This window comes from Pteronotus mesoamericanus, unplaced genomic scaffold (genome assembly GCF_021234165.1).
Source record: "Pteronotus mesoamericanus isolate MK-2021 breed Mesoamerican mustached bat unplaced genomic scaffold, CSHL_Meso_final contig_2, whole genome shotgun sequence".
Classification (NCBI taxonomy): Eukaryota; Metazoa; Chordata; class Mammalia; order Chiroptera; family Mormoopidae; genus Pteronotus; species Pteronotus mesoamericanus.
In genome coordinates, this window is record NW_026555084.1 from 25,803,316 (window position 1) to 25,924,181 (window position 120,866).

A 120,866-nucleotide genomic window follows, 5' to 3' on the forward strand; every position below is an offset into this window, starting at 1 on the left:
CAATACGGAGGAGCTGTCACAAGACAGGGAGTCTTTGCCCAATGGGCAATGACAACACTCCGTTGGATTTCCAACCTGTTAGCTCTCCGAACACTTTCACATCCTTTATCTCACTCAGTTAAAACAACAACCCAGGGAGGTGGGCAGGGCAGGATAAACTCTCTCCTTTGTATAGAAAGAGCTCACATATTGCAGGGGTCCCACTGAGCGGGACCTCCGTAAACCGGAAGTTCAACCCCTGAGGCCCCGAGCCCCATGAACTGCACTAGGTGCAGAGTGGGTGCCAGTGAACGCCGCTGAATGGGAGAAATGTCCCTGGGCTGGACAACAAGGGTAGAAGCGCTGCCCGGGGTCGGGGGGGCGGACTGGGGCAGGAGGGGTGGGCCTTGCGGGGCGCTTCTCAGTGTGGCCCTCAGACCTCCTGCCTCAGCGTCCCCAAGACACTTGTTAATAATGTAGCTCTACAGACCGGGAGCCTAGGAATCTGTATTTTATGATGCTCCCCAGGAACTCGGATGGTCAACCATAGTTGAACACTGTTGCCGCAGGAGTCAACGTGCTGGATGGCATGGTTTTCAAGTCTCCTGCCCAGAGGGTGGTGGAGATGGGACTGGGGATTCATGGTCCAGTGCTCCTGCTTGCTCGCTTCACCAGGGAAGGGGGCTAATTCCATTTTGGAAGAATGTGTAAGATGTGGACACGTAGAAAAGATGAGGGATAAGGCATTGGAGGCACCAAGAAAAAAGTGGGGGCAAATGGCTCAATCCCACTCTGTCCTGTGCTGTATACGCATGACTACACAGCATCATCATGAAGTGCAAACTCAGCGAATGGGCAGGAAACACAAGCGTTTGGGTAATAACATTCTCCAGGCCTAGTTTGGATTTTGCCTCCTGATTCTGGGAGGTGAGGAAACGTCACTCTTGCACTGGAGCGCGGGCAGGGTCCCCACCCTGGGGTCTCAGGGCTCACCTGGAGTCAGAAAGCAGACCCCGAGGCAGACAACCAGTCCCAAAGAGGACAGCGAGCTTCCTGGGCGTCCTGGCGTTGGATCACAGAGGGGAGGGGACCCCTCACACCCCTTGAGGACAGGCTCTGCCCTGAGATGGCAGTTGGGGAAGCTCAAAGATGGCGCAAAGGGGGAAGAAAGGCGCAGGACTGGCTTCTCACGTCTGAGATCCACCCGTTCGGTTTTTTAATCACTCTTTCCTACTCCTCGTGACAGAATCAGAGCCACTTCCGATCTGTATCAGAGGAAATGCACTATGTAAGTGTGCTCATAATTAGGCCCAGGTAATTCGCTCTTTAATAATCAGGATGTTCCTCCCTCCAGCTCACTAAGCCTCCCCCTCCTCCCTCCCGTTCTATTTTCATCTGGTCCCCTAGTGGGGATTCCTTAAAGGGGCCCAGTGGATTCGTCTTCCTTCCCCTTTCTTTCCAAATGGCCCCATCAGCCGAAAGCGGGCCTTTTCCCCCTCACGATTCCGAGTGCGGCTCGGAGCAAGCGCCCCGAGGGCCAGAGCAGCAGTTTCCGAGAAGGGGTGCGATTTCAGCAGCTTGGGCAGTGGAAAGGCCGGGCTCTGGCTCCGCAGATCCCTGCTCAGGGCCTCCTGCCTGGGGCGGGGGAGAGGCCATCTCCACAAAGCCAGAAATGACGAGACTGTCCCTTCTGCCCTGGCTGTCCTCTCAGGTGGGTGCAGAGAGGACTGAAGTGTCCTGGTGATGCTGTAGTCACGTCATTGTGAATTGGGGCCTATGGCTTCAGGGCCAGCCTGGCCGGTAGGGCAGGTCAGGGCTCCAGGGTGAGAAGGAAGCGAGGCGCTTAAGGACCGAGGACCCCAGAGAGGGGAGAGAAATAAAAAAGCAAATTACTTCTGTTTTTTTTTTTAAGTTATTATTCTCATTACAAAAGTAAACCACGGTTACTGGAGAAATTTTCAGAAACCTCAGCCCTCAGAAAGAAAATGAAAGTCTCCCTTAATCCCATCACACAGAGATCATTATTTACTTGCGGTTTTTTGTACATATTTGTATCAGTCTTAATCTACAAATCCAAGGGGGTATGAAATGTAACATTATTTTTCCCCTAGTCAGTCTCTGTGAGGAGCTCCCCAGACCCCCACCCAGCCCTTGCCCCCGCCCTCAAATATTCCCCTGAAATGGTTCAAGTCTCAGCTCCAGGTCCCCGCCCCTCCTCTCCCGGGTCCCCTCCCCTCCTCTCTGGCCGCTGTGCTCACACCTGTGGGAGGGAGGCGGGCGTCCACCAAGCACCTGCTGTTCTCTTTGCTTCCTAAAGGTCAGTCCTGCAGGTCACTGCTCTGTGGACTCTCATTCCCTTCCCTTCTTTTTTAAATTGTATCCATTGATTGATTTTAGAGAGAGGGAAAAACATCTGATTGTTGCATCACTTATTGATTATTTATTGGTTTATTTCTTGCTGGTGCCCTGACTGGAGGCCAAACCCACAACCCTGGCACATCGGGACGACGCTCCAACCGACCAAGATACCCGGCCAGGGCTCATGCCCTTCTTGAAACACGTGGGAGCCTTGGGAGCCAGCTGCGTGCTCTGGGCACTTCCAGGCACAGTTCGGTGATGCTGTGGGAATTGCCCTGCCACCTCACAGCCACTCGAGCTGCGGAAGCCATGCTTCCGCCTCCCTGGGGCTCTGCCCAGGAAAGTTGTTTATCATCTCCCTCTGCACCCTCCTCCCCAAAACCAGCCAGTTTTTGTCATCCTTCCCAAGGCAGAGAGTGCCCCTCTCAGAGACCCAGCAACAACCACGGTCTCCTTGTCTCCCCAACACTCCCGCCCCGTCGTGCCCCAGGACCAGGGGACTCTCCTCCGGTTGCAGAGGTGGGGACACCTTGGGCAGCGCAGGCCACCCTCACGCATATCCACGCGCGCTCCCAGCTCCCAGTCCTCGGTTTGAATCCTTAAGCTGGGGGCCAGGGCCTGAATTTAAAGCACTCCCCGCGTGAACCTGAAGAAGCTGGGGAGAGGAGGCGCCCTGAGGGGGAACCGAGGCCGTTCCCGCCCCAGGGGCCAGCAACCTTCGCGGAGCAGGGCCAACGCTGCCTGCCTTGCCTGGGTGGGTGGGCGAATCCAGGCCCAGGCCGTGCTAGACGGTGGACAGCCAGATCTCAGGATGCCCTTCACACCCCAGCTTCTCCTGTTGCCTATTCCGTTCCAGTTGAGATGCGGAGAAAATCCACTCAGTGCCATTTCCGGGAGAGTGTCATCTCAAAGGCTTTCTCAGGAAAGGGTCTGATGACTCTGAGTCACCCAGCCCGCTTCGCCCACCCGCGGAGAGCCCACAGGCAGCCTCCTGGGGGGGAGGGGGCGGAGCCCCTCCCCAGCAGTCCTGGGGTGCAGGGACCACCTGTGCCTCCTGGGGGAACCTTCCAGGGCAGGCGCCTGAGCCCCGGGCCTGGGAGCAAGCCCCACGGAGGAGCAGATGGAATTCCTGCTGCCTTGGCATAAAATGGCAATGCTGATGGAGTTTCCAATTTAGGTTTTAAAATGCCACTGAAAGGACAGCTTCGGTTCTCTCGCTGTCTTTATTTTAAAATAATCCCATTTCCTCAAGAATCAGGCCCTGGACCTCCCTCCCTATCAAGAAGTGACAGAGCGAAAAGGACATTCTCAGAATTTTCCAGTCTATGAGCTGCTTCTCTGGTGAAGGGGCCCTTCTCGCCCCTCCTGCGCATCTACAGTCCCCTCCGCCCCAGGGCGCCACCCCCACCCCAGAGACCCACCGCCTCCCGGCAGAGGCGCAGGGAGGGCCAGGAAAGGCGTGAGCACTGCCCCCAGACCCCGGCCGGGAAGGCCTGGAGCAGGGGTGCCTGGCTATGCGGGGGGGCTTACCCTAAACTAAGATCACTGGGATCCCCAGTTTTATGGGAAAGAAACCAAGTTGTTTTGTTGCTGTTGCTGTTGGTTTTGTTGTGTTTAAACTTTGGGAGAAAAAGAAAAAAATAGTTTTCTTTAATGGGTTAGGAATAATGTTTTAGGAATAATTTCCTAATTATTCCTAACAAGATACGCTCCCAATTTTCATAAACTTAAATTTTCCTCCTCTTTCTAGTCAAAGATGGAACCTCTATATATTTTTTATTATTTTTAAGTTACATTTTGTTGATTACGCTGTTACGGTCATCCTAATTCTTCCCCTTGGCCAGCCCCCCGACCCAGCACCCACCGCGCCCTCAGGCAGCCCCCACACCCCGTCCACGTCCGTGGGGCATGCATGTCAGTTCTTTGGCAACCCCAAGGAAATCCACCTCCATGTATTAAGTGAAGGAGGAACAGCGTTGTGAAGCGTGAATGTTGTCCAGAGGGTGCCTCTCCTGTCTGACCTCCTGTTAATGTGGAAAGTGACTTCAGCGTCTGCAGGAGGCCCAGGCCAGCTACCAGGGGCCCCATCAAGAAGGCAGAGGTCTCTCTAAGGGACCGGGTTTGCAGGCTGGACCTGGGCTTTGGGGGGCAGGGGTTAGGTAAGGAGGAGGTGCCAGTCCACGCAGGCCCAGGACTAATCTGCTGGAATTCTGGAAGCCAGGCCTCCACCTGCCCATCCCGGAGCCCAGCTCAAGGCGGAGTCTGGAGGCGAGCTCAAGCCTGCGCCTGTAGCAGCTCCCCATCCCGGGCCCCTCCCCGCGGGCTGCCCAGGGAGCTCACCCTGGAGTGGTCGAGAGAAGGGTGTATTGAGGACAGGAGCCGGTGACACCCCATCCTGCAGGTTCCCAATCCCAGAGCTTCCTGCTGACTCGGAGCAGGTCTTTCCCGCTGGCGCTGCCCTTGGCCATGGGTGGGGTGACCGGTGGCCTGGACCATCATCTGCACCCCTCGTCCGAGACTCCCAGCCCCAGCCCCAGGCAGCCCTGTGAACCACATCACCCACTCTCTTCCCTGCCCCCTGATCCTGTGAGACACCACAGGCCAGGGGATCAGGGGACAGAGGGCGTGGCACCGTTTCTAGGAGGGGAGCCCTGTTGTGAGCACTCCCCTTACAGAACCGCCTCCCCCTCACACCCACCCTTCCTCAGAGATCCTGCTCCCAGACCGGACTGCAACCCCCTCGAGCTCTGGCTGCCCATCCTCCGAGCCCACGGACGCCTATGGCCGCTTGCAAAACCTCTTCATTTCAGAGCCTGGGCTTGGCCTGCTGGCTGTTGAGTTCTAGAATGGTAATTCTAAAAGGCAACCTTAAGTCTCCAGACACTACAGTTGCCAAAGCCATCTGTAAAAACAAAATCAGAAACAAAAATAAGACAGAGCATTGCTGGGGTGATGGTTAGAAGGAGGGGCCTGCGCAAGCCGGGCACCGTGGCGTCCTCAGGGGGAGCGGACGCCGGTCCCCAGTGGACCAGAGCACACCCTCCCCCCGCACAGGGGAACCTGGGCAGCTGCAACAAACCCCAGCCTTCAGGCGGCAGCGTTTCACCCTCGGTCTTCACCCCAGCCTCCGGATGACGCTGCGCGCTTTAACCATAATTCCCCTGGTGCGCAGGAGAAACAGAAATAGCTTCACCAAGCGCCTCGGCCGGCGCAGCAGTTTATGAAATCATGAGGCTCTGATGCTCCCGGTCTCCCAAGTTTCCATTAGACAGATGCCAAATGGCCCTGTGGTGGCAGGAAAGGCACCTCTGCCTCCTCTCTCTCCGTCTCTCTGTAGGCGGGCAGGAGGGGGAGGCACGTGTGTCACTCGGTGCCCCTGTAATGGGGAAGAGGTCGCCCTGGGGTCCCAGCCGGGTGACCTCTGCCTGTCAAAGCCAACCTCTGAGCCCCTTTATAATCTTTTCTGAGACTTAAATGTGTGGGTACACAAAGCTCCCTTAATGGAAGGTCACTCTGGCTTGTGTGAAAAGCTGTGTAAACTTCATCTCTGCATTTACGCAAGTCCGGCCTTGTTTAGTTTCCTGCCCAGGGACATTCAGGGAACATAACTACCCTCTCGGGACTCTGAACATCTTTGGGGAAAAAAAACAGCGCCCTCCCCACTTTGGAACCAAAAGATCCCCCCCAAAAGGGCAAGATACCTCCTCCAACTTGACCAAAATGCAAGGCAGTTTAATCCTGTGCTCTTTGCCAAGTTTCCCATTAGAAGAAGCAACTTAAGACACGTGGACAAGCACAGGCCACAGAATCTGAGGCTCCCTTGCACCGTGACCTAGCTATGAGGCCTTGGTGAGAGACTCCCTCTCTCAAGGTTCCAGCTTCCTCTTTGGGACTATGCGGGAGATCACAGTGCCCACCTCACAGGTGGCTGCGAGGGGAGAGGTCACACTGAGGCCCAAGCAGTGCCTGGCCCGTGGGAAGAGGTCTGTGAACGGCACTGGAGGCAGCCGTGGGAGCAGCTCAGTGCATGGGCTCTGGAGCCTGGCTGCGCAGGTTCAAGTCCCAGCTCTACCATTCACAGGCTGCAAGACCTTGCATGTGTTACTTTGGCAAAATTCAATATGATGATGAAGCAGCAGCTAAGGCACACACACAAAAAAAAGCCGTGCCTGTGACAAAAGGTTCAGAGCTACACCCCCCAAACCCCAAGATGAGAGGGGGAGCTGCAGGGAACCCCTCCCCGCCACCATCCACACCAAACCCTTCGCAGACTCCCCCTGCTCCAAACCCACTTCCTGAATGCTCACAGCATATTTCCAGAGCAGGGCCGGGAATCACTTACCATAGACCCCATGTTATAGCCCCAGATGCCACATAGGACATCCCTGCTGAGCTGCCCTGGCTTCCTACCTCTGCCTGGTGCCTCGCCTGATCTCATGGGTGGAGAACAGAGAAAGTGGGGACAGCAGGGCCTTGGTGCTCCCCACGCAGACACAGGGAGGAGATTCCAGGCCAGACACCCCCGAGCCCTGCAGCTTAGCCTTACCAGGACCCAGGGGCTACTGACAGCAGGGGCTTCACGTGGACAAAACCCCCTCCATCCACGCCCCCATGCTGGCCCTCCCATGGCTGACAGCGTCAGTCAGGAGGCCTGTCCTGGTTTTACAGCAATCTCCTGGGAGCCTGCTGGCTGAGTAACATGCTGTCCAAAACAGGTCAGGCCTTCAGAGAAAAGGGACGCGGGCCCCTCATCCAGGCGGGCCCCTTCCAGGGCTGCGGCATCACGGCTCTGGTGGCTGTCCTGGGCTAACAGGGATAAGCCTTCCCTTCTGGGAAAGGAGAGGCTGGCCTACGCAGCAGCCAGGCGTCGGGCCTCGGGGTCCGACACCCCTGGAGCACACTGCGCAGGTCCCCAGGACCGCAGTGGGCAGAGGGGCAGTGCCAAGCCCCGCTGTCTGCCCTCCAGCCCTGCCATCTGCACACACAACACAGCCCCCTCCCAATCCTGGGGGGCCCCGGAAGCCTGTCCACAGGACCAAGAGGAAACCGCCAGAGGCGGCCTCACCCAGCCAGCAGTCAAGGGCAGGGGCGGACGCGGAACCACAGAGCCAACATCAGACAGAGCTCACAGAGGTGTTTGTCCTGGGCTGAGCCAGGATTTGTGGGCATGAGCTGTGGCCACAACTGGCTCTGCACAGCTTGGCTGCTCACCGTCACTGGGGTGGCCAAGTGTAAGCCGCAGGGAGGGAGAGGGGAATGACTGACTCATCGTCCCACCACTTCCTTCAGCCAGGGTGCCCCAAGCTGTCTCTGCACAGCACCCTTGGTGGGGGACAGAAGGTAGCTGTCTGTAAGGCTCTCAGGCAAGTGACAGGCAGCAGAGCTGGGGCTAGGGCGGCGGTGAGGTGCCGAGGGGGCCACATGGGAGGGTGCCACACGGAAGGGCACACACTTACTCCCCACTGCACTTGCAGGGCCCGCTGTGGGCTTCTCACTGGCCTCTCCTAAGTCCGGCCCTGCCAGACAGGGACAGTCCAGGGTGGCCAGGGTTTCTTGGGAAGAGCAGGGGCTGGGGTGGCCAGGGCAGTGGCTCCCATTCTACCACTCCAGTCCGGGAGAACTGGACGGTTTCTCAGGGGAAGTGAGTTGGAACTCCTGGAAGAAGAGGCCGCCCTCCCTTCTCCCTCCCTCAGTCCTGCTAACCCGCACCTCGGTGCTGCCCACCAAGCCCTGGCCAGGGCTGCTAAGGCAGGTGGGCCACCGCCGGCTTCACCCCTCCTCTTGCCCCTCTGCCGGAACCGGCCGGGCCAGGGAGCTGAGTGCGCGCTCATGCTGGGAGGGGCCCATGGACTCTCAAGACGCAGCGAGAGAGTTGCGGGGCCACCAGCCAGCGCCGGCTTGCCCGGGAGTGCCCCGGGCTTCCCCACGAGGCCACGTGCCCTGCCCGACAGCAGAGGCAGCGGGGCTCGGCGCCAATCGGGCTTGGCTGGGACAGAGAATGTCAGGAAGAATGAGAGCAGGTGCCCACACCCGGTGAACCTCGTCTCCGAGTCGGTTCGCTCTCCACAGCTGTCTCTGTTTGGCGTGTCTCTGCCAAGTCTGTTCTCATTTCTTTGTCCGTCAGCCTGTGGCCCTGTGTTTTTTCTCCCGCCTTCTCTCTATGGGTCCCTCTGCCTGCGAGTGATATGAAGTTGGGCCGGGCAGTCACGGCCCTGTCCTCTCTGGCTCTCATTGGTTCCCAGCCGCCCCCTCGGGGACAGCCTCTGCCAGTCCCGCCCCCCGCCCGGAACCCGCGCGCGATCGGAGCCGCCTCAGCGCTCAGCCTCCTGCTCGCGCCGGGAGCTCAGCAGCCGGCGAGAGTGGGGCAGGCTCGCCGCACACCGGGCGGGCGTCTGCACCGGGACTCCAGGCTGCGGGGTTGCTCCGAGGCGCAGCGGCCCCGGAAGACGCGGACTCCCCGCCTTCGCCCTCGTTGCGCTCGGCGTCCCCAGGGTGCCGAGCGGGGACCCGGGCTGCGACCCCGCTCACCAGGCACCTCTCGCCGCCGCTGCAGCCCCCAGGCGCCGCGGAGCTCTTCGGAGCTGGAGGTGTGAGTCGAGAGGGCGGCTGTAAAACCTCGAGACGCGGGATTCGGTGCCGCGGGTGGCGACGGCGAGACACACGGAAAGCCCGAGGGGCGCGGAGCCGTCCAGCTGCGACGAGCCCGGGGGTCCTCCACCCCGCCCGGAGGAGAACTAAGCGCGAGGCGAGGGAGCGCCGCGGCCCCGGCTCTGCGGCCCCGAAGGCACCGACTGCGGGTCAGGCCCGCGCAGCAGGGCGGGAAGGCGCGCCATGAAGGCGCCGGGCAGCGCCGGCCCGCGCGAGGCGCAGTGAGCGGGTCGGCCGGGGACCCGCGAGCCATGTACGGCGACGTGTTCAACGCCACCGGTGGCCCCGAAGCGGCTGGAGGCGGCGCGCTGGCCTTAGCAGCTACAGTCAAGGCGGAGGGTGCTCTGCCGCTGGAGCTGGCCACCGCGCGCGGCATGCGAGACGGCGCGGCCGCAAAGCCCGACCTGCCCACCTACCTGCTGCTCTTCTTCCTGCTGCTGCTCTCGGTGGCGCTGGTCGTCCTCTTTATCGGCTGCCAGCTGCGCCACTCGGCCTTCGCCGCGCCGCCCCATGACCGCTCGCTGCGCGACGCCCGCGCGCCCTGGAAGACGCGGCCGGTGTAACGGCCCAGGGAGCCGGGGCCGGCGGGCGCCGCGTCCGAGTTTCGCCGCGAACTGTAGGTGTGAGCCGGGCAGAAAGGGCCTGACCCCAAAGGGTCCCCGGCCTCTGGGCACACCTGTGCGCCCTGACCCACAGACCCTCCCCGACCTGGAGTGGCATCTGGGCGTGAAGGGAGTCGGAGGTGTCAGGGCTGCCTTGGGTCCCACTCCTAGTAGCCGCGGGGTAACAAGGTTCTGATCCCCTGTCGAAGTCTTTCTTCCCCGGGACGCATGTCCAGTTGGGACCTTCCTGAAAGACAGAGCGCCGCGGAGACCTAGGCGCCTTCCTCGCTGCCTGCTGATTTGCCCACGGAAGGGCCCGGCGCGGCGAGCGCGCAACTAGCCGGGACCTGCCTGCCGGACTCGCTGGCTCTGTGGCTGCTTCCCGCGGCTACTCCGCCTCTCCCACACTTTGGCACCGAGGACCCCCCTAGGACCCGTGCGAGAACTCAGCCGGACTTTGTGGAATGACGGTCCTCGGGGACAGCGGGCCCCAGGGGAAGTGAGGGGACGCGGAGTTTCACTAGGTCCCGCCCTGGTCCGAGGACCCAGTTTTCTCTGCGGGCACAGGCGGAGGGGAAGCCGGTGTAGAGGCTTCCCACCGGCAGCACCCTATGGTGGGGATCTGCGTCCCAAGTCTCCAGCGGCTGCATTTCTGCAATAAAAACTCAGCGAATTAGACGCAGTGCTGAGACCGCCCTGGTCATTGGTTGCGCCACTTTGGAAAGGGGGACAAGGGCAGGGGGGTCCCGGGCAGCCGGAGAGCCCGGCACAGCCCACCTCCTGCCTTGCCGTGGCCCAGGTCAGTTTTAATAATACTCCCTCTTCTCCAGCTCTTCCCGCCGGTCAGCCAGGCAGGTACTTGCTCTGGGAGGGGGTTTTAGAGCCGATCTCAGAAGGAATTGCTGCTTCCTCTGCTGAAAAACTCCCTGAAACGGGGCTCCCTGGCAACCTTCCCTCCTCTTCCTTTTCCTTCCCTGTCCTCTCCTTTGCTCCCAGAGCCTCCCTGGGCCTGAACCCTTCCAAGAGCCGTTGCTGGGCCAGAACGAGCTGGTGAAGGGAGGGCGGGCGGGTCAGAGGATGGGGGCAGCTGCTCCCCCTTTCTTCCCACACTGGGCAGGGGGGCAGCTCTGGGGAACGCAGCCTAAAGCAATGGATGAGTAAACCCCACCTGGAGGAGACAGTCTTCAAGAACCTGAGAGGGAAAAGAAATGCCTGTGATTACCCTGACTTTTCAGAGTGAACCTCATTCTAGGGAGACTCCTTCACGGGCATTTAAAATAGTCTCAGGAGGCACGTGGCTCAATGGGGCTGTAGAGCTGAAAGAATGTGACTCTAAGAACGATCTGGTGGCTTATGTAATCCAGTGTTCTACACCATTTGGGGATCACTCAGGTGCAGGGAATCTGAAGAAGGCTCAGGGCACTTGCCTCTGGCAGCATGTGGACGGGCACACAATTCTGGAGGCCTGTGGTCAGGGTTGCCAGGCGTGGAAGCCAGGCAGAGGACCCAGGCTGCGGCTAGGGGAAAGGCGGGCTGCGGTCTCAGGCCAGGGCCCCTCGCCCCCACTTCCCAGCCGGTGCCCAAGAGCCTCCTGGCCCTGACCCACAAGGCAGCAGAGAGGAGCAGGAGCATTTCACCTTGGGCCCAATTATCCTTGTCCTGGAGAGCTGACAGCAGCTAAACCTTAATGGTGCTCATTCCATGATAACCTCACAGAACATTTTAGTTTTGTCTTTGGAAATGTAGTCAGACCTCTCCAGCCTATCTATCCAGCTAATCTGTGTGACCCTTGGTTGCAGAGACACTAAATGGAATAAATGTAAGGAGATACGAGGACAGTGGCTGGCATAATGAAGTCACACAGTGCTGATACGGGGCCAGCCTTGACCCGGGGGCTGTGAGGGGTAGGGGACTAATGTAGGGGCGGAGTATTCCTCTTCCACACGTCCCCATGGCGAGGCCGGACGGCAGTGTGCAGAGTAGTCAGGAGCACAGGCTCTGGAGTCTCACTGTCTGATTTTATTTAAATCCCAGCTTCGCTGCTCACCGGCTGTGTGACCCTGCGCAAATGATTCGATCTGTCTTCGCCTGTTTCCTCACCTGCGAAGTGAGTGTTCTGTCACCTAGCTCTACGACATTAATATTAAACGACATAACCAATGTAACGTGCTAGCACCCAACACACTAGAGAGAGAAGTTGGTCCCCAAACAGGATGTGGTCTCCCTGTTTACTGTGCCCACAAACAAATGCAAGGGCTGGGCCTTGCTGGGGAGAGTATGAATGGATGGCCAGCTTAGAGGTCCCCTGGTGTTCCTGGGCCAGAATCAGCTGGCGTCAGAGCAAGCCAGCAGGCTGTGGGGACCCCTTAATAAATACTGGCCCACGGCACAGAGGGTACAGCTCAAAAGTGCTAAAACGGAGACAGCCTGGAAAGCAGCCCTCTGATGTCTCGAAAGGGTTGCAGTGGCCTCAGCCGCTGAAAGCAAAGGCTTGACCACTTCAAGTGAACAGATGTTTCTGGAAGAAACTCCTAGGTACCTGAGCCTGCAGAACTGAAATCTAGAAACAAAGGGGTGGCCGGTGGGGGAGGGAGATCAGTGAGAGGAACTAGTCTAAGGTTCTGCTTTTTGTCAGCACCATGACCCGGAATAATTTCACTCCCTTTTCTAAGCTAGTGTTAAGACCAGTTGGGCAGCAACGGGGCCCTCTCTCTTGCTGGACCCGCCACAGATTCTCCCCCGGAGAGCAGGAGTGTGGCTGCACTCACGTCTGCCCTCTACTGGTGAGTGGAAGACAATATGGTCATTGCACATTAGATGGGTATCAGGGAGGTAGGTGTATACACACCTCCTCCTGCTCTCCCACAATCCCAGGATGCCTTGGAACCACCTTTGGTGAGCTAAAGGCTAAAAGTGCAGGCTAAAAATAGGGGACCCATGACACTGGTGTCTGGGCTGTGATGCCCCCGGGAGCAGGCCAGAAGGTAGAGGACATATTTCTGATGGGAGGTGAGGGGTCGGGGTGGAAATGAGGAATGTGGTCACCGATGTCAGGAACCAGGGGGAAGGAGCGTACTGTAACGACGAAGAGCCTCAGCCCTGCAGTGAGCCGACCTGACCTTGGCCCTCCTCTCTGTGCCTCAATCACGTTCCTGCAGGTCTGAGAGCCTCAGTTTCCTCATCTGTAAAATGGACATAATAGTACCTGCTGCATGGGATTTTCAAATTGCATTGCAGGTAGTGTTTAGCGCATGTTTGACAAGTCGTTAGTGCTCTGGATGTGAGCTGTCATTCTTACTACACAGGGTGACTCTTCCAGAAATATCTATAGTAACACGTGACTTGCAGTCCTTTTACAAAAGGCATGCGCTATCACAGAACAATCCAGAGGGCTGCCCTTCGCAGCGGGTATGCCCTGGGTTAGAGTCAAAAGCTGCCGTCCTAGGTCTTTTCTCATGTGCCTTCCCCTAAACTAGCTCATGCACTCATACGGCTTCAGGAGCTTTTCAGACGACGCTCTCCAGACTTGATCCGAACCCATCCAACACCTCCATCTGGGTATCTCACAGGGAACCCAAACTCAACGCGTCTAAAACTTGCCTTTCCACATAAACTAGGTCTTCCTCCAGTCGGCTCCATCTCAGCAAATTGCCTCTGGTTGCCCAAAGGGAACAACACATGGTGGTCATTCTTGACCCCAAGCTCTCCTGCATCCTTCCCACATGCACCCCGTCGCCCCGGGCAGCATGCTTCCCCATCCACTCCCCTCCGTCTCCACCGGCCGCGCCCAAATTCAGAGCCCAACAGCCGCTTGCCTGTCCCCATATCTTCCTCCAGCCCCGTTTACATTCCAATAGCTTCTCCTTGCTCTCAGAAATTAAAACGAAACTGTAACCTTGGCCTACAAGCCCCAGCAAGCACCGCCTGGCCCCCAACACCCTCCCCGGCCGCACGCCTCACGCTCCTGTCGTCACAGCGGCCTTCCACCCTCAGGTCTCTTTGCCTCGGCTGCGTCTTTCGTCCTTCGTCTGGCTAATGCCTTCTTACCCTTCCGGTCTCAGCATAAATACCTGTTCCTCAAAAAGGACTTGCCTGTGCTCTCTGATCAGCACAGTCACTCAGAGCCCCCCGCCGGCTGCCTGATCATGGCTGTCAAGTAACTGTGACTCATAGCCTCTTGTTCCCCGCCACCCCACCCCCAGCGTGTCAGCTGTGCCAGGTCACAGACAACATCCACCTTGTTCACCGCCGCTTTCCCAAGGTCTAGCATCGTGTCAAACACAACATAACCAACAATGGAGTGTTTGTTGAATGAAATCTAGTGGAAAGACAGAGCTAGAGTGTAAATTTGCCCGTGGGGTCTGCCTCTGAACACTTCACCTGTATTTTCTGCCTTAAACTAAACTTGTATCAGATGAAACAGAGTTGGGCTCTCCTGATGGATTGATCCTCCAAGTGGCCAGTTTCCTGGAGGTGGCAATCCGCAAAATTGTTAGCAACGACATCTCCTGTCTCCCTCTTTGTAACACCTCAGTTATTAGTGTATCTCCCACAGAGACTAAAGAACATACAGCTTAAAAGTTTGTCCCTTTAGCTATTTCTGCTTGAATCACCCCTATTCCTGCAGGGACGCTGAGATCTTACTAGTGTCACTCATATGCCTTCTAAACTGCCTTGCCGAAGAATCAGCTCCTTCACTGCTTTGCATGAGGACGTCCTCACCGCTCCCTGGACTTTGATCAAAGGCTTCCTTCTCAGCGAGCCCTTCCCTGGCTTTTGATCTAAAACTTCCACTGCCTTCCTCCCCCGACCCGAGACATTTAAATCTCCCTTTCCTGTTTTTTCTCCTTAGAACATACTGCTACCCTATACCATATTTCACTTAGCTTGTTTTATGTCTCTATAACCAGAATGAAGCTCCTTGAGGGAAAGAATTTTTGTTTTATTCAGTTTATCCTCAGCCTGACATCTAATAGGCCCTCATATATGAGTTGATTGAATGAGCAAACAACCTAATACTGCTCAGGACCAGCAAAAATACATCCAGGAAAACAGAGGCAGAGTCTGTATTTAGTTTCCTTCATTCTCCGTGCCTGCTTTTTCTCCACGCTCCAAAACTGATTGGATGCTCCTACCTAGAGAGGGACTGGAAACACTGAACTATGTCATGGCTTCACTTTCCACGAGGACAGGAGGTGACTCCCTGCTGCAGCTCTGCTGCCCAGCAGTGAGCTTGACATGTAGGAACAGTCAGCTCTGTCACCCTCCCCCGGCTCCTGCGTCTCCCTCAAGGTGGCGGCTACTCAAGGTGCCTACTGTAGTTCTTGCCGTCACATCTGCATTCCAGCCCCCGTGAAAAGGAGCAAGGGCATGCCTGTGCGTTTCTTCGGTGCATTAGGCCAAAACAGCCCGCATTCAAATCCTAGCGGTCAGACCTTGGTGACACGGCCATGCTGAGCTGAGAGAGGCTGGGGATATGGTAGGCAGCCAGCCAGAGGGGCTCTGTGATTGAGAAAGGGGACAATGGGTATCGGTGAATCTCCAGCAGCTCATTAAACGGACGATAAAGGGAAAGCACCGAACTTTCCAGATGGTCCCCTGTGCAGCCTCGCTACAGAGAGCCACCCTGTACCTGCAGTCCTCGTCACCGTCACTGCTGCCACAACCGAGTACACAAATCCAACCCACGGAAGTTTACGCAAAGAAAGGCAACTGAGGGGTGTTTATTACCGATCGATCTTAACTAATGGTGGGATAGCCCAACCCCTCTGTGCTCTTCAGCAAAATTGTTTAGGCTGAAGCACAAATATACCTGGGTCACCATGCTATGTCTCAAGGGCACTACGTGTGGTGTCCCCACCCCGGAATGCCTGTCCTTCACTCACAGCATTTAGGGAGAGTGGTAATGGGATCTAAGTTGGGGTATGAAAATCAAACTACCAAGCTCTTAACACTGCCATCCCTGTAAGCTGGATAATACAAATTACATTTTTGAGGGTTATTTTCTCTTGTCAAATACATCAAAGACATTATGTCCTTTCTCTGGGTAAATATTAGTAACGTATTTTGTTAGGGTCTCTAAGCAGTAAGTCCAGGAAACTGATAACTTTAGGACAAAGGTCCAAAAGTTCAGAGGTGAGAGGAGTCTACGGCCATAAAGTCCTGAACGCACCTGATCTCGCCTGGTCGTGGAGCTACGCAGGGTCGGGCCTGGTTAGCATTTGGATGGGAGAATGTGGCAGGTGTTCTAATTTCCTGAGTTTCCCCTTCCTTCTCTTATGAGGCATGTAATCAAGATCTAATAGTTATAGTGTTGAGCTAGAATCCATTCAATAAAGAATTCTCATTACACGATTTCGAAGTCTAGTATTCTCATTCCTTCAGCAAATACTGGAGTGCTTACAAAGCATCAAGCACTGTTCTAGCAGCAGGAGAACAGGTCTGGTCTCCTAGAGCTCAAATTCCCATGAGATTAGGCAGTCCATCAACAGCGTAAAAAAACATAACATGTATGATGCTAGATGGCAGTGAATGTTGTGAAGAATGAAAAACTTTTTTTTCCTTCTTCTTTCTCCTTAATGTCCAGTGTTTTTCCAAAGGCTTCTTTTTGAAAGCCTTCCTAGATTGATTCCAATTGGCTCTTTTTGGTCACTTCAGTTACTTCATTAAAAGATTTGGATAGATAGGCTTTATAGTATACGTTTTGGAAAGGTCTGCCATTCAACCTATATGTTAGAGGGATACACACATACAGGTGTTGTGGTTAGCTAGTTTGTAGTTTTCTGTACTATTAAAATCTCCATGTGCATCTCAGGTAAAAAATATTTAAAATGAAATAATGGGTGAGGTTTGTATCGGGTGGAGAAAGAGGTAGAACGTAAGACAAAGAGCATAAGGAAGCTTTCAAGTCCACCCCCACACTTCAGGAAACTGCCTCAGCAAGCGCCTCGCAGGAATGACGCGCACGTCCGCGGCACAGAACACGGGTAGCGGAAGAGCGTCGGCCAGCAACCCGGACCCCTCTCCCCGCTCCTGCCCGCACGCTTTAAGATGGAGACAGGTGAGGAAGCTGCCAACCACTCTCCTGTCTTCCCTATAGTCTCATTCCCCTTTCTTTAAAATACAACCACAAAAAGTGATCTAGATCAGAGGAACAGAGGGTGCCCCCCCCAAAAGTCAATTTACTAGAGATAGCCTTATAAACTCAGGAACCAAAACAAAAAAATACCCACAGCAAAATGTTAAATAGGGGGGAGTTTTAAAACTCCTTCCTTCTTTGGACCACATATACTACAGAGCTCTGAAAAAGTACTTTTTGCAAGTTTGCCCGAGCCTGCTGACACTGACAAACGTTCATACAAAATGACCGGCACCATAGCTGCTGTCGTGTGAAACAGCTTCTTCGGCCATCGAGTCTCATGTAGAACTAGAGCGCAGGCCACACTTGATGCCCTCATGACCAGACTACTGGGCTACAGCAGTTTGAAAACTAATTATCTTAAATCTGAGAGAAGCCCAACACCTCTCACTGTTCACTAAAATCTTTTGCCAGAAGAAATGTTCTTAAAAATACACTTCTGAAACAGCGAGTGAAGTCATTACTAAATACCTTACTAAATGCTTTATTCTTGAAATAAAAGGGCCTGAGGAGGAACTGATCTGAAGAAATGGATTCCTTTGATGAAGTGTTTCTCTACAGAGAATAAGAGCTTTTCTATTTATTTAGGTTAAAATATTTAGTTTGGGCTTTTCTACTTTTCTGGGAGGAGCACGTGGACTTTCACCGCTCCTTCCTAAGTAGAACAAGTTTGCACCTCTAGTATATATACCATAGACATGGGAACAGTGGGCACTTGGTGGCGATGATCACACTAATCTGAGATTTAAAAAATTTTAAAGGAAAAAATGAAAAACAAAGCTAATTCACAAAGTGGATAATCAAGGTCGAGAAGCATCAGAAATAATTCCTCTGAATCAAAGAAGTAAAAGAAATGCAACAGATGATAATAAGAATATGAGCTCTTACATGCCAGGCACTGTTCTTAGTACTTTATTTGTATTATTTGATATAATCTTCCCCAAATCCTATGAGGTAGGTAACCTTTTACTCTGTAGATCAGGAAACTGAGGCACAGAGAGGTGACAGACAAAGCCAAGGGCACAGAGCTAAAGCCAGCCACGAAGCCCAGAAACACACGCAGGGCGCAGCCCCGGGCTGCCCAGCGAAGGGCCGCTCGAGCTCCCAGTCAGTGCCAAGGCCTCACATGTGCAGACGGAGCTAGAGGAGGGAAATTAGTAGCTAAACTAAAAAAAACCCCAGACTCTAGGTCCAAAGTATTCTTCAAAACAAAACAAAACTAGCAAAGAAAAACACATCAACTCTCTTCCAAACCGATGGGAAAAATATTGATCATTCTGACCGAACCTCATGCTGGGTGGAAAGACGCGGTATTTCCATTTTCTATCACTACTGCCCGTGCACGATGCTGCCGCCGGTCACAGTGCTGGTGCTTCTTCCCTTTTACAACCCACTCAATGAAGCAAGTTAAGTCAAAACAAAGCAAAAAAAAAAAAAAAAAGAAAGAAAGAAAGAAAAAAAAAAAGAAACCCACACACACATTAGGCAGGTTTTGAGGTTTATTAAAATAAAGTATTAGCAAACAATATGCAAAAACAAAGTTCTTAAGAGTTATGGCTTTGAAAAGCACAATATAGTAAAACCTAATACATTTTTATAAGTATCAAAAAGATAACAGAATGGAAGCATGTGCTAGAATTTTACTTTCTACAACATAAACAGAAGCAGAACAAGTACAAATAAGAAGCAGGCCTACAGTGCAGCCATTGGTTTGGTCTTTATCATCTGCATATGAGACATCTTTTTAAGAGAACAGGGGCAGGTACATACACACCAGTTTTCATTACAATCGTATCCAATTTTAAAGTAAGTGATTTTCAAAATGCAAATTAACCAACAGGGTCACAAAGAAAACCACTTGCCCAACTATTATCTTCCAGAGTCCCTACAGTTAAAATACTTTATGAATGAATCAAAGCAACATCATCTGTAATGGAAAATATGACTCTAAAAGATTTCTTCTTTTACAAAGACCTAGCTTGTCTGGCCTCACCGGAGTTTGGTGGTAGCTAATACCGGCTAGTATTAAGGCACTACACCTAATAATGGGGAAAAATCCACCTGTACAGAAAATTCTGAACTTCTTAAAAACAGCATCTTCCAATAAAACCTTACAGGGCAATAGTATAATGATTTTAAGACCTTTAAGAACAGAACTATTGAGACAAGAGCCACGCGAACCTTTCTCGCTCTGCCCAGGATGACTCCTGGCATCTGGAGAAGACTCCTGCTGTGACCGCATCTTTTCAGCAAGATGGCTCATCGCTGCTTTTACAGTAATTGCAATGAGCTTTTACCTTTAAAAATTTTAATATGTGAAATCCCTCTCGTGGGTTTTTGTGAACCATCCAATTTGCAGGTAATACTTCAATTATTACATAGTTGCATTTTAGATGACAAGTTTCTATTATGAAAAATCCAATGTAACAAAGACGTGATAAATCCTGTTACCTCTTGTAGTCAGGACATGCTGAACCTGAACTGCAACCCAGTGAATTCCAAAGAGCTGCCCAACTTTCTGTGCAGTGGGAAAAATTGTTTATGTGGAAGCAATGCCTGGAACACTTCACTTTCCACGCACAGATCTTCTGAGAAGCGAACCTCCCCCAAATCCTACCTGCCATCAATGAGGAAAATGCCACTGTTCTGGGAACAAACAGGCATCAAATCTGAGATCACCCCCCAAAGGCTACCCTAGCTAATATCTGAGGAGACCACCCACAAACCAAGGCTTAGGAAAACTCCCATGAAAATCAGCAAGCACTTCTACGCCAGCAGGCTGCCCGCGGCTGCAGAAGGCCCGTGCAGACGCACATCTACATTCTCACCCCCAGGCTGAGGAGGCTCCGACTGAGAAGGCGAAGAGGGCTCTGACCATCTCAACGGCTAACAGGTCCGAAATCAGTCATCATTGAAAGTTGAATTCAGTTAATTATTCAAAGATCCTTCCTTCTTCAGGGAGCATAAAGGTGATAATATTTTTTTAAGTGGAAAAGCGATAATGATCCAAAGCAATATTAAGCACACAACTAGAAAAAGTATGAAGAAATGGATCTAAACTGGTATGTTAGATGCCCTCTGTAACAGACGCCCAACACCTAAAAAGATGCCATCCAACTTTAGAGTCTCTCTGCTATTGACAGGATGTGATTTTTTGGTGTAAACTTTCTCCTTCAGCAGAATACTACTGCAGGGGAACCGCTTCCCATAGGTACCCTCAAATAAAGAAGGTTTTATAAGGGGAGCCCCAGTTCTTGTCTTGACAATAAGTGCATTTCAGATCTGAATAGTTACTGACCACTTTATATCCTAAAAGGCGGCCTCACACTCCAATGCATAAAGAGTACGTCGCCACACCCTCTTTCTGACTGTTGGGTGCAGCTCACGGAACTGCCCCGCAGTCTTACAGAGGATTTCACCTCGGACTCCCAGCCCATTCTGTGATCAGAGTTTTCTTATATAACAATGACAAAATGTGAAACATTATTCAGATTCTGATGTATATATTTGACATTTTGGTTGATGTCTTCCTTAAATTTTCTCTGAAGAGAAAGCGGCCTCAACAGACCAATAACATGCCTACTGGTTTTCATTTCACAGGTTAAGTCAGGCAATACCAGCCAGACCATAATAAATATGTAGCAATGAGAGACAAATGCACCTCTTACCTTGTTTTTTTCCCCCAATTAACATCTTTTTGTTACTTTAGTTCATTACTGAGATTAATTTTGACCCTATTCTTCTTTTGCATTTACCAAATTGGTTGTAATTTTAACACTTCCAGACTGTCTTTTCAGCTGGCATATGTTACTATATGGTACATGCTATAAAATGTGATTTTAATGGTGTAAATGTTTCATAAACCATTGTAGAGATTAAATAAAACTTCAAACTAATTTTCTGAAGTGGTTTCTTTCAGAGGCAGTTCCTTTTCATTGGTCAGAATTTTACTTAGTTTTTAAAAATCTTACTGGCAATTTGTATTTCCTATCCATTGATACTGGACATCCTCGGGAATCATAGAAGCAGCTAGATTAAGTTTCCACTTAAAATCCAGGGGTGTGGAATTGAGAGCTTTTAGGAAATACAACAGGTTTATACTTCTCCAGGAAACTCTGAACAGTTAATGGCTTAAGTACTGTCGTTCATGAGACACAGTTCCTTAGGAGAAACTTAGAAAAGGCCAATCACATAAAATCCTCCAACCTCTAAAAGCTATAACATGAATAAAAACAGTTTTAATTAACTCACTGACAGTATCAATAAAACAATAGTTTTCCTCAGTTCTGGCCCACTGAAGTTGATTACATGTATCTGTCATTCAGCCTGGGTGGCTTTTCCTACAAGTTGCTCCAAAGTTGTGCCATTAGCCCAGTAAGTTAAAAAAAAAAAAAAAAAAAAAAAAAAAAGGAATAGAAATTGTTCTATCTCTGTCTCTGAGCAGACATCCTCTTTCACATGGCTGACAAAAAGACTGAGAATGTGTGTCATTTAAAACTATGTTTAAGGCTCAGGTGACTGTTGTAAAGTATCCCTTCACCCAGCAAAGGGCTGAGAGTGGAAGCCCATGTGGCAGGCACTTCATCTTAAAGAACTAGAACCATCCATTGGCTGCACTTTGTAAAAGCAATAAATAATGTCACAGAGAACAAAAAGAATCACATTCTCCTTTCCTCAAAAAATGCATTTACTTCCTCATAAACACAGAAAGGGCAAGGCAGTAAGTCAAACCAAACTAACATTTTAAACACAAGACTGACATGGCTCCATATACTTACAAAAGGCACCAGAAAACAAGCTTCTTCTGATAGGTGAGTTAGGTCACTTTTCTCAAAATGATGTCTTTGTTCTCATGCCATAACTAAGGTCTGACTGACTGCTCCCTAGAAGAAGGGGTTACGAGTCTTTCACCCAAGGCCTTTAAGCATGATTGATTAAATGGACATTTTAAGAGTTTTCACGTCTTTTCTTTCTGAGGATTGTGTTCTGGGTGACTAACATCCAGATAGGAGCTAAAAAAGAAAAAGAAAAGAAAAAAAAGCATGCACGGTAACTGACAGAACAGTCTGTATTCTTTGATACATGAACACTTTAAAATCAGCTCTCTCAACGACCACTGTGAACTCACTGAGGTGTCAGCCCAGGAACCCTGTCCTTGGGGCCAGATGGGGAAGGCTCCTGTGGCTACAGGTCCTTGCGTGGGGAGACTGATGCGGTAAGAGCAATGGATTCAGTACATGAGTTTCCAACATTAATAACGTCCATAAAACTGGAATTAAGAAGGCACCTTAAGCTGGAGCTACAAGGAAACAGTATTATAATCTAGGCTGGAAAATACAACAAAAGCTAGAAAAAAGCGTAACTTCCTACAACTGTCATCTATAAATTGCAGTGTTTGTCAATATAAAAAGGGTACAAAGGAAGTAAGGATGAGCATCTAAATCCATGTCCCTTGAGTGTGTTTCACGAAAGGTTACACTAAAAACTGTCACCCATCAAAGTGCAAAGTAAAAGGTTAATGCATGTCAGAACTAGAGTTCCTGCAACACTGGCCGAAAGCAGCAAACACAGCTGAACAAGGCCGCGCATGCGCTGTCACGAGCTATAAAGTAGTGCTTGGGACAGGTTCTGAGTAAGTGACACATACTGGAGATCCGTTGTTGGCAATAATTTTTTTTTTTTAAAAAGGAAATGTTATACAAAAGCTATATCGAGTGAAGTCACAAAACACTGACAAACATTTAGCTGTATTAAATGTAAATTTTATGTCACTTAGAAAACTATCACTTTGCTTTTACCAAACACTACTTGTTAGAGCAGTGCATAGTGTTCCTTCAAAGAGAAGATTTTTTATAGTTTCCTTTAAGTCCCTACCATATACTTTTACAGAACAATGAATTCGACTTTTTAAAAGTTGGTGGGACAAAGAAACTGGAAAAAGTACAGCTTTTTGAGTATCAAGAGTCGAAGGGAAGACTTTTCACTGTATTCCCTCTTATTCTATTATAATTTTTCATCATGTGTTGTTTTACATTTTCAAAAGTAAGTTGAACAAATTTTAAAAAATTGTTGGGACAATAAGGCAAATGTATGTTCCAGTTTAAGATTAATGCCAAACTTTGGAACTGGGGCACAGTAATTTCTCTGCATCTTTCACAACACTTTTGAGAGTTAATCACATGAACATTAATACAAACAAATGTAGATTCATCACAAAATACAAATGTATTGGTCACAATTATGTAGAAAAAAATAAGATGTTTTCCATGTAAGCTCACAGTATCTGTATTGAAAGTTTCCCTAAAATTAAAACAAGTCCACTAATAATATAGTTGAAAAGAATACTTCTGCACTATGAGACAGAAGATATGGGGTTCAGAGGGGAGCCCATCTGAGTGAGGACTTTATCCAGCCACTGAAGAGGCCCATGAAGATGAATCTCAATCCAACATGGGGTGCTGGTGACATCCTGCCGGTGGTACTCTGCTCCCCAGCCCTACGGGAAAAATGAACAGCCATCAGAGTAAACCCCTCTTTAAACTGTGAACCAGCTGAAACCAACTTTAACATACTAACAAAAAGACACTTTAACAGTAGGCGTATGCAGAATGTACTTAAACAAAGATCACAAAACCAATCTCAGCATTCGTCACAGAGTTAAAAGTAACAAAATAGCTGCATTATTGAAAGATATATTAATTTTTAACAATATAGAATTCCTTTATAGAAACCCTTAGAGCAAGCTGTTTCAGATTTGATTTTTTTAAATTTCTTAAAGTAAGTACTTTCTGAAGTGTAATATCTCATAATTTAAAAATTAATATTTCTGTACTGAGATACATTCTTATTTAACGGGATAAATAAAACCTATCAACAGCCTCATATAAGTTCACATCAGATTTTGTTACCAAATTTTTTTTTGTTTCCAGGTTTTTGGTATTTTTTTTAAATATAAGGTACTACAGATATTATCAATGCATGCAAGTGTAATTTAAGTGGCAATCACATACCAATTATCCTTTAAAATAGGAAATTACTGGGATGAATTGAGCTAGAACACTTTATCCTAAAACTCCAGACAAAAGTTAAAGTTTTTTCCATTTTTATTTGCCTGGAGTTATCAACTCTCTGCTTTACTGCTCATAGTTGTCCTGGGCCAGAAAAATTAGGCTGGGGAGGTGGGAGGGTGTAGGGACTGGGTGGGGGCCGGGGGGCCGGGGGGGGGGGCAGGGGATAGGGCAGCGATGGGGGAGAAAAGGTTAAATACGCAAAAGTCGTGTTTCTGTAGGAGGGAGGGAACTACCGCCTTCAGGGCCCCTGATAAACGGATGCTAGTGGCAAACCAGTACCGACGCAGCACAGGAGCACCGGGCCCTGGGACTGACGCCAAGAAGAGTGCCCGCACGGAGCGCTTGGCGGCTGCTCTTCTTGGGCTAAATCCCTAAGGACTGAGTGGCTGTAGTACAGGTTGCTTAAATATATCACTGAAATTCTTCCCAAATTTTGCTCATGAACCATCATCTTTGGAATGCCAATAAAATGTGGCCAAGAGTAAATGATAATTTTGAAAAGTTCTTTAAACTTTGCAAAGCCTCAATAACAGACCTTATATACGTGGAAAATAATTTTAGTATACTAAAGAATCCTTGAAGTCACTCTAATAATGGGATCTAAAGATAATTGAAACTGCTAAAGCTAAGGAACTAAAATAAATTTTAGCATTAAATGCTCTCTAGCAATGTAGTATTTACCTTAAATTCTTTATCAACTCAGCCTCTATTCACCATTAAAACCAGTATCATGCATTTTATAATGTCTGGTTTATAAAATAAAATCTTAGACCTATCATGTGGTAAAAGTTATAGAGTCAAGAATTTCATTTAAAAACCTATTAAATCAGGTTAAAAGTAATTACCACCTTTCATTTAATAATGGTTCTTTAAAATTATATCCTACAGACATGTAATACACATATTTACAGTGACTCAAGTCAAGCTACAGGTCACAGCCTACTTACCTTGACAAAACTCATTCGAATTGTACACATTTTGGTGAGCTCATATACTGCCTCAAACCCATGGTTGACAGACTGAGCCAGAAGCTGCGCAAACTCCTGATTGTTGAAAATTTTGAGACTGCAGCTGCTGGGAATCTTACAGACGGTGGTAGGATGAAAGCCATGATGAAAGTTGCAGTTCCTGCTCTGCACAAATATGCTGCTGTCACTGAGACACTCGGCGTACACCTCTCCGCCAACGTAGTACAGATGGACACCTTAGGAGGACAGGCATTACCAGAGTCAACAAAGCAGCATAATGAAACCAAAGAGGCTGTATGAGGTGCAACCAAGGACAGCCACTCATCGCAGCCAACTCCCCACAGTCTAGATAGAAGGTACCACTAGGTGGCCTTACGCTGCCAAAGATAAAAAGAAATTAATGCCTATCTAAATCCAAAATTGTCCTCATGTAACTAAGACTTAAGACTCAGGTTCGCAACATATTAGGTTCTAAGTTCAGAGGGTTTTTCCCTTCTTTCAACAATCATGTATCATCTCTATGACAGAAAGCAATGGCAAAAAAAAAAAAAGTGCCTTATGATGAGTCCTTTCAAAAGAATGCTTGGCTTATCAAGTATCATAGTCACTTGGCAAAGAATTCTGTACTCCTTTTGCCAATGGAGGGAAGAACATTAAAGAAACCCTAAGGCACACATGTAAATTCAGGTCACAAAAGGAGCCTTTAAACTGCAGATTTATTTTACTTTCCTTTAAAAAATGTTTTTGGTATTTAAAATATATATACATAACTATGAATGCAGTTCCAATATTAAAATTCAAATTATACATCTAAAGCTGAAGTTGTTCTCAACCTTCTACTACTGCCAACAGTGCAAGAAGACCGTCCCTGGACACACAGACCTCTGCACACATGTGAGTCACAGACTTGTATGAGGCTATGGCATTACAATCTTTTTTTCTGAGCAAATAAAAATGACTCATAGAAGGGTCCTAAAACTATACATACTGATTCTAGAAGTCAAGAATTCACCAAGTAGATTTCTCTTGAAATATTCTGCTGTAGTAAGAACATCAATGTATAGGAGTGAGACACTTTGCTCAAACTGGATTTCCTACCTATAACCCTTCTCCTCCAACATAATGGAAATTCCTACATGTCACTTTAACCTAAAATACTCCATAAATATCATAATTATAAAATTCTCACCCTTCAACAGCATTCAAATGTTCCACAAATATTTGTTGTGTATTTACTATGAATCAGGCAGTTCTAGCTGCTGAAGATATTCTAAACAAGGCAATTTTCTGTAAAGTTCATATTCCAGTCAGAAAAATATTTAAAAAATAAACATAGGTAATATGCTTTCAGATCCTAAGTACTATGAAAAAATGTAAGCAGAGTAAGGAAAAGAGGACTGATGATGCCTTTACATCAGCACCTGCAAGGGGAGGGCAGAGGCTGCGCCCTAAGCTCTGTGCGCTCCAGCACCTCACCCAGCGGATGGCACACGGCAAACACAGCGAAGGCTGCATTCAAGCAAATGTGCGGAAATGACAAAATTACCTTTTCCAATATGTCGCCTCGTGTTTTCAATTGTCGAGTTACGATTAACGTTTGACAACAACCCCAAGCAGAATCTACTTTTGTTATTGGAAGGGTCTGTGAATCCATCTACTAACACACTAGTAGAAGATGCATGAAAAGCTTCCCCAACACGATTATTTAATTCATAGTAAACAATTGAACACCAATGTTTGGGCTCTTCATAGGCAACAGGCTGAACATCTGTGAACAAACCAAACAGAGAATACGTTTAATGAATCATTATCAGAAACTCCAGATTCTTTATGGTTTCCCTTTAACCCACCCCAGTACTACATGAAAAAAACATACTCGGATATTTCACTTAGTCTCACTGTCCTGCCTAGCTTTGAGTCTGTATCCAAAACACAAACTCCAAAATGCTGTGAATCTGATGATTTTAAAAATTATACAAGTATAGGCAACATCACATTCTAAATTGTTTTTCTAGAAAAATCTAATCCAGGTTTAATGTTTGAGATGACAAACCTGTTTCAGTATCCTAAAACACTAAACTATACTGAGTACCTATAAAATTATACTGAACAAAAATCTAAACTAAAAAACTAAGTGAGACTCTCAGCAATAGACCCTGTAGAATAGAGGGGAAGTTTTTCGACTTGATAAAGAACATTTACAAAAAACCCAACATACTTAATAGAAAACCTAGGAGACCCCCTGCTACGGCCAGCAGTGACAAGGCAAGGGCGTCCTCACCCTCCGCTTCAACACTCCACTGGAAGTCCTGGCTAATGCACCAAGACAAGGAACGGACACAAAATGTATATGGGTTGGGAGAGAAGAAATAAAATTGTCTTTTTCCACAAATGACATGAGTGTCTACATAGAAAACCTGAAATGATTGACAGAAACAAATGAACAAACCCTCCTGGAATTAATAAGCAATTACAGCAAGGTCGCAGGATGCAAGGTTAATATACAACAGTCAAATCACTTTCCTATACACCAGCAACAAACATGTGAATTTGACATTAAAAACTTATTACCATTCACATTAGCATTCAAAAATGAAATACTTAGGTAAAAATCAAACAAAAATAGGTACAAGATCTTTGAAAAAACCTATAATACTCTAATGAAAGAAATCGAAGAACTAAGTAAGTGGCTATTCCATATTGATAAACATGAAGCTTCAATATTATCAAGATGCCAGTTCTTCCCAACATGATCTACTGATTCAATGCAATCCCAACAAAAATCTCAGGAAATCATTTTGTGGATATCAACAAATTGATTCTAAAGTTTATATGGAAAGGCAAAATACCCAGAATAGCAAACAAAATACTGAATAACAAAATCAGAAAACTGACACTACTCAACTTAAAGACTTACTATAAAGCTATAGCAATCAAGACTGTGTAGTACTGACAAAAGAATAAACAAACAGATCAAAAGAACAGAAGAGAAAACCCAGAAATAGACCTAATAAATTAACTCATTTTTAATGAAAGGGCAAGGGCAATAATGGAGAATAGTCTTTTCAGCAAATGATACAAGAACAACTGACATTCACATGCAAAAAAATTCATCTAAACCCAGACCATACACCCTTCACCAAAATTACCTCAAAATGGATCAAAGACCTAAATGTAAAAAGCAAACTATAAGGCTTCTAGAAGATAACATAGGAGAAAATCTAGATGACCATGAACAAGGTGATGAATTTTTAGATATAACACCAAGGAATGATCCATGAAAACAACACTCAAGCTGGACTCAATTAAAAACTAAAAACTTCTGCTATGCAAAAGAGAATGTCGAGGGAGTAAGACAAGCCAAGACTGGGAGAAAATATTTGCAAAACACATATTTGATAAAGAACTGTTATCCAAAATATGCAAAGAAGTCTTAAAACTCAACAATGAACAACCCCATTAAAAAATGGGTCAAAAACATAAACAGACACCTCCCTGAAGAAGATACACACAGGGCAAATAAGCATAAAAAGATGCCCCAAGATTTCCAGCTAAGATGGTGGCACAGCTCACCTCTTAGCACAACTACATCAAAATTACAACTAAAACATAGAACCACCATCACTCAGAACCATCAGAAACTGAGTTGAATGGAAGTCTCATAACTATGGAATTAAAGAAACCACATCCATCCAGACTGGCAGGAGGGGCACAGACGCAGAGCGGGCCAGGCCCACATTCACTGAGGGAGGGTGTCTCAGGAGCGAGGAGTCCCAGCCCCACATCATGCCCCCTTGCCCAGGGTTCCAGTGCCAGGAAGATAACTCCCCACAACTCTGGCTGTCAAAACCAGCAGGGATTGGATTGAGTCAGTGGAAGAAATTTCTAGAGTCCCAAGCAATTCCCATTAAAGAACCCACACGCAGGCTCAGGCTCACTCCCTCTGAGCTCCAGCACCAGGGTAGTGGCTTAAAAGGCACTGGTGGCCTATGGGGAGAAAGTGAAGTGTCTGGCATCAAGGCAAGAGCTGGGGGACAGTGTTCTCCCAGACAGAAAAGTGGGCCATTGTCCCTTTTCAGAACCCTCCCCCGACAGGGCCAGGAGGCTGGTGCCACATCTGAGACTCTATCACCCGGCTAAAACTGTTTGCCCCACCCTGGAGATCCCCAGAGACTCCATCCCACCCAACTTCTGGGCCCACGCAAACTTCTTTTCCATATGAATGGCTGATCTTGGCTCATGTTTTGTAACTTCCTAAATCCTCTCAAACAAGCAACAGCCAGCCTCAGTGAATCCCCAACCTCTCATACCTCTTGCTAAGGGACCCCCAGGCCTGGGACTAGCAGCAGCCAGCCTCAATTCACAGTTTGGCTTCACCTGGGAATCTCCAATCCTAAAACAAGTAGCAGCCATCTCAGATTGCTTTATAGCTCATGCAGGGTGGCCCCTGGCAAAACAGGTCGGGGCTGACCTTGGCCTGCACCGCCAGGGAATCCCGAGAGCCAGCGTGCCCAGTGGACAGCTACAGACCACGTCAGAGCACCACCACACTGCCCTGCACAGCTGATTCTCCATGGAGGATGGAGATTGGAGGTTAGTGATCACAGCCAGTCCTTGCAGCTGACTGGCCTGAGTAAACCCCTCCCACTTACCTGTTAACAATAATCAAGCCATAACTCCAAGAGGAGGTGCACTCAGCCCACATGAAGGGCACACCTCAAATACCCGGCTTGGGTGTTAGGGGAGGCTGTGCCACTGGACCCTACGGGGCACCTAGTACATTTGCGGCGCTAGAAAGACAGGGAGTCATAGCAGCTCTACCTAATACACAGAGACAAACACAGAGAGGCTGCCAAAAGAGGAGACAAGAAACATGGCCCAAATGAAGGAACAGATCAAAACTCCAGGAAAAGAGCTAAACAAAATGGAGAGAAGCAATCCATCAGATGGAGAGTTCAAAACACTGGTTTTAAGGATGCTCAAGGAACTTAGTGAGAACTAATAAAAAACAGCAAAGTCAGAAACGAAGGGTCCACTAACTGACATAAAGAACAATTTAAAGGGGAACAACAGTAGAGTGGATGAAGCCAAGAATCAAATCAGTGATTTGGAACGTGAGGAACCAAAAAACAACCAATCAAGAACAAGAAGGAGAAAAAAGAATCCAAAAACACGAGGATAGTGTAAGCAGACTCTGGGACAACTTGGCAAGCGATCCAATCACAGGGATGCCAGGAGAAAAGAGCAAGATACTGGAAATCTATTTGAAAAAATAAGGAAAGAACACTTCCCTAATTTGGTGAAGGAAATAGACATCCAAGTCCAGGAAGCACAGGGAGCCCCAGTACAAACTGGGTGCAAAGAAGTTCACTCCAGGATATATCATAATTAACATGCCAAAGGTTAAAGATAAAAAGAGAATCTTAAAAACAGCAAGAGAAAAAGCAGATAATTACCTACAAAGGAGTTCCCAGAAGACTATCAGCTGATTTCTCAAAAGAAACTTGGCAGGCTAGAAAGGATTGGCAAGAATATTCAAAGTCATGAAAAGCAGTGTATAATGCTCACCCTTTTGCCCAAATTTCTGAAGGAAAAATAAAGATGCGCATTATACATGAGTAGTACTAATTCCGTCTCTATATAAATGTATTTAATTCCTTTTTTTATGCTTACGCATTAAAAGTGTAACTCTAGAAAGCAATAACAATATCCACGTGCAAAATGATCCCCTGGAATATGATAATTGGTTTTTTCCCTAAATATAAATAAATAAAAATAGAATTAAAAAATTAAAACAAAATATCTTTTTCCTGAAAGTTTGAGCCAAAAACATGGGTGCACACTATACATGCAAACACACTGTACACAGCAAAATACGTATATACAAGATTGCTCTACCTGGCAAAGACATCGTTTAGAACTGAAGGGCAGATAAAGAGCTTCTCGGGTAAGAAAAAACTATACAAGCTCATCATCACCAAACCATTATTATATAAAATGTTAAAGGGACTTATTTAAGAAAAAAAGAAGATTAAAACGAAGAACAATAAAACGGCAACAAATATATATATCTATCAACAATTGTCTAAAAAACAAACTAAGCAAACAAGGAGAACATCATGGATACAGAGAACATCTGACGGTTGCCAGATGGGAGGGGGGAAGGGGGGGAGGGGGGAAACGGGTGAAGAGGTGAGGGGATGAAGGGGCACAAACAGGGAGTTACAGAATAGCCGTGGGCATGTAAAGTGCAGTCTAGGAAACGGAGGAGCAAAGAACCTACACAAGCCCCATGGACATGGACAATGGTGTGGGGGCTGCCTGAGGGAGTGGAGAGTGCTGGGTGGAGGGGGGCAAAAGGGGAAAATTGGGACTGTAAAAGCATAATCAATAAAATATAATTTAAAAACAGAGATGATGAACATTATATGTTATCAAAAGAATGCAAATTAAAATACCACTGCCACTCATTATAATGGCCAAAATCCAAAACACTGACAACACCAAATGCTGGTGAGGATGTGGAGCAAGATGAACTCTTATTCACTGCTGCTGGGAATGTACAACTGTAAGACAGTTTGAAGGCTTCTTACGAAACTAAACATGTTTTTAGCACACAATGCAGCAAATATGTTTCTTGGTATTTTGTGTGAAAATTACGTTCATTCAAAAACCTGCACAATGTTTGCAGCAGTTTTTTTTACTATCACCAAAACTTGGAAACAACCAACATGTCCTTCAGTAGGTCAATGAATAAATAAACTATGGTACACCCAGAAAATGGAATATTATTTAGGACTAAAAAGAAAGGAACTATCCAGCCATGAAAAGACATGGGGGAAATTTAAATGCAAATTACTAACTCGAAGAAGCCAATCTGAAAAGGCTACATATTGTATGATTCCAATGATATGACATTCTGGAAAAGGCAGAACTATGGAGAAAATAAAAAGATCAATGGTTGTGAGGGCTTAGGAGGGAGGGAAGGACAAGCAGGCAGAGCACAGGAGTGTCTAGGGCAGAGAAACTATTCTGTACGGCCTATTGTACAATGGTAGACACACGTCATTATCCATTTGTTAAAACCCACAGAGTGCACAACAGCAAGAATGAACCCTAAGGTAAATTATGGATTTCGGGTGATAAGGATGTGTCAGTCACTGCAGGTTCACTCATTGTTAATAAATGTTCCACTCTGGTGCAGGATGCTGGTAGTGAGGGAGGCTGTGTATTTGTGGAGGCAGGAGGTATGTACTTCAGAACTCCGTATGTTCTGCTCAAATTTGCTGTGAACCTAAAAAATAAACTCTGTTTTTTAAAAAACCCAAACCTAAGTGAACATTATCCTTGCGTAAAAGGTGGTATACATTTAAAATGTTAAATGCCAGACTATGGAAAAAGATTTTTTATATAGTAAAAAATACAGATCGTCCCCAACTTACAATGGTTCAACTTAAGATTTTTCAACTTTACAAGGGTGTGAAAGCCATATCCATTCAGTAGAAACTGTTCTTTGAATTTTGATCTCTTTGGGGTCTAGCAACACGCGGTAGGATATGCCCTCGTGGTCCTGGGCAGTGGCAGCAAGCCACCGAGCCCAGCCAGCCGCACGATCAAGGGGGTAAACAACTGATAGCCCCCAGTGCATTCGTGGTGTGTGGCAATTCTGACCCACTGCAGGCTAATGGAAGTGTTCTGAGCACGTTTAAGGATGGCTAGGCTAGGCTATGATGTTTAGCAGGTTAGGTATATTAAATCCTTTTTTGACATAAGCTATTTTCAATTTCCAATGGGTTTAACGGGACGTAGCCCCATTGTAAGACAAGGAGCATCTGTACTGACCATATTCTTATTAGTTTAAAAGTCAACAATTCATAATGGACGCATGGGTGGGAGGGACATGGAAGCCCTTCACCTTGTCCTCACAGGATGTCTGTCTTGGAACTGTACTCAGGCAGAACTCATGGAGCCACAATTTTCTTTTTAAAAAGCAGGGATAAACATGTAAGAAAAACCTAAGAGTAGTCACACGGCCTGTGTAGGCAGTGCAAAAGAATTGGTTAACTTTTAAAATTTACTTCTGATTGTTCAATTGCCAATAATTCAGAAGAGGAGAAATAGAGAACAATAAATCAATGGGGACCCAGAGAGAAATTATAACAGCTCAGATTTTAAAGATGTTTATACAAAAATGGAACAAGGAGGGGCCCACACCAAAGACATACAAATGAATAGCAGGAAGTTTTAAGAATAGTGTCAGGAACACTAGAGCCAAGAATGAGACAAAGCTTGAAAGAGAAAAATTGCTAAGCAAAACTAAAAAGACAACTTTGGTTAGGATGAAAAGAAAAGAAAAGCTTTGCTTCTGCTCAAGGCCGAGGATATATTGCTAACTGGTGATTCAAGGCATTGTAGTTTAACGTTGACTTTCTTTTTGTACCTCTCTGTCAAAGAAAGAAGAAGAAAAAAACACAAAATAATGACTGAAATGAGAAGAAATTTGGATGAAAAGACATCCATGAGGGTGAGAAGACTTGAGTGCCAGGTGGCCCTAGGGATACTGCTGTTGCGCTGAGACAAACTGTATTCCCAGGAACACCTGACACACCACGCCGTTAAACTGCGCCATCTGATCTCCGGGAAACTGGGAGAAGAAAAATGATCGCTGGGGTAAATACAGTCCTTATATTCAGAAGGAAGATAATAATACTATTTATTGGGTATTACCTGATGACATAAACGAAGATCACTATATATATATTGTCTAGTTCAATCAATATACTAATTATCCCTGTGTAAATATCCTATTTATTTTAACAAATGGAGAAACTTAGGCTTAGAGATTTAAAAAAGCTACCCTAAGTTGCAGAGCAAATAAGTAGAGATCCAGAAATTCATGTTCTGAGATATTTTGTTCTAAATGAAGGTAGTCTATGAATTACAAGCAAATTAGTATAACAAAATTCCTAGGTAAATTCTAAATCTTGAAAAACCAAAGACATTAACAGGACTATTGGGGAGCCAGAAACTTAACTGTTTTCAGAAACATGGGGCTCCTGGAAAACCCTACTGTGACATGACAGTCTTTTGGTATTATCACAAGTAAGTATAACACAAACAAAAAACACCCCTCTTCTAAGAAATGTATAAAATGCCAGTATCTTACTTTTAAACTTGCAACAAACTAAAGAGTTTAGGGTCTCAAAATAAAGTGGCTTTTAAACCACAATCAAGTACCACTTCATACCCATTAGGATGGCTATTATTTTTTACAAAGTATTTACGAGAATGTGAAAAAACTGGTGCCCTAATGTAGGCCGGTGGAAAGGTCAATGGTGCAGCCAGCACGGAAAACAGTTGGGCAGCTCCTCAGTAAGTTAACACAGAATTACTGCAACATTCAGCAATTCTACTCCCACGTACATTAACACCGAATCGGTTAAAAAGCAGACTCATATAGATACCTGTAACACCAACGTTCATAGCAGCATTATTTAGGAGAGCAAAAAGGTAGAAACAATCCAAATGCCCATCAACTGATACATGGATAAACAAAGTGTGTGTATCCATACAATGGAATATTATTCAGCCTTAAACAGGAGTGAAATTCTGATACAGGCTACAACATGAATAAGCCTTGAAAACATCATGGTACGTAACGTAAGCCAGATACAAAGGGACAAATACATAGTACGTGATTACACTTAGGGAACTAGAATAGGCAAATTCACAAAGACAGAAAGTAAAATGGTAGTCACCAAGGGGCATGGGGAGGGAGAATGGGGAGTTGTTTAATTGGTACAGAGTTCTGTTTGATATCATAAGGAAGTTTAGAAATGGATAATAGTGATGGTTGCACAATATGGTGGTTATACTTCCTGTTACTGAACTGTACACTTTAACAAGAGTCGCCAAAGTACATGAAGCAAAAACCAACCGAATTCGAGTAGAAATAAACAATTCAATAGTAATAGTTGGGAACTTCAATCTCTCACTTTCAAAAATTGATAGAACAATTAGACATAAATTAAAACAAAAGACTTGAGTAATACTATTAACCAACTTGGTCTAACTGAAATCCACAGATCCTATGATACTCCATGACAATGAAATATACAAGTTTTTCAAAGGCACATGGAATATTCTCTAAGGTAGACCATATGCTCTGCCAGATGCTGGCAAATGTTTTCTGCTTACCAAATCCAGCAACATATAATAAGGATTATATGTAGCAAGTGAAACGCAAGCATTTTAGGTTTTGCAGGCCACACACTATCTCTGTCATATAGTTTTCTTTAATAATCCTTTAATAATCTAAAAACCAATCTTAGGTCACAGGCTGTACAAAAATATGCATACAAGTTGTAATAACTTTTAAAAAATGGAAATCATACAAAGCACATTAAATACCCCACAATGGTATTAAACTAGGAATTAACAACTGAAAGAAATTTGGGGAATTCTGAAATATTTGAAAATTGATTAGCATACTACTAAATAACCCAAGAGTCAAACAAGAATTCACAAGGGAAACTTTTAAATATTTTGAACTGAATAAAAATGAAAATAAAACATATCCAAATTTATGGGATACAACTAAAGGGGCGGTTAGAGGGAAATTAATAGTTTTGAACAGCTATGCTAAAAAAGAGGAAGCAACTCAAATCAATAACCTAAGATCTCACCTTAAGAAATTATAAAAGTAAGCAGAAAAAAGGAAATAATAGAAATTAGAGTGGAAGTCAATGAAAAAGAGGAAAGCTATTTTTTTCAAAAGATCAAAGAAATGGCAATCCTTTAACTAGCCAACCAAGAAAAAAACAAAAGATACAGATTTCCAATGAAATCCTTGTTCAGGAATGAAAACGTTAACTACCAATTCTTACAGAAATTAGAAATTAGAAGCTTTATGCCAACAAATTAGACAATTTAGATGAAATGAATAAACTTCTAGAAAGACAGAAGTTACCAAAAACTGACTCAAGAAAAAAAATGACCCTGAATAGACCCATATATAACAATCAAAAAAATTGAATCAGTTTTAAAAAATCTTCCCACAAGGAAAAGTCCAAGCACAAATGGCTTCACTAATAAATTTTATCAAATATTTAAAGAAGAAATAATACCAATATTTTACAAACTCTTCTAAAAATAGGAGGAAATACTTCCCATTTCCTCCCATGAGACATTATCATCCTGATCCCAATGTCAAACCAAGACACCACTAGAAACTGCAGACCAGTATCACGTATGAATGTAGAGGCAGAAATACTCAACAAAATGTCAGTAAACCTAACACAGCAATACATGAGAAAGGGCTATACACACTGACCACGTGGGATTTATTCCTGGATTTTAAAGCTGGTTTAACATCAGAAATCAGTTCATGTAATATACCTTCTTACTAGAAAAAATAACAGAAAACTCTATGAAGAGTCAGAAAAGGCTTCTAACAAAATTCAACATCCATTCATGACAAAACTTGCCAAGAAACTAGGAATGAAAGGGAACTATTAATTTACTGGTTAGGCCCTCCAGAACAATGCCGAATAGAAGAAAGAGGAGATAGACATCCTTGTGTAGTTTCAATTCTAGGGGAAAGCAATTTAGTCTTTTATCATTAAGTATGAGGATAGCTGTAGGTTTTTCATATGTGCCCTTTAATAATAATGAGAGAGAGAAGTTAAAGCCATCTAGGTTGGACAGGAAAAAGTAGTGTTTTTTATCAGATGACTCTAAGGAATCGACATATGCACACATAAAAACCTACCTCTAGAAATAATCATTGAATTCAACAAGGTTGCAAATTAAAAGATTAATATATAAAAATCAATTGTAATCCTATACATGAAAAAGAATAATCCAAACATGAAATTAAACAAATTTCAATCACATAGAAATAAATTTAAAAAGAGAAGCAGATATAAAAGGCTTTTATACTGAAAATGGAAATCTAAATGAATGTAAAGACTCCACATTCATGCACTGGAAGGTGATAGTAGATCACCCTAAATTTAGAGATTCAATATGAACTCTATCAAAATCCAAAGAGGGTTTTTTTTTAAGGAATGAATTTGAGAAACTGCTACTAAAATGATACAGAAATGCAAAGAAAACAGAATAGCCAAAAATGTTAAAAAATAACAAGGTTGGCCCTGGACAGGTGGTTCAATTGGTTGGAGCATTGTCCTGTACACCAAAAGGTTGTGGGTTTAATTCCAGGGTCAGGGCATATGCCTAGGTTGTGTGTTTGATCCCCAGTTGGGGCTCATATGGGAGGCAACCAATTAATGTTTCTCTCTCTCTCTCTCTCTCTCTCCCCCCTTCTCTTGCTTCCTCTCTCTAAAAAACAATAAACATATCCTTGGGTGACAATTTAAAAAAAATAAAGTTGGAGAACTCATGCTTCCTGTTTTCAAAACTCACATATAGTTTTAATAATCAAGACTATGAAGTATAGATACACAGATCAATGAATATAACTGAGGGTCCTGAAATAAGTGCTAACTCTTACGGTCAACTGATTTCTGATGCCAAAACAATTCAATGGAGAATGCTCTTTTCCACAAACAGTGACTGCTAGAACCAACCACAGAGCTATATGCACAAAGATGAATGTAGACCTTTACCATACAAAAAACTTAATAGGAATCGTACACCTAAATGTAAGAACTAAAGCTATAGAACTTTTAGAAGAAAACACATTAGGAAAATTTTCATGACCTTGGGATAGACAAAAATTTCTTAGATGGAACAACAGAAAAAGAAATACATTGTTAAACTGGACTTTATCAAAATTAAAAACTTCTATACTTCAAAAGATATCATTAAGAAGATAAAAAGACAATCCACAGACTGAGAAAATACTTGCAAATCATATATCTGATACAGGAGTTCTATCCAGGATATATAAAGAACAATTACAACTCAATAATAAGACAGGCAATGCAATTTGAAAGTGGACAAAAGATCTGAATAAACATTTCACCAAAGAAGATACATGAATGGTCAATGAGTACATAAATATGTTCAACATCATTATTCATTAGAAAAATGCAAATTAAAACCGCAATAATATAGGATTTTACACCACAGTAAAATGGCTATACTAATAATAGTAACAATAAAGAAAATAACAAGTGTTAGGAGTAAGAATGGAAAAATGGTACTGCCATTTGGAGAAACTTGGCAGTTAGTCTTAAACAGTTAACTTATCATATGACTCAGAAATTCTACTCTTAGGTAGGTTATCTATCCAAGAAAACCAGTGTCCACACAAAGACTTACAGGCGAATGTTCACAACAACATTGTTTATACTAACCCAAAACTGGAAACAATTAAAATGCCCATCAACTGGTGAATGGATAAACAAAATGTGGTACATCATATAATGGAATATTTGTTCAACAATAAAAAGGAACTATTGATACATGCAACAACATGGATGAACCTTGAAAATATGATGCTACGTAAAAGACGTAAAAGATGCTACGCAAAATGTGATTCTATTTACATGAAATGTTCAAAAAAGGCAAGTCTATAGATATAGAAAATAGAATTGAAGGTCTTTGAAAATGGGTTTGGGAGTGAAGCTAGGCTACAAAATACTCACAAGGGATATTTTTAAAGGGTTATGGAAATGTTCTAAAACTACGTTATGGTGATGATGTAAAACTTTATACATTTACAAAAATCAATGAATCGTACACCTAAAATGGATAAATGTCATGGTATAGAAATTATACCTCAATAAAGCTATTTTTAAAAAGCGGTCAAGAAGTTAAAAAGAAGCAAAGAAACAACAAAGTAAAAACAGCATAATTAACATGGAGAGTATTTCTCTTACCTCTGCTGGATATACTGGGCATAATCTGAGGAATCATATTATTGCTTGTATCCATGGGCTGGGAATTATCTTGACCCAACTGATCATCTGGTGGCATATAGGCGGGAGGAGGAGTATCAGCTAAGAGGAAGAAAATGAGACAAATTAAAAGACCCAGAAGACTAGTTACAGTCTTCATCCTGCTCAAAGTCACTGTAAAAGCATTTTTAAATTCATGGTTTTCAGCAGGGTCCACAACTGAGTATCACAGACGCATCAAGAAGCAGGGTGCTATCTTAGGGCAAGAGAAAAGGAAAACTCACAGCCTTTCGCTACTGAAAACCACTGTTAAGTCCACATGTATTTTGGACAATCCAGGACAGTAAGGGCAGTGCTAAAATTCACTAGGATAGAATTCAAAGTCAAGTATTTTGCCTTTATTTGCTTGAAATCATATGCTCAGAAAAACTGCAACTCCTAGAAGTCAATCTGAAGGACACGATTATCATAGTCCACATACATATCTACAGACACACTTTTAAATGATCAAACTCATCACATACTATACATTGTCATTTAAAACTGGAAAATAAAGCTATGCTCCTTCAAAATTTGCTGTCAACACTAAGAGCAGTTTATCTAATTTTTTGCAACATCCCAAAATGGCTGTTTTGTCCCATTAAATAGCTAGATAATTCTCTCAGGAAACTGAGTATTAACCAGAAAATCTTCTGAGTTCCAACACTCATGGTTGAAATTCCTCACAAAAGCTCCAGCTATACTTCTTTGTCTCAGTAACTATAAATACTGAACATAATTTGTCCTCCACCCCAAGGTTTGTACAAGATACATTTTCAGACAGAGCTACAATCAGAACTAAATCTAAGACGAAGTATAAAAATTAGCTTTTGAGCAAATACCTACCAGCAAGTTAAACAGTTGGTGCTTAATTCCTCTTCAAAAAAATCAAAAAACAAGGAAAACCCCCTCAGCATCAAATGATATTTTGCCACCAAGAAGCCACAGAGAATCTAATATGACTCTGCCTGCAACAGGCATTCAGATATCTGACAGTGACAAAGCATGTGTCCACACATGACATGACATCAACAAAAATTAGAAACTTGGTAAGTCATTCTTATCCTTCTCCAGGCAAATCAGCTCATCAGTTATCTATTGAAAGATAACTGGAATTCAGTTTAACCTTCCAAAATCTAAAATGATTTGACAAACAAAGTAGTAAAGTTAAAACAGCACCGACTTTGAGGTCAAAGAAAGTTGGGTCTAAACCCCCATTTATTAGCTGTGTGACTTTAAGCAAGGTGCTTAAACTTTTGGAGTAGGAATCAATTTATTTTTCCACCTCTAAAACAGGAATATCTACCTTACATGCTGTTCTGAAGATTAAATTTAATGCAGTATCTTTCACCACAGTATCAGTTATAGAAGTCACTCAATAATGGTATTTAGTATTCTAAACTATATTAAAATATTTAAACATATGGTATCTAGCAAAACAAAATCCAATACTCTTCTGTAAATCAAATAATTACCAAAGAATATAGAGTCTAAGTAGCCAGTTCTTGGCATGTAACAGTTCGCCCAAAGGGCCAGCAGTATGAGAACAATTGCTGATTCTCAGGGACTCATACTTTGTATCAATAAAATCAAGTCTTACCTGGCAGCTGAAATGGACTTCCTGGTCCAGAACTTGCTGGGGAGTTGGGATAGGTGCTGCTAGCAGGGGAAGGGGGATAGGGGCTATTTGGAGATAAGGGAAAAGGAGTGTTGTTGGGCTGGTGGAAAGAATCTGGAAAAGTTGCATTTTGTGGCATGTGCGGTTCATTGTGGCTCAGGTTTCTAAACTGAACCAGAAGGCTGTGTTGTGGATTGAATTCATTATGACGAGGCACTAATACTGGAGGTAAGACTGAAAGACAAAAATTAAAAGTCATCTGTCAGCAATGACTAAAAGTGAATATTCCATGCATATTAAGGGATACACAGAAAGGATTCAGGTAAGACTATACACCTATTAATTCACTTTTAGGGAGGTCTGCTTTGTAGAACCTTGAATCTATGTACACAATAACTAACCCCAAAACTCTAAGCATTTAGCGTCTAGCATGTATAAAGTACTCTGGAAGACAGAAAACCCAGAAAACATACCACTCCTGTTCTATAAGAGATAAGACATATTTTAAAACAACAATAATACAGAAAAGTTTAATGCAATGAGAGTGCAACAAAGGTGAGTACTCCCAGCTGGCAAAGAATCAAACAAAATGTTGTGGAAAAGACAATATCTGAGTGGGCCTTAAAGAACTAGGAAGATTTCACATGGGAGTGCCAAGGGCGGGGAGAATCCAGGAGGAGACGGGGAGATTCCAGGCTGGAGATAAGAGAGGCTAAACAGCTGGTCTAGCCACTGAACTAGGAAGCCGGGAGCAGAGGCTAAAGTTGAGGCCAGCTCTACAGATGTCCTGGAAGCCTCCATGTTTCCAATTTTAAACATTTCATGTTTTTCAGTTTGAGAGGTCTCACATTTTATGTTCTTTGGTAAAGTTTTCCCCGCTCAAAAGTTTTCCCATGTAAGAGTCTTGATTCAAAATCAATTTTCTAAACATGACCATAATGAAAATATACACAACAAAGCCCAAACATCTTAAGAGATACTTTTTTTTAAGATAAGCTTTATTCAAATGTTACTTTCTCTAAAGACCCAAGTGATCAATCACATAGAGGCAATCTGATTGCCTTGTCCCATACGAAACAGAAACAGACCAATTTCTTTAAACTCTTACTGAACCAACTCATTTCCTTTACAACTTTCCTATATTTGTCGATGTAATTTCATTTCTGAAAATCTCTTTGACTCTGACGTCATTCAGCATCAATAAAACCAATCTGTTCTTAGGTTAACTATACGTCCCCTCCCAGAAGCAGTAGGGACCTGGGGAATCAAAAGGCTCTTATTTGTATTGGGGTTTTTTTGGTCTGTTTTTATTTTACTGAACTCGTGTTGTAATTATGTGGTTCATGTCTGTTTACCATTCTTTTATTCTACTGTGTATTACAACTGCTGCCCCCTCCTACCATGACGGGACAGCTGCCACTGGAGAACAGGGACACATCAGACAGCAAGGGTTTCTCTGTCTAGCCAGCTAGCAAATCTGAGAGGCTTGGTAAAATAACTACTTAGGAATGTAATCCACTGAGAACTTCTTTACTTTTTTTTTTTTTAAACAGACCTAAAATCACTGATTTCTTTTTTTACTTGTGTATCTATACACATTTTTTATTAATTATTTTATTTTTACCCCCCAAAAATACACGGATAGCTTAAAAAGACAGATAATATAACAGATTATAACAAAAACAGCAACTTCTAAGCCTCCTTCCATACTGCTTCCAGAGACAAAAAAAATATAAACTCTTAACCATTTTTTTCTAATACTTCATATACTGTTAAATAATATGTTTATATTACTATAATTGATTTTAAGACATTATTTGTAGACTTGCTATTATGGCTAATGAAGTGGCTTTCTTGTATCATTCTATCCCATTCCCCTTCTCCACAATAAAGTTACATTCAAAATTTTTGGTTAAATTAATATCCAATGTTAATATTATAAAGATTATTCATTGTTGAGCTAAGTATGTACTATGATTATATTTTCCCCTGAACAGTGCTTTTACTACAGTTAATTATTGCCTTGTTCCTTTCCCAGAAGTCCAACAGACCTGTCAAATACTTACTGATACTATATTCTAGATACCACAAATAAACAAAAAACTCTACTGATTCCATGTTTTCCCCTGGGTCATCCAACCTTTTGCTAAAATCTACCCTGGCTGCTGCTAAAGCCTCCTACACATCAGAAGTCCTTGGACTTCCCTGCCCTTCTCTCCTGTTGGGTCTCATTTCCTGAACTCCCCCCTCGCTCATTATCCTCCTGAAGAATGGCGTATAAGGAAGATAAATTTTGAGCCCTTGCACATACAGTAAGTTTTGCCTTTTGTTGGGCTGCACACAGGTTCCAGAATACATAACTTTTTGTCTCTGAATCTGGGAGCCAATGCTTTGTTTTCTTCTAGACTTCAAAATTGTATTGGAAATACAATATTCTCATTTGCAATCCTGTGTACGTGTTCTGTATTTTCTCTCTAGGAGCTTTCAGAATATTTTTTTATCCATGATATACTACAAATTCATGTATGGGCCTTTTTTTATCCCTCATCTGGTTATTCAGTTGGTGGGCCCTTTCAATTTTTAGTTCTGGAAACTGGAATTTTTTCTAGCAGTATTCCTTTAATAATTTTCTCTCTGCCATTTTCCCCATGCTCTATTTCCAGGATTATTATTTTATTACAATATTTAACTTGAAGCTCATTCTGAACCAGTTTATGTTTTAATCTAAGCACTTTTCAAGCATTAACTCATCTAATCCTCACAACAAAACCATAGGGCAGATATTATTACTCCTGTTTTACAGATGAGGAAACTGTAAGTCACAGAATGGTTACGTAACTTGCCTGCAGTCACATTAATATACTGATAAAATTAAAATTCAAACCCAGAAAGTCTGGTTCCAGAGCCATCTTAACCACTACGAAACACTGCCTATTAGAACAAACAGAGGGCCACCTGGGTTGGAAAAGACACCTGTTTGCCTTCCCAGCTATCTTCCATCATTTTAATTTTTTTTTGTGGTACTTTCTCACTCCACTATATATTAGCAATGTGATCTTGTATCACCTATTTCCCTTGGTTTCCTTATCTGTAAACTTACTAAGTTTTAAAATGTTAGTACCATTTTCTAACCTTGTGAAGAAATAACCTCATAGTAATAGAAAAATGCCTGGTCCATAGTGCACAATAAATGTTCATTACTATTACAGTTACTACTACTACCATATTAATACTCGAACCATAAAGTGATCCATGCTATATAATAGATCCTTCACTTGCTTTAAGCATACCAGAGCTGTGCCCTAGTTTTCTCTACAGAATGAATCATGGCTGAGAAAATGGATTATTAAAAAAATTAGACATTTCTATTGGGAGATTATAAATCACAATCTGGCAATGGAAATACACTAAATTCCTAGACAAGCAACTCGTGGCTATATCAAGCTAGGGAACTTTTCAGACTACATTTCCCTGTTAACTCCTCACACCTTCCTTTCTTTGTCAATTCCTTAAGGCTACAGATCTCCTTGGATTCAGTATGAAACTAGGAATCACCTCAGATACCGATCGGCCGCTCTAAAGCCTTTAAACTGGACTTTCCCTGACAGCACCACCACTGCTATTGTTCCTGCTGGTCTCCACTTCCACCGTCATTTCCGCAGCCTTTTTACCATGCTGGGTGGACACCACCTCCATGGGAAACCCAGTGTGGCACACAGACTCCAAGGTGACCACCATGGTTCCCACCGCTGTGTACCATTCTTGTGAAATCCTCTCTCTTTGAGTGTATTACCTGCAATTTGCTTCTAACCAACAGAATATGGCAAAAGTGATAGAATGTATGTGGTAACATTCCATAAGAATATAATACCTTTCTAGCAAGAAGACCCTATTTTTCTTACTGGTTTTGAAGAAGTAAATTGCCATGTATGTGAACTACCTATGAAGAGGTCAAGTGGCAAACAAACGAAGGCAGCCTCCCGTTGACAACGAGCAAGAATCCAGCAGCCTGTGAGGGACTGAATCCTTTCAACAATCATTTGAACTGGCAAGCAGATCCTTCCCCAACTGAAACTCAGGTGAGACCCAAGTCCTGACCAACACTTTGCTTACAGCATTACAAAGGACCCAGTTAAGGGGGGCCTGGGCTCCTGACCCACCAAAACTGTGAGATAGTAAATGTGTGTTAAGCCAGTTTTTGTTACGCAGCAACAGATAACTAATGTAGCCAACTAGCACCTCCACATATACAGTTCATTCATTACAAAAAATTATTTACTGAGCATCACTATAAAGCATCAGGTAATACTACTGCTCTAGGCACTGGGGAGGCAGCACAGAATGAGACAGGGGAGGGCCTACTCACTTCAGTCAATAAACAAAGTAAATATCTAACATAGCATCAAGTAATGAAGGGGGTATCTGAGCAAGAATGGAACAGAGTGAGAAAATGTGCCATAAAAAGGTCCTGGGAGAACAGTACTCAAGTAGAGGAAACAGCAAGAAAAAAGTCTATGATGCAGGAGTGTGGCAAGTTCAAAGACCAGAGGAAGCCTGGCAGGTCATGTAGGTCTTGTAGAAATCTGTTCAAAGTGTGATAGAGAGCCTTTAAAGTATTTTAAGCAGGGGCTGACATGATTTGATTCATATTTTTAAATATCACTCTGGCTGTAGAAAACAGAATGGGTTGGAGAGGGATAAAAAGAGGAAGAGAGGCCAACGGAAAGACCGCTGAAGGTGAAAGATGCTGCTGCTCTGCACCGAAGCAGCGGCGTTAGCGATGGCGGGAGATGGGATGACCAAGACACATTCCGAAGGCCCCGCGAACAGCATTTGCGCATTCATAGCTCAAAAACAGGAGTTAAGGGAGAGAAAGAAGAGAGGACTTCCAGCTAGCAATTATATAAATATTGGTGCCATTTATTTCAATAAGGAAAATGAGGGGAAAAATGACTTGGTGGGGAAAAAAATCAAAAGTCCTATTTAGACATTAAATATGATACGTTTATTGGACATACTCAAGTGGAGGTATCAAGTAGGCAGCTGGACACAAAAGTCTAAATCTCAAAAGGAAAGTTCACTCTGAGGTTCTAAATGTTAGCTCGAGCTTATAGAAGGTTCTAAGGCATGTGACAGCATGAGAGCACAGAGAAGAAAGATATAGATGGAGAAATTGTCCAGGGAAGGAGTCCTGTGAAAACAGGAAAATAAACCCACAAACAGCCTAGGCAAAAACAGCCAGTAAGGTATGAGAACCAGGAAACTGCAGTGTTTCAGAAGCCAACCGAGAAAAAGTCTTGAGGCGGGGGAAGGAGAGCAACTGCACCAAATGACGCCGGGAGGGCAAACCGGAGGATGACAGAGAACGCCCCTGCACCTGCACCTGCAAGAAGGCAGTCGCTCGTGATCCCGCCACGTCAGGCGCTGGGAAGGAAGACTGACTGCAGGGGTGTCCACGAAGGCTGGGAGGGAAGTAATGGGAAGATAATAAAACTGGAGACTGCTCTAAAAGAACTAGAGGAAACAGTGCAGAAAATTGGGTGCGAGGAGGTATAAATGAGGTCAAGAAGGGAACTCTTTAACTTTCATTTTAGGATAAGCAGTATTATGACATGCTTATACCCTGTCACAAATGTTCTGGTAGAAATGAAAAATACTTCATCTACACATAAAAAGCTGAATTCAAAATCCAGCATTCCTTCCGAGATTAAAATCTTTAAGAAGGAAAACAATAATATAACCTTTTAATTACTAGATCCAGCTAAATGCAAATCAGGAAGAAAGATGTTTTCTAAATTCTTCTCAAGGGAGTAAAACCTACCTGGACTCTCCACTCTCTTATAGTGGTATGGGTTGATACAAACTTCTTTTTGCTTGGATCCAAAAGGAAATTCACAAATATCCAATGGTTTTAGCTCATGATGACTCTGCAGATCAGGCCAGCGCCAAACACGACAATATATCACATGGGGTAAGCCTTTTCTGTGAGAAACCTGCAGGCGTCCATCTAAAGACCTGGGGATTGTGACACATTTGCTCGGCTGTCCCGGACTGCTCAAGGCTTTCTCCAGCTCCTCCATGGCACCCTTTTTCTTTTTTAACTTTTTCACCAAAGCATCGACTGCCTTTTCTGCCCATTTCTCCTCTTCATCACCTTGCTTCCAGCCCAACAATCGCTTTACTGCTGGACTAGTAAAAGAAAACAAGCTGGCCATTGACGTCATTTGATATGAATCTTCAGAGACCTTCCTGCAACTCAAAGTCAGTGGCTACTGAAAGAACAGATCACAAATGAAAAGTCATATACAGGTCCTAAGCAGAAGTTCCAATTTAAAAGGCAAGAGTGACATTTATCTTCTTAAGTGCCATAAGCTTCTTTCATTGGTTCAAGTCCTAAAAGAGAAAGGGGGAAAAGGATAAGAACTCTAATTTAAATGAATGCAATTAACACACTATAATTGAAAAGTATGTTATTTTTAAATAAGAGAGAGAAGCGTTATAAAGTGAAACAAACAAACAAACAAAAACCCTAAGTCTAGAAAAAAAATTTCCTCTAAAGTCCTGTGACCACTCAATACCTTCTTCTTAATATGAACAAATAAGTCACAGGCAACACTAAATAATAACCAAAAGTAAAATCAGGTTACTCTACTTTCTATGTATTATTTAAAAACAAACAAACAAACAAACAGCCTCTAGATTTTTTTAATTCCTTTGGTCAGGCCAGTAAGCTCCCAAATGGCCTTCTAAGGTTTGATTCTGAAGTACTTTTCTTCATTGAAACCCATGTTCCATGCTGTGTCACTTTTGAGCATTATATGTCCTGATAAGAACAAAAGTCTTAAGGAAAATCTAGCTCTTCCCTCAGGTCATTGTTCTCTTTAAAATGTTTCATGAACTTACAAGGTTTGGGCAAAAGCCATAGTCTTATTCAAGTCACATTATTAGATACATATTTTATTAAATCTTGTCATAAGAAAAATGTACCAAACCCTCAAAAAAAATCCTATATGGTTTCCAAAAATATGAAACGTCTCTATTTTTAAAATTGAGTGAATAGATTTAAAGAGAATTCAAAGTTTAACCCCCCAAAAAGGACAGTTTATAATTTTATAATTCCTATGGCCTTCTGGGACATTTTAAACATGTCCAGGTAATGAAGCTGCTCTGGGCAGACCACTACTCTGCGCCACGAAGCTGCCCTCTGCGTCGGTGACAGGAGGTGGCGACGTGCAGTGGCACTCCGCGGTCAGAGCGAGCGCAATCTCCTGGGCTGACACGCAGCCAGCCAGACGGTGAGCAACCAGTGAAGGGGCAGGAGTGGTAGCTGGAAAAAAGCTGTCAGTAATAAAAGATGCTTGTGCCTGAAATGGCCGAATACTGCTGGGGCTCTGCCTGTGACAAATTCTAGCATCAAGACTATTCTGTACTGGCAGTGCATCTTCCCACAAAAGAATGTATGTGCTCAGTTAAAACCCAGGTAAACATGAAGTAAGATAAAACTGAATTAAATTCAACACACAATTATTGTTATGTGCCACATGTTATGAAAAGCCATGATAGTGCTTTAAAAAGAAGGGAACATCAAATAGGTTTCATCTTCAGTGCTGATGCGCTCATTCGGCATATAGTTACTGAGAGCCTGCTGTGTGCCGGGCACTGTTCCTGGTACTCACCAACTACTAGTAGCTCTCTAGACTGCTATGTTAGAACCACAGGGAGAAGGGTGCAGGGAAGGAACATATACTCCTTATGTACGAATAAATACGCCCAACCCTACATAGGAACGTTTTTGCCAGGTACGTAAAACTGGCTACATTAAACTATAGATTAAAAAGGGCTGACCTCGGTTTTAGCTACATCCAGGACATAGGATATAAGCCATCTGGGTCAGAGTAAAGGCATGGTCTGGCTGTATGAGATGAGCAGGGAAATTTCAAAGACAAAAGAATAGAAACAAACAAAAAAATGTATGAATAAACATGAATAGAGCATTTCCTAGGACAGAGAGAAGATAGGCCTGGCGGCTGAGGTCTCTCTCTAACACCGGGATATAACGGAGGTTAGACGGGGCATGCATGCGCGTCTGAAAGCAACAGGAGCAATGGATAGACGTGCTGGGAAAGCGGGGGACAAAAGGAGAGGAGCTTATAGACCAGGCATTAGATTAGCAGTTAACCACTACCAAATGCTTAATAAATGTTAACTACTAATCTAGTATCATCATTAGCATTATCATCATCATCATTATTAAATAATAACCACATTATGTACTAAAAAGAAAAAAAGCCAGGTACAGAAAAAAGTATAAACAGTGTATCTTCAAGATCTTTCCATATCAGTATAGAAAGAGTTTCCACATTTAGTCACAGAATTCCAGTGTAAAAGTAATCTTAAAAGTATATCAAACCATATCATTCTGCTGCTCCAAAATCATCCAGTAGTTTCCTATGACACTCAATATCCAAATTTCCTAACATTACTTTGTAAGACCTATCTGATCTGGCCTTTGGCTTCTCCTGCAAACTCATTTCTGACCATTCTCTCCCTAACTTTGCACTCAACCATGATTGACTTTTCCATTTCTCAAGTGCTCCAAGGTCATTTCTACCTCAAGGCCTTTGCACTTGATGTTCCCTCCCCTGGCATTTTCTTTTCCCACAGCATGACTTACTCTCTCAATTAATTTAACTGCCACAAACGTCACCTCCTGAAAAAGGACTTCCCTGAACACTTCATTTAAAATACATCCCACTCCCACATCGCTCTCTGCTCTTTGGTCCTCCTCAACTTTCGTTCATGGAATTTACCCTGACCTGGTATTACATTATCAATTTTATTTATTACTTCATGTCTTCCCCCCTAAAATGTTAGTAGGCAGGTAGCCTCATTTTCCTTATCCACTGTCATGTACGCTGCACCTAGAACAGTGTCTATTCATTAAATAAATGAGAAAAAAAACAATTTGCAAAAATATAAATGCCTTTTATAAGAACTGTATAAAATTTAAAATAAAAAAAAAACACCTTACTTATGGGTAAACACAGATACAGGAACAGCATAAATGGCTACATGGAATGACCCGCACCAACACCAGTGTCCCCTGGCTGGGCCGCCTCTGATGAAAAGAGAAAACAGGGATGAGGAAAGAACAGAAACGATTTACCTGTGTTTCTTTCCAAACTAGATTTGAATAAACTTTGGCAAATCATAAGATACTATTTTCTCTACTTTTGTATATGTTTAAATATTTTATAACTGAAAAAATTTACTATTTTTAATTTTTAAAAGGTAGTATTATAAGAACAAGATCAGATGCTGCCCTTTACTAGGTATATCACCCCGACCAGGTTTCACTCTTTCTAAGCCTATTAACTTTTCTGCAAAGTAGATACAATGGTTCCTAAGTCACTGACGTGCTGAAAAAAGGAGGATTTAAAGGAAGAAGAGCTGAGACTTCCGAGACTGTTGGATCCAGCCCCAATCCACCCGTCATGGTCACCGCACCACTGCGCACACTTTCTGATCTCGCCCAAACCCTGCGCCTCCGCCCGTCTGTGTCTTCCCGCAGGAACCTCAGTCACCCTCAATGATAAGCTCAAATCCACCCCTTCTGTGAAGAATTCCTCTACTAACCCATCCTAACGAGGCTATGACCATTTCTGTATTTATTATAATTAATAATATCTTGAATGATAAAAATGTCCGTTAACTTCCCAAACAGAGAACAAGATCCTCCCAGGAAGAAGTCTTCAGCACCTGGCACTATGCCATGTTCCATACCACAGACTAGGGGAATATATGAGGTGTGTCCAGAAGGTATCCAGCCATGTAATAAGAAAAATAGAGATATTTATTAAAGAAGATACAAGAACATTGTACACAGGACAATGACGCCTCAGTCCCCTTCAAAGTAGGCACCTTGGGACCTCACACAGTTCTCCCAGTCGCCATCAGCTGCCCCATATTGTCCTGAATCTTATCGACGGTCTGAAATCTCTTCCCTTTCAAAGGTGATTTTAGTTTTGGGAAAAGCCAGAGGTCACAGGGCACCAAATCTGAGCTGTAAGGGGACTGAGTCACCTGGGTTATTTGATGTTTCCCCAAAAAACTCTGCTCAACAGGTGATGCATGAGCAGATGCGTTGTCACAGTGAAGCTGCCAATCACCAGTTGCCCATTGCTGTGCCCTCCTGAATCATCCAAATAGTTTGCACAGAGGAATGTTCAAGCTTAACCCAAAATTAAGCTTGATGCCCATTCGTTGTTCTACTCAGTCATTTTGAATGCGACGGCCACCCAGTACACATGCTCACTGAAGGGCATCTGCCGCCCCCACTGACTAGGACAGTGAAATCATCATTGTTCACATGCGCATTCCTGTCCATTCTCCTTGGCTGCCAGGTTACACTGATGTTGCACAAACTGTTCCCGTTATATTAACAATGGCTGGGCTTTTTCCGGACAGATCTTGTATAATGAATGATCATTGGTTTTTCTATCAACTGTACCTTGCAATTAAAGATAACTTCAAATTTTAAACCCAGGTGACTAAGAGAATAACAAGTCCATTAATAGAATTAAGGACACTAAAAAAGTGGCTTAGTCAGCAGAGAAGATGGTTAACTCTCTGAAAAAGGGGCATGATGGGAGAGAGAGTGAGCAAAGAAAAGATGAGAAATGAGTTTAAGGTTTTGCACTAAGAGCTGAAACAGTAAGAAAATGTATGTTTTCAACAAAATGAAAAGAGCAGCAAGTAGATACATGATATGGGAACATTCACTAGTAGGAAAAAGGAGAAAAAGTTACTGTTAAAGTATCACTAATATCAAGATCTTTGAACTAGATGCAATGGACTGTAGAAGATGAAACACAAAGGACGGTTTTGAAAGAACATGAACGAAGAAAAGGCCAGTGACTTTGGGGAATGGCAATGTCATTAGCTAGACTTGAAGAGATCGGCTTCAGAATGAATAAGGAGCGTCAGATCTCCAAAGCTAAGCCTCGATTTGTGTTCCTAAAACTAGCAGTAGGCAAAGGGTGGAGACAAGCCTTACACTCAACTCTTGAAATACAGAATGATTAAAATTTGTAAACACGTTTAATGGAATTCTTTCTAAAAATGTGTTATAACTTTCCAAAACTACATAAAGTGGTATGTGCAAAGTAATCCAAGTACTTAACATCTCAGTCTCAACTTACAAAGTTAAAACAGGCAACAAAATTCATCACAAAAATTCCCTAGTGAATAAGGGAAAGACCTGGTCAGGCACATCAGATGGTAAAACGGGCTCAACATCATTAGTTATCAAGAGAAGTTTTTAAAAGATAAGAGTAAAATATCACTCCATATCTACCAAAATAGCTAGACTTTAAAAAGAAAATAAGAGTGTTCATGACAATACGGAACAAACGGAATTCTTATATATTCTAGTAAGAATATAAATTAGCAAAAACTCTTTGACAGTATCTACTAATGCTAAACATAGATCCCTATGATCAAGCAATTCCATTCCTAAAAAGACATGATGAATCTCATAGGTATAATCTGAAGTTAGACACAAAAGAGTAAACATTATATAATTCCATCTATATGACATTCAAAAAGAGGAAACACTAACCTATGTCATCAGAGGACAGAATGTTACTATGATGAGACAAGAGACTCTTCTGGGGAGCTAGAAATTTTCTGTATCTTGATTTGGGTGACAACGTAGATGTATACATACATACTAATTCATTGAGCTATACACGTAAGACGTATATACTTTATAATAAGGTATACTTCAATATAAAAAAATCTTAAAAATGTCCTAGTGAACTGATCACCTATAATTGGTTCCCATTCACTACCATCTCCCTCATCATAAACCAAGAGTGAAACTGCAAATTTGCAAAAACCGTAAGATTTCACAAAATTTATTAAACAATGCAGGCAAAAACTACAGGATCCGGAATTTCATTGTACCCCACCACTCTCCAAGCAAGCAAGCTGGTGTTTCCCAGGCCCTGGCAGAGGACAGGAGAGGCTCCTGGGTCAGGGCAAAGAACGGTATTCCTCATGGCCCCGCAGGCAGCTCTGTGGCTCCCTTTGCCTCCAAGACCCAGCGCAATGCACTAGGGCCCAGACGGACGGTGCCCCTGCAGTGGGTTTGCATGATGGGACTCTGAGCTTCGGGAATTCATCACTCCTGTAGTAATAAGTAAGCAAACCTGCTGCTTGTAGAGAAAGAATACTCTGACTACCAAAGGATTAACAGAGGTCCTTGGGAAAAGCAGTATGTATTTTTAATGGATATGTTTGCCAAAAAAAAAAAAAAAAAATTCCTCTTAATTTTAGCACCACAAATGTCAAACAGAACGGATGTTACATAGCATGCTACTAAATTATTTTGTGAGAAAAATTAAGCCTATCCATTCACACTTGATTCATTCTTTGTTCATTTTAAGAATTAATGAATGTTTACAATTATAACCTAATGTTTTTCCAAAATTTAAATTTTTCAAGATAAAGTCCTACTCAGATCTTTTAATCATAGTTTAGTATGAAATTCTGATCTGCATTTTCAATGGACTTTTTCCTAAACCAATCATGAGTTCACAAAGACCTAAATGTCACATGATCCTTTCGAGGACTTAGTTACCGTCAGGAACCTGTTCCTGCGCTCTGCTGGAAGCCCTCCACACAAAGCCCGGAACAGGAATACACTGTTAATGAATAGACAAAAGTGCATGAGTGCTTTGAAAATTACTCCTTTCAAGGATTTCAACAGCATCCTTCCTACAAAATCAGTTGCTAAAGCAAAGATAGTGCTATTCCTTGGAGGAGGAGGAGGAGGTAGAGGCAGAGGGGAGGAGGGTGCTACTGACTTGTACTGAATACTCACTATGCGAAGCACCATTGAGGGCCTTATGTTTATAGCTCAAAAACCATTAAAATCTCAGGACAGCCATACGAGATAAAGTCCATCATTCCCATTTTACAGATGACAAAACAGACATGGGGGAATTAGCTGTAATATGCTTATTTACATAGACAGGAAGAAATAAAGCCAGGAATTGAACCCCTGGCAGTCTAGCTCCAGAACCAGCCCTATTCCTACCTACTACGCACACTGATCCTTAAAATGAGAACCACCTGCCTAGCCGTTTTCTTCCCTTGAAGATCTTCTTTACTGTCCTTTGTATCCTTTTGACTTCAAAACATTGACATCATTATATGTTATCATAAAGTAAGGATATTTGGTTTCCGACACCAAGAATAATCCAGTTCAAAGTGCTCATCTTCAAGTTGATTTTTTTATACCACTTAACATAGCTTCATCAACTTCTTTATGTACTTTAGCCCACTCTTCTCTCAGTTTAGCTAAGTCAGTCAGTAGGTATGAAAGACTATCTAATGTTTAAACACTACTGTATAAAAAAATTTATTATTGGCAGCCTTTTCTTTTGGACTTACAAAGCTCCAATTATCATTAGCACATTTTTGTTATACTTATCACTAGAACATAATTATCTCAAAAATGATGAGGTAACACATGACTTCGTTTTAAATGTTCTTTTCTAAATACAAAATTTCTAGTTATGCTTAGCCACAATCACTTCATTAACATTTGGTATACTTACTTCCTTATATATTTTTTCTGCATATATATATATATATATGTGTGTGTGTGTGTGTGTGTGTGTACACACACACACACACACACACACACACACACAGTGCCCCCCACCTCTGGCCATTGATTGAGGGTATGCCATGATACTACTTGGTATTCTACATTTTCCATTTAATTGCCGTGTATATGCTTTTAATGGTCCAACCATAGTTCACTCATTTACTTTCTTAATACTTAACATTCAGGTTTCAAAATGAAATTGTTCTGTTGGGATTAAAACTTTTTTATAGTACCCATATGACAGATCAATCTGTGTCCTGTAATTTTTTCTGTAGAATATATCATATTCAGAATAATACCTTGGTCCACTGAAAAAACTGAAATAAAAATACTTGGGATACAGCAATAGATTTATTTCACTATCCTCACAAAAAAACCTTGGTTATGAATTTCTCATTACGTACACAAAAAAGCAGAGTAAGATACTATGCTTTTCTTATTTGCATATATTAACATATGGAATAGAAGCCCCAAGTGGACTTACAGTACATTTGAAAACAAGAATATGATGAGGTTTTCTAAGTAACCAAAGGGTTTAATTTTGAATCTCTTATTGAAAAGTTGATTCAATTTTTCATGCCCCTTTTGCCTTTCACTAAGTAAAATGAATTTAGAAACACTGGGAACAGTTATCCTCAATTTAAGTCGCTGGCTGTATACATAACCATCCATTATACTTTTCAGTATTATCTCTCAATTTATCCTATTAATAGAGAAAAATCCTCTAAGGCTATCTCTGTAATTTCAGTCTTTCTAGGTTACAGGATGCCAGGCAGTTAAACCTGGTCCTCCATATTCCCCTCCTACAATGCTTTCAAGGGCCAACTAAGGTGTTTTCATTAACAATTACACATACTAACATGTATATATGTACAAACATACAAATACACAACCAGTACTAAACTTAATCTCAAACTAGTCATCTTATTTATACAAAACATATTTACTGAGTGTACCTAAAAATGGCAAACCACTAAGCTAGATGCTAAGCATTAAAAGATAATTTATGTCCAGACCTTAACTTTAAGGAACTACAAATTAATAAATAACTACGATGAGCCCATATCTATTTACAATGCAGGGTGCTGAGAGAAATTCGGGGACAGCCCTCTGAGGAAGGCAGTAGAGGAGGACAAACAGATGAGGTAGCTATATCCTAGGTGTAAAAACTATCGCTAGTAAAAACAGAAAATAAGAGTTTTCATCTATCAGAATGAGGAAATGCTGGAGTTTAGTTTAGTTTGCTGGAAAATAGGTGGTAGAAAAAGAGAACTGGCTAGAAATATATGACAAGGCTAATCTATAACAAGGATATTAATGTATGTATTGTAAAACAAAAACACTAGATTTGCGGTCTCATGAACTTCGGTTCAAATTCTGGATCTAACACACTTAAATTTCCATTTTTTCCTATTATATATAGCGAATATCAGTTCTGAGCATTAAGTGAGATAAACATTTAACCCAGAGATGTTATGAGGTAAAAGAACGGCAGCTTTTATTCCCTCCTCTCCCAACGGCCTTCCGACAACCCCCAGCACCTCCCGCCACTATCTATCGCTCTCCTCCCTCTTCTGTTCTCTTTCCTCTGCCTCTCCTCATTTCTTGCCTCCACCTCCTCCATTCCTCATAGCTTATTACACATTCCTCAGTGTGGGTTTTGGAGAAGCTAGGCTACTACCTAATGATGGGTAAACGAACAAATAAAAATGCACTTTTCTTCTATTTTCAAAAGGACCCAATAAGCACAGAGCGCACTGGGACCTCTCGTGCTTCCCAGTGCCTCAGGGCTTCCTCTCCCACGTTCCCTCCCGCTGTGTGTAAGGGGAGACCCTGGTGAGGGCCCGGACACATGCGCCAAGGCTCTGCCCGAAAACCTGGCTTCCGAGCGAACTCCTATCTGTGTCCCTATCATCCTCATCCTGGGTCACTAACACATTAGAGCTATCCTAAAGCACTCCACTGAGAATAAGGTACGTTAGAGGTGCTGTATTTAGTTCCTAAGAAAATAAAAAAAAAATCAGTAGATTTCAAGAAACTTAAATGACAGAATTACTTTCTTTTGCAATAAACCTTCCTAAGAAGCAATGTAAAAGTTATTACTTATAAATATTAAAACCTTATTTCAATAGCACAATTAGGGACAGAAAACAAATTCTATTTCCTCTTTTTTTTTGCTTTTACTGAGGCGGTACTAAATTGACCTTTGAGAACGTAAAAAAAACTGAACGTCAGATTAAGCCTTTTCTTTAAAAGCCAAGTCTTGTTTCAACAATGCATAGCAGGCTAACCAAGAAGTTAAAACGAAAAACACAAATGATACTGAACAGTGCGTGAGATATCTTTCATATTTCTATTTCTAGCTTAAAAACCAGAGAATCCCCCCAAAATCTGAAATCGTATTAGGAAATACACAAGACAATCTGTGTGAGTCAGTCAATTATCAATATTGGAGTTTGAGTGAATGTAATAAAATCTAGTGATCAAACACTATCACACTTAGACCTATTTAGGAAGACCAGAAATAGAAAGGAAGAGGAATTATCCCAATACAAGTGGAAAAACGGGGAGGAAATGGTAAAAAAATTATATACTTGTGAATAAGACTGAGTAAAGGGGATTAACTGTGTTGCAAATGACTAGTGACAGACAAAAAGTGGGGGGCTTAGCAAGTACGCAAAAAAAAAACCCCACCAAGTTCTGACAGGTTCCCACCCCGACCCCCAGCACAGGCGCGCGTGCTCACTGTGCCAAAGCGAATAAAAGGATGAGGTGTGGATAGATAACTGTGCATTGTATTAGTACAAATTTTGGGAGGGACTATCACAAGATCCAAACAGGAATGTGGCAATCTACAAGTCATAGTCCAGCAGGTAATAAAGGTCGAGAACAAGGAAAACCAAGTCTCAATTAAGCCAAATGAGGCAGAGGACCTGCGAGGAGACAATTAGCCAATTTGTGAAGCGAAAGGTTAAGGCACCACCACAGAATGAACACCAAACGGGGAAAGGCTTCACTGAAGGCTAGAGCCAGGATGCTGGGAGCAATCCTACGTGCGCAATGCAGAGTTCTACCTAAGCAGAAAGATATATTCAAAGGGGCATTAGAAAAATAAAGGCACTGGACGAGACAAAAATGGCAACAGCACATGATCAAGTAAGAAACTTAAGGAGGAGTGAGGGCATGGGCGTGGGCAGAGAGGGACAATGAAAAACATGCTAGTACTCCCGCCTATGGACGGAAGACACACAAGGGTGGTGGCACACAGGCCAAGGTAGTGATGGCAGCAGAGACACAGATAAGGAAGAGACATGAGGGACATTACAAATGAACGATCAGTAGGACTTGGTGGCCACCTAGAACAGAAACAGGGGCCAGCAAAAAAAAAAGGTAAAGGTTTAAAAGATAAAAGAATAAAGATACCATTTACCTGAGAAGGGGAGTTCTGGTTAAAGCCAGTATGAGGCAAGAAGGTGATGGTGGACAGGTACAAGGAAGCAAGCACCGGTGCGGCTCCAAGCAGACGTGAAATAAAAGCTCAAGAGTAAAGAAATGAATGTGTAGATTTGGGGGATCACATCAATAGAGGTGAAAGTGGAATCTATGAGAATAGATATTTGACTGATTCAAAACTGAGTGGGTACCTAACAAGCTAGGAATACTGTGTGCCTAGGAACTCAGGCTTAAAGGGCACCAGCGGTAACCTCTAAGATCTTAAAGAGCAATGGTGGAAGGAAGGAGGTGCCATGCGGAGCTTCGTGTACAGCTTAGCCATCACTTAGTTTCACTCTAGATTTACTTCCACATGAGAGCCAACAGAGACAGAGCTTTAAGAGGGTAAAAATATGTCCAGCAAGCCCAGAAGGCCAGTAACTGAACATACAGGAAAATGTGCTACTTTTTACATCAGAACTTGGAGGGATTTAAGAAAATAACTATGAACCCATTATGTCCCCTTACCTTGTCCTTTTCATTGTTTACCTCTGGTTTATGAAGATCTGACGAGATGACCCTCTCTCTCATTGATATGTTTTGTCGTTTTAAGAGAAATGGTTTCAGACAGAAAACTGGGATAACAGTAAAATTTAGAAATTAAATTGCTTTGTGTATTAGGTTCCCTGAATTCTTCTGAAAACCTGTAACTATTGATTGAACACTGACAGGACAGTACCTTGGAAATCCAAAGTAATGCAGTGGTACCTCTGCCATAAATGAAAACCTTATAAAATTAAGAGATAACATGCATTACAAAAGAACAGGACATTACAAAATGTACACATTGTCACATAAATCTACTGCTCAAACATCTCTTCTCCAGATGAGCCCTCCCAGAGCACCCTGTCTGGGTGAAATTCCTCTATGACACCCTCTCACTGCATCCCATACCTCCATTTTATAGCACTGAACATATCCATACCCATATTTTTACATTTACCTGTCCAGCCCCGCAAGAATGTAAATGAGAGGAGCCGTCTCTGTTTTCACTCATCACGGTAAACCTAGTGATACAAGTGCTCAGTAACTGTCTAATCAATCAAAGAGAATCTGCATAAAGAGCTTCTGAAAGGATATTAGCAGTACCTCAACCATATTCAAATATCTACCGCAAAAGGCTTAACATTACAAGAGTCACTCATATTTCAAAAGAATTCTCTTCATTATACTTAGGGTTATATGAGTTTAGAAAACAAAATTTAAGAAAAAACAATTAGAAACTAAGAGCAAATACTTTCTGCTCCAAAAAAATATTAGTAAGAATTCATTTATCAAAGCATTTTCTTTTCCTGCATGGAAATCTCTTTTGTACCTCAAAGATGTTACAAATGCCGTCCTTTGCCTGGACCACTTTCCTCAAAGCTCCAACCACTAACTTCTAGTGCGCTCGTGATTCTGGCTTCAACTTGAGATATCTTCCCAGAGACCCCCTGCCCACCCCTTAACCCTATGCAAATACTACGTTCCTCTCCTTCACTGTATTAACCCATCTGTAATTATTTGTTGTTGTTTTTATCTCTCCTACAGGAATGTATTCGTTTATTTATTTATTTATTTTGGGGGGCGGGGGGAGGGACAGAGAAAGAAGGAGAGGAACATCGATGCAGTCGGTTGCCTCTCACACACCCCCAACTGGGGACTGGCCTGCAATGCAGGCATGTGCCCCAAGTGGGAACCGAACCAGCAACCTTCAGTTCACAGGTAGGCACTCAATCCACTGAGCCACACCAGCCAGGGCTAGAACGTAATTTTTAAGAAGCAGTACTAAGCATTTTCAGAGAACGTGTTAAACTCGCTCAAGTTCTTCATTCAAAAGTGTATTTATTGAGGTAGCATCTTAGGAGCTGAAAATCCAGAAGTGAATAAAGAGACCAAACTCCTTGTCTTCACGTAGCTTACATTTCAGTGGAGGGAGAGAGACGAAATACAGTAAGTGAGTAATGGAGCTGACAGGGGAAAAGCGTTACGAAGTAAAATAAAGCACAGGGAGGTGGGTGGGGCTGCTGTGCGAGAGCCGTGACTTTCAATAGGGCGGCTGGGCCGGGCCTCATGGAGGAGGTGCCAACCGAGTCAGAACTTTAAGGCCATAAGAGTGAGCGGGCAGATCTGAGGGACAGCCATTGCAGGCAAAGGCAACGGGCAACACCAAGGTCCAAAGTGGGAGCACGCCTGGCACACTCAGGTACTGCAAGGCCAGTGCGGCCTGAGAATAAGTGAACAAGAAAGGGAAAGTGAGGAAGTGTACCGAACAGGTACAACACGCTGACCGGGTGTGCTGGGTACGACAAGGGCTTTGGCTTTCACTGTGCGTGATAGTCAGACCCCACTTGGGAGCTCCGAGTGGAGACATGAGCTTTTCTGACTTATATTATTAAATAATTACTCTGGCTGATGTGCAGAGAATAAACTGCGAGGCAGGGGAGGCAGGGCGGGTGGTGGTCATTCAGCAAAGGTTAAGCAGGGCGACCCGTTCAGAGCGGCAGCATCCAGGCGAGGCAGGAAGGCTCACAGGAGGGAGCCGGCAGTGGGGCGGGGAGGAGACAACTGCACAGACGTTGCGGGAGATACTCTATCAGGTTTCCTGACAGAATAGATATGGGGAAATAAGAACAGAGGAATCAACGATGATTCTCCGGTGTCAGCCTAGGCTGCTGAAAGAGTGGGATTTGTCATCAGTGCATCTGGGGAAGCCGGACAGGGAAGCTGAAGGAAGATCAGGAGTTACACTTTATCTACATTAAATGTATGGATAAAATCATAAGCTTCACCAGGCTTCCCATTCTAATGAAGTCCCGTTAATATCAAGAACCTAAAGGTCCTGCCTTACCTTGAGGTACGTGAGTAGGGCCTCCTGACCAACTCCCACAAACACACACAAAGCAGCCTCAGCGCTCGCCCGGTCAGACAGACACACGCTGCTCATGCCCAGACTTCAGAGGTAAATTCATCACAGCCACTCCTTCTCTTCCCGCCCCAACATCTCTCCAATTCTCTCAATCCAAAATAGAAGGCAAGCAAATCAATCCAAAAGCCTCACCCAACACTGCTAGCCAAAACAAAATCTCCTGAGCACATCAACCCACACAAGTAAGTGCCCACGTGGGCCACAAGCCACCAGCATCTCAGCCAAACCGGTAAAGAAGAGTTACAGGATGGGGTTTTAAAAAACGAATTCCTCAAAACCACAAAACTTCATGTTCATTAGGTTTGAAAGAAGGGGCCTGTCTCCCACTTTTTAACGAGAATCCGAGGTTACGCAGCAGTTTTGAGAACCAAGGGCCTCAGCATCACTTGCAATGGAAGAAAGTCACTTGCTTATACTCTGCATCCAAGGGTAACTTTTTGGTGGTTTATGGAGATCAAACTTTAATGATATCTTACCCTTGCGGTTCTAATATCAACAGCAGTCACCAAGTATCAGTGAGACGGGCCCCCCATCCCGCTGTCACACCGATCCTAGACCAGGCCTACAACTTGGACCAAACACGTAAGCCGCAGCCATGCTGCAGGCAGAGAAGATAAAGAAACCAAGAGCAAGTTTACCCACAAGCTCTCCTAGACTCAGAAATTCAATTCTTTATAAGGAAAAGAGGCTACAATCACATGAGCATCAAAACCATTTTCTTAGAGAAACATTCAAATCACCACTTTTCCCAGCGGTGACTCCAATTTCCAAAGACATCAAAACCTCTCACGGTGAGCCCTGGCCAGGCAGCCCAGCTGGCTGGAATGTTGTGCCCAACGGTCCAAGACTGCAGGTTTCATCCCCGGTCAGGGCGCATGCAGAAGTCAACCAGTAAATGCATGAATGGGTGAGAAAAAGGTCTGCCAATCTCGTGCTCTCTCCCCTCCCCCAACCCCTTCCGGCTCCTCTCTCTCCATTTAATAAACAAAAAATCTTTTTTAAAAAAGTTGTCATAGTGAATGAGAACCATTCAAAGTCAGGAGCTGAACTCAAGATCCCTGGCACTTTTCACAGCATAATCTTTTTGCCTAGCCTCTCTCTGTGCCCACACAGGTCTATACTTTTTTATCTCCCACATCCAGACTTTTGTTTCCCAGTTTTTAATCACTCTTTAAACTTCACCTGCTCCTCTAAGTCCTCTAATTAAGCAGAGCCTGATCTAGGTGTATCACCCACCCCCACAGAGCCTGCAAGATTCCCTGCATTACTACCAGATGTGTTTGAGTGTACTTGTACAGGCCTGTAGGCACAGGAATAGACACAGAGCTGGTCAATCTTTACAGTGCTTTCCTTTAAATTATAAAATCGTCAAGGGTAAATACCAAACCATTACATTACGTGTCTCTGGAACACAAAGTGCTAACTTGTGTACACAACATACATTCATTCCAATGCTTCATGAAGACGGTCCCCAGACACCTCACGCACACTCCAGAGTTCAAGGCACCGACTCAAACAACAGGGAGCAAACAGGGATCTGGGTACCTTTTCAGCTCTAGGCAGCATTCGTGTAATTCACACTTTCAACTCCAACTCCAAAGGGTGGAAATGGCCAGTGAATTAAGCAGGCACTCACTTTAGTGGGCAGAAAAATATGAATAAAAGAAAAGAAAATGAAGACTACCTTTGAAATATTTCTGTAGTGCCCCCTTTTCCTGGGAACACACAAACCAGAATAACTAGATCTCAAGTTATTCCACCTACCAGATAGATGCTAGGCAAATGCTAGCACATCATGAAAACAAAATTGAACAAAACAAAACTTGCCTTGAAAGCACCAGCCACATTTTGAGATCATAGTTAAATCTGAAAAGTGTGAGGCTTTCCAGGACTCCCGTTGCTATGCTCAGAGAAAGGTGGGAAAGTGACAACAATTTTTTTTCTCACTATAATTTTCATAACAAAACAACATACATAGAAATTGAAAGGAAAAATTCCGTTAAAATCTAACCAGAGAGCAAACCATTTCCAAATTTCTATAGAATATACCAGTCTGTAACTTATGTATATTATAGGCAGAGACTGGTGTACCAAAGAATTCAAGAAAAAACTGGTTTACAAAATGTACTTTAACAACTAGCTTCCAAAAGTGAATTACAATTGTAGTAGTGCACACATAGAATAAAAAAAATTCCTTAAGATCAGCACAGAAATAAATAAGAAAACCTAAACAAGATGGACAAACCTTGAACCAGACTCATCAAAAAAAAGAGAGGACCCAAATAAAATCAGAAATGAAAGAGAGGTAACAACTGATACCACAGAAATGCAGAAGATTGTAAAAAATATTATGAACAACTATATGCCAACAAATTGGACAATCTGGAAGAAAAAGATAAATTCCAAGAAACATATAATCTTCCAAAACTGAATCAGGAAGTATCAGAAAATCTGAATGGACTAATTACAACTAATGAAATTGAAGCAGTTATCAAAACAAACAAACAAACAAACAAACCTCTCCCAACAAACAAAAGTCCTGGACTGGATAGCTTCACAGGAAAATTTTATCAAAGATTCAAAGAACAAACACCTATCCTTATCAAACTATTCCAAAAAATTCAAGAGGAGGGAAGACTCCCAAGCTTATTTTACAAGGCCAGCATTATCCTAATTCCAAAACTAAATAAGACACTACAAAGAAAGAAAATTATAGGCCAATATTCCTGATGAACATAGATGCTAAAACCCTCAACAAAATATTCATAAATTGGATCCAGCGATAAATTAAAAAGATCATATACCACAATAAAATAGGATTTATTCCTTGGATGCAAAGTTGGTTCAAATATCTGCAAATCAGTAAATGTGATATACCACATAAACAAAAAGAATAAAAATCACCTGATCATATCAACAGATGTAGGAAAAGCATTTGATAAAATCCAGCACCTATTCACGATAAAAACTCTCAGCAAAGTGGGAATAGCAGGAACATTCCTCAATGTAATAAAAAGCCCAGATATTACAAACCCACAGCCAACATCACACTCAATGGGCAAACACTACAGTTTCCTTTGAGCATTTCACCACCCTCACTCAACAAAGTACTGGAAGTTCTAACCACAGCAATCAGACAAGAAGAAGAAATAAAGGACATCCAAGTTGGAAATGAAGACGTAAAACTGTCATTATTTGCAGATAACATGATACTATATAAAGAGAACCCTAAAGATTTCACCCAAAAAACTACTAGAACTGAAAAATAAATTCAGTAAAGTAGCAGAACACAAAATAAATATCCAGAAATCAGTTGTATTTTTATACATCAATAACAAACTATCAGAAATGAAAACTAAGAAAATAATCCCATTTACAACTGCATCAAAAATAAAAATAAAGTACCTTGGAATAAATTTAACCAAGGATGTAAAAGACCTATACTCAGAAAATTATAAGACACTGAAGAAAGAAACTGAAGAAGATACAAATAAGTGGAAGCATATGTTGTGTTCATGGATAGAAAGAATTAACATCATTAAAATGTCCATACTACCCAGAGCAATCTACAGATTCAAAGCAATTCCTATCAAGATACCAATGGTATATTTCACAGAACTAGAACAAATATTCCAAAAATTTATATGGAACTACAAAAGACCCCAAATAGCCACAGCAATCTTGAGAAAAAACAAAGTTGGAGGAATCATGCTACTTGATATCAAACTATACAAGGCCATAGTAATCAAAACAGCAAGGTACTGACATAAAAACAGAGATAAAGATCAATGGAACAGAATAAAGAGCCCAGAAATAAACCCCATACTTTCACAGTCACTTAATATTTGACAAAAAAGACCAGAACACACAATGGGGTAAAGACGGCCTATTCAATAAATGGTGTTGGGAAAATTGGACAGATATATGCAAAAAAACCAAACTAGACCACCTTCTTATACCATATATAAGACTCGAAACCATAAAAATCCTAGAAGAAAACATAGGCAGTAAATCTCAGACATTTCTCACAGCAATATTTTTTCTGCTGTATCTCCTTGGGCAAGGAAACAAAAGAAAAAAATAAACAGATGGGACTACATCAAACTAAAAAATTTCTGCACAGCAAAGGAAATCATAACAAAATGAAAAAGCAACCCACTGAAGGGGAGAACATATTTGCCAATGATAACAACTAATAAAGGGTCAATATCCCAAATTTATAAAGAACTTAAAGAACTCCATACCAAAAACAAAACAAAAAAAAAAACAAAAAACCAACCCAATTTAAAAATGGGCAAAGGACCTGAATAGACATTTCTCCAAAGAGAACATACAGATAATGAATAGATATATGAAAAGATGCTCAAAGTCACTAATCATCAGAGAGATGCAAATTAAAACAACAAAGACCTATCACCGCACACCTGTTAGAACAGCTATCATCAACAAATCACCAAACAAGTATTGGAGAGGATGTGGAGGTGCACTGTTGGTGGGAATGCACGCTGGTGCAGCAATGGTTGAAAGCAGTATGGAGGTTACCTCAAAAAATTAAAAATGGAACTAGCTTATTACCCAATGATTCCACTTCTGGGAATATATCCAAAAAAGCCCGAAAGAATATTTGCAATCCTATGTTCATTGCAGCAGCCAAGGTTTGGAAGGAGCTCAAGTGCCCATCAGGAGATTAAAAAAGAGCTGTGGTACATTTACACAATGAAATACTACTTGGCCATAAAAAAGAAGGAAATCTTACCTTTTGCAACAGCATGAATAGACTTAGAGTATTATGCGAAGTGAAATCTAATGAACAAAATAAACTAACAAGATAGAAACAGAATCATAGATGTAGAGAACAGACTGACACTTGTCAGAGGGGAGGGAATTGGGTGAAAAAGGTGAAGGAATTAAGTGTAAAAAAAGATCATAGACAGACAATAGTATGGTGATTACCAGAGGGAAAGGGAATGGGGGGAGGTAGGAGAAGGTAAAGAGGGGTTAAATGGTGATGGAAGGAGACTTGACTTGGGGCGGTGAATACACAGTACAATATACAGGTAATGCATTATAGAATTGCACACCTGAAACCTATGTAGTGTTATTAACCAATGTCACCCCAATAAATTCAGTAAAAATAAAAACATTAATTTCTTCTTCTAAAATACTATCATTAGAAATATAATAAAAGCAAAAGAAAAGTCACTGAATCAACTTCCCTACCACAATGGGGCCAAAAATCTTCTCACCTCACTGACAGAGACAAAAATATATAAAAACTAAAGAGCCCAGAGCCAGCTGATTATTTATGGAAAACCTAATCACTCTGTAATTATCCCATTTTTTCAAAGTTGTAAAATGATAAAAGCTGTTAGAATATGAAGGTAACCTGTGAGAATGGGAAATTAGTTGGTCCTAACAATCTAGCAGTTCTTCAAAAAAATTTTCTATCTTAACCCTCCAACTAGTAAACATATCTCTCAGATTTAGAGTTCTAGATAATGACAATGAACCAGATAATCTAGCACTAAACCTTCTATAACTACTATTAACTTTGAAAGTGGAAAAACAAGGTGTAAAAAGACATGAATAGGTTTCCCAGGGTCATGCATCCTCCTCCTTGGTGAGAAAGTAGCCCATCTCTGTGCAGGCTTCTTGAGTCCTAACCTCCCAGATACTCTTTTCTCCATAACATTCAGGCTGGTGGAGATATTAGAATCATCCCTCAGCCTGCTACTGTCCCTTATAAAAGGACATTTGAATAAATAAACCATTTGACTTCTTTGTGCTTAGTATGGGGAGAGAGAGGAGGGGGAGAGACAGACAGATAGACACACCCTCTAGAAATAAAGCGAACTGGGAAGACTGATAAACCAGGGGAAGAAAGGTAGCTATATCCTAAAGTGTACTCAAGTCAGCTCTGAAATTCACTCAAATGTGTGGCTCACTGCCTAAACCAACATATACATCTGGTAATAATAAACACTGATAAATCATAAACAAAAAGGGCTTTCTTAATTCAAAGACTCCACAAACTATTGATAATATTAAAATTTACATAAAACACAGTCAAACAATTTGTGTGAAATCGATTTTTTAAAATAGTATTTCAATTTAAGTTAGTAAGCAATGCAAAACTGTTGGTATTTTACTGCCTAGTCTTGAAAAGACTAAAAAAGCCAATGTCTTCGAATTGACCAAGTTACAAATCTGTTTTCAGTAGAGAGAAGAAACATATTGCCTCTGTTTAATGCAAAGGACAAAAAAGATCATCCCTGCAAATCATAATGTTTGGGTTCAAGATGAAAACAGGAAACAGACAGGCTGCCCAGGTATAATTATGGTTATAGTCTAATGTGCCTTCAGGTTCAGCCAAGAATTAAAACCCAGTGAAGAGGGTAAGCAGAACATACTTGCTTCTACCTTGCAACAGAAGGCAACTTTTAATAATACTCCCAGCAACATGTTACATAACCAACAGTAAACAACAATCTGATTCAAACCTCATTAGTAACAACATTCTGCCACTGTCTCCCACTGAAATTAATAGCTGACTTTGCCAGAGGGAAAAGAAATGCAGCACATATCAATCTACCCATTTCTGTGGCGCCTACCATAGTGAACCAGACAAGTAGATAATACCACCAAACCTATACAGAGTCTACAAAAATATTCTTTTTTCTTTCCCAGTTCCCTGCTCTTCCTCCTTTTAACCAGATCATAGCATATGGATGCATTTAAATTCCAAGAGGAAAGTCAGTTGAGAAGGCTCATCTAACTCTTACTGCCTATTTCAGCTCTGCTCTGAAAGAAACAGAGGCATAAATGATGGATTTTTGTAGCGAAGATAAACAAGTCTCGTTTATGCTGTAACAGCAGCTGTGTGAAAAGGAAAGGCATAGTGAGGGAGCAGCCACGCAGAGCGGGAAGGAAAGGAAGATGCTAAGGACAGCCACGCAAACTATCATAAACAAAAATTCAATTAAAAATTGAAACAAAATGTATACAACTTTTATGAAGGTTACATGTTAACTTCTCTCTTACAAGTGTTTTGTTTTCTTGTAATCTCTGGGTTTGCCTTAGAGGACAGAAAGTTGCAAAGGAGTAAAAATGTCTGCAAAGTAATTTGTTCAGATCTAAAAATAATTCCTTACTTAACTTGAAACCCACTAATTTGATAACAATAATCGAACCAATAAATGTGAAACAATCACATAGTGTCTAGGTATTGTTTACTCCACAACAGACGGTATCATTGGTATCTAGCAGAAATTTTAAACTACTTGGATGTTACTACAACTACTGGGACTAAAGTTTTCAACCTTTCAGCTTTCAAATGAACATTAACAACTAATTCACTCTAGGCAATCTGGGTACTCTAAGGAAATTCAAGTCCTCCAGTTTGGTTTTTTTTTAAAGAATTTTTAAAAGAATTTTTTAAAACAGCAACTCAAGGACCCTTTCCTTTTCCAACTCTTGGGAGGCCAAGCCACAGCCTCCACCTACCCAGCCTTTGTTGCTAGATAAGAACACGCTTGGTAGTGCTAGGCAACAGGCACGAGTGACAAACTCGTCCAGATTGGAAAACTTTTTCCACAGAAAGATAAGGTAAACAAGATATACTTAGCGCCACACCCATTTCGAGGCACAGGCGGCCAGGAACGCTCTTTCCCCTCCTCTCCAGACCTCCAGCTGGTCAGGAAACAATGCCTCTGCAATCAAGATAGCGATCTGGCCCAGGGTGTCCGGGCATCCCTCCCCTCCGGGCTGGCCCACAGCTCCACTCTCCCCTGCCCTCCAAACCAGAGTTGGGACATTTTGTCAGGAAGCGGGCAAACGTCCAAATACCCAACGATCCTCGTCCCACTTCTTTTTTTGCAACCAAAATCTGTTCTGGCTACCGAGCATGCTCCCACTGAAGGCAGGCGCCAGACGGGAGTTTTCAAAGCTACGGCTCCAAACTCCACAGAGTGAGAGCCGCTGAACGGGGAAGAGAGGAGACGGGGAGGGGGAGAGGGAGACGCCGGAATAGGAACCTGGAGTATTGATACAGGAGGGAAGGACCCGGCCAGGGGCCGAACACGATGAAGACACACGCACTGCTTGGCATTCTCCTCGCAGCTATGCAGAAGTTCTACGTGAAATGAAAGAAATCTCCGCAGCGGCGAAGGCTGGCACGGCAAGTGGCAGAAACCGGGTCTAACACCCAGCTGAGTGCGGTAGCAGGTCACAACTGCCCGGAGTGTAATCCCCACCGATAAGCGAGGATCCTTATCTTTGAAACACAAAGCGACGGCGGCACGGATTCATCAAGCCGCTGGACAGCTTTGCAGCGCAGCTGACCAGGCTGCTCGCCCGAGCACGGCAATCGTCGCGAAGGTGTGCGCTGAGAGTGGTGCTTAGATGAGAACAAACAAACCGATCCTCTGGGCAGAAGCGGGCCCGGGGGCCCCCCCGCCCCGCGGGCGTCCGAACGCCCCCGTGCACGGTTCCGGGGCTTCGGCGGCGCAGGGACCAGGACCAACCTCCGCCCGCCTCCGGACGCCCCCGGCCGCAGGCGAGGCCTCCGCGGCCAGACAGGCTGCCCCGTCCCCGCCCGCCCGGACCCCAGCAGGCCCGGACTCGGCCTACCTCCCGCCCCGCAGGCCCGGGTGGCTTCCGCTCCGGCCGCGGCCGAACGCCCCCGCCTCGGCCCGAGTCCGGCCTCTACAGCCTGAGCGCGAGCCGCGTCCGGGCAGAGCCTGCAGTCCCGGCTCCCGCTGGCCCGCCGGCGCGCCCGGGGCCCCGCACTCACTCTCTGGCCGGTTGGGCGCACTCTCCGGCGCCGTCGCTGCGCTTCCCCTCAGTGCAACTTTATTAGCAGCTCGGCGGCGAGACACGCGCACGGCGCCCGCTCGCCCAGGACCCGGATGAGGGAGGGAAGGAGCCCAGGACTTCCCCCCGCCCCCCACACCGGGGTCGGCGCATGCGCAGAGGCCGCCGAGTGACCGCGGCGGGCGGGCGGGTGGGCAGGGCCGCCTCGCCCCGGCGGCCGAAGGAAGCTCCGGCCTGGCTCAGCTCCCGCCAGCCCTGGTTTCCGATCAGCCCGAGGCTTCTCGCCCCAGAGGCCAGGCTCTGGAGTGGGAGTCGCCTAGCTCCCATCACCACAATAGCCACGAGTCGTCTCCACTAACCAAATCAGCCCACGTTGTAATAAAATAATTGTCCTCGACACGGACGGTTGGAGATTCTCTCGGTGCTCTATAAAGTGCAAATAAAGACATCGTCATCGGTGCAACTTTGCTACTTTTACTGACTTGTAATATAAATCTGAGCGAAGAGCGTCCTCCTTCTGCGAAAAAGTAGCTTCAAACCAAGTTTCTGAAAAACTTTTAAAGAACTGTTTTTATTTTAAAAGTTCAATGCTGATTTTCCAATATTCCACTATAGGCTTCCCTTTTAAATACCTTAAGGTTAAAAAAAATCATATTTAATCCTCTCATACCTTAATCCAATTCATCACGAGCTCCTATTAACTCTCCCTTCAAAATAGATCCCCAGTCTGACCATTTGTCACCACAGCCCTGTCACCGTCACTGCCGGAGCCAGGGTCCTCTCACCTGACACGCCAAGTGGACAGCTGCGGCCTTGCTCCAGGCTCCTCCAGGCTCCTCCAGCCGTTTGTTTCCGCTGTGAAGAGACACACGGAATGTTGCAAACGCCTGCGTTAGGGTGGCATCTCCACCGTGGACAGAGGCCTGGGAAGGCGGTGCAGTGGCCCGGGGGCGGGAGGGGGACACCCGAGGGCTGCCTGCTCTGATCAAAGCGGGCAGCTGCCTTTCCACTCCCGTCAACTGTCACCGCGGGGAAAGGTGGGAATAAGGACCCAGTGTTGGCAGGTCTTCTGATTTTTCAAAAACAGCTGGAAATCTGCATTTTAATGAAAAAATTTCAGTTTTATATGTTTAGCAACTCCTTTCATTCTTTCTCTCTGTTACACTCTCTTTCTTAGGCATTCAGGAGGCCAACCCTACACAAGCCAAGCAAAACAAATCCATGGTCCCGATTTAGCCTGCTGGCCATCAGTTTGCAATCTCAGGTCTGCATCTTAAACCTCTTTACTACATCATAAACTTTGTGAAAGTAAAGTCTGTGTACTTTAACTCTTTGTCACATGCGTTGATTATTTGTTGTTAATTCAGAATTTTCCAGCCCTTGGAAGGCACATATTTCTGGAGCCTGCATGGGTTTACAACTCCCAGAAGTGCCTATAACCCTGCCTTGGAGGATGCTTTTTTTTTTTTTTTCCTCCAGAACTGATGTTTGCAGAGTGCTTTGTTGAGTATTATGAGACATAAGAAGTTGGTTTAAATGTTTTGTACACTAGAGCCACTTCTTACATCAAACAGATAGTAAAATCCTTCCCAAAACAAATTGCTTGCTGTCTTGCAGTCCCTGCACACACGAGAGGAATAATTTGTGAGGATAGGATTCCTTTTAACAATCACATTTATAATCTCAAAGCCAACAGCTCTGCTTCCTGAACTGTGTGTGTCCACATACTGATCAAATCAGCCAGGGACTCCAACCTCTCCAAGTTGCTAGGCAGGCTCTGCTTGGGTCTCACACTGGAGAAGTTGATAACCAAGAAGGGAGGAGTGGAAACTGGCAAACCCAACAGCTGCCTCCCGAAGCACTGAGAAATTATCCGGACCTCGCAGGGGAGAGAAAGTCAGACAGATCACTCGATACCTACACAGTCAAAAAGCTATCACACAGCAAATGAACAAGGCCTGCCAGAGCCCGAGAAATAGAGTACGGAAGCCGCCGTTTGGGGCAGTCAGCCGAGCTCTAAAAACAAATGAAGGATGAGATGGTCTGAACAGCTAGAGAATCAGGAGGGGACCAAAAGAGACAAATCGCTTTTCAGTTTAGCATTCACGTGATAAAGATCAGATAGAATAAATATTGGATTTTACTTTACCTGTCGAGGAACCAACCTGTCTCTGGGTAACTCAGGGCTGCGCTGATCAGCCAGGGACGCCCATGCATGTACTTGGTAACGTTGGAAGACAATCCTGGCGGTGGCACCCAGGAGGGTGGCGCTAGTGGCATCTGTGGAGTAGAGGCCAGGGATGCTGCTCACTTTCTACAATACACAGGACAGCCTCCCTCTACCAAGAATTATCCAGCCCCAAAGGCCAATAGTGCTGAGGTTGAGAAACCCTGATTTAAGCCCAAAATAGTTTTTCTTTAATTGGGTTAATGTGCAGGGGGAAAATGGGCCTTTTCTTTGAATTTTTCCAGTAATTCCTTTAATTACTCATTTGGTGGACAGAAGCAGCCTAAATGTTTAGTCCATGACCTACCCCCACCTTGAAGTTTCCAGATCCAAAAAGGAGGTAATTTTCAGGAAACATGAGACATGAAGAACTGGAAGAATTAACTCAGTTTTTCCATATTTTAAATTTTTATTTTAAAATATAGGGTAATTGAGGCAAATTGTTTTCAGTTTTAATATCCTTAATAAACATCTCAACTCCACCCTTTGCCGAAGCTCAGAAGAGCCTTCCTAAATGGCCAGCCCACACCCAGTAGAACTGGGAGAATGGAGAATGTTTGGAGGAGTCACCCACTGTGAAAGGATCAGTGAACGCAAGACATCAGGGGTACTCAGCCGGCCGCCGTCTCCGAGAATTCCCGCTTCCTCAGACAGTCACAGCAAGTGGACATCACAGCAAGAGATAGATCTAGGTTTGTGTGACTCCTCCAGACAGTGTTCTGGAAACAATAAAGCTGTTTTTCCAAGTTCTGAAACTTCTATATGTTCTTCAGTTGCCAAACTACCCCACCCCCAATCCTTAATATGGGAAACAGTGCAGGAGCCAGAGCTAAACTGGGAAATGTTGTGAGAAGAGGGAGCTCCCCAAGAAATGCAGCGCAAAGACATAACCCACGATCCCACCCGAGAGAGAAAAAAATCGTGTTACAATTTTCAAAAGAACCTCAAGTTAGTTCTTAACAGAAGGAACAAGGTCCTGGGCCAGCCAGAGGATACACTAAAGTGATTTCATCCAGTATTTGAATGGGTTTCTTCCAGTGAAATTTGAGTGTTCTGATGTGAAATGTTTCCTTAATAAGCCACAGACCCTTATTTTTCACAACTCAGAAGTTAAGAATCTGACCGGATTGAAGAAAAGGAAAAGGAAAGTAAAAGAATGACAGCTGTCACCACCGGAAGCAAGGGAATCTCGTGGCCACAGAGCCCTTGAAGCATCAGGGATGGATATCAGAGATTCTGTGAGCCTCTGGAATGAACATGCACATTTTTGTGTATATACCTATGTACAAATTTTCTGCAAAATAGCCCACAGCTTTCATCAGAGTCTCAAAGGGCTTCCTGACCTCCAAATGTTTGCAGATGCTTAAAGCAGTGGTTACTTTACGTGTGGTGCAAATTTAATGTGTCCATTTTAAGTTGTCTTCTCTTTTTCAGAGCAACATAATTGGGAGAGTCCTCTCTGGGGAAGGCGGCTTGATGGAGAGGGTAGGAACCGGCTTGCCTGTCTCCAGCCATCTGCTACATTAAAGAGGGCCTCCCATGGCTGGAATCCAAAACACAAAATTAAAAGGGTTGCTTGCACCCAGGGTCGTAAAACAAAGAGGCTTTCTAAAGCAGGGCTTGGAGTGAACACTCATTTCTTCCTGACTTAAGCAGCATCTGTTCTTTCTGATGGCAAACACTCTCCAAGTTAACTCAACTGACCTCCACGGTTCTGCATTCTCAGTTTTCATCCTCGGAGACGTAGTCTCGGAAGAGCCAAACCACATGTGCACTCCGTCACAAATCCAGAGCGGCAGGTGAAAATCGGGGGGTGCTGTGGAATCGGGGAGAGGTGAAGGAGACAGAAACTTCGCATCCTCTAGGATGCCTTTTAACTGCATAAATCTGAGATACGAGAACTCTGAAGCCAGACTTCCTGGTTTGAACACAGACTGTCTCACTGCTTGTGTGAACTTGCACGAGCTTTGAACCAGTCTGTGCCTCAGCCCTCTCATCTGTGAAATGGGGATAATAACAATAATATCGACTGAATAGAATTATTATGAGGATTAAATGAATACAGACTTGTTAGGTGCCCAGAACAGTGCCTGGCATGCAGCAAGTGCCATACAAATGTTTGTTTTAAAAACATGTATTTTCATTGATATACTAGCAACTTCTAAAATATTCTTCGCAAATTCATTTGTTACATAAAATGTGTATCTGAGAGTAGACCCTTTTTTCTTCTTACTTTAATAGGTGATCTCGTTCATTCTCAGGCCTCTGGGACGATCTATTGCAGATAATCCCCAAACTTCTGTTTCCATTTTTGACTTGAGCTTCAAGTCCTTAAACTACCCTTTTGATGTCTCCACTGGGCTGCAGATTTTGGATTTTGTCTGGCTGCCATACTCTCTAATCCCCTTTCTGCTGCTTCCTGCATGGTACCGTCACCCTCCTATATTAACCACAATACCAAACATTCTACCGCAGAGCCGGGCACAAGGCCTGGGAGGGTCATGCCCAGCCCCTGTGATTGGATCGTAGGCGGGCATATGAGCCAAGCAAAGCAACACGTATCATCCCTTAGACTGATGTATGGATGTTGAAAGAAAGAAGTCTTTCTTCTCATCATTGCTAAGGTGAGGGTGACTCTGAGGCTGCCAGGGACCGTCTGCCACCACATGGGGAACTTTGCTTGGATGTGAAGCCAGAGCTGATGCACAGAGAAGCCCTCAATCTTGCTGTGCCTGAAGAGCTAAAGATCCTCCTTATACTTCCCAGTTACAGTATCCTATCACTCTGATTTTGTTTGAGCTAGTTTTGCTTCTATCCCTTATAGCATCTGCACTTGGCAGTCTCACTGGATTTCTCAGGTCCAAATCTGAACTCCTGATAGTTGTTTCTTTCTCCCCAACCTGGTCTTGCTCCAGTCTTCACCATGTCAATAAATGGCAGCTCCATCATATAGTAGCTCATAGCTGGCAGTCATCTGTGGTGTATGGGACTATTGTCCTAAATCTTCACTTCTGTGCGGTTGTGGAATTGTACTGTTACACCCTTTGCCATGTGACTTTGCAGTATCTTTTCCTAGAGAAAGTGTCACATACTTCCTTGCCCCTTTGATGTTGACTTTGGCCATGTTGACTTTAGCCAGTGGACATGATGTGAACATAGCCTTTAGCTGTGCTTGATGGCTGGCTTGGTCTATTGTGTTTTTGCCATCTACCATTAGAAGAAGGGACCCCAGAGAGTCCCTTTTGTCTAGCCATTTGTCCAGAGAGGATAAAAATACACATACAGCAGGGCTGACCCCAACCCAGAGCCTGGAGCCTAGCTCGACAGACCCGCAGCCTGAAACTCTGAACTACCCAGGCTGGTTCACAGAACCCTAAGTGGGAAAAATGAATGTTTGTTGTGGTTCATCACTGAGATTCCGGGCCTGGGTGTTATGCAGCAAGAGCCAACTAGAGCATTCTTCACTTACCCCTGTCGGTCACGCTCATTTATTTATTCATGTATTAACTCTTTCTTCCAGTTATGTAACAAACATTTTGGGAATGCCTACTATGTATCAAGCATGTTTTGGGCACCAGAAAAAAGACACTAAACAAAACAGATCAAAACTCCCAGCTCTCATGGAGTACACAAGCAATATTGTACAATATGGAAACAAATGAAATTTAGTAGGACGTATGGTAATAAGTACTTGATAGAAAAAGAAAACCATTAATGGGGGGTGGGGGAGGCAGCATGGATATAAAGAAGAGCCATGGCTGCGGTCTGGTGGAGTAGGCAAGGTTACATTCGCTGCTCTCCCATTTCCAACCCAGCGGCACATCTTATCAGTTCTACCTTCAAACCATATTTTAAGTCTACCCACTCCCTCCATGCCTGCTATGTCTCTCCGTGCCTGCTCTCCACAGGCTGCCCGGTCCAAGTCCTAGTCCAGGTCACTCACTCTCTTTGCTCACCTGTGCTAACTATCTTCTCCTGCCACTCAGCCTTGCTCCATCCCTTTGATCGCATGACAGCTATTACACGTTGAAAATGTACATAAGGTTATGGTCACTTTCAAATTAAAGCTCTTCAGGGTCTTCCTATTTGGTAAAGTCAAACTCGCTACCGTGGCACTGCCCTGAGTGACATGGTCCCTGCCATTGCCAACACCCTCACCTGTGCCTTGCCCACACTGGCCTCCTTTCTGACCCACACATGCCACAGGCTCTTCCCCCACTGAGGGCTCTGTGCACGTGTCTCCCTCTGCTCGCTCTGCTCTCCACCTTGGTAGCTTCTGAAAGACTTTGCTTACCACGTCTCACCTGTCTCACTCCTTCCAATCATGCTGGGTCTCAGCTTAACTGTCACTCTCTTACGAAAGCCTTCCCTGGCCACCAAGGCACCCCTTGCTCGTCCACCCTACCTGGATTGGGTCCCCATCGTACACTTCTGAAACACCCAGCTCTTTCCCTGTTGGGAAGCACTTCTCACATGCCGTGACTTGATCAAAGTCCGTATTCCCCACTGGAATTAAGCTCCTTGTCACAGCTGATTCCTCAACACTTAGATCGGGGTCTGAAGTGCTATAGGCTCTCAATAAAGAGTCATTCAATTTCCTGCTTCAGTTTTGGTTTTATGCCCCTCTCTAAAAAGAAATAAATTCTGGTTTTATGTTTGCTTCTAGTAAAATCCCTTTGTTTCCACTTAATTTTTTAAAATTTCTTAATCGAGTTTTAATATGTAATAGGGTGTCACTCTTTCTACCTCCCATGCAGAAACTCAGCCCTTAGGTTTAACATTCATTCCTTCACTTATTTGTTCAACTCAAAACATTTATGTAGTCCCTACTGTGTGCCTAGGACTGTGCCAAATACTGGTACTACAAGGGAAAGTGGTACTTGCTCTATCTGGGGAAGCTCAAAACTCACAGTCTTCTGGGGGACGTTTGCTTGTATTCTGTGTTCAAGATGCTTGTCCCCTTAAACATGAGAGAGTCGGAGGCTTGATTATCAAAATCTGTCCCTGCAAAACTATAAGCCCAGGTATTTACAGTGGAGGAGCCCCTTGTTTTGTAAAAATCTCCTACATATAATAGGCCATTCAGTCATGAAAACGTAAAACAAACACCCTTTTCTGAGAGTTTTTAGTGCTGAAGGGTCAAACTATTCAAGTGCAGTCGTATGAAAGGTTGCTACATGCAGGGCTCATCCTTCTAGACTACATTTCCTGAAATGTTTCATTGCTAAGTATGGGTTTGTTATTTATTTAAAAAGAAAGAAAGAAAGAAAGAAAGAAAGAGCTTCATAGTCTTTACAAAAATCTTGCATGTTTATTGAAAAAATCCAAACTATAGAGAAAAGGCAAAAAGGAATAAAAATTACTTAAAATCACACAAACAGAAATAAGCTGATATAACATCTTTCCAGACATCTATACATATAAAGCTAATATTGATGAAACAGGTACTTTATGCTAAGTACAGAGCAATGTGCTTTATCTATTAAACACCACGGTAAACTTACAATGTAGTTCCTGTTGCCGACATTATCACCTTCCTTTTTCTAAATGAAGAAACTAAGGTACTAGCCACTAAGAAACTAGCTGTTGTGAATATGTTTATTTCCACAACCTACTTGGGCTTACAGCTTCCAGAAATGTTTCTAACCCTCTTTGAATGGTGGGGGGTTTTTGTTTCTTGGTTTGTTTTTGGTGTTGTTTTTTTTTAAGAGAATTTATGTTTTCCAAAATGCTTTGCTGATCATTGAAAAATATAACAAAACTTGGTCAGAATATTCTGCACATTAGGCCCGATTCCTCACTCCGTGCCCTCCGGAGAGGCTTACATTCTCTGCTTCCCACAGGCGGGTCCCTTCTGACTCCTCCCACCTCCCCCTAGACCGCCCTCCTTTCCCCTGGCATTAAACTGGTCTCTTTGCTGTCCCCACTACTCCCAACTTGCCATCCCATTCCCATCAACACACCTGTGCTTGCACGGCAGCCTCCGAGTGAAGTGTCCCCTCCCGCGGCCCGTGCAGCCCGCCTTCCCAGGCCAGCCTGAGTCCCTGCTTCCCGAGGCCTCCTGATCCTCCAGGAGCTCTTCCCGATGCTTGGTGTTAAGGAGGCTGCGGAAGAAGGAAGAGATACGCAGCGCAGGGTGGTGAGAAATGAGGGGTTTCACAGCCACTTTACAAATAAGAAAATGAAGGCTCAGAGCGAAGCCAATTCCTGAGTTTACGATGGCCAGCAATGGAACTAGAATTCAAATCCAGAGGAGCCTGACACCCCAGCTCGAAGGACTACACGTAATACCTGCTCTCCCGTCTCACGCCCCCGCCCCGCCCCCCCACCGAAGCACTCTAATCTTTTGCAACCCAACAAAACGGTGCCAGCGAATCCTATGATAATAGCGAGGGAACCACAATATTCTGTGAACTGAGCTGGAAAAAAAACACAATAGGTTACTAAGTAAGAGAGTGAATGAATGCATGGATAAATAAATAAATAGTGTCAGTGGACACAATTGCCATTTTTTAAACTGAGAATGTGGTGTTTGGTGATGGTGAAGTCACACAGAGCAAGGAAGCCATAAAACTTTGTATTTATTCTAACAGGCAGGTAAGGACCCTGAGCAAGCTCAAAAGGCCCTGAGTGAATGGAGTTACTGTTCCAACATGTTTATCTTGAAGTGTAGTGAAACCTATTAATTCTATTTGTATAATGACTAATGCCTCTGTGGATGTATCACTTACAATATGGTGGCATTACTAATGTGCCACATTAAAGGTGATTTGAACCGATGAATCAAATCAGTTAAGCTCCTCTAAGTCAACTCTGGCCGCCCAAGTCATGCGGTGTGCTGTTTCCATTGTGGAGAGGAGCCGCCTAAGCACTGCAGCGTGTTGATCTCATCTGTGTTGCTTCCGCAAACCTGTTTTTGTAAGAGCACTATCGCACTCTGTACTGAAAACCAGAGCTCAGATACTTTAAAAAGGAGGAGAGAAAGAACAAACTCTCCTGCCCTGAATGTATCACAGATGGGAGAGTGGGAGCGCACTGCCATGTCGTTCAGTCAAAATGAGATGTCTGGGCTTCAGTGTGGTCCTGGCTGTGAGGTTTCTGGGGTCTGAGCAAAAACCATCGGGGGAGGAGGGGCTGCATCTGGTTTTCAGAACCACAGGAAAGAAACCTACTTCTCATGTAGGTTACATATTTATTTCACTTGCTTATGATTGCCCGGTGAGTTCCTATTATGTGCACTATAATGCAAAGAAAATTGCTCCATACCTAACCTCTATTTATTCATGAAAATAAGCTTATTCTGAGATAAAGCTACCCGTGAAGAAGAACGTCCACTTCTCTCCTTGAACCTCCCTCCCTGTCTCTCCCTTCAGTCAGTCCCCTGTTCCTATCCCTGGTTTCATGATTGAAACCTCCTTCCTGATTCATTTATTCACTCAAAAAACATTTTAGGAGTGCTTGCTCTGTGCCAGGCTTTGGGCTAGACCCCGGGAATGCTTAGAATGAAGAAACAGGCAGGCCCTGCTCACATGGAACGCAATCAAGTCAGGAAGACAGCCATGCATGGTGCCATCTCTCCTCTGCCTAAACAGGATGATCCCCAACACCCCCTTGATTCTTTTGATCAGCGTTGGCTGAGCTAAACTTTTTAAACTGCACATTTTTTCTGCTCCCTTTACTCATCTGTTCATCACATGCCTGGAATTCATTTTGAGGTCTATAACCAATCTCGGGGAAACAGATACACTCATGCCCGGCTTGATGTTGTTGTCTTTACAACACTGACAGAGCCACAAATGGACTGGAGCACCTGGAGGCACCCAGGCACCCAAGCACCCACACCGCATGGACTCCTGGGGGAACGCATGAATCGGCTGGGCCTTCGCCGGCCTCAGGCGTCCCCGGGAAGACGACCCCGCAGTCCCGGAACCACTGGGATGCAGCAACCATTTCATCGGCAGCTTGTGCCCCTCCGCTCCGTGAGCAGATCAGGATAAAGGGCACTGGACCCAGGTTTGTTTTGCCGAGTAGTTTCTAGGTGCCACTTTTAGAAACTCTCAGCAGTCTTAAGGAGACACCAAAGAGGTCCTTCTTATTTTTCTGCACAGGGCACAGAAATAAGGGCAAACACGCAGGGAAAAATCAGTCCTCGTCCTCAGGCTTGGATTGTTTTCACCCCTTACAATTGCAAGGGAGGGCTGAACACAAGGGACCAGTGGTCAGGGAGGCATATTACAGGGCTGTCTGGCAGTGCAGGGTGGCAAGGAGTGTGGTTTCCCCGGCCATGAAGTCACTCTGGTCCCAGGGCTAGTAGAACAATAGCTCAGGGTGTGACTGGGGACTAAGCCAGCCCTAAGGCAACCTTCCTTCTCTTTTTGCCTTTTCCCAGAATTCCTGGTACAGACGTCCCAAGAAAAATTCCCAAACCTGCCACCACTCAGAATGAATTCTATTGGGTAGAATTCATGCCAAGCCTCCTCACAAAGTATTGGCTTCTCTCACACCCGGCTCATTTGCAACTTGGCAGGCATACCACTCCTCAGCTAGGCAATTGTGGATGGAGCCACAGGGCTGCTTCTACTCAAACTACATGGCACAAGTCAAAACCACACTCCCAGTACTGAAGTGGCTCAGGTGGCCCTCCTGACAAGGTTGCTGTGGGCATGGCAGACACCTGAGCTTCCCAGACTCCACTTCTGCCAGCCCAGCACAGAAAGCCAGGGCCAGGGAACCTGCTCGGTACAGACAGCTTCCCCCACACAAGGCATCCATGGACTTATTCCTACAAGCATTCATCATACTTTTACTGATAGCCTGTGATGTGACAGACTTTGTAGCAGATGCCTGACACAGTGGTGAGCAAAAACAGACCCAGATCCTGCCCACGCAGACTGTATAACTCAGTAGGAGAGATAGGTATTAATCAAATAACCATGTTGTATGAAAAGGAACGGGAGCCAATGAGCGCATAGAACCAGGGGCAGGGAGGGCTGCTCTGATGAAGAGGGGCTTGAGCCCAGATTTGAAGGATAAACAGGAGTTAATTGAGGCAAAGTCTGGGTGGGGAGATGGATGGGGGGAGACCTGTAGGCAGAGAAAGGAATAGTGTGTGTGAAGACCCCGGGTACAGGAGGGCATGGTGGTGACGATGAGAAACGGAGGGAAGACCAATGTCGGACAGAGAACGCAAGAGGGCGTGGCCTGGAGAGGTGGGCAGGACAGCCCAGGGCTTTGGGGGCCAGGGCTGCTGCCTCGGACTCCCCCAACTGCATCACAGGCCGGAGCGGGGCCTCCGGCAGCTGCCTGCCCAAGGGGGAACCAGGCTGGTGGCATCAGAGATGCACAGGTGTGGAGGGGAAGGAGACAGGAAGCTGGGGTTACTCAAAGGACAAGCCCTCCACCGGCATCTCAGGAGCGCATCCCTGTCTCACCTGCGGCTTCTAACCAAGGCCATCCCGAGACCACTCAGCAGCCCCGGACCCATCCCCTGCGGCACTGCCAAGGCCCTGTATCGCTCTCTCACTTTGCTGTGACCCTGTAACTGTAGGGACCAGGGTCCCACCCACATGCACAGCAGCTGATGGGAAGGGCAGGGTGAGATGAACTGTCAGAGGAGCTGGGGAGGTACGTCTGGGGCAAACAGGCCCCAGGAAGGATTGGAAAATGCTACTTTTTCCCTTCCACGTCTTAAATGTCTCTTTCTTCTGAGGTAGGGAGCAGGAGGGACTCTTCCTCTTCCTTGACTCCTAGATGCCTAGACACCCCGGAGCACCTGTGGGAAGAGCTGTTGCACCTGGGCTTATTTCTGTGAGGGAGAGAAGGGATAAGGACATGTCTGTCCAGTTCTTTGCCGTGCATGATGGTGCATGGTAGACCCACAGTAAATATTAATTCAATTCTAATGCAAAACATACAAAAGATAATTTTATTTTTCTCTTATTACCTTGAGGGAAAAATCTAGGAGGATGCCCCAAATTAACCAGGAAAACAATCCCATTCTCTGTCTGAGTTGGGGCAGGTATTATGTGTTAAATGGGTAGAGGGGACCTGGACTAAACGGGCTCCTGCAGACTTTGCTCCCATTCTCTGAAAAGACATTGATTTTGCTTTGTTCTGTTCTGTTTGTTTGAATTGTAGAGACTTCATTTATTTTGACCAGGTCAGTGTTCCAGCAAATTTTCACCATAGAGGTCGTTCTCTAGGCCCTTCAGTGTGTGTGTGTGAGGGGAAGGCTCCTGGGCCTGGCTGGCTGGTCAGGGGTCAGCAGATTGGTTCAAGACCACAGAGTGAATTCTGTAACCATTTCCCTTAGGAAGGCACTGGAAATGGCACTTTGCTCACCTCCGGACCTAGAGGACAGCTCTTGCCTGGGAGTCTCAACAGTAGAGAAGAAGGGCCCCTATTTAATGGAGTTGCCCCCCACCAAAAGAAAAGAAGGTGCTGTTCACTAGCTCATTCTCCACAGCCAGGACCCGGGAACGGGACCGGGGTGAGGCCAGGGCCCCTTGCCCTCTCTGGTGTGGGAAGACGGACTCAGCAGCGCCGCCTGCGGACTAACTTCCAGCTCATCCGGAAGCCCTGAGCCTCCCCTGGTCCTTTGCAGGCGAGGCCCTGGCACAGCAGGCAGAGCTTTGCGCGCTTTTGCTCATGGGAATTTGTCTGGCGAGAGCACCCTTGATCTCCAAGGACCTAAGGACCTCTTATCTCAATAAAGGGAATTCTTCACATCTTATTTCATCTTCCAGACACCCAGATGAGCATGGCCTCGTTCCTGTCTGATCATCTCAGCGCCCCCACAAGGAGAGCCAGCACAGAGTGGGCCCGATCCATGAACGAAGGTGACAGACGAGGAACCTTCCCGTGCGGTTAAGGGGGGTTTCCATGCACGAAACCTGCTCCCTTTGAAGCAGAACTCACAGTGGGTGGGGCTCTCTACTGGGTCCGGCCTTGGGCCTGTGCCACTCCTCAGGCCAAGCAGCTCTGAGCTTCTGGTTCCAAGCGGGCATCTTCGGGTGCCCACAGCGCCCTCCTGGCCCAGGCGGCACTTCGGGCCTCGGCCCTGATGGGGGCAGGGCCCCTGAGGAAGATGAGTGTGGAAAGGCAGCAGGCGCGGGTAGGCGGCGGGAGCCCGCGAGCCTCCAGAGGGTTCTTCCTGTTCTCCTCCCATGACTTCCAGCCTCCAGCCTTGGGGAGTCAGGTCAGAGGGGCCTTCGAATTTGACCTGGGACAAAGGAAATGAAATGGAAGGAGAACAGTGGGACGGGACAGGAGCCCCGGGGTTCCTGGAATGAGCGTGAGGAGGACTCCGTGCGGCTGAGAGGAGGCTGGAGGTCGGGTGGGGCAGCACCAGGCAGGGGGCGTTCGGAGTCGCGCAGAGGCAACGGGTCTGAGTCGGCGCCCGTGGGCCACGGGCTGTGTTTCCTGAGGAAGGAAGAAGGCCCAGGAGTCCCGGCGAGGAGTGCACGGTATTGAACCAGACAGTCTGGCATTTTAGGTTCCTGTCCAGTAAAAAAGAACAAAGATTAAAATGAGATAGTCAAGTGTATATTTTTATCGTGTTCATTTCAGCTCTTCTTCATCTTACTTTCTCATTGTTTCTTAAATAGCAGGTACTTGAGTCCATTCAACCCTGAGTTTCTCTCTCAGTAAAGGATTGAACAGTTAGTCAAGAGAGGGATCCCCTCCCGGGAGAAACCCTTTGGTCTTGATAAGTTCCCCCTCCATCTGTTTCCAGGGGGGATATTCAGAGGCTGTGTGTGCAGAGCGGGTAGTGGCGGCAGCAGTCACCTGTGTCTCCGCGGAAATCATTTCTTTTGTCTTCCTCACTGCCCCACCCCCCATTCCTTTCCGCTTCTCTCCACTTTCCCTGCTGCCCACAGCGCCATCCTCTCTCGTCTGGAGGGTCCGCAAGGGTGTTCACTCCTAACCACTTTGCAGATCTCAGCATCGCTTCCTTAAGAAAGCCCTTCCTGACCCTCTGGGCTAGAGCGCTTCCTTTGTTCCAGGTCCCCTAGGACTTTCCGAACACCTATGTCCATCTGTTCTGCTATACTCAGAACTGGGGCTATTTGATTCAGGGGCGTCTCCCTCATTAGGCTGTAGGCTCCCCAGAGCTGGAAAGCCTGCTGATGTTCACCTGTGTGTCCCTGGAAGCCAGCACTGGGCTCGGCCGCAGCGGGCGCCCCCTTTCCCTGTAACTCACACCCATTATGCGTCGGGAAGTAAATGCCCTGGAAATCCACAGAATGGGCCTAATTCCTTTCTCTATAAGATGACCGTTGAAATATTCTAGGGTAGTTCACATAACAACACCCTCATTCCTGCCATGAATCTTCTCAATGTCAAAAAGCCTCAGATGAGAGTTCTGGCTTTTTTTCCTCAGAAATAGCATTAAAATCGTGCAAGCCCTCAGAAGAGGCAGAACTAAGGGCACTGAAGACTTCCTATCCCACATCACCTATCTGACAGGACCAGCTGAATTTATTGAAGCCACAGAGGCATGTGCTCTCTTCCTCAATCCCGGAAAGCTGATGCTAGAGCTGCTGCTGATACCTTGCTGGGAAGAGGCCCCCTTCGTGGTGAGAACTGGCAGATCATGAGAGACTACAGGCAGAGCCTGCCCAACCCTCTGGCTCCCAGAACTGATGGTCACCCGTGCGCAATCAGATATTTCTTGCCCATCTCATGTGGAACAAAAACTTTAAGAAATAGAGGGTCCTAAGGGGAAACAAAAGGGTTTTTTCAGGGGCCTCTGGGAGGAAGGGAAGAAGAGGAGACCCGCTGTGTGAGTGCCCAGCCTGTGGGACGGACGAGGACCTAAGGAAGCCCTTCCTTCCCCGGCTGGCTCAGGCCCAGGCCTATTCCCAAGAAGCTGACTGTGGCCGCAGCCTCTCCGGGCCCCCAGCTCCACGGGAGGAAAAAGAAGGGCTTGTCTCTATATCCAGGCATCCGGAGCAACTGCTCCTCTGCTCTGAGGCTCAGGGCTCCCCTACCAGGGAGCAGCTCAGCCCATGCCAGCCGGCAGGTATCTGCCACCCTCGTGGGGAACAAACTCGTGTGCTGCCCATGCTCCAGGCTCTGACAAAACTTGACCCCTGCAGACCAAAGACTACAAAAGAGCCCAAATTCAACCTCCTCTGGATTCTTAAAACTGCACCTAACCTGGCCGAAAGCCCCAAAGGCCAAGCATGTAGACATAGCCGCTTAGGTGTATGTGCCCCAAGGCTTGCTCACGGCTTTTCCTTAATCACCTTTACTAGGTTTTTATAATTTAACATCGATATATCTTTATTATGCACAAGTTGAGCATTGTAGGCATATACTCTGTAGAAAGTGCGAGTCTCCTGTCTTCTTCTCTTCTCCATCAAGGTGACAACTGTTAATAGTTCTATGTCTGTTCACCCAGATCTTGTTTCTGTGCATGTGCTAATGAAAGGAATTCCACTACATGTAGTATTTTGCAATCTACCTTTATTAATATATACTTGAAAACTTTCCGTGCCACTATAATCCATATACTAAACCATCTCAGTATTTTAAATAGCTCCTATAAATAAATTTTGCATTCTTTGTCTCGTTGTCTCTTTTCTGCGATGACAAACCCTATGTAGCCAATGACCTTGCATCTCTGTGCATTTGGATGGGCACACGGGTTGTTTCTGAGTCTTTTCTATTACTGGCATGCAGTGTGGAACAGGCTGGTGCCTGTGCATGCGCATGTGTGCTTCTGTGGGACAGATTTCTTGAAGCAAAAGCTGGGTTAAAGCGTAGGTGCATCTCTGGTTTTGAAACATACTGCCAAACTGAGCTCTGAAAGGTTGTGCCAATTTCACTCCTACTGGCAGTGCATGAGTCACTCAGTTGTGCTTTTATGTTGTCCTTGGCTTTATGGAAGGACATGCTAAGACACAGCTTATGGACTCTGTTCCCACACTTGCCATGGGGTTTATGCCCAGTATGGGCGACATCACTCAGCACCTTCCGTAAAGTCCCACTTGAGGCTGCAAGTGAACAATGAGATGGTCCAAGGAAACTTCTGAGATCGGCTTTGTGAAATGTCCTGAGAAACAGACAGAGGTGGGCAGATAGTTAGCTTGGTGAGATCCCGCTTCTTACCCAAGGAGCATATCACATTCTTAGTGGCTGATTTCTATCCCTCCTCTGTAACACACACGCACAAGCACACCTCCCAGCTTCCTGTGCCCCGAGCTCCATCAGTGGTCCAGATCAATGGTCCCAGGCTCACTGAGGGCTCCATTACATCCCTGCCTGGCCCTGCAGGTGGACAAGCATGCAGTGGGCTCACAGTATGGTGTCATTGGTTAGACCTCGCCTGCATTGTGAAGCATTTTTCCTTTAAAACCCTCCATTGCTGTGTCTACTCAGCCCACCTCTATTTGTGTGATGCAGGACTACTGTGGGGAGATTGGACATTTGATCCACATGACCCAAAATGACTAGAAAAAGCAGCCAAGTACAAGTCCACTCTGGACCTCTAGAAATAAGCTTGGATTTGTCACCACAAGGCAAAAAAGCCCTGAATATAACTCATCACAGATAACAATACTTATTCAGTGCTCAACATACACCAGCTGCCATTCCAAATACATTTTATATATGTTGTGTTTTATATATAATTTTACTTAATTCTATCATCAATCATAGGAGGTATGAATTGTCTTAATCTAACCCAAGTTAACCAAATTAACCAGGCAGTCTGATGCCTCAGCTCATCCCACTGAGCTCTCCTATCTGCACATGTCTCTTATTTTAGAGAGTATGCCAAACATATCATCTGTTTGGCCGCTCAAACAAAGCAATGCTGGAAGGCTCGGGGGACAGGTATTAATGTCCTCATTTGAGAGGTGGGGAAACTGAGGCCTGGAGCTGTCCCTTGTCTCAAGCCCCGTCCCCATGGGAGTGGTGGCTGGCATGTGACGTCCCTTGCCTTTGGGGTTTTTCACATGGCACCCCAGTTGAGCGTCTACCCTTAGGTCTCTGGTATTTCCTCAAAGCACAGGACTGGAAGCACTGGGCCCTGAGCCATCGCAGGTGGCTCCCAGCCAGGTGACAGGATCTATGGACAAGCTTGGTCCCTACCTGAGGCCTGGTATTCCTCAGGCAATTATTTTTCGAAGCCCTTGACATCTTAGTTGGCTAGAAAGCCTGGCTCTCACCCGCTGCCCAGGAATTGAACTGCTCCTTGGCCCGTGGTTTTACGAGTGTCAGCTGCTTTTTCTCATTACCACTTTCAATTAACTCATTGTTCTGAGCCCTGGCTAACAGGCCCCCTTGGGAGTCATTTACATTAACGTGGGGGCCCTGGTTTCTTTCCCCCCTTTTTTTTAGAAGAAAAATTCAGGTTTTGTGAAGTGAACAATTAGAAACATCAGGGATAGAGCCCCTGACGGTGGGCCCTGCACAGAAGGGGCGCACGTTTCCCCCAGCGCCCCTGCCAGGATGAGGTGCCCTGGCCCCTGGGCTGCAGAGCGGAGGCGCAGGTGGGAGAGGACGCAAACTGCTTGCCGACGAAGGCCCCCCCTGCCCTGTGGAGGCCCCTCCCTAAGGGGCGGGTTTCTCGTCTTCCATTGCAGAAGGGAGAGACTTGGAAGAAAACGGATGTTTATTAAACATCTACTACATGCCTGGTGTGGTGCCCTCATTTCATAATCCCCGTGGCAACTAGATCAAGAAAGAAGCATTATCCCCAATTTATAGGAAAGGAAACTGAGGCACAGAGTGGGGCGGTGACTGGGCCAAAGCCACACACACCTGGGAATGGTGGGATGGGGACCTATACCAGGAAACATCGATGTATGTGGGGACAGCCGGGGTGGGGAAGATGGAGGCGCAGGACTTCGTGTAATTGATAATTCCTGAAAATCCCATTTTAAAGGTTTCCTGTGATGACCCACTTGCTTGTTTATGCAATTTTTGGGGAAGTGCTTCCTCCTCCTAGACTGCCCAAGTGCTGACTTGAAAACCAGAGTCTTTTGTGGGTATGTTTCCTCTTATGTTTTATTTTTTAAAACTTTTTTATCCTACCTAAGGAGGACATGCTTATTGATTTTAGAGAGAGTGAAGGGAGGGACAAAGAGAGGGAGAAAAGCATCGATGTGAGAGAGAGACACCAACCGGCTGCCTCTGGCCGCACCCGGACCGGTGGGTAGCACAGGACGGGACAGCTCTCCGACCGGCCCAGCCACACCGGCCAGGCAGGCTTCCTTCTTCTGTTCTCCAAAAAGAAAGGCTTCTGTTGCTTCTTCCCCTGAGGTGCTCATTGCATGGCTGGAGGGCACAAGGGAGGAAAGCCCCACCCCTCACCTTCACTGCTGCTTCTGGGCTGGGGTTGCAGCTCCAGGACCCTGAGAAAGAGGCCAAGCTGACTGTTTCCCAAAGAGCAGGACTGGAGGCAGAGCGTCGGCAGGCCAAGCCCAGGTCTTTGACTGTCACCCTCTTTTCCGGAACCATCTCAGGGGAGGTATAGGTACAGCCAAAGGTGGCCCCCGGGGCTGGGATATCCCACCCTGCCATCAACCAAGGGACCCGGAGTGCAAGTCCGCCTACCCCCAGGAAGAGCCCGTTCCTCCGCCTGGAAAGGGAAGGAGCTGGATGAGCTGCCCTCTGAGTTTTCTCCCAGTTGCAAAGTCTTCTCCTTTGTCTCAAAGATAATCTGGGTCTCTCGTACTCTGGGAACTGCAAAAACTGCCTCACCTATTATTTTTCCACACCCAGTACTTCGATGGTAAGGAATTTTTCATTCATTCTCTACATGTTATTTTCAGCTGTGAATTTAATTATCTCTGATCAAGGCCGCCAATCCTCCATTGGATCTGGATTTGGTGTTAGATCAAGTAAACCCAGGGCTGGACCGCTACCAGACCTGCCCGCGCCCTCTGCAGCAGCGGCCAGCACCGGGCTTCCTGAATCCGGCATGGAAATCCTCCGCGTTCGCTGCGGCGCGCGGCGGGCCGCCTTTTGTTCCTCCTCCGGCGGGTGTTCATGTGCAGGAGCCAAAGGAGACAGAGCGTGAAGAAGCTGAAAGATCTGAGCGAGAGGAAAGGCCGGAAGTTTACAGGGAAGATGGCTAATCCTTGCCAACGGGGTGAAAAAGTCAGACATCTGGTTGCTGGTTGTGCTTCCTGCTGAAATTCAGGGCAAAAGGTCTCCTACAAGTTTGGGTCTGGGCGGGAGGAGAAGAAAGGGAGTCGGAGGGCCAATGTGAGACAGAAATCCTGCAGCCGGGGGAGGGAGAACAACCGTGCCTATATTCTTTCTGCTCAAACCTTCTTCCAAGAGTGGGAGGGAGATCTGGCACAATGCTCAAAGCAATCCAGCTTCCGGGGAGTGAGCGGGATCTGAGGCCCTTGCGGGCTCACCCTTGGCCCAGCTCCATGTTTTCAGGAGGAGCCGCAGGGCTGAAATCCAAAGCCTTGCCAGATCGTAGAAGCTGGGAGTGAACCTGGAATTCACCGTTAACAGTGCAAATTAGTGAGAAGACACACAGTTACTTGGATGCTTTGTGTGTGCCCCTGGCTGAAACAAAGCCCTTATATGTTACCAGCACTTGTGCTTTGTGCTTTTGCAAAGGACAATGTCCTACATCTGATTCCCTTCGTCCCACCTTGGTGAGGAATAAGTGAGTCAGCCCTGGGAGAGTAACTCTCATTTCACAGAAGAAACAGGCTCAGCAAAGAGAAGCACATTTGACCCTTGAACAACGTAGGTTTGAACTGCACGGGTCCACTTACGTGCGGAATTTTTTTCAATAAATATCACTTCCCTTTATCCCACGGTTTTGCACCAGCAGATTCAAACAACATGGCTCAAGGGATGCCTGTAATTCAACCCGCATCACACGGCCTCATGAGAGACAAGGCCTCCAGGCCCAGACTTCTCTCTCCAGCACCTATGTTGCCAGAACTATGTGCGGGTACCTGTAGCTTTCTGTCCAAGGTGCTGCTTCTGGGCCACATAGTGTAGAAACAGCTCTTTGTGAGAGAGCTCTGAAACATTTGATAGTGACTGCTGATCCAATGCTTATTTGTGTCACAATAAACCAATGCAACTTTAAATTCAGTTCTCCTTGAAATAAACTTCGATCACTAGCGCTTAATTTATGTTAACAATTGCTGAATTAACAATACACAATTAGCCCTGGCTGGTGTCGCTCAATTGGTTGGAGCATTATGCTGTGGACCGAATGGCTGCAGGTTCGATTCCCAGTCAGGGCACATGCCTAGGTTGCAGGTTTGGTCAGAGTGTGTACAGGAGGCAACTGAACAATGTTTCTCACATCAATGTGTCTCCTCCTCTCTCTCCCTTCCTTCCTTGTCTAAAAAAAAAAAAAAAAAAAAATTACACAATTATTTCAAATTTTTATGTTAGAACAATATCAAAATACCAAATTAGAGGAAATAGTCTTTATTTGTTTGAACTTTCAAATAAAATGATGCATTGGCCTTCCTTCCATTCATCATGTAACACATACTTATTGAGCACTCTGCCTGCTGGGAATATATCAGTGGACCAAATAGATGTGCTTGAAAACGATAATGACGTCTCTTCATAAGCATCTAGACCAAAAGTGCTATGCACAGAAAAATCAATAGGAGGACCTGTATTCAAGTTGGGGAACGAGGCCAGGCAGGAGAGCCCAGAGAGCAAAGCGAGGGCAAATGCCCTGAGACAGGCAAGGGTGTGCCAGGCCTAGAAACGCAGGAAAACCATGTGGCCTGAGCTCCTGGGAGACTCTGAAAGTGGCTGCTCAACCAACAAGTGCATTTGGCAACACGCTTTGGAGGATGCTTTCACTGCGAACCGCAGTTTTCTCCTCTCTGAGGCATGGAGAGTGATGCCAAGCACTGAGACAGCGATCGAAGTCCAGTGCAGGCAAATGGAAATCCCAACCTAAGAGGTGCAATGTGCTTGCATCATATACCAGCTTTGCTTCCTTGCAGTGCCTCGCCAATCTTCCTTGGTGGTGATCGGAGCACTTTGCCTTAGGTTTCTCCTGCAATGAAAGGACATTACAATCTGTACACACATACCTGGGAGGTTGTCTTCAAGAGGAAAAGGAAGAGTGGAGATCCCAGCATGCACTTCACCCTCCAACTCATTGTTCGCAAGCGTCCCAGTGCCAGTGGTAGGGGTCCAGCTAACTAATGTATCTATATATAAGGTTGGCCTTCTCTAGGTAGGAAAAAAACTGTCTTTTCTCATATCACTACCTGCCACTGTATTTGGGGAGCATCTTGAAAACTTAAGAGGATGGATTGAGGTAAGTACGGACCAGTTTTCTCAGCTAGAGAGCTGTATTTCCCAACCGTACGTGTCTGGATGCCCCTCTCGCCTTTGAGGCCCCACTCCTTTGAGAATCACAGGGTCTGGGGCGGTTGGTATTGCAAATGTATGGGCATTTTCTAAGAATTATATTTTACATCATGTTTTGTAGTTTACCAGTTCCTTGGATGAAACTTATTGGACGGCCTGACAGCCCCAGGAGACAGGGTGGTGAGCTCGGACGTGACAGGCTGCCTCGCCCAGGGCACCGGCAGAGACTGACTGATGAATACATGTTGTCTCTGTGTTTATTACCTCTTTTCCCACTTCTAGACTGTTGACCCAAGGATACCTGTTTGTCTCCTCCATCGTTCAGTGCACAGCGCCTAGCCATATGCCTGGCCCTTAGGAATCAATCACTAACTATGAGTTTGATGAATTCATCAATGAATCTCAGTTAATACACTGGGCAACTGAGGCTTAGCAAGGTGCAGTGATTTTCCAGGGCCAGGCGGGTATTAGGCAGGAGAGAGCCAGAGCTAGATATGAGATCTTTGGATTTCTCAACAAGGACCCTTTCTGGAATACCTCCCCGCTTCCTATGGCATAATCATTAGCCCAGAAATATATAGAATATGTTATGTGTCTGAAATATCTGAATGGGTATCCTAACAGCCTATTCTTAGAATCAACTAGATTTTTTGTCTTCTAAACACAGGAGATTAGAAACTCAACTGTGGAGGAGAGCAGCAGGGAGAAGCCACTGGCTGACATCAAGGGAGAGGCAGGGAGCCTGAGAAGCAGGCCTGCAGCTCCACGGGGCTGGCTGGCTGGGGACCGTAACTGTCAGGGCAAAGCACACCACCCCTATCATAGCTCCCGACAAGAGCATCCCTGCATCACAGCATTTGATGGAACTTTCCAGAAAATTCCAAGTCAGCTAGGACATGCCACGAACTGGAGAACAGGAGCAGCCGGGAAAGGTGTTTAGTTTCAACTTTGTAGACTCCCGCGTTGTTTCTGTTTGTACGGTGGGAAAATAGGCACTTCAGTTGAGAGTGTTCTCATAAAAATAATGAAGGTTTAAAGAAAAAGAATTAAGATACAATGGAAAGGGCCATTTCACTGGTGGGTCATGTTGCTGCTATGAAATAACAATAATGCATCCTGTATCCTGAGGACCAATGATGTGTCAGGCTCTGAGCTGAGCACTTCGCCGCCGACGTGGCTCACGCACATCTCACTACAGCCCTGTGAAGCAGTGCCTTTTATTGCCCTGATTTTACCTGCAGGGGAGCTTGGCCCACAGGGTTCAGATGCTCACAGCCAGGCCCACAGGAAAGCTACAGAGCGGGGCCTGAAACTCAGGGCTTTCTAATGTCAAAGCTCAAGTTCTTAAACAAGTGTCCTGAACTGCTTTGTTTTGTGTCTGAATACTCTGTGAAGGGGGTTGGGACAGATGAGAGGTTCAGAGGAGCGTCTCCATTGTATAAAACAGCCGCCTGCCTTCGGCAATTCCCTCCCTGTTCCCTGCTGGTAGCAGATGTTAATTAGAAAACTTCCTCTCATTTCCAGCTGCCCACACCTCTCTCCCCAAAACCTGAAGCCCCTGCTCACGTGGCTATCTCCTTGTGAACAAAAGGGTGCTAACCCCACCTTCACTTGACTAATTTCTACACCCTCTCCCTGGTATTGCGTATCTCATTATCTATTTGGCATTTACAAAGCAGCTATGAAAGTTGCAAGCTATTTCCCTTGGAATCCAAGGAAGAATTTGGACCCTTGAGTCATGAATTCCTCCGTGACCCCAGCTTTGCTTTGTATCTTTATGGGGGAATGTAACATCTTGAAATATGGAGATGATTGTCATGGGGAAAAGTTTTGCTTACTGAGACAAATTTTTTTAAAAAAAGAAGGTGAATTCTGAGTATTTTCTAATTAAGCTCCTTGCTTTATGTCTTTGAGATGTAACCTTGACCTGTAGGTGTAGCCTCAGAAGGTGTTACGGTTGCTGCCTGAGGCTCAGAAAATGAAAGACCTAGTCCCCTCTGGAGAAAGGGAGCTTTGCTTCTGTTTGATCCATCTGGACGGAAAAGGCTTAGTAGTAAGGCCTGGGGCTCCCCCACAGTGAGTGGGGGCTTCAGAACCCATGGAGGCCGGACCCAGTCCCATCTCCTAGGACAGGGCAATGTTGGCAGTTCCCTCCCCTGTAAGACAATCGCAATTAAAGATGCTGTATCATACGATTATTGGGGGATTAAATGAGATACAACATGTGAAGCACAAAGTAAATTCTTAATATAAACTTCAGCTACAACTGCAGTCCCATTGAGGTTCCAAATATTGAATAAATAAATCACATAATTGTCACAATATGGTTTAGATAACTGTCACAAAGTGTAAGGTGCAATAAAAAAATTATAATAGCAGAACATAACCTAGCCTGGGTGGTCAGAGCGAACTCCCTGGTAGACATGAAGGCAAAGCTAAGACCCAAAAGATAAAATGAATCCTTCAGATGGGAGACAAAAAATATTCAAATTGTTCTTTGGAAAAACCAATTATGTCAGACTCCCCTTTAGTGCTTGGGTATTATAACTTTTAAAAAAATCTGCAAATGTAAAAAGCAAATATTTATATGTCAACACTGCCCTATATTTGTATATCTTTGATTATGAATGAGGTTAAACATGTTTTCAAATATTTATTGGTCATTTGGGTCTTTAATTATTTTATTTATGTCCTTTGTCCAAGTTTCTTTTTGAAGGGGGTCTGTGTTTTATTTTTCTTATTTATTTCAAAAGCTCTTTATATATTTAATGTATTAACCCTTTGTCATATTATTCATTTTTCCAAATTTGTACTTTATCTCAATTTTAATGCTCTTAAAATTTAGAAAAAGCATTATGCCCAAGTCTATTCATATTTTTTAATTAAAAAAATGTTTATTGATTTTAGAGAGAGAGAGGAAGGGGGCAGGGGAGGAGAGAGAGAGAGGCACGCAGGCAGGCAGGCAGACAGACAGACATTGCTGTGAGAGAGAAACATCGATTGTTTGCCTCCATAGGTGTCCTGACCAGGAATCACAGCCGCAGCCTTCTGGTGTATAGGACGACACTCCAACCAACCGAGCCATGCTGGCCACTGCTCTATTCATATTTTGATAAATATATTTACTATTGTTGATGTTGCTTGTTTAGAGACTTCTTGCCCCAAACATCAGAAAAAGACTTGCCTATATTTTCTCTTTTATGGTTTTATTTTTGATTTGCATACTCATAAAAAATTTTTCAATCTCTGCAATGTTTCAATTATGTTTTATTGGTTCTCACTCACTTATTTTGATTATTATATTAGGATAGTCTATATTTCTTGGAATGAGTCTTTATTATTTATCCTTCAAGGAGATAATTTCCTTTCTCATAATCTTTATTGCTTTTCCCATTTCCTTTGAATTTTCTAAAGACTGCTAAAATTTATCTTCCATGTGGATGATTTAATTTTCTGGGCATTTAGTTTTTTATGGCTTCCACTTCAGACGATTTTAATCTTACCATTAATATATGAGTTTCCTAGCCCTTCTTTCAATCCCTTTTCATCTTCTCTTGTTTTTTTTTCCTCATGATTTTCCACTTCTGTTTTATAGTAACTCTGTTTAATGAAGACTCTAGTTTTCTAGAACTTTCCTCTGTGTTTTGGCATAAATCACTTTCATCGTTACATTTGTCCTCTGAATTTTTAAGATGTTATGTGTTCCCACATTCTTCATTAGGGTTTCAGTTGTCCCTTGTCGGATTCCCCTCCCCCGCTTGGTTCTGCACGGAGAGTTAACTCTGGAGGCAGGTGAGTGGGTCGACTGCTCTGCACCACTTCCTGCGAATGCACCAGCAGATCAAGCGGACACGATAGCTCATGACCCAGTTCAAAGTGTTCAGGAGGCATCGCTGTATTGGTTTTCAGCAGAACATTTTATCAGAAAAAGAAAAAAAAATCTTACTTGGGACACCGACATAAAAATCCACAAAATCATAAAGGCTCGACGGAAGTGAGCAATAGAGGCCAAGAATATCACTCCTGTCCTGCGTCTCACCTGCCTAAGGCAAATTTCCTACTTCCCAGCGCCCGGCCCTCTGATGGGTGGAACTGATGGTATAAATGAGAACTGCAAACCTTCATCAGGGGCTGTTGTGAAGATTTCTTCTCTCTTCCTTATTGTCAAAGAAAGCATTGACCTTGAGACCTCAGCCCTTCAAAATTCCCCACATTTCTCTCCCTCTTCCTCTCTTGCCCACCCCAAAACCTCCTGTGATTTGCAGTCTCTGGATGGATGTAGAACATGTGGGTTTGGAGGGAGTGGGACATGGTTGTCCTAAGAGCTCCTCAAAGGCAGTCTCAGGGCTCTGAAAGGTCTTCCTGATTGTACGGCTGCTGCAGGACCCCAGGGGGCAAACATGGAGGTTGCCGAAGATTCTCTTTGCCTTCTTTCTACGAAGCGGAGATCCTTGGTTTCATGGGTGAAGCAGAATTGTCGTTTTCCCCCCTCTACCCTGCTCGGTTAGCCCTGTATTTGGAGGAAATTCTCCCCAAATTCAGTTTCCAGGTTGTCCTTCAGTGAAGGTGAACCTTGGGCCTTTTCTGTGCCCTCACAACTATTCCGATGGGAAACTGGAAACAGGGGTGGGCATGAGGCTGCTTGCTCGCCCTTAAAGCTGCGACTTCCAAGAATCATGTCCTGATTCCTCTGAGAACCATGGGGACCCTAGGACCACTCCTGCCTCATCTACAGAAGTGGCCTTATATTTATATTTAAATTTCTCTTTACATTTGGTTTTAGATTTCATCCTTTAGCATGTTCACTTTTTTAGTTCATAGGATATTTAGTATATCATAATTTATATTGGGGGAATAAGCCCACACATTTTTACCAGTAAAGGCAGTTGTGATCAAAACAGTGTGGGGAATAAGACAGTGTGGAGGCCGCCGGTCTGTAAGACACTGGCACCTCGGCCCGGAAGGTTTAAGTGGCGCCCTCCCCGCCTCCCACATCACTCCCGCAGGCCCGGGCCCCAGGGGAGGAGGGCGGGCCGCCTGGGCGGCATCCCTCCTGCCTGCGACTCCCAGCCGGGCTCTTCCCCACTCAGGGCTCAGGCACAGGTGTGGGGCCCCTTCCCTTCCAGTTTTCTACAGCCATGACCTTGCTTTAGGATATTAGGTTCTGTTCCAGAGCCCAACAGAGTCAGCATTTAGCTAACGAGCACCATATTATGGAGAATGTAAAAGGCCTCATTGTTTCCCACCCGGCCCCCCTTATGGAGGCATGTGGCTTCCTGAGGTAAATTAATTTGCGGAAGGAGTCAGAATAACCAAATGCTTTACAATGAGCAACCCTTTATGCCAGTCAGGCAGAGTGGGGCTCAGGGAAAATATGACATGGTATGTTTTTCAACTCACATCTCCTATGGAAAACACTTCTGAAAGCCTTTATTAAGGTGTTCAAGCCATGAACTCTGAACGGTTCTAAAACCCTCCCCACGCCCGCCCCCCCAAGCCCCGTTCTTCCTCACGCTCTTGTAACACCTTTGGAAGAGATTCAAGGGTTAGGACACTAGGAAGAAGGAAGCAGCACCTGGGGCGGCTGCGAGCGGGTCCCGGCCCCAGTGGGGCAGCCGGCGCAGAGGCGGCCACGGGAGTGTCCGGCCGTGAACAAAGGGCAAGGCTGCCACAGGGTAGAAGCATCACTAACGCGGGAGACTTGTCAGAGGGAAAAACCGTGCATGCACGCGTGTGTGCGGGCAAGCGTGTGTGCGTGCATGCGCAGGCATGTGTAAAATTTTTGTGAACTTGTACTTTTTTATGCTATGAAAGTAATTCATGCTTGGAGTAAAAATTCAAATAGTGCAGAGGAAATAGGTAAACTGGGTTCCATAAACTGTCAGAAAATCAGATCTACTGGGCCCGACACAAATAATACCCTTTTTTATTACAAAATCATAAGCATGTGATTCTATAACATAACAATATCACACTCAAGCACACCATATGACATTTTAGGTGAAATGTTCAAATTAAAACTGTAAATTATTACACCCATATTATTACCCTACCAACCGCACTCAAGCGGGCCTTACTTCTGTCAGGCCCTGTATGTACATATATTCATTTATAATGTTTATCTTCAAATTAGAGCTCTTGTTTTAAAAATGGGCATAAATGCTTTCATAATGTATTCAAACTAGTAAATCTAAACAATTTTCAACAGCTTCCCCTGAGTCCTCCTTTCCTCATTTTCTTTGAATACTTTTGGAAGAGAAGCCATTTCTCAAAGAAAATGCAATTAAGGTAATACAACAGATGACATTTTAAAAAATGGGGCAATGAAAGCCTGGCACATAGTAGATACTCAATAAATATTCATTGGACTATCTGTGTGTGAACTAAAACTATAATGCTTTCCAAGGCTGCTTCTCTGATGTGCCCATCAATTCTTGGAGCTCCCCGATAGCTTTCAAATAAAACAACAGGGAGGAAGTTTATGTTGTTCGCAATAAAGAAGCTTAAATACTATCAGGAATCCTTTCCCTTCCCCCACACCATCTCCTCACAGAAATATCCATGCAAACATATAAAGAACCCTATAAGTATTCCACGAGAATATTAGACACCAGCCTCCTGGGCAATGGTTTTAGACATCAGGAGGCCTCTTCGTCACTAACTGCCCAGAAAAGCCCAAAGGTCGATTCCCGAAACCATAGGTAGAAAAACCTGATAGTGGGGGATTGCGCCTGTCCTCAGTGTGACCCACCTCCAGTTGGATGTCATCTTCTTTAACTAAAGAAAGGAGCCACCCCATCACCCATCCCAGCATAAGCACGGCTTTCTAGGCACTCAGGCCAAAGAAAACTGGTGTCCCATAAAGGAACAGAAATCAGGCTGTGTCAAACTTTTTCTCAACAATGCCATATAGCGGAAGACAATGCAGCAAAACCATCAAAGTGAGGAAGGAAAGGTCATGGCCATTTTAGGGAGGGGAACCGAGCCCCCAGTGGGTACAGTGCACCTTTGGAAGCAGATCTAATGAAAAAAGGACAAGAAATCTCTAAAACGGAAAACTTTAAAATATGACCCAAAATCTTGGTTAAAGAACTAACCAAGGAACTAGAAAAAGAGAACAATTATTGCTCAGAATGGAATCTGTATTCTGGAAAACCAAATGAGGGAAGACACATCACATACTCAGAGGCAAAAACCAAGGTAATGCAAATCATGGGTACAAGGCCATCTTCACAAAGGGCAGCTCTGGGAGACCAAGTAACAGGAGCTCCTTAAGGCCAAAGGCACAGAAAGTGAAAAACACCAATTAAAGAAATGAGAGAAAAGTCTCCATTCTAGAAAAACGTATATTTTAGGACTAAAGGGTTCACCAACTTCCAAACTGCATTAAAAAAACCTCAAATTAGCCCTGGCTGGGTGGCTCATTTGGTTAGAGCATCATTCCAATGCACCAAGGTTGTAGGTTCAATCCCTGGTCAGGGCACATACAAGAATCAACCAATGAGTGCATAAATAAGCAGAACAACAAAATCAATGTTTATCTCTTCCTTTTCATCTCTCCTTTTCCTTCTCTCTCTCTCCCCCAACCTTTCTCTTCTCTCTTCCACAAATCAATTAAAAAAACACATACTAAACATAATTAATCCTATCCTGGTGAAGTTTCTCAAATTCGAAGTGAAAGAGAAAATTCAACATGTTTCTAGGCACAGAGAAAACTTACTTTAAAAGGAAAATAAATCAGCTTGGTCTTAAATGTCTTATTTGCAACAGTGGAAACTAGAAGACAGTGGAACATCCACCTTAGATTTTGAAAGAAAAGGACTACATCCCAAGAATCTTATGCACAACCACATTATGATTGATGTGTAAAGACAACTTTTCTGGATGTGCAAGGACTCAGGAAGTAAACTAGTATTTTGCGGGGGGAATGGGTTAAGTTTAAATCAGAAAATAAAGGTTGCAAGCCAAGCTAAGCTAAAGGGTACAAGAAACATTTGGGAACATGAGCATAGTAACATTCATGATGAAAAGGTCACTGGGGATAATGGTATCAGTATTACATGTTAAGAAAGATGGGAATGACTAAAAGCTATGAATGAGGTTTACATAAAGGAGCGTCAACAAAAATTTCATGTGGGACATCACTTATTAGAGGAATACACATTTAAGTTTCTTTGGAAAAATTAGAAGTTAATAGTATGGCAGTTAAATTCTCCTACCAAATGACTACCAAGAAAAACAAAGTCAATAAAATAACATATATGTCTATGAGCATGAGCGTGTGATTAATAGTAAAATATTAGCAATAGGTAGTAGGTTTATAGGTACCTTATTTCTTCTTTAATTTAGAAAAACTAACAGAACAATACAATTCTACACGTGCAAGCAGGACAAGTTTTGCATCCCTTAGGTACGAGGGGTCTGTTTGGGCCTCCTTTGGCGGATGAACCCCCTGGCATTGCCTGCTCCCATTCTCTGATCCCCGTGGTTGGGTGAGATCCATCTGGGCAGGCTGTTCTGTCCTCTTGGTAGTAGGTCCAGGGATGCGCATGTGAGCCAAGCTGAGGCTCAGAATTCACATAACAATCTAGCTCTTTTATCTGAAGTAGCATAAGGCCATCTTTGCCTGTCCTGGAATGCAGTCACCTTGGAGTAAATCACTCAGGAAACTGAGGAACAGAAAGAACCTGAAAGACGGAGAGAGGCAGACAACCGATGACCAGTTTGAACTCCCCTCCCCTGTTCCTTTACTCCTCAGACTCCGCAGATGTTTGACTCAATATATTTCTCTTTTTCTCTTGAGCTAGAGTTGGATTCTGTCACTGTAAACTGAAAGAGTCGTGACTATGGCAATGTCCCAGCCCCTATAAGTTTAGGACGTGTTTACTAACACAGCCTGTCTGGGTTTACTTTAATTAAGAATGCTTTCCCTTGCCCGTATGATATGAGTTCAGCCCAAGATAAATTTTTTTTCCTATGAAAGCAACTCTCCTTCTCACTCTCCTTATGGATAAATAGAGCTTTGGGGGCTCCTCCACTCACCATTAACAAGTGGTCTGTCTGTCCTACCAAAGGGTGCTCTTTGGGGATGGTGCTACTGCCTTCTTCAGGCTCCAAATCCTCATCTGCATTTTTTTTTTAAGAGGTAGGTAGGCTCGATCCTTTTTGTTGTTGTTGTTCTTCATTTGTACTGAAATAGAGACCCTTGTTCATAGAAAGTCTGTCCCTGCTCCCAGCACCCAGCCTCATCCCCTCTCACTTTCTCCCTCCTTCCTGAACTCCGGAGATGCCACGCTTTTTTCTTCCATTACTTCAACAATGCCAGGCTTTTACCTTACTTCAAGGCCTTTTCTCATGCTGTTCCCCTGCCTGGAACTTTCTTCTGAGACCCATTCCTTTCTTCATCTGGCTGCCTCTACATGTGTCCACTTAAATATCACTTGTAATATTCCTTTTTCCTACTTCCTTGACAATCCAATCTAAGATCTAGCATCAACTTCTGTTTTGCTCTGTACTTTTCTCTCATAACATTTATCGTAAAATATAATTATACAGTTAGCTGTATTTTCACAATCACGTGTCTAATAGCTCTTTCTTTTCCTAGACTATATGCTCCCTGAGAGCAGGGGCAGGCGCTACTTTATCCATAGCTCTAACCCCAGTATCTAGAATGGTGCCTGACCCATGGTTGGCCCTCCCTAGATAGATGTTGAATGGCTGAGTGCAGGTTCATGACCAGCCATTAATATACCAGACAGTTCCTGCAACACAGTCAGGAGAGGTCTGCTTTGAGGAATTGGGCATCTCTCACAAGCTTGCCAATGAGACACTGCCTAGATTTAATGGCCCTTGCATTGACCTAAACACACCAATTAAAAAAGAATCAGGAAGGAGAGTTTTGAGGGAAGCTCTGGAGTCTGGGAAGTAAATGGATGGCATGGAGCTGAGGAAGGCTCTGTATTCCCATTCGTCTCTTGCAGACGGTGGCCAGAACTCACCTGTACCTTCCACACAGACTATTTCTGGGCCACTGTTCAACCAGGTTAACTGCGTGACTCACCGCACAATTTCATTTACTCTCACAGTTTGAGAGTGTTACCATCAAAGTCAGAGCATGTATTAGAAACACTTAGGGAGCAAAGTTGTAGGAACTGCCTGGTAAAGGTGTTGGACTGTCAGACTGGAGTGGTAGAGTGTGCTTTTAGCAGTGGAAACATAGTTTTTTCATTTTATGAGAATTTTTATATACTTTTGTATTATTTCTCACAGTATAGAATGCCGGAGTCAGCAAGACCTGGGCTTGAGTCGGGCCCTGCTACTTACTGTGTGACCCGAAGCAAGTCGCTTAATGGCTCTCAGCCTGGAGGGTTTTTTCCTGTCAGAAAACGGAGGATAATATCAGGACCTACCACATAGGGCTATAGTGAATGGGTGGGCATTACAATGTCATAATCAATGCAAAGCACAGTGCCTGGCACCTCATGAGCACCCAATACAAGTTAGCCGTTGCTATCTCATTGTTATTGCTATTGGAGTTGTAGACACAATACCAAGAACGGTGGGTGTCTGACACACAGCAAATGTCAGTTGACTACAGCTCCTCTTTCAGGTCCAGGCAAAGTGATATTCAAATATTCAACAACCCTGGCATGAGACAATGAGGAAGGCTGAGCATTAAACCTTCGGTGGTTAAATTTGTGGGAAGCGAGAAGCACGGTACGATGGGACAGAGGTGCGGTGGGGAGGCAGGGATGGCTGCGTGGGGGGGGTTCATTTTGGGGGGCCTGGGGAGTGGCTAGTTACCAACAGTTCAGAAGTCACTCTGCATTTAACAGCTGGGGCAGCTGCACTACTGCAAAGGGGTCCGCTGTGAGCCCTGGAGCCGGTGCTGAGTTAGATCCTGTGGGATCTAAACCCGCAGGCACTGCTGGCTCTCACCCAGTTAGAAACCCACCTGTGAGGGCTCACTCACCCTCCAGGGGCATGGTCAGGCCTCTGCCCCCTCTTCCGGATGCTCCTTTGTCAGCTTGGCACAGGAACCACAGATCCCTCCATGCCCAGCGACTCGCAGCCTCAGCAACACCCCCACTATCACACCTTTCAGGGACTGGCCTTTCCCCGGAAACTCTTCCCTGTGCTCAAGGTTCACTCGCTCACGTTCCCCTCTTTGCCAGCCTTACCAGGCAGAGGTGGGAGCCCCTCCTCCTGTCGGCAATGTAGCAGACATCCACCGGCCTTGCCTGCCATCCTCCAACCCCAGCCGGAGCCGCTCGGGGCCCTGAATGCGGCCGCGCTTCCCACTCCCTGCCAGGGCTTCCAGGCCCTCCGAGGCCCAGAGGCGGTAGGGCTGGGTCTGCCTTCCCACCCCCGCTGACTCCCACTCAGGAAGCGGCCAGTCTCTATTTTGAGCAGAGGAACGGGTCACACCTCCCTGGGCCAGGACACCTCCTCCCTTGCCGAGAAACCACACTCTAACTGAGCTTAGCCAATGATCGTTCAGTTCCGGGCTGCAAAAGCCTGCAGGACCTTCCAAGTGGCCTCAACCATCTGAGCCTCCAACCAGTCCATCTTACTTTCTCTTTCTTCCCAGCAGTCAGCTATATATAGCTCCATGCACAATAGCTAGCCTTGGAAGACTGACTGCTTGGACAGGCTTGGCCTATTGTCTCCACAGCTGCCCGTGTGCTGCCAGAGGCCCGCAGCCCCAGCTGGGAGCTGCCCGGAGGGAGGGGCCCACAGGGGGAGAGGGGACAGGTCCAGCCACTCGGGCCCCACATGTCCTGGCCCTGCTCGGCCATTTCTTTGCTGGGCAGTTTTGGATAGCTGACCTGAGGTCTCTGAGCCTCAGTTTTCTAAACTGTCAAAGTACTGTACATTTGTTGGGATTACTATATATATTTGCCAAGAATCTGACTGAAGGCTGAGGTCATGGTGGCTGCTAAATAAATACTTGCTGTTTATTATATTATCCGGTGACTTTTCGAAACTCCTGGGTGATTGGGCAGTTGAGAAAAACATTCTTTTTCTTTCTCTCTCACAAACACGGCACACTCACACGTACACACTCTGAAAGGTTATTTGCTCCTTATCTTTCTTAATGTTTTAACTCTTTTTCATTAATGTCCCATCACTAAGCTCATTCTTAATGTTTGTGGGGCAAAAAGCTGAGTAATAGGGAGGCCCATATACTATGGGCCTAAATAGTAAACAGTTTTATTGAGATAGAATTGACAATATAATAAAATACACATGACAGGTTTTGACATGTGTATACACCCATGAAATTACCACCACAATCAGACAATGAACACATCTATTACTCCCCAAAGATCCCTCCTAACAGTTCTACCTGTACTTCCCACCCTACCCTCACCATCCCAAGGCAACCACTGTTCAGCTTTCTGTCAAAATTAATTTACATTTTTTAGAGTTTCATGTAAATGGAACCATATAGGATGTACCCGTTTGGTTTGGTTTCTCTATTTTTACATAATTATTTTGAGATTCATCCAAGTTCATGCATGGATGCATGTAGGAATATTTTTTAATTTTTATTTATTGATTTGAGAGAGAGAGAGAGAGGAAGGAAGAAAGAAATATCAATTTGTTGTCCCATTCATTATATATATACTCCTTTGTTGCTCCTCATATCTGTCCTGACCGGGGATCGAACCCACACATTTGGTGTATCAGCACAATGCTCCAACCAAATAAGCCACCGTGCCAGTGCCATGTACAAATATTTCATTCCCTTCTACTGTTGAGTAGTATTACATTGTACAGATATAACACGGATTATTTATCCATTGCCCTGCTTACGAATACATATTTGTTTCCTATTTGGGGGTATTGTAAACGAAGGTTCTAGGAATATTCATGTATAAGGTTTTGTTTCTGTATATGCTTTCTTTTCCTTTGGGTAAATACCTGGTAGTGGAATGCCTGGATCGCATATGTATCTGTTTAGATTTTTAAGAAACTGCCACTCTTTCTCCTCCACAGTGATTAGACCATTTTACATTCCCACCAGTGGTGTATGAGAGTTCCAGTTCTTTCACATTTTTGCCAACACTTGGAATGGTTAGTCCTTTTCATTCTAGCTACTGTAATAAATGTGTAGTGGTTCTCTTATTGTGGTTTTAATTTGCATTTCCTTGAAGACTACCAATGCTGAAAATTTTTCTATTATGGGTTCATTTGTCATGCATATATCTTTGGTGAAATGTCTGTTCAAAATTTTGGCCCATTTTTTTTAAATGATCTGTTTGTTTTTTTACTATTGAGTTTTGAAGGTTCTTTTATATTCTGTATATATGCTCTTTATCGAGTACATGATTGCAAATTTTTTTTTTCTCAATCCACAGTTTCTTTAAGTCTCTTAACAGTATCTTTCAAAGAGCAGAGTTTTAAATCTTGAGGAAGTTCAGTTTATCATTTTGTATCTTTTATGAATGGTTTTGATCTCATAGCTAAGAAATCTTTGCCTACATCAAGGTCAAAAGATTTCTCCTAGAAGCTTTGTGAATTTTACATTTTTACATTTGGGTCTATGATCCATCATTAGTTTGTTGTGTTTTTTTTAAAAATAATTCTATTTTGTATATGGTGGGAGTTATAGCTCACACTTCTTTTTGCATGTGGACAATCAATTGTTTTAGCCCCGTTTGTTGAAAAGACTATACCTTCTCCACCTAATTGCTTTTGCGACTTTGTCAAGAATCAGTTGTCTACTCATATGGGTCTATTTTTGGAGTCTTCATTCTGCTCCTTTGATCTGTTTGTCTGTCTTTATGCCATTATCACACTGTCATGATTATTATAGTTTTAACATCAGATAGTGTTAGCCCTCCGATTTTATTCTTTTGGTTTTTCTTCCAAGTTGTTTTGGCTAATTTAGGTCCTTTAATTTTTATATGAATTTTAGAATCAGTCTGTCAACTTTAAAAGATTTGGGAAGTGCCCTGACTGGTGTAGCTCAATGGGTTGAACCTACTCCCACAAAGCAAAGCGAAAGGTTGCTAATTTGATTCCCTGTCAGGGCACATGCCTGGGTTGCGAGCCAAGTCCCCAGTTAGGGGTGTGTGAGAGGCAACTGATGTTTCACACATGGATGTTCTCTCCCTCTCATCCTCCCTTCCTGCCCCTCTCTCTAAAAATAAATAAATAAAATCTTTTTTTAAAAAACCTTAGTGGGCCCTGTTTGGTGTGGCTCAGTGGATTAAGCGCCAGCCTGCAAACCAAAAGGCTGCTGGTTCATTCCCAGTCAGGGCGCATGCCTGGGTTGTGGGCCAGGTCTCCATCGGGGGGTGTGTGAGAGGCAACGGATTGATGTATTTCTTGCACATTTATGTTTTTCTCTCTCTCTTTCTCCCTCCCTTCCCCTCTCTCTAAAGATAAACAAAATCTTTTACAAAAACACCTTGGTAGGAAAAGAGGGAAATGACATAAAAAAAAAGATTCGGGAAGGGAGGGAGAGAAACATTAATTGGTTGCCTCTCACTTGTTTCTCTTTTTCTTTCTCTCTTTCTCTCTCTTTCTTTCTCTCCCTTTCTTTTTCTTTCTTTCTTTTTTCCTTCCTTCCTTCCTTCTTTCCTTTTCTTCCTTTCCTTTTCTTCCTTTCCTTTTCTTCCTTTCCTTTTCTTCCTTTCCTTCCTTTCCTTTCCTTTTTCCTTTCCTTTTTCCTTTCCTTTTTCCTTTCCTTTTTCCCTTCCTTCCTTCCTTCCTTCCTTCCTTCCTTCCTTCCTTTCCTTTCTTTCTTTCTTTCTTTCTTTCTTTCTTTCTTTCTTTCTTTCTTCCTTCCTTCCTTCCTTCCTTCTTATTGTACTGACTAGAACCTTCAATATAATTTTAAATAAAAGTGGAGAGCTGACATCCTGCTTGGTTCTTGATTTTAGGGGGGAAAGCCAGTTAGTCTTTCGCACTTAAGCATGATGGGAGGTGTAGGACTTTTGTAGGTGCCTATTAGCAAGTTGAAGAAGTTTCCTACTGCTTCTAAGTTGCTAATAGTGTTTTTAAAAAAATCAGGAATGGATGTTGGATTTCTAAATGCCTTTTCTGCATCTGCTGCTGTGATGCTATTTTTTTGTTTGTTTTGTGTGTTTTTTTTTAGTTTAATATAGTGAATAATTTTCAAATGTTAAATCAACCTTCCTGGGATAAAACGCACTTGGTCATGATATGTTTTAAAAAGATTGTTGGATACTATTTGCTAAAATTGTGTTTAGAATTTTGGCATATGGTCAGGAAGGATAATGGTCTGCTGTTTTTGGTAATGAGTTTTCTGGTGTGGTATTAGGGTAATGGAGCCTCACAAGATGAGCTGGCTTCCCCCTGGGTGTGGTCTGTTTTTGGGAGGGATCCCTGAGGAAAAGGTGCGTATAGACCCTGGAAGACCCTCAGGGCTGTTCTCCCAGGTGATCGAAGTGTTCCGGTTACCTAGAATATAACCTAGCAGAGTTCTGAGTATGCGCTTTCCCTTGGCCCTTGGACAATTCCTTATTGCACTCCAGAGGACATTGTAGGCAGGGGTCTTTAAGCACTAGGCATGGGGCAGAGGTCCTTTTTACCCAGGGCTGAAGCACATCACCTCCATGAAGCCTTCTGGAGTCCTGAGTAGCCATCCTCTGGAATCTTTGCCCGCTATGAATCCAACCTCTTTCCCTCCTAGAAAATTCCCTGTGCTAATTAATCATCCTGGTAAAAACACTCTGCATTGAGTTTTCACCTTCCTTTGTGACTGCCTCCCTTCTCAACAGCATTTAGACATGCTCGAGGCTCTTATCTTAAAAACAAACCACACAACAAACCTCTCCCCAATCCTGAAGACCCTAACCACCCTCGCCTTCCCTCCCCGTCCACAGGCCAGCTTCAAGACAAGGCTGACCACCCTCACTCTTTCCGCATCTCATCCATCCCACAATAAACAGGAATCTCTCGTTCTCACCACTCCTGCCAAAGTCACCAGCAAACACTGCATCCCTTGGGAGCCCTTTTCTGCTTGATGATTCACAGCCATCGGCACTGCTGCCTGCTCTTCCGTCCTGCTTCCTCGGCGGTAGCTTCCTCTAACACCCAGGCTTCCTCCTGCCTCTTGGGCTTCACTTCTTCCCCAGACACCTACACTTGGCGCTCCCCTGAGACCTAGTCTCTCTTCTCACTCCTGGCACCGATCACCTAATTCCAGATGACTTGCCCCACCCCCACCACAGCCACATGTGTTTGCTCAGGCTGTGTCTGACATGACTCCAGAGTACACCACTCACATTGCGATCATTCTGACCGGCAGTGTCCACCTGGAGTTACGCACAACCTGGCCATGCATGGCTTCCCCGTTTGTACATACTCTAGGCATGCCTCTTGACATCCTACAGCACAGTGGTCTATTACATCTCTTGGCTGTAAGGCTTTTGAAGGCTGAATTCACCCCTCAATCATCTTTGAAGGGCCTGGCACACAACGGATGATTTTTAAGGGTGTGTTGAATGGAAGAGCCCACCACCTCTTGCCAGCCAGTGTAGATTTCTCCATTAAGAAGGGCTGCATGCAAAGCCATAACTGCGGGGTTGTACTTCTTTTGGGCTACGTGTCCTCTTGGACAAGAGGATGGGACTGTTGGCTAACCCTCCAATCACAGGGCAGCCCCACTCATGGAGCCTGATGCTGGCTGTGCATCCTGGTATCCTGCTCCGCTACACTGAGCCTCAGGTCGCTCATCCAGCAAATAATAGGGGCTGCTACGCAGACTGTGGAAAGGGTTACCAAAGCAAAGGGGTAGAAACCTCCCCTGCCTTCTGTCTCCTTCCACCCACCTCAGGGTAATAACTCTGGCTAAAGGTTACCCCGGGAAAAACTTTTCTTATTGATCATGGAGGGAAGAGGGAGACAAAAACCCTTGAAGGCATGTCCTGCCTCTCAATGTCTAGCTCTCAATGTCAAGTCTACTCCTGCTTGTTAAGGTCATTTATTCATCCATCCATTCATACAACAAATGTTGAGTGCCTGCTACTGCCAGGGGCTGTGGCAGGCCCTGGGAGACAAGGGTCCTAGGAAAGACAGGTACGGTCTCCCTGCCCTCACGACACTGTATACTGCCAGCCCTGGAAATGTCTGGGGTTAGCCCTGGCTGGTGTGGCTCAGTTGGTTGGTTGTCTTCCTGTGAAGCAAAAGGTCGCCAGCTCAGTTCTCAGTCAGGGCACATGCCTGGGTTACAGGCCCAGTCCCTGGTTGGGGGTGTGCAAGAGGCAACCGATCTATGTTTTTCTTTCACAGCGATGTTTCTCTCCCTCCCTTCCCCTTACTGTAAGAAGGGGGGAAGAAAAAGAAATGTCTGGGTTTACTTAAGTGTATATTTGATAATAAATGAAAAACACAGTGATGTGACAAAGGAGGGGGATGTGGAAAGAAGAGAGGTGGCCCTTTAGACAGTCTTCATAGAAAGGCCCTGTAAGGAGGTAGCATGTGAGTTGAGTGACAAGGAATGATTGGAGGGTGGGGAGATCTGAGAACCAGTGAAGGAGCTGGGAAGGGCATGCTTGAGGAATTGGGGAAGGCCAGGTGGGTGCAACAGAACAAGGGAAGAGAAGGGGGACACCAGGGACCATCAGACAGGTAGGCAGGCACCAGAGCGCCCAGAGAATGGAGTCTGGGTTGGATTCTAAGAAAGAGAGGTCTTTCCGCGCCCTGATTGGGAATGGATGTAGTCTGCTTTAGGGTTTACAAAGACCTGGTTTACAAAATTTCCTTACTGTCCAGGGACGTTCGCCCACCAGGGGGAGTGCCTGGGACGCACCCGCTGTGTCCTTGCCTTCCTGCCGGCCAGTTCTCGTCTCCCGCACCCCAGCTCCGGGCTCCAAAGCCAGGGCTTGATCAGATCCAGGGCTGGGAACCGAGGGGAGGGGGGAATGATTACTTTGGTAATTGCTTACTGAGCACACCACGTGCGTGGCCTGAATGAGGTGCGTTATTACAGCGTAACTTCCCAGGCCGTCATCAGGTACATGCTATGAACAGGCCCACCTCTGGATGGCAACTTGGCAATTACCATTTTCAGTGTGTATACTGCCCGGCCCAGCGACTTCCCTTCTGGGGGTTTATCCTTGAGAAATACTCGTTCCACTGGTTTCTATGGGTTCATTTGCATGAAGAGGCTTGTGCATAGATGCTCATTGGAACACTATTTGTAAACTAGAGAAAAAAACATAACTTCAATGTCCAGTCCTACAAGGAGCAAAAGAAGCCAGGGTTCACGCACTCTTGGGGAGTGATTGTAAATAATGAGACATCCCAGACGGCGCTGTGGGAACGTCTCCCAGACACACTGCAGAATTTCCCACAAAGCTAGGGCAGTGCAGTCCCATGATATCAAACAAAACACAGCCATAAACAAGATACAGCTATGTAGTTTTATTTACTTTCATCTATAAATTGATAGAAAGAGAACTGGAAGGAGGCAAAGCAAACTTTTTAAAAACAGCTGTTACCTCTGGGGAGGGGTCTGGGTATGTAGCTGGGATTAGAGTGGCTTCTGTTATTTGCATGGGTTTTAATTTTTCAAGTGGTTTTGGTTTCACAAAATGAATATAAAAGCACAGTTTATAACAAGCCCAGGGTTGAATTCGCACAGCTAGGACGTGAAGGAGCAGGGCTTCGACCCAGGCTGGGGGCCACAAAGCACAGTTTCTGGTGCAGCGCTGTCCCCCGCCCCAGGCAGTGACCTGCTCCCTTAACAAATGTTTATTGAGTGTCTCCTGTGGACCAGGCACTGTGCCAGGCACAAGGAAGGAGCCACGACTCAAACGCAAGAACTCTGTCCAGTGCAGTTTACTCACTGACATATTTGAAAGCAAGACAGACCGGCCAACCCTATGGGTAACTCTTCCCTTTTCCTGAGAGTTCAAACTTTGGTTCTGTCCCTGAATAATTGTGTCACTTTTTGTAATGCCTTACATTCCAATGGTTTAAACTGAGTCTCACTCAGTTTATTCATCTGCATAATGGGGCAACATTACCAAACTCAGAATTGTTTTGGCCATTAAATGCGTAAATGCTTAATCCAGACCTTGGTGTTGAATATGTGCCTAATGGTCGGGGACATTATTCTCCTTGAAGTGCTAGTCCCTCTGTTAGTAATTGTATGAGTAAGGTATCCATGCAGCTCCTGAATCCTCTCAAGGGGAGGAGTATAGACAAGGGGTGGGGGTGAGGGTGGGGAGGGAGAGGAGTGATTCCCTCACTTCATCCCACAGCGCAGGGCTCTCCTGAGCTACATTCAGCCTGCAGGCTCCATCCTGGGCTCTGGTGCCCTGATAATCATTGGCCCCATCATTTGCTGATCAGAAACCCTGTGTCCCCAGGGCCCAGCTCAGGGCCTGACAGGGATGAAAAGAGCTGGCCTCAGGCCTTGAAAAGCTCACTGGAAGCTCCTGGGCCACACTGTGAAAGGCCCTGGGCTACCCCCTTCTGCTCAGGGACACCCTGAAAAGTTTCTAGGAGAGGTCTCCACTACCTGGTTGCTCGACCAGGGTCAGTGGTCTGTGTGCGAGGCTCTTACTTCCACCCTCAGCTTTCTCTTCACACGCAGGGGAACATAGAGGCCTTCCCCTACTCCTCGGACAAGCTCTCCAGACCCCAAACAGGGAGCGGGCGGGACCGGTGACGCAAAGAGCTCAGAGGCGGGGAGCAGAGGCAGCCCAGCCCCTCCACGTCACTCCACTATAGTTTAGAGGCTAAGATCGCGCCCTGCCTCCTGGGTCGGCTTTAGCTCAAGCGGTTACTTCATCATGGCAGTCACCAATCTCTGTCCTGGGGTTCGAGACCCGCGGGTGCTTTCTGACCCTTTTGTTCCAAACTCTCTGCTCTGGATTTGGTCTAATTCGTTCTTTGAGGATTTTAAATGTGTGCTCTATCACTCGTAACTTTTGGGCAATTAATTAATCAGTTGGGTACTCTTAGGCCAAGGTTAGATAGAAGATGGCAAAAAAAAAAAAAAGGAGAAAGAGAAAGTAAAGAAAAGTAAAGAAAGAGTCAGGCTGGAGGAGACTCATCGAAAGTCAGAGCCCCAGGAACTCAGGCCAGGGGTACTACTCTAAGGAGACAGACTCCAGAACTTTATTAGCAATCACTGTCATGTACTATTTTTGTCTTTAGAGGGTATTTTCTTTGCATGCGCTACTGTCCACAGAACCTACGCAAGTGATCATAGCTAGTGACATGTTCCCCTCCATACTCTCCAGCCACCCTGGATTTTTCTTTCGGGTCCTTGAACGGCCCTGGCTCACCTGTGCAGGCACTTACTCATGAGGAACTTCCCCCAGCAAGTCTCCCTCCCAATCAATCTCTCCTATCCCTGCCCCCTCTTGTTTCCTTCACAGCATTTTTGCACATTTACAGGCATTTTATGTGACTTTGTTCATGGAGGACCCCTCTGTAGGATAAAAACTGCACGAGGGCAGAGACCTTCGCTCCTCACTGTCTAGCACATCTAGGATCCCCCCGCACCCCCACGTTAAACTCCCGTGAGTGGAGTCACAGGGCAGCACTTGGCCCTGCTCAAGCTCCTCTCTGAAAGGTGCGGCTGGTGGGGGGAGCGGGCCTTGGTTCTCAGGGTAGGAAATCCTGTGGTCCTAGGGAAGAAGAGGTGTCACTGAAGGTGGGGAGGCTTCCTGGGGATGCCCTTGAGGACCTCAGACCAGCTGCCTGGCTTTGCGATCCACCTCACCTGGCTCTGGAGACGCCGCACACACTTTCGATCATGCCACATTTTCTCATGCTTCTGAATTTTGGCAACAGCAGTGCCCCTGCCGCCTCACTTCACCCTACTCAGCCAGCCAGCTTGGGCTCAAATCTGGGGGTCCCCCATGATCCCTGAGCCCGTGCCCCCACCATAGTCCCCAGGGACCACACACCCCTGGTACGCTGCGGGTGCAGGCCTCGGCGGCACCCTGCTGCAACTCTGGGGGGCAGGTGCAGAGAGGGCCCTTGGAGGGGGGGGACTCGCGCACCCCCTCCACTCCCAGGCAAGTGGTCGCAGGACCTCAAGAGGGGGCTGGGAGCACCGAATCATCTGCCAGCAAGGGCCTCCATTGGGCGGAAAACAGTCTTGGCGCAAAAAGAAGAGCCCCCGAGAGCCACAAAACCTGGGACCTTGCAAGGGAGAGAAACGGAGCTAAACTGAGGGGGGAAACTTGAGTTAGACCTAGCTTTGCAGCCAAGGTATTAGCAGAGATGAGGGTGGGGATCAAACCTGACATTTTGATCAGTGCTCATTTTCTAATTTTCCATGAAGAACACAGATTACGTAATGCAAACAAAACAAACAATAAACCCTTCTGGCTGTGCTTTGGAAGAGGATCTGCTCCCCCTGACAGGTATCTCTGGAAGACCTTGCTAAAACTTCAGATCCCCAGGCTCCGTCTCAGAAGGCCGACTCTGACTCGGGATCCCTGGCTGGCGGCCGGAACCTGCATTTGTAAAGATCTTTAGGGCAACCCTTTCATACCTCCTCTCCACGGATGGCCCTGCCTCGCAATTCATGAGTTCCTGTAAGCACAGGATGGCCCCGCCTTCCCACCGTCAAAGCCAACACATGGGTCCTAAGCTCTTCACCCGCTTTCTCAACATTTCTAGTGGAGATGTCTGGACATCTGACACAGGGAACGCCTTCCAGGCTCACGATCCCAGCCCAACTTCCTCCTGTGCCTCTCTACTGAATTATTCCCATCAGCCCACAGACGTGCTTTACTACGATCTGTCTGGGGGAAGGGAATACAGTCTCCCCCTAAAAAAATCCCAACAAACGAAACATAACAACCCTCCCAGCACACCTCCCCCTCTGACAACATCCTATTTTTTGCCTTCACCTCAAAACACCTGTCTCCATTTCTTAGCTTTCTGTTCTCTTCTCAATCCACTCCAAAGGCGCTGTCTCTCTCTCGGTCACTAGCTTTTGGCCAAGTGACCTCAGGTCAAATCCAGGGGTCCATTCTCTTTCCCTCATTCCATCTGCACCTTGGAGCACACTTTCCCCTCCAAGCCCCCCACCCCCACCTCTCCCTCTCACTCACTGGCCAGTCTTTACCAGCCTCCTTTGCTGATCTTCCCCCTCATACCTCCAAGGGTTGATATCCTGCCCCTAATCTACCCGTTTGCTGATGGTGTCTTTTCTGGCCTTCCATTTCTAATATCCAACTGCCTACCTGAAATTTCTCGGAGGCATCTCAGACCTGACTCACGAGAACAATTGGTCCCCTCTCAGCCCCCAAACCCTGTCCTCCCTCATCCTTCCCATCAGAAAATGGCAGTGCCACCCACTTGGTTGCTTCGATCAGAAATGCGAACGCTATCTTTGACTTTCCTCTTTTCTGCACTCCCCCAAATTCAATCCAAGAAGCTCTTTTGGTTTTCCTTCTAAAGCGTATCCTTAGTTCAGTCACTCAGCATGGCCACTGTGCTGTTCACCCGACTGCTAGGCAGCGTCCGGCCGGGTGTCCTGCTCTCCTCTACTGCCCCCAGTTCATGCTTTGCCCAGCACAGTGATGTTCTTTTCCAATTATGTTATTAAAAAAAAGCAAGAAAATGCTCGACGCTACAGGGGTCAGATCAGGGTACAGGAACTAGCTGGCCCTGAGGAGTGCAGGGAGAGGACCTGAGTCCGCTTGGATCCTTAAATGTGGGTTTCGGGAGGATGGCTGGAGACATGCCCCATCTTCAGGCGGGAAACTGCTGACGGGTAAAAGGCGTCTCTTTGGCGGAGGGTGAAGTGGAGACTCGCTCTCCTCTGCTCTGCCTTCCCTGCTAGGGTGGTGTCTTTTGTCCTGCCTTTGTCTTGGCCCTGAAATGCAGCATCAGCTTCTCTTCTTCTCTGTGAACAGCTGATCCCTTAGCTATGACGAGACCTCCGGGCGGGGTGGCGCTACACCCTGCTGCATCTTTGGCTCATCTTGCTGGTGCCCTGGTTTCTAAAAGCTTCCAGGCAAGGCCAGGCAGGAGAGCTGGGCTTTGACTGTGAGCCCCCTGTGACCTCCCCCAGGGGTGGGGAACAGGAGGGCTGGGCCATGGGAGGGCGGGGCCTGTTCGCCAGGAAAGGAGAAGGGGGGACTTCTGCCCGATTTGGCCCAGGGCCCTTGTTCTGTCCTGCTCCTTCTGCCTTCAGCTGTAACTGAGCTGCCCCCCTCTCTTCAGGGGCCAGGGGCTCCAGCTCAAAGAGGCACAGTGTTCTTAGTAAGTGAGTATCTCTGCACTTAGGAGATACTCAGAAGGCCCCAAGGACCTCTGCTGAGAAGCCAGGAGTTCCCAGGAGACAGACATACATCCTTGGAAAGGGTACCTGGCAACCTTGTGGGGAGGGCGATCCTGGCACCTGACTTTTAGCGGGGGCACGGGATTGGTGGGGTAGGGTTTTTTCTGAGGGTAGAGAAAAGAACCTCACCAATCCTGAGAGCCGGACCAGTGTGAGTCCAAGCTGTCCCTTCCATCCTTCTCTTGTTTTTCTTATCCCCGTGTGTCCCTGGTGACAGGCGCTGTGCCAGGCACAGAATAGGGTCCCATGATGAGATAGCGAATAAAGGAAAGGGTACAGATGAGTCAAACGGCAGCTGTCCCAGGGGGGCGTTCAGAACCAAAGGCTCTGCTCTTCCTTGCGCTCTCCTGGGGCTGGCGTGGGTGGGTGGGGCGGGCAGAGTCGCCGAGCCAGTGTCGGCTCAGGGAGCAGACACAAGCTGGCAAATTCTTCACATCACAAGTGGATGTCCCCTTTAGGATATTTAACCAAGAGCCTCCACCCAGTTTTGCAAGAACACAGGCACTAGGCAAAGCAGCCCTAATCCCCACGGCCGTCCCCACCCACGGCCCTGCAACGAACTGGCTGTGTGATCTGGGGCATGTGACGCTTTCTCTGAGACTCAGTTTATTCATTTGCAAAATGGGGGTTTATAGATACTATTACCTACCTTGTAGATGAGAAAATATTTTCTGTAAAGATACCATTAACTATATACGTTAACCAGGCAAATGACAAGCAGGAAAGTTCTCAGATGTTTGAAACTAAAAGTACAGTGGCAAAAGAGCAAGAGAAAGAGACAGAACAGCGAGCTTGTTAATCGCCGCGGCCCAGCTCCGACAGGAGGCTGCTCACATTCCTGCGTACCTGTCACCTGTCACCTGTCGGAGTGGAGGGTCAGCTTCCCGGTGGCCATTTCCGAGATCACCCGAAAGAGAGAATAGCCAGGCGCCGAATAGCCAGGCGCCGTGGGGCCCCAGGAGCCTCCGCTTCCTATTTGCACATGAACCTCCCAATCCGCTGCCCACAGCTAATCCACAGGGAACGGCACCTCCTCCTGTGGAACCCTCTCTGCACCTGTCGCAGGACTAGTCCTGCTCCACCTCTTCTAGTCGCCCCCCTCCAGCCAACATAAATCCTTTCAGAATAGCTGGTATCTTTCTCCTCCCTGTTAAAATGCTTGCAAAACTCCAGGACGATGGGCATGTTATCTTTCCTACCTAGTCACACTGCTAGTTGTTTAGACTCCACACCCGGAGGCTGGTCATCTTTTTTGCTAACCATGACTTAATAAACCCTTTCTGTTGTTTTCTTTCTTCCATTCTTTTTTTTTTAAAAAGATTTTATTTATTTATTTATTTATTTATTTATTTATTTTTAAAGCGATAGGAAGTCAGGGAGAAAGAGAGAAACATCTCTGTGTGAGACAAATGTCGATCAGTTGCCTCTACCATGCCCCCAACCGGGGTCTGGGCCTGCAACCCAGTCCTGGGACCTGAGTGGGAACTGATCTGGTGACCTTTCAGTTTGCAGGCCTGCATTCAATCCATTGACCAGCCAGGACATAAACCCTTCCTTTTAAAAAGACTTACAGCCATGGAAGTTAAACATTTTAACACATGCATGTGTTAGTTAACATACCATTCATTGATCCAGTGAATGGTATTATTGTTTCTCACCCCAGTTTGTGGCTCAGTGCTTGGCACACAACAGGAATTCAGTACATATTTATTGAAATAATGAATGTTCAAAATGACAATTGTACTCCCCTCCTTTCAGGAAGGTGCCAGCTTTCCCTATTTCCCCAAGCCAGGGAAACCCCACAGCTTTCTAGAAATAGGTGTTTAGGCTCCAAAAACGGATGCATTAAACTGAGGGGGCGGGGAACAACCCAACCCAACCAACGTTGTATTGCATCTCCCTGGCAGCTGTCGGTGAACCAATAAATGCACATCTGGAGAGAAGGCTGAGCCAGATCTCATTAAAATCACAAAATCAATGGCTTTCCTCCAAGAATGTTGCCTTTTGCATATCTGCATAATGACATCAGTGTGGCAGCCCCTGGCTCCTCAGGAGACTGGAGAGCTCCTGCTGGGATCCAGATGTGGCCGGCAGGGCCCTGGTCTGCCTCCTGCTCAGCCCGACCTGGCCTCCTGGGCGTGGCGCCCACGGCACAGCCTGAGGCCCAGACACCCCTTCTTTGCTGGCTCTGGCCCGGCAGGTGTGGCCCCGTGCTCTAACAATGCTCTCATACTGTCCCCTGCATAGAGTCACCTGGGAGGCTTATTAAAACTGCTGGCTCCAGGCCCCCCAACTTTCTGGTCCAGGAGGTCTCAGGCAGAGGCCCCCGATTTTTGTTTCTAACAAGTTTCCAGGCGAAGCAGCTGGTCCCAGGACTGCAAGTCGAGAAACGCTGATCTAGGGCGGTTCTTTCAAATCTGCCGGGACATTTACATTCAAAGTGCATCCCCAGGATCATGGCATTTGTGTCACCTGGAAACTTGTTTGAAATTCAGAATCTGAGGCTCCGCCTCTGACCTAAGGAATCAGAATCTTCGTTTTACAAGTTTGAAAAGCACAGGGGGAGGGGGAGGATTTGCAAATCTGGCTGTCCTCCCTCCCCTGCGGCCCCGCTGAAACAGAATTTCACAGGGTAGGAATCTGCATGTGTTAACAAGGTTCCCTAGGGGGTTCTTAAGCAGGGCAGTGTTAGAGAAAGTAACATCACCGGGGGAGGTTTTGAAACTGCCGTGGTCTGATTCCCTTAAAACCAATTAAAAGTAGAATCTCTGCCCAGCATGGCTCAGTTGGTTGGACTGTGGTCCCATAACCAAAGGGTTGCGGGTTCGATTCCTGGTCAGGGCACATGCCTGGGTTGTGGGTTTGATCCCCGGACCTGGAGCGTGGAGGAGGCAACTGATTGTTGCTTCTGTCTCTTGTTGGTGTTTCTCTTTCCTTTCCTCTCTCCCCCTCTCTCTGTAAAAGCAATGAAAAAAAAGTCCTCAGGGGAGGATAAAAAGAAAAGAAATCAGAATCTCTGGCACTGAGGTCTGGGCTTCAGGAATTTAAAAAGCCCCAAAGCCCCATAGGTTCTCACGTGCAGAATTGAGACTCTGCACGAGAGTCTAAGTCGGAACTGGGTCAGAATCCTGGGTCCATCACTTATTGAATGATCTCTCCTTGGGTAAACTATGCAACCTCTCTGGGCCTCAGTTTCCCCTTCTGTAAACCAGGACAATGATAAGATAATAAATGAGAATGCGGGGGTCACTCTTCATTGGTCCCGTGTAGTGCCCCGGCCAACAGCGAGCCCCCAGGGGAAGGCCTGTGGGGAGGGACACTGCCATGGAGCTCCACGTCCCCAGCTCTCAGCAGGTCTCTGGTGGGCCTGGGACAGTTTTAGGGGTGGGAATCACCCCGCTCCCTAGATACACAGTGGGGCCTTGAGGGCCGCTCCGAATCCCTGCCCCAGGACTCGGGCTTCCCGTGAAGCGAGGCCTCTACAGAGCCTGAGAGAAGAAAATAAACTAAATTCGCATGATTATTCCCAAATAATGACTCTTCTAATGTTGAAAAAACCATTAGAAAGATAATAAAAAGGCTTTAAAACTTCTTCACTGGCTGAAATGCCTGTGTTAGTTTGCCAGCACTGTGTAACAAGTCACCACAAACTTAGTGGCTTAAAACAATACCCATCACCATTTCACATTTCTCTGAGTGGGAATTCTGGGTGGACTGCTCAGGGTCTCTCCCAGCCCCAAAATCACGGTGTTGGCGGGATCCTACCTGGAAGCTCTGGAGAGGAAAACATTTCCACGCTCATGCAGGTGGTTGTAGAACTGAGCTCCTGCAGGCGTGGCTCCGAGGTCCCCACCTCCTTGCTCGCAGTCAATGGCTGGGCTCTGCTCCTGAAGCCCCCTCCATTTCAAACCAGCGGCTTTGCACCCAGCTCTTCTCAGTGCTCAGACCTCTTTGATCTTCTCATCTGCCACCAGCTGGAGAAAAAAAAAAAATCTGCTTTCAAAGGGGCTATGTGATTAGATTGGACCCACCTGGATAATCTCCCTTGTGCCATGAGGGGAATAAATTAGGGGGCAAAGGTCATGGAGGCCATGTTAAAATTCGACCTACCACAACGCCAGCCTTGTTTTTATTTTGACTCTTATTAATAACTTATTTTAGCACAATAAAAGACTACAACATGTCACATACACTCACAGTTTCCTCAAAAACATCTGGAAGGATCAAGCTCCAATAATTTGACAGTGGTTGTTAAAATTAATCTTAACTTTTAGAGGTACTCTTAACTTTTTCTTTCCACTCTATTGTCTTTAAAGCTTTTGCATGGAGAAAGTGTTAATTTTGAAAAAAGGAAAAAATGATCTTCAAAAGCAAAGGAGTCTGACTCTCTGCGATGTTAAAAGATACTAAATTAACACCAATTTAAGCGGTGCGGTTCCGGTGCCAGCACAGATATGCAGATCAAAGGGAGAGAAAGTGCGCCCGCCGGGAGGCACCGGTTGAGGAGACTGGGAATGAAACAGCTCCAGGGAGGCAGAGCGAGGCGCCGGGGAGGCCACAGTGGCTGAACACCAGGGGGCGGGAGGAAAATTTGGAGGTGAAATTATTCAATAAGAATAACCCACCCATCTTAGAGTAAACCAGATTCAAAGTGGATTCGAAAGGTAACAAGAAAATGATAAAGAGGTTAGGAAATAAAACCTAGGAAATAAAGAGGTTAGGAAAATAAAAATAAATTCACAAATCTGAGTTTTCTAAAGCTGAAAATATGATTGGAAAGATGACAAAATGATTTGAAGTTATTCACTGGTATAAATTTCATGATTTCCAAAAAAAGGTATTGATAAATATCTTCAAAGATTTATTTTATTTGGGGGGTATTTCTCCTGGTGGAGTTCCCTCAAGTACGTAAACCACAGGTCACAAAGAAAGGTGTTTCCTCGTCACCCAAACGCCCGGGGGCTCCGGTCAGTATGGAGTCCGACACCTTGAAAATGGGTCGTCCTGACGCCCTCGGAGCTCTCGCCAGGGCGCGTTTGCTCGGGTGGCCCGGGCAGGCCTCCGCTCCCACCTCGGGCCTCGCTGCGATTCTCCTCTCTCCCCTCTGGCCGGGCCGCAGCCCCCATGCCCCGCTGCAGACTCAGAAACCGCCCTGAGGTCTGATGCGTACTCATTCCCTCCTTATTGATGACCTCCCGTGTGCCTAAGCTAGCGGCTTTGGGGCAGGGGACCTGCTTGCTGCACCCAAGAAGTCGGCAGCTCTGCCGATTTCGGGTCTGTGGGGAATGTATTCAGAGCAGGGCCCAAGGGGCGATGGTCAGCCACCCAAAGCCAGCGTTGTGGGTATCTGCGCATTGTCCGGCCGACAGGGCCCCGGCCAGGGCAGGCGTCCCCTGCGGTGCAGGAATGCCCGCTCTAGGCCGGAAGCCGGCGGATCGGATGAAGGCTTGTGTCTCCAAGGAGGGCCAGCTTCCGAGCGGAGCTGCGTCGGGGCAGTTCAGAGACTCTCCTTCCTCCATCGGCAGGCGTGTTCTGAGGAGCCGCCCGCGCACGCCTGAAAAACAGAGGCGGCGCTCGGGGGGGGGGGTCCCCGGCGGGGGGGTCCCCGGCCGCGGGGGGGAGGTCCCCGCTCCCGCCGCCGCCGCCGTGTTGTGCCCCGCCGCCCCCGCCGTGTGACTAAGCCTCTCCTCCGGCACCAGGGCTGTTTCCCTGCACTTCTGGGAGCCCGACTGAGAGCTGTCATCAGGGGAAGGTCCCTGCAGGCAGACAGCTTCCTCGAACAAATTATTTAGGAGCTGTTGCCAGGACGCCACAGGGACTCGCTGGCCCCACACTGGCGGAGAAGAGAGTGGTTTCCCATCTGTTCGCTCAAAAACTCATTTCCGCCTAAATGAGGGTATTTAATCAGACGGCTTTCCCCTCTGTCTCTGCTGTTCCCAAATCTCAGATCTCCTTCCAACTGAACTGGAGGCAGAGGATCACCATCCTCTGCCTCCAGGTAGCCTGCTGTCCCCTGGTGGGGGAAGCCCCAAAGAAAGTAAGAAATTACCACCTCTATTCACTATGCTGTGACTATTCTGTAACTACCGACTTGTACTTCTTAATCCCTTCACCTTTTTCACTTGTTCCCCCAACTCTCTTCCCACCTGGCACCTGTCAAAATGTTCTCTGTATCTACGAGTCTGTTTCTGTTCCGCTTGTTCCTTTATTTTGTTTTTTAGATTCAATTGCTGATAGATATGCATTTATTGCCATTTTATTGTTCATATTTTTTATTTATTTTTCTTCTTCTTCTTAAAGAACACCCTGTAATATTTTATGTAGCTCTGGTGCAGTGATGATGAACTCTTAGCTTGTTCTTGTCTAGGAAGCTCTTTATGTGTCCTTCAATTTGAAATGATAGCTTTGCTGGGTAATCTTGGTTGTAGGTCCTTGCTTCTCAGCACTTTGAATATTCTTGCCAATCCCTCTGGCCTTAAAATGATACATTTCATACTATGTTTGTTTTACCACAATAAAAAACATCTGATCAGAGCACACCCCTCCCCATCTCTCCCCCAACTCCAGTGGCTTCTCCTCGTCCTAAGAATAGCGCCTAAAATTCTGATCGCAGCCTAGAAGGCCGGGCATTGTCTGGCTTCCAGACGGCTCACCAGAGGGATTTTCTCTACGTTCTCCACTCTAGTCACACAAGTCTCTCTAGCACTTGCCTCAGAGCCTCTGTGCACTGTTCTTTCAGCCAAATTCTCCTACCCACCCTCATCATCCTCCAGGCTTCAGTGTGAGCTCTGGAGCCTGCCCCCCTGAGGGTGAGTCGAGCAGAGCCGCCGGCTGCGG

At 45.2% G+C, this 120,866-nt stretch overlaps 2 protein-coding genes across 2 annotated transcripts; one reads left to right on the forward strand and one right to left on the reverse strand.

Moving 5' to 3' along the window:
* Positions 1-9,236: 9,236 nt before the first annotated feature.
* On the forward strand, positions 9,237-9,603 carry SMIM32 (small integral membrane protein 32). Its single transcript, XM_054567975.1, has one exon. It carries the CDS (start codon positions 9,237-9,239, stop codon positions 9,546-9,548), a length of 312 nt encoding a protein of 103 aa, XP_054423950.1. The 3' UTR covers positions 9,549-9,603.
* An 8,613-nt stretch (positions 9,604-18,216) lies between these two features.
* On the reverse strand, positions 18,217-69,262 carry SMAD5 (SMAD family member 5). Its single transcript, XM_054568417.1, has 7 exons — positions 69,155-69,262; positions 46,107-46,678; positions 40,268-40,519; positions 38,611-38,730; positions 26,310-26,531; positions 24,743-24,999; positions 18,217-23,221 (listed from the first exon to the last, which is right to left on the reverse strand). Exons 2-7 carry the CDS (start codon positions 46,507-46,509, stop codon positions 23,078-23,080), a joined length of 1,398 nt encoding a protein of 465 aa, XP_054424392.1. The 5' UTR covers positions 46,510-46,678; positions 69,155-69,262; the 3' UTR covers positions 18,217-23,077.
* Between the last annotated feature and the right edge of the window lie 51,604 nt (positions 69,263-120,866).

Bases quoted from the DNA above. Each gene is read 5' to 3' on its own strand.
- SMIM32 (XM_054567975.1), top strand. From the start codon at position 9,237: ATGTACGGCGACGTGTTCAACGCCACCGGTGGCCCCGAAGCGGCTGGA.
- SMAD5 (XM_054568417.1), bottom strand. From the start codon at position 46,509: ATGACGTCAATGGCCAGCTTGTTTTCTTTTACTAGTCCAGCAGTAAAG. The intron at 26,532-38,610 runs GTAAGAGAAATA...GTTTGTTCACAG, and splicing joins GCCCAGTATATCCAGCAGAG to ATGTTCAGCCTGTTGCCTAT. The intron at 25,000-26,309 runs GTAATTTTGTCA...TGTCCTCCTAAG, and splicing joins GAGGCGACATATTGGAAAAG to GTGTCCATCTGTACTACGTT.